General features: G+C 38.0%; 4 protein-coding genes across 8 annotated transcripts; 3 read left to right on the top strand and 1 right to left on the bottom strand.

Moving 5' to 3' along the window:
* Positions 1–24,153: 24,153 nt before the first annotated feature.
* Positions 24,154–34,898, bottom strand: LOC103032920 (circadian-associated transcriptional repressor). Its single transcript, XM_007256834.4, has 6 exons — positions 34,766–34,898; positions 30,744–31,123; positions 30,425–30,500; positions 29,737–29,815; positions 29,433–29,607; positions 24,154–28,881 (listed from the first exon to the last, which is right to left on the bottom strand). Exons 2-6 carry the CDS (start codon positions 31,119–31,121, stop codon positions 28,357–28,359), a joined length of 1,233 nt encoding a protein of 410 aa, XP_007256896.3. The 5' UTR covers positions 31,122–31,123; positions 34,766–34,898; the 3' UTR covers positions 24,154–28,356.
* Positions 34,899–45,597: 10,699 nt separating this feature from the next.
* ca14 (carbonic anhydrase XIV) lies at positions 45,598–77,891 on the top strand. Of its 3 annotated transcripts, XM_022674104.2 has the most exons (12): positions 45,598–45,919; positions 46,196–46,216; positions 51,715–51,894; positions 56,984–57,129; positions 62,654–62,749; positions 64,687–64,753; positions 67,597–67,754; positions 69,480–69,606; positions 73,383–73,406; positions 73,507–73,591; positions 75,585–75,638; positions 77,448–77,891. In XM_022674104.2, the coding sequence occupies exons 1-12, from the start codon at positions 45,850–45,852 to the stop codon at positions 77,545–77,547; spliced, it is 1,128 nt and encodes a 375-aa protein (XP_022529825.1). In that variant the 5' UTR covers positions 45,598–45,849; the 3' UTR covers positions 77,548–77,891. The 3 variants fall into 3 exon arrangements, with proteins under 3 accessions (XP_022529825.1, XP_022529826.1, XP_049336477.1); XM_022674105.2 differs by lacking the exon at positions 75,585–75,638 and having other exon boundaries at positions 45,600–45,919; XM_049480520.1 differs by lacking the exons at positions 45,598–45,919; positions 46,196–46,216; positions 51,715–51,894 and adding an exon at positions 55,158–55,350.
* Positions 77,892–79,405: 1,514 nt separating this feature from the next.
* taf2 (TAF2 RNA polymerase II, TATA box binding protein (TBP)-associated factor) lies at positions 79,406–113,636 on the top strand (the record flags this gene model as incomplete). Its single annotated transcript, XM_049480521.1, has 25 exons — positions 79,406–79,477; positions 81,064–81,224; positions 82,611–82,729; positions 83,750–83,891; positions 84,102–84,333; positions 84,753–84,937; positions 86,142–86,255; positions 88,547–88,646; positions 88,760–88,845; positions 89,550–89,685; positions 93,178–93,332; positions 93,517–93,631; positions 93,822–93,931; positions 94,253–94,318; positions 95,950–96,202; positions 98,155–98,295; positions 98,470–98,580; positions 99,029–99,222; positions 104,029–104,168; positions 105,240–105,309; positions 106,189–106,298; positions 108,415–108,623; positions 109,663–109,824; positions 109,951–110,057; positions 112,572–113,636. Coding segments are annotated over 25 exons (3,582 nt in total), but the record flags the coding sequence as incomplete, so codon positions are not given.
* A 3,023-nt stretch (positions 113,637–116,659) lies between these two features.
* On the top strand, positions 116,660–141,769 carry enpp2 (ectonucleotide pyrophosphatase/phosphodiesterase 2). Of its 3 annotated transcripts, none has more exons than XM_049480556.1 (25): positions 116,660–116,812; positions 117,982–118,072; positions 120,530–120,685; positions 120,961–121,086; positions 121,787–121,847; positions 123,489–123,586; positions 123,691–123,770; positions 123,858–123,977; positions 127,455–127,510; positions 128,324–128,389; positions 128,959–129,031; positions 129,409–129,517; positions 130,684–130,809; positions 131,420–131,451; positions 131,609–131,736; positions 133,017–133,101; positions 133,189–133,276; positions 133,890–134,059; positions 134,843–134,888; positions 136,262–136,401; positions 136,656–136,791; positions 138,291–138,368; positions 140,139–140,271; positions 140,377–140,530; positions 141,160–141,769. In XM_049480556.1, exons 1-25 carry the CDS (start codon positions 116,675–116,677, stop codon positions 141,328–141,330), a joined length of 2,661 nt encoding a protein of 886 aa, XP_049336513.1. In that variant the 5' UTR covers positions 116,660–116,674; the 3' UTR covers positions 141,331–141,769. The 3 variants fall into 3 exon arrangements, with proteins under 3 accessions (XP_049336513.1, XP_049336512.1, XP_049336514.1); XM_049480555.1 differs by having other exon boundaries at positions 134,753–134,888; XM_049480557.1 differs by having other exon boundaries at positions 116,707–116,807; positions 134,753–134,888.
* The last annotated feature ends 2,410 nt before the right edge of the window (positions 141,770–144,179 follow it).

Below are 144,179 nucleotides of genomic sequence, written 5' to 3'. Positions count from 1 at the left end.
TTCCAAATTGATGTTTAATTTCATGATGTCTCTTAATATTAAACTCCTTAATTACGGCAACTTTTAGACTCTTTGGCCCGTTTTTCTGCGCTAGGAATGCGCACCCTCTCCGCTTTTACACATATTGGCCAGTTTTTCTGCGCTAGAAATGCACACTCTCTCCGCTTTTAGACTCTTTGGCCCGTTTTTCTGCGCTCGAAATGCGCACTCTCTCCGCTTCTAGACTCTTTGGCCCGCTTTTCTGTGCTAGAAATGCGCACTCTCTCTGCTTTTAGACTCTTTGGCCCGATTTTCTGCGCTACAAATGCGCACCCTCTCCGCTTTTAGACTCTTTTGCCCCGTTTTTCTGCGCTAGAAATGCGCACCCTCTTCGCTTTTAGACTCTTTTGCCCCGTTTTTCTTCGCTAGAAATGTGCACCCTCTCCGCTTTTAGACTCTTTTGCCCATTTTTCTGCTCAAGAAATGCGCACCCTCTCTGCTTTTAGACTCTTTTGACCGTTTCTGACACCTAGCGTTCAAACTTTAAATCTCACATTATAAAAACCTGCTTAACAGCGGGCCAACTTTTATTCTATTTCTAAAATACCTCGCGGGCCGCTCCAAAAAAGGAAACGGGCCGCAAATGGCCCGCGGGCCGTAGTTTGGACACCCCTGGGCTAGGTGATTTAAGATTGCAGTAGAAAACAGATTACCCATAATCCCTGCAAAAAGCATTGAATTCAACCACAGGTTAAAATGACATGGCAGGTTTTCACACGTTTTGTGGTCCAGCTACCAGGAAGTGCTGGAGCATTGTGATGCCAACATACACCAGGCAATTTCTTCTGCTTATTTATTATCATATTACAGTACAATCAAAAGACCCAATTATAATAGTTTAATAGGACCTCATAAGCAGCATGACTCAGTTAAAATAAAGAATAATGTCAAATAAATAAAGAATGAAATAGATTAAAACATATTTAAAACATAATCAGAGAAATGTATTTTGTTATATACTCTATACTGTGACGGAGCCCCAGATCTGTACTTAACAGTCAGATCTGTGGTTGGGCCCTCTGACGACTGTTCTTAAAAACCGGTAAGCTCTGTTATTCTTACATATACAGTCTCTTTAACTTAACAGATTCTCTAACCGCACATATATTACCAGTCTCGCTAACCACAAATTCTTTTTCTATTATTTTTTTCTGTGTATATTTGTGATAGAGCCCCAGCTCTGCACTAAACAGTCAGATCTGTGGTTGCGCAGTCTGACAACTGTTCACACAGACTGGCTTTGTTACTATTGTTATCTAATCAGTCTCTCCAACTAACAGACTCTCTAACCACACACATACTCTAATTAATCTCGCTAACCAAAGATTTCTCGTTCTGTCATTTTTGTTGTTCTTTTGTGTGTATCTGTAATGGAAGACCAGCTCTGCAGTAAACAGTCAGATCTGTGGTTGGGCCGCCTGAAGACTATTTACAAAAACTGGCAATTTGCAAAAGCTCTGTTACCATTGTTACCTATATCCTAACCAGTCTCAGTAACGCAGATTTCTCTTTCTATATTTCTTTTTTGTTCTTCTTCAGTTTTTTTGCAGATTTAGCAAGTTTTCCACCTACAAAGAATGGAGAGGTTTGTATTTTCTATTGCAGGTACACTTGTACTGTGAAAATAACACACTAAATGATTTTTAAATAATTAATTTGCATTTCATTGCATAAAATAAGTTTTTGAGAACATATTAACCAGCAAGATTTCTCACTTTCACAGACCTGTTCTTTTTCTTTGCACTCATTACCTGTATTAATAGGCTAGTATTAATTCCTCAGTAGTAAGCATTGAGGAGGGGTTAAGAGGGCATTGTGAAGTACTACAGGTGAGGATGGGCTAAATAAATAGTAAAAATTATTTGTTTCCTTAGAATCATTTAGAATTCATCCTTAGGGTTAAGGTAGGGTTAACAGAGTGATAAACCTTTCTTTCTAGGGTTGAGGGAAAATTATTAGTAACAATTATTGTGATTATTAATAATGAGGATAAGTTGAATATAGCAGCAGGAATTTCTCCATAGGTTTAGGGAAGGGTGGATAGGATTGTATGAATTCCTTAGCATAAAATTTAGACACAACGCTGAATTCCAATAATCAATTCCACAAATCGTCCACTAGTGTGCAGTCGAGCTCTTGCAGGAGATTGCTTCACTGAGTATAGAAAAGTCCTTGTGAGTGAGTCCTTGGCTTTATGAATAAATTTGGCTTCTTACTTTCGTAGTAAACACGCCTAGTGACTCTCAATAGATTTTAGCAGCACATGGGAGCACGTGAGATCAACCAATTAATCTGCTGCACATTCATCATTCATTCCACCCCTCCCTCTGTCTTCCTCTGATGTGGGTCATGTGGTAGCAGTAGTAGTAGTGTGAGCCCCGGGCTATGCTCCTCATTCTGCTGAATTTTACACTCCTCCCCTCTTTATACACATACTGCGGGATTTATCTTTTACAACACCACACCAGGCCCACTCCTCACCCCCTCTAGTGTACTCTACCCAGTAACTAACTAATATACCACACTACATACTGTACCACACCACAATGTAGTGTCCATACTGTTTTAAGATTTGTCACAAAAAAGTAAACATAATGAACATGTCCAGCACATCATGCTCGACTGATGGTAACGGACTATTTCTTATAGATTCCGTTAAAGAGTAAGGAAACTTTGTAAGATTATGAGACAAAGATTCTAAAAATAAATAAACAGAATAACAATCAAATGATTCAAATTGTGGCTGAGCCAAAACACTCCTTACTTCTTATATGAATGGACAGAGTTACAATGGATTTTATGACTTCACAAAAACATAAGAGTTTAAAATGGTCTGTTGGTGCAATTTTGGCTACATCCGCACTGTTCATAATAATTTGCAAACAACAAATCCAATTTGCCTGTAATCTGAGCATAGCTTAAGTTTTTATATAGAATGAATTTAGTGCAAAATAGAGTTTAAATGGACTGAGAAAAAACAGTTTGTTTAAAAAAGTAGGTAATACAGAAGACAAGCAACAAACAGGGTTCCTAACCAAATTCTGCAGCTGCTTTCTCTCCCTTTCCCCTTTCTCCTTCTCTAAATCTCCCTCCCTCCCTCTCTGGGTGCTGGGTTAATGACTGGCAGTGTGGACAGATCGCGTGTGTGTGGAGGGTTTTGGTTGGGCACAGGCACTGCATCAGTCTACACCCTTCCCCCACTCACTCAAATTCAACCCAGCCCAATTCCTCCCCACATAATATGCTGCCAAATCCTCACCAAGCACACCATACATCGCAATGTCAGTTCCTCACCACATTAACCACACAATACGCTGCCAATTCTTCACAAAGCTTAACATACACTGCACTGCTAATTCCTCACCAAGCTCACCACATAATGCACTCCCAAACCCTCACAAAGCTCACCATATAATGTACTGGCAGTTCCTCACCACTCGCTGCCATTTTCTCACCAAGCTCACTATACAGAACAGTGCCATTTACTCACCACATAAACCACATAACACACTGCCAAGTCGTCTCCAAGCTCACCATACAAAACACTGCCAATTCCTCACCACATTAACCCCATAACACGCTGCCAACTTCTCTCCAAGCTCATCATACACAACACTGCCAATTTCTCACCACATTAACCAAACAGCACACTGCCGTTTACTCTCCAAGCTCATTATATAACACACTGCCAATTCTGCACCAAGCTCACCAAACAAAACACTGCCAATTCCTTACCACATTCACCATACAAAACACTGCCAATTCCTCACCAAGCTCACCATACAGCACACTGCCAATTCCTCACCACATTAACCACATAACACGCTGCCAACTCCTCTTCAAGCTCACAATACAACACACTGCCGATTCCTCACCAAGCTCACCATATAACACACTGCCAATTCCTCACCACATTAACAACATAACACGCTGCCGACTCCTCTCTAAGCTTACCATACAAAACACTGCCAATTCCTCACTAAGCTTACCATACAACACACTGCCAATTCCTTACCAGCTTTACCATACAACACACTGCCGATTCCTCACCAAGCTCACCATACAACACACTGCCAATTCCTCACCACAATAACCACATAACACAATGCCAACTCTTCTCAAAGCTCACTATACAACACACTGCCAATTCCTCACCAACCTTAGCATACAAAACACTGCCAACTCATCACCAAGCTCACCATACAACACATTGCCAATTCCTCACCAAGCTCACAATACAAAACACTGCCTCACCAGAATAACCACACAGCACACTGCCGTTTACTCTCAAAGCTCATTATATAACACACTGCCAATTCCTCACCAAGCTCACCAAACAAAACACTGCCAATTCCTTACCACATTCACCATACAACAAACTGCCAAGTCCTCATCAAGCTCATTTTATAACACTCCTCTCTAAGCTTACCATACAAAACACTGCCAATTCCTTACCAAGTTTACCATACAACACACTGCCAATTCCTCACCACATTAACCACATAACACGTTGCCAACTCTTTTTAAAGCTCACTATACAAAAAAACTGCCCATTCCTCACCAAGCTCACCATACAACACACTGCCAATTCCTCACCACATGAACCACATAACACGTGCCAACTCCTCTTCAAACTCACAATACAAAACACTGCCAATTCCTCACCGTATTAACCACATAACACACTGCCAACTCTTCTCAAAGCTCACCATACAAAACACTGCCAATTTTTCACCACATAACACACTGCCAGTTCCTCACCAAGCTCACCATACACAACACTGCCAGTTCCTTAACAAACACATTATATAAGATGCTGCCATTTTATCACCAAGCTCACCATACAACACACTAACAGTTCCTTTACACATAACACACTGCCAATGAAAAAATGAGCTCCAAGCTCACCCTAAATAATCTGTTTTTCATGTGTCTCCTCAAGTGTGAAGGCATGCATTAATGTATATGTGTATGCGTTTATATTTCATTGCATTAGCCTAGCTATACAAGCATATGTGTGTGTGTGTAAGTGGAGAAGGGGGTGGGTTAACCCTCTATTGCATGTTGTTGCCATATGGCAACAAATTCTTTTTATGAGTATTTTCAATAGAGAATGACATAATATCCACCACTTTTCTCATTGTGTGTGAAAATGGGACTTTATTTTTGAAATATTTATCAGTTTGATGACATCAGTTAATCAGGAAATCCTGTTTGCCAACCCTTTCCATGTGGATGCGCCACACTGTGAAGGTCACGTCAAAGTGGGAACCTATACATTGCTAGTTTTCAAACTTCAAGACATATTTTGATCATAAAAAAATTCAACATAAATCTGGGGAAAGTAAGCTTTCATTTTTTATCATTTAATCCAAATATAAAGTTATACTTTCTCTGTAAAAGGCAAAAATGAATTTGTTGCCATATGGCAACAACATGCATACAGTGACATTCATTCTATACATGTATCCTAATGGGCTCCCATTGAGTTACCTGGCACTGTATTTGCAGATAGGTATATGATTTTAACTTGAAAACATATTTAATTTCTTAACATTATGCTATTTTCACATTTTCATATGATATATTAACAAATATATTAATTTCCTGATCAGAAAAAATATTTTTTGCAAATGGTTTGTTATGGAAAGTGATAGTTCAATAGCTGTTTTTCTGCATGTATTGTATCAGTCAGCTAAAACTTCTTCATTTTCATCCTTAGAGCATGTTCACCGAACCCGCGTTGTTGCCATATGGCAACAAATTACCAAGTACCCCCCCAAAAAAATTTTTTTATGATTTTTGTTTTAATTTGAATTATTTAACCAATTTGAAGTCACAAAAACACAATTAAAAAAATATATGATGTTTAAAAAGTTGTTCATGCAATAGATATGGAGCACACATGAGCGTGTGTTTCTCCGTCTATATGTGCACTCAGCACAATGAACCCATGACCTGTTACATAACCAAGCCATGCTATCGTTGAATGATATAGTGCGTTTCTTACTCTCATTTTCACTTCTTCACTTCTCACAGGGAGCCCATCTGACCTCACTCTAACTGGCTGAGCAGGTTGGCCCTCCTTCTCCCTCCAGCAGTGGGCATCTGTTTTTTTTTTTGATGCAACAGATTTAGGAAAAGGTTGTTTGTGTTCTTTTTTTTACAACAGACATTGTCTCAAAATAGATTTACAGTAATCCAGCAATAGGACAAGAGGTCAATAATACATAAACATAGAAAACATTAGCATTTAGTGTTCTCCTCCAAGCATATTTAGTTGCCCAATGGCCAATTGCCTAAGCTGCAATTGGTACATGGGTGGTTATCTGGATGCATGTGACTTAAAGAAAGCACATGCTAGCGTTTCTCTCTTTTAGCAGTAGTGGAATAATGTTATAGGAAGTGTTCCAATAAGTGGATGTTAAACATAAATTAGTCAATTGTATAGAAAAGTGACATCTAAAAATATATTTAGAAAAATAATTTAAAATGAGAGGACATTGACCTCATTCTGTCACACATGCATTTGTGTTACTTGCATTTAGATCACACTACATCATTATTGTTATAGAATTATCAGATAGAAATAGGAATTATAGACATTGTGAAAAATGCTTGTGGTTGCCTGCAGAGCTCTGCAACATTTTTCCTTTAGTACATTCACTGCTGTTTGAAACTGTCTGCTGCGGTGATGGCAAGGCCAAGGTAAGTATACTGCAGTGTGTGCTCCATGGTGGTGCTGCCCAGGGTGAATTGGCACCTGTGTTCCTGACATCTGGGCATCTACAGTTTACTAACAGGGCCCAGTTCTGGCAGTACTCCTCCAGCAAGTCCAAGTGCTGCTGTAGTCCCTGTGTGCCTAGAGACACCATGTCATCTGCATACAGCAGAAACTTTACTTTCCCATCCAATAAAGCACATCCGGAGGTGCAGGCTGTTCCAGCTGCACCATTAACTCATTAATGTAGGATTTCTGAAGGTTGCTGGAGTTGCAGATGCAGGCCTGTTTCACTCTTCTTTCCTCCAGAAGAACTGTTTGTGTTTGTTACCAGTTCCTACTGAGCACATTCTCTCCCAAATACATTGATTTTAATGATATTATTCACTTTACCCCCTACTGCACTCTGCAGAAGGAGGTAATTAAGCCTCTTATAGCAAATAGAATCAAACTCTCTAATGAAGATTATTCCATTTTGTGTACATGCTGAGTCATCATCGTAACACTGTGTTAAATGATGTTGATTGCTTTGTGTGGAAGCCTTTTCCCACCACTTGAAGAAATCCAGCACGTATTGCTTTCAATATTAAGTGAATTGCGAATTATTTTAAGATGAAGAACATTATAATTCTGAGTCATTAGTTTAAGATACTATCTCATTATTTTGGGATACTAAGTCATTTATTTGGGATACTATGTCATTATTTTGGAATATCTCATTATTTTGGAATAATAACTTATTATTTTGAGACACTAAGTCATTATTTTAGGACACTAAGTCATTCATTTGAAATATTATCTCATTATTTTGAGATACTTAGTCATTATCTTGAGATACTATATCATTATTTTGGAATACTAAGTAATTATTTTAAGATGCAATCTCATTCATTTGAGATACTAAGACATTATTTTGGAATAATATCTCACTATTTTGAGATACTTAGTCATTATTGTAGGATATTAAGTCATTAATTTCAGATTCTATCTTATTATTTTTGGGATAATAAGTAATTATTTTAAGATGCAATCTCATTCATTTGGGATACTAAGACATAATTTTGTAATAATATCTCATTATTCTGAGATACTAAGTAATTATTTTAGGATGCTAGCGTATTCATTTGGGATGCTATCTCATTATTTTAAGTATATTTAATATTTTAAATGAATGCATTTTAAAATAACGACACATATCTCAAAAAATTTGATATTACTTTAGAAAGAGGACTTCTTAGAGCCTAAAAATAATGACCGGTAACCATGAACAGTTGTAACATTGGATGATTGTAATACTTTGAATTCCTACAATTAGAAACAAGCTAGAGTGATTACATTTTCTGGTGACAATTTTACTTTTTTCTATCTGAAGTTTTTTTATGCTGTTCTGAGATTAAATGTCAAGGAATCCAAATAAGTATTATAAGCAAAGGTGTTAAAAGTATTAACATTAACAAGTATAAATACTAGGGTTTAAAATACTTCTGTAGGAGTTGAAGTATCAACTCTTTTACTCAAGTAAAAAGTTGTTTACTCAAGTAAAAGTGTAAAAGTACTGGTTTCAAATGACTTACAGTATACAAGTAAAAGCAATGTAAAGAGAAAAAATGCCATTAAGGACTAACGCTTAGGCTGCGCCACAGGGACCTATAGTGCACTAACCCCTCCCCAAAACACATTTTTAAGACTATAATGTTTTATTAAAATGTTATATCCATTTAAAATGAATGTATTTTAGTATAATGTAAATATATTAAAGAAACTTAGTTGGGACATTTGTCTCGAGTTATCTTGAGTCTCTGCATGGATCATCTTCATACTAAGCTACATACATCTGCTATGTTCTTGCTGGAGTGTGACGTGAAGTGTGAGGGTGTGCTGGATCGTGTATAAACCAACAGGGTGTCGGAATGGTATATGTTTATACTTCTCATCCAACCACAATCAAAAATAGTAAAAAAAACAGCAGCACTTGTTGACTGGAGAATTTCAGATTTATTGACAATACAAAAACAACCAACGCGTTTCGGCGCTCAGGCCTTCATCAGGGTTAAAAGACAAAAGTTAATAGCATTCCTGCTTTTAAAACACACATGATTACAAAACAACCAATGAGAACACTCAAAATACTAAAGGTCACATGATCAGCCAATGAGAGGCTGGCAGCTCAATTCCACAGAGGAACCACTTCCACCCAAAACGTCTTAAAAGTCCTTCTGAAATTCATAAACACAGTTAATCATCCATTTTAGGGAAAAATATTTTTGCTCAAGAACACACATACAGAGGTAAAAAGGTAAAAACAACCAAACTGACGATACAGACACATTTCCCCAAATTACCTAAAGAAACTCTTTTATTGCAAAATCCTCATTCATACCTTCAGGAAATAGACTTTTAAGATAAAAAATCCAGAAGGCTTCCCTCTTTTTTCTTTTTTGCTCTGTATTACCTCCTCTTTGTGTAGTTTGTATTTGTTCAATACCCAAAAAAGAAAAAGAAGAAATAGAATGGCCTTTTTCTTTAAAGTGCCTTGCTACAGGGTTGGTTAAATCATTCCTTACAATCGAGCTTCTATGTTCTGTAATTCTATCTTTTAGTGGTCTAGACGTCTCTCCCACATACACTTTTCCACATGGACATTGGATCATATAGATGACATTTTTAGTTTTACATGTAATAAAGCCTTTTATATTAACCAAACATTTGTGTATTGGATGAGGAAAATGCTTTACGTTCTTAGTATATTGACAATTCACACAATTACCACACTTAAAATTACCAACTGGATTTTTTACTGTAAGACTGTTTGATATCTTTTCCTTTGGAAGATGAGCTCTAACTACTCTATTTTTAACATTTCTAGCCCTCTTATATGTGACCAATGGTACATTTTTAAATGTTTCTTTTAGTGAGGGATCACCTTCTAGGATATGCCAATGTTTCATTATTACATTTCTGATCTCCATTGTTTTTGGGGTATAGGTAGTGCAATAGACCAAGTTAGAATTAGATCTTACTTGTTGCACAGTGAAGTTGCACCAGATCCATCTGCTTCATCCAACCACAATCAAATTCACTCTATCCAGATGGAGCGATTCTTGTTATCTGGATTTTTTTTTTTTATGATTACAAGCCAGAATGAGCGGGAAATGATTTGATCTTTGCAACCTGTACATATTTCATAAAACCCAAGTAGATACATTTTTCAGTAATTGACACATTTAAGTTTATAACATAGATTGATGGCTATTTAAGTGTTAAAGGTTTTTAGGTCTCCCTTATCTCAAATTAACAAGCATTTTTTTAAGGAGTCGTGGAATTGGCGTCCATAAATTTCCCCAGATGACTACTTTCACAAATGCCTCAGTAATTGTTAGGGTACAGTTTGTCCCTGCTCTTATGGATTGGGGTAATAAGTCCTCGGCTCCAGATGTCAGGAAAGCTGCCTGAAGCCAGGAGAAGCTACTTTTTCACCATCTCTCTCTCTCTCTCTCTCTCTCTCACTCACTCACATACACATACACACAAACACAGACGACACACACACTCCTTCTTTTCTGTGGCTGTGAGCGCTAATTCAGCTTTTAGTCAGAGTTAAAGACTTTCCTACTTTCAGTAGGGGTCTTGGAAACAGTTTGGTCTGGCGATGCTCTGGACATCTGCTGGTCTAGATTATGTAAAGTATGGTTTTCTCATGTCTTGGAAAAGACACCACAAGTTACTGGAGCTACATTTAATGGCTCTGCATTGCACGCCTGGGGATTGTTTTGAAGTAGCCATGGAATATTACAATTTTAACAGTAATGCAGTGGCTTTCACCAAAGTAGGAAGGACAACCGTTAGAGATCAGACTGATATATGTGTGGCTGATTAATGGTAGAGCTAACTACCCATGCTAAGAAACAATTAATACTGGGAAAGTCTGATTCTCCCCACATTTACTGACTCGAACTTGTGGAACAAGTTGGCATTCATTTCTGAATGTTTGAGGAGGGAACTATGACTATAAGTGGTTTCTGTTTTATGATCTGCATCTTTCACAGAGGCTGCTATTCAACGCTAATATTTAAGGATTTTCTCTTTATACTGTATACACAGTATTTAAATGTGAAATTGTTGTCTAAACACTTTGATTTTTTGGTGATGTAACACGGAATAGGAGGCAGGATGCAAATGCAAGTGGCTTTTATTTTCCAAAATGAAAATAAACAAAGAACAAAACACTAGGGACAAACTAAAGAATAAGGTTGCTTAAACAAACACTATAAAACGAAGGATAAACTAAAAGACTTAAACAAAGAAACAAAGAAACAAACTACAGCAAATCTGAAATACTAAAGACAAAAAACACAGCAGGTCTGAGGCTTAAACAAAACAGATATACAAGATCCGGACAGCGTAACAGGACACGGTCAAACAAAAAGCGCGACAGAGAACAAAGGAGCACATGAGGTATTTATACACAGGCACACACTAGGGACACCTGTGGAGGTAATGAGGGGGGCGGAGTTACAAATGAGACAGGAGGGGTTACAGATGACAAGGCGGGGCTAATGCGGAGACAAGACCAAAACACAACATTAGCACACGGCTGGGAAACATGACAGGTAAACAAAAGAGAATAAAGGACAGGAGCAGGAAGGAACCAAAAAAAGGAAAGACATTGGACAGACACAGGCTAAGGTGTGACAGGTGATCACTCAGTTGCGGTGTTTTACATGTTTTCATTCTGACTCTCCAATGCTGGTTGCATAATTTGAGAGAAACAATAGCTTTAAATGTAAAGGTCTTACCATGTTCAGTAAGAATACATATTTTTTTATTAAATATTACTTTATTATGTGCATTTTTTCAGTGTTCACTGCACAGAAAGCAGATGTCACATTCCAGATATGTAAAAAAAAAAAAACACAAGTAGAGTGAATATGGCATTATGATTAAAATTATGACATTTACCAATGTTTCCTTTTTTGGTATTTGTTAATATTAGGTCATTTGAGAAATACGGGAGACATCATTAGGGGACTAGAGCTATTCTGTTGTTTAAATAGTACATAATTGAACTAAAATAGACTTTTTAAATATTTTTAAATATAATACATAAAGTAACACATGAATTCTTGTAAAAAATGGTAAATGAGGCATATTGTTTCTAATGAGGCACAAATAAAGAGTTTTTAAAACTAAGGCTCTTCTTACAGTTTTTATCTATTTATTTATTTTGTGGGAGTCCACAGTTCTGTTAAAGGACATTATCAGTCCTTGAGCTATATTATTACTGTAGTGGGATGTGGATGTATGGAATTCTGTGGATGTGTGTGTGTGTGTGTGTGTGTGTGTTTGTGTGTGTGTGTGTGTGTGTGTGTGTGTGTGTGTGTGTGTGTGTTTGTGTGTAAAAGAGAGAGAGAGTGTATAAATTTATGTATAAGAAGTATTTGTGCCCAACAGTGGTCCTCTGTGTGTGTTTCCCCATGCGAAGCCGAGGGCTTGTGTGTGTATATGGGTACAATGTCCCCCCAGCTTTGCATTCAAAAAGAGTCAAAATAAAGCTCATTTATATTCTTTGACTCTCTGTCTCTCTGTAGTTGGAAGGGGACCACTGAAGACCATGCACATGCTCACACACACACACACAGACTCACACACACACACACACACACTGCCCCAGATACTGAGTTGCCTGTAGTGTTACTAGTCACCATGCACCTTCACCCCATCCCCTAAAGGGAAATGAGTAATAACAACACACACACACACACACACACACACACACATAAACACACACACACACACAAAGCATAGGCAGACACCAAGTTAAGCTACCATAAATTGTCTACTGATTATTGAGTGATGTTTGTCAAATGGATTATACTTGTGGCTGACAACTTATTGATTATTTTTGTCAGTAAAATTCACTTTAATTAATAAGAAAATATGATTATTTCACAATTTTCTGCTGATATAAAAATATATATTTTTTATAATGTTTCAAACATCGTTTTTTCTGTCTTCTACAACAGCTAATGTTGTTTAGTTTTAAAAATAGACTAAATGAATTAAAATTTATTATGTCTTTCTTCCTGTTTCTTCTGCTTCTCCAGTTTTATTGCTTTCAGTGCTTTCCCAGCCTGGCCAGTTTAAGCTAGTTAAACAGATTAATGTGGTTGATCAGTTAAGCTCTGGGCCAGCACAGGGTTTTTGGGTTTAATTGGGCTATTAGCATGATCAACCTGACCAAGCTAAACAGCCTGTATGACCATGCAGGTTATAAATCAAAACGTAGTGTCTCATTACAACCTGAAGATAGATATGATCTCTAATAAAAAGAGGCATCAGCTTAGAAACTTAGCAACAGGTGAGAGATGTTGTCTCAAGTCCTAAAATACAGTATAAGTGCATTTATTTTGGTCTAAATCAGTATAAAATGAGGTTGTAACCTTGACGCATTTATCTCATGGTTTGGTTTGGTTTGTTTTTACACAAGCAAAAATCCAAGAGCACCAAAAGCCATCACAACAAACCATGGTGAACTACACCTGTAGAGATGTTAAGCTTAAACCTGTATATGTCAGTCCTGATCTTGTCAATCTGCTTGCTATGAACTCTGAAGACACACACTTAAGACTCCAACTCCCAGCATGCACCTACACAAAACCTTTCAGACTCTGCTGAACATGTGATGCTACGGTGTTCTAACTCACCGAGTTTCTGATTACCCACACCTGGTCCAGTTTGTATAAATGCCCCAACATTTCTGTTCTTTGCTGCCCGATATTGAATCTAATTTCTAGCTCTTTTACCTTGCAGTTCTTTTGTTTATTGCTCTTTTGTTTCTGACGCGTTTTTTTTATTTTTGACAACTGTTTTGCCTTGCCCTAGTACTTATTAGTTATCATTGCTGACCCTTATTTCTGTAATAGACTACTATTTTTGCCTGCTCTCTCCCTGGTATTTTTTTTTTGCCTTTTATTGCCATTTTGTTACTGACCCTGTCTGTCTCCAACTGTCCCTGTAAGTTTGAACCCTTTATTAATAAACTTTGTGTTTGGTGTGTCTGTTGTGTGTCTGGCCAGCATGACAGTATCTCCATTTTTGTTGATTTTTAGTTTGAACAAACAACTTGTCCCTCACAATGTCTCTAAATTTCTTGATGATTGGACCAATAGAAATTCTCCAAAATTACCTGAACATTTTTGAGATGTTTTTCATTAGACAGCAATGCTGCTGTGAAAATTCTAGACCACCCTAGTAAAGGAAATCCCCATTCACAAGTTCTAGTGATGTCCCTGATTACCTAAAGTAAAATTTTGCTATACCTGCAATATAATGAACTTCTGTGTATTTAACACAATACATCAGTATTACAGCACATTTTACTATTTAACAGCACAACCTCTAACTGACCCACAGACTACACCTTTCATACACATCTACATACACACATGGCCTGCAGTTGTACAGTCCTAGCATATTCACACAAGAACATACGCACACACAGACAGCTCTTTACAGCCAAAGGCAGTTAATGCATCACACACAATTCTGTTTTACAAATTGCTGTTCCCTGGTGCAAACCTGCACGATGTCAGGCTGACCCCAAGTGCTCCTACATCTATTCTGACTTTTGATGGTTCATTTACTAAAACCCAGACACAAAGCTCAGTCTCCAAACCCCCAGTTCCACACCTGCTGAATGAAGAGCAGCCAAACCGCAGAGCTAATGGAAGGTTTCCATACACAGATTAAGTCCATATGGATTTACTCGCTGTCAGAAGAAAACCTTTGTTGTCTAGAACTAGGCTTGAAGGGAAAGTCCATTCATTTTTGTCTTTTATTTTATCACTGTTTTTACGTTTTTTTGTTGTGAACATCAAAACGATCTTACAAGCAAGGAAAGAGCATGAAAGAGCAAAAATACTCACCCCTCCCCCAATTCTTAGCCCAGTTGAGTCATTTCCAATTTCCACTCAGTAGCTAGGGTTCCCCATTACAGTTCGCTTTCATTGCTAGCTATAAGGATGAAGTGCTTCCTCTACGTCACACTAAATCATCCATTAAGTCAGGCTTAGCTTCTGTTATGTAAGCTATCAGAAACTCCCTATCATTACTAGGATTACACTGAGTAAATACCTATAAATACATGAACGCTGTCCTTCTGTTCCCTTCTTTTCCGTGGAACAGAAGCCAAAGTTGGTTGCTGTGTTGTCAAATTTGTATGAAATGAGTTTGGAAACTTGAAGCATTTATTGCTTGGTTTGGTTTCACTTGTTGAAACACAGGGAAAACTCCAAGCGCATCAAAAGCCATTACAACAAACATTGTGAGAACATTCTCTCTGCTTATTGGTCAGAGCTGTCTGGGGCGGGAGCAGGAAAGCGAACACAGGAAGTAGGACTTGTGTATGCACTAGAGCATATTTCTATGTAATTTTACAAGGAACAACAACAACGTTAAAGGACCATTTAGTAGAAAATGAGAGCGAGTACTAAAATAGCAACAGCAGTCCAATTTCAAAACACCACAGAGAGTTGTCTGCTCCTCCCACTCCACCACAGACGCGAAGCTCTCTCAGGTTGCCAAGTTGAGGAGGCTGAATCAACACAATCCAGCACAAGAGTTCATGGCAAGCAACAACGAGTCGTACTCTGTAAGTTACGCTTCTATCCGCTTCTATTGCCTTCTGTTATGTAGAACTGAAGCCAAAATGATTTGCCATGTTTTCTAAATTGCATGTTACCAGAGTCTGCATGGTAGATATCAGACAGTACTAACTCGTTTAGTGTACCTGCCTCCTCAGACCGTATTCTTCTCAGCAGACCCTCTCAGATTGGATTTGGATTGTCGGATTGGATTGGGATCGTTTTTTCAGCCATTCTCAGGTCTCTACATAGATGTTTGACTGGGCGCAAGTCTGGGCTCTGGCTGGGCCACTTTAGGACATTCACAGACACGTGTGCTTAGGGTCATTGTCGAGGTCTGTCTGAAGTCTTGAGTTTTCTGGATCAAATATATCTCTGCATTTTGCTCCATATGACCAGTCCCTTTATCCAACTTGGAATAGTCCCTTTATCCCAACTGCTGAAGAACTACATCTATGATGATGGTGCTGCCACCACCAAACTTTACTGTAGGGATGGTATTAAGTAGATAATGAGCAATGCCTGGCGTCCTTTCAGTCATGACACTTAAAGCTGGTTAATACTTCTGCCTGTGCAGCCTTCATGAGTGCCCTACGCAGTGGGACGCATCTATACTTCTGTGTGTGCATCCACAACCCTGCATCACTCTGCAGTTTAAACTGCTAAGAGAGGAAGATGTAGACTTAAACAAGAGGCCAGTCACAAGGACCAATCACCGCTGCTGTTCATGGTGCATAGTTACATTTCTGGGGAGGTGCGCATCAGGCCATGGTATAGGCATAGGGTATGTGGCTTTTCGCAGAGTAGGCATAGGCTACAGTGTTTGACACAGAACTATGTTTGACACAGAACTATGACTTGGCCTTGAGAATTGAGGTCAAAAACGTCAATCAGAAGGTTTCATCACACCAGAAGATCTTCTTATGAGAACTTTAAGGGCATTTTTGCAATTATAGACAGACTTTTGTGTGTCTTGTATTGAGTAGAAGCTTCTATCTGGCCACTCTGACATAAAGTCTAGATTGGTTGAGTGCTGCTGTGATGGTCAACCTTTTTTAATTGTCTCTTATATTGTATACAGGATCTCTGGAGCTCACAGCTAGAGCTCAGCCATTGGGTTCTTGATTACCTCTCTTACCAAAGCCTTTTTTCCCCCGTTACTTAGTTTCATGGGGCAGCAGCTCTAGGAAGAGTCCTAGTTGTTCTGAACTTCTACCATATCATTATTAGGGAGGCCACTGTGCTCTTGGAAACTTTTAGTGCAGCAAAAATATTTTGCAGCCTTTTGCAGATCTGTGCCACCCCACCCCTGTCTTTGCCCCCTACAGGCAGCTCTGTTCTCCTCATGGCTTGGGTTTGCTCTGATGTGCACTGTCAGCTGTGAGACCTTATCAGGGCTGTTTCAAGGCATTTTGGGGCCCCAAGCAAAATAGAACCCACCACATACCACCAGCGTGCAACACCTCTGGACTAGAGCAAAAAAACACCTTGCCCAAAGCCTACAGGAACCAAATCACAGACATACTGTGCAAAACAACCCACACTTTATATAACTATAATATGTTGACAGTATAAATACTGCTTTCATATGTTGCACATACTGTACACATAGTAATGTTTCCATTTGAACATTTGAGCAAAGAAAAAAACACCATCATCCCATAACAATCAATATATAAAGAAAGTGCAAATTGCACAGTAACTATAAAATAAAACATACTTAACATACACAAATGTGCACAGTAACTATTAGTTACTATTAGTTATATTTTTTTCTGACATTTAAAAGAATTTATATTTACTACTTGTAGCTTAACATAGCAGATATACGCATTCTGCTGTTTGAGATTTTGAAAGATGCACCTGATGCCCATTGTTACTCATTCTCTCTCTCACACATCGATCAAGTGCAGTTAAGGAAATAAAAAATGAAAAGAGAAAAGCACTTCAACTGAACATGAATTTATTTTAATTCACTTCGCTCAAAAAAATCACTTATTTTTATTTTAGAAAAACATCAAAGCAAAATGTCACCGTGCTCTCGCCTCTTCTCCAGCTGCGCTGTCTGTCAGTTCTTCAATACAACCCTGCTAAAAACAGCAATGAAGTACACAGATCTATTAAGGCATATGTTAGCGTTTGTTTCTCATAGAATTTGTTTCTCATTCAAATTATTTTCAAGTTAGTAAAATATTATCAAATATAAAGGATAGGTTTATCCGTTCTAGTGTTAAGGACAGTGAACAGCTGAATATGGATACTGCTGAACATGTTCCAGTCTGGTTATATGCTACTGTTTGTTACGACCCATTTGCCGTTTGTAAATGCAGAGTACACAAGTTTGTACTCCCGTTCTTGGCCAGTATGCACTTGGTTGATTGGATGAGTGAGTGCATTCCTTTATTCTTTAATTGGAACAGCTTCATACTTGATGGAAATTCACACTGCTGCTCCCTTAACGCATATCTGAAGTTTAAACCACGATGTTCTCACCTAAAAATAACTTTAAAGTTTATTTTGTGACACAGCAGTACTATTTTAAAAATGTGTAACTTACAGAACTGTACGTTCACTTCTGCCGATACTTCTCAAATATGATCAGGAACATTGGGAGATTTCAAGTACCATAGCAAATTGTTTGAATACTTACATCAATGCAAAACATTCAATTTTTTATAAATTTGCTAATTTGATGGGTAAAAACAATATTATTTGTATTACTTTTATTATAAAGCTGCAACATAACAGAACACAGAATGTCAAAAAATACATAAAAAAGTCTAAATACATTATATATACATTATATATTTATAGTTTTGTCCAGTTAAACAAAAAGATCAAATGAAACTTTAAAACTGTTTGTGAATCGTGTGTCAGTGGGCAGCAATCCCAATATGGCAGTGTGTCTGAATTACAGTAGTAGTAGTCGTGGTAGTAGCTGTAGTAGATGGAGGAGGGGCACGTGCTTGTTTCTCTATGTGTGTGTGTGTGTGCGCTGTAAGAGCGCAGCATGCTTGAGTTCTAATGGTGATTCAGAATGGGCACAGCAGGGAGGCAGAGAGAGAGAGAGAGAGAGAGAGAGAAAGAGCGATGGAATACACTGAGTGACTGCGCATGCCTCTGACCTCACCCGACTTCATTTCCCTTTCCCTCATAATCCCACTTAATGTTTTCATCTGATATATAGTATAAACACACACACACACAAACACACACACCAAAACATTACATCAGGCACTTCCAAACATAAATAATAAAATAATCAGTACACTTAAAATACTGGGATTTATTAAGCACTCACTTACATTACAAACACACACTCTCAGATTTAGCTACATGCTACAATTAATGTTTATGGTTTTTAACAAAGAGTTACAAAATTGGGCAAAAATAACCTGAGATCACCTTGAATCCCCTCTAACGTCCTACACACACACACACACACACACACACTCTTCTCCCCCACCCTTCCCAGTTGTCCCTGGTTTCTATCCCTTCTAGAGGGAAGGGAGTGCTGTTGAAGGATGGAGAGAGAGAGAGGGAGAGAGAGGGGGAATAGAGAGAGAGATAGAGAGAGAGGAGGGGAGGCAGCAGGATGGGGGCCATGGGCTTCTCTCTGCCTAAAACTGCATGGAGACAAGGGGGGAGGGGCCGGCCCAGTGTGTGTGTGTGTGTGTGTGTGTGTGTGTGTGTGTGTGTGTGAATGTGACTGGGTGTGTGTGTGTGTGTGTGTGTGTGTGTGTGTGTGTGTGTGTGTAGAATATGTAGGTGTGGGTGAGGGTTCAAGGCTGCTGATTGGTAATGTGCTTAGTGGTTTGAGTGTGTGTGTGTGGTGTGTGTGTGTGTATGGGTACTTGCAGTAGCCTAGCCCATCTTACAGCACTGCACTGAAACAAAAACAAACAGGCTAGTCTCTGGGTCAAAAGGCAAAGTACAGTGTTTTTGTGTGTGTGTGTGTGTGTGTGTGTACGCTTCACTAAACACTTTACGGGGGATGGGCTGCTAAGTCAGCCACCTTCCCTCATAACTGATTTAGAGTCTCGTCTATGCAGAAAAACCCACAGTAACACACCCCCTAATTTTTTTTAATCAAAATAATAAATATAATAAATAAAAACATCATAAATTGTGATGACACTATACTGTACATCATACATAAATATAACACTGAGTTTACAATATTGTCTGTATCATTTGGCTTTGCTGTCCCAAGTGTCCACTAGGCTGCACTTGGTGTGCAGGGTTTGAGTGCATGCCTGTGTATTTGTATGTGTGTGTGTGTGTGTGTGTGTGTGTGTGTGTGTTGCATAGCACAGAGCCACTCAGAGCTGGTCCCCACTAAAAGCACCTGGAGCTGGTAGCATGATGGACGACGAACTGGTGAAGGTGGTTATTAATAAAGCAGAAAAACATGGCTTTGTTACCATGGCTACAGAAAAAAAGGCCATAGCAACAGCTGAGAATATCCCTTCTTCTGAGAAAGACAAAAGTTCAAGGAAAAATACACTTTACTCGATTTCTCCCTTTTTCAACCGTGTTTACAGATGACAGGATGTCTTATAAGGCTTGTTTATGTTCAGAGTGGCATCCTTTCGTCAGTAGTTTGTCAGTGCATGTTCTCTGAAAGATTACGGACATGGCCGGAATAGAGCTGTGTTAGTGGAAATTGAGGGTGCGATGTCACTATGAAGCCTCATTAGACTACTGTTCAAAATGTGTGACCAATAGGCTACTGAGAAGAAGTCTTCGTAAGACAGTCCTACAGAGGATTTGTCCCACCTCGACTAAGCTTTGGAACACAGATATCAGCACAACCTCTTCCACTGTCGCCATGATTGTTGTTGTCTTCTAGTGGCTGTTTTGCTGTGTTTCAACACAAAGTACACAAAGAAGTATATGGGCAGTGACATTACATCTAGAGCTTAGGTCGGACACAAAAAATCCTACCCAACCCGGCCCAAGCCTGTGCACGTTTTGCCTGAGCCCAACCCAGCCTGCCCCATAAACTGTCATTACTCAGTTGGCCACCAACGTCAATAGATGTTAATTTCAGGTTGAATGTTGGTCATGACGTCAGATGACAAAAAAAAAAATTGTCAGGATAACGTTCTAATACTCGAGCCCGATTTAAACCCGACATTTTTTTAGTACAGTGTTAAAACTGTATGATGTTTGAATGAGCGAAATCTGTTCAGAATGATGTTAATTACCATTGCAACACTGAAGAAGCATAGAACTATTAGTTAAGAAAAATGTTTATTAAGAACAGCTACAAACAGCGCTGCAACTTGTGTAACTTTTACCTAAAACACAGTTTGATTTGTTACTTTTACTATATTGTAATTGTCCCACCTTAGCTTTATATAAAATAAAAATATCATTTAAAAACAGATGCCTAGGTCACAGACCCTTTTCTTGAGCCCAACCTGAACCGGCCCAAAGAAAAGTGGTAGGAAATCTCGACTTGGCCAGAGTTGATGTCGGGCCTTGGGTCAGGTTGGGTTCAGGTAGAGAATATAAGCTCTATTTTCAGCTTTTGATTTGACATATTCATTTTTGTACAGTGTGTGAGGGTTTCAGCACACAATGGGTCGTCAACAGTCACATGTACTTATTATGCATAACATCACCAAAGCGCCATGTTACTGTGAGCTGTGCAGTGATAGTAATAGAAACAAACTTGCTTTTATATTCTTTAGAGAATTTAAAGCAATAAAACGTTTTTACCTTTTCAACTGAGGCACCAAAACACAGTCCCAATGTCCTGACATTGAAGACAGGCTGCTTTAATCAGTAAACTTTATTTGATGTGACTTGATTTGATGTGTGGATGGGCCTAAACAAATTTCGTTTTTTTTTCTTTGTGGACCAGTACTATTTGGGGAGCTTTTATTCACGCAAAGCACTGCACGTATTTGTCCACCATTTTAGTGAAATTTGATTTTAAGAATAGGTTTTATACACAAAATCTTCTTAAACCTATAGTAGAACTGTGTCACGGGCAGCAGGCAGTGTAATAACTGTCTGTGAGAGAGTTTTTAGAGAATCAGTCGTCTAGAAAACATACTGTCGGGGGTTCTCAACCCGAATGATCAAATGGTGGATCCTCAACTGATCTTGTGATTGGGGCTCTGATGGAGGTTGATGGGTGAGAGGTGGTGTCAGGGGTGGTTCTTTATTGTGACATCAGAATAAGGGAGCCATCCAAACGGCTGATGATTTATGAAACCAAAATCTTTTAAGTTATCAAATCAATCAAAAAAAAAAGTCCCTGGAAATTTTACCACAACATTGTGAACAATTTAAGCTTAACCATGAATAAATATGGAGACAATATGAGAAATAATAGATGCAATTGCTATTATTAATTGCTAAACATTTATAATGGTTTCTCAGTCCCTTAAAAATAAATCAGTATGACAGACATCCCAAGTTGCAAAAGTTGATTTCAGGGAGTACTTATTAAAGTACTTATTCTCTCTATATTTGTAATAACCCGTTAATTCAGAGTAAATCTTGAGAAATTAAACTATGCTGCAGACACCAAAGGCACATTACATCAATATTGTAGCATGTATTAACTTATAAACTACATGGAACCACATATTTATAACAGTATAACCTCTCTGGTAGTCAGGCATGAGCTGGTTTGTGTAAGGTGAGCTGTATATATTCTAAAGGCTACAAAAGAGGAGCCAAGGCAAAGATGGATCTGCAGCATGTTGATGTTTTAGGCACCGCTTCATGCCCGAACGAGATCTCCCCATAGACATTACACATAAACACAAGCACACAGCTCATTACACACACACACACCTCATTACATACATGCGCAAATACCCACGGTCATGGAGGATGTGCTAACCAGCTGGGACGTGGCTAAGTCCCACTCAATCCAAAACAGATTAAAGGAATGGGGGCCGTGTATTACAGCACTGTTTTCCATGCTCTCTCTTTCTGTCTCTCTCTCTCTCACATAGGACTTAATTCTGCACCCCCTGCCGGGACACATCTGCCTGAGCTAAACTCTCCCTCAGTACCGGGGTGACAGGATCTACAGTGAAAGTCTGGGGCAGAAATATAAAACTTTATTTTGTATGTGATTTGTGTGATTATCAATTATGTATACAGGTATACAACTCTGAAAAAAATATGAGACAACTTTAGTTTCTGAATCTCTGATTTTGCTATTTATAGGTAAATGTTTGAGTAAAATGAACATTATTGTTTTATTCTATAAACTACAGACATTTCTCCCAAATTTTGAAATAAAAATATTGTCATTTAGAGCATTTATTTGCAGTAAATGAGAAATGGCTGAAATAACAAAAAAAATGCAGAGCTTTCAAACCTCAAATAATGCAAAGAAAAGTTCATATTCATAAAGTGCAGAAATCAATATTTGGTGGAATAACCCTGGTTTTTAATGACAGTTCTCATGCATCTTGGCATGTTCTCCTCCACCAGTCTTACACACTGCTTTTGAATAACTTTATGCCACTCCTGTTGCAAAACATTTGAACAGTTCAGCTCTTGATTATATTCCAAAAGATTTTCAATTAGGTAAAATCAAAGAAACTCATCATTTTTAAGTGGTCTCTTACTTTCTCTTTCCAGAGCTGTTTACTTTATTTGTGTATCTATAGGTGTTGTATACTGCATCATACACAGTACTGTGTGGTCTTTAGACACATAAGCGAATGATATAAAAGGCCACTATTAAAGAAACCTACATTTCAGTTCCTTTTTTTAAAACAGAAGTGTGTTGTAGTATTCTGCAGTGTGGTGTGTGATATACTGTTTAACCAGTGTAAAGCAGTCAGTATGGTTCATATCTGGAAAGGAAGCTGCACAAACAACCTGTCTTGAAGTCAATGTTTTTGTGATGTTACTGAAACCAAAATATTTACATATGCTTAGAGTATTTTACCTCCACCCCCCTAATATTTACATCATATGTAGCACTTTCCCCCTGACAGCTTTTTTGAATGAGGCATAATACAAGGCCATTCAGAACAGAGCTCATTAAATAGATGGACAAACAATATAAATGGTAATATTTATGTGGGTCTCTTAAAAAAATGATCTGGGAAGTGCTTTGCCTTCAAAATACTGTAAAACATCAGACTAAATACAACAAGTAGAAAAAAAAACAAGACTAATTATGTTTTTATGTAAAAATTTGAGGAACAGTCATAATACTAAAACTGATCTGTGTTTAACCACATTTAACAAAACGAATTAAGTTAAAAGTAATAAACATGTCATACCCTACAGGTCATGGTTTGCTTATGGTAATTATTTATTTTACACATTAAAATAATTATGTTCCATTTACATGGTAATAACACTAATTAAGCACAGAAGAAATGGTTTCACTCTAAAAAGATGACTACAAATATTTTCCCTGTATTTTTACATTTTGAAATAGGCAATATAACCCGCAATATAAGAGGGGGTTAAGAAGAAATAATGGTTATTTATTCTTTTTGTTAAATATTAATTATATTATATTAATTATATTAATTAATTATATTAATTATATTGTTAAATAACTATCTGGGCAGATAAATATAAAAAAACGCTTTTTCATTTCTTGGGGGCGATATTACTGTATATCTAAATACCACTTTTTTTTCTCTAACTTTAACCTTAGTAACCTGTACTAAGTGTGTGTGTGACTGCAGTATGATATCAGAAAGACAACCAAAGTACACCCAGAATCACCAAGAAAAACATTTCACAAAAATATTATTTCCAAAATGTGTTGTTTATTAAAAGATTTTCATTTTTTTCCTCATTGAAAAAGTAGAAAGAACAATAAAGCTACAGAGTGAGGAGGAGAAAGACAGGAGAGATACGGAAAAGGGATTCGACAAAGTGAGCAGGACGGAGGAAGAAGCGAGGGGATGAAAGGGGAAGGAAAAAAGGAGAGGTGGTTAGCGAAAGAGGATGGGACTCTACTGTTGTACAAAAAAAAAGGCTCAAGAAAGCAGGTCATTCATTTCATCATTCGTGACCAGTCGTATTGATTTGTACAGCTAAAAAACATAAAAAAATAGAAACAAAGTAATAAGGGCAAATTGTTTTGTACAAAAACCGTTATCATGTTAAAAAACAACAACAAAAAAACAACAGAAGAATGAATGTGCACTTTAAATAGAAAACAAATGCAATACCACGGCAGTAATCGTGGTTGGGGTTTAGACTTGTGAAACTGTGCAGAGTAATGTGATTACCAAGAACCGTCAGTAATCTCTTTTAGAAACACTTTTTTTAGCAGCACATTAAATTGGTGCAGTTGGATTTTCGTCCCTTTTTATATCATATCAATCAATCGGATTTGATGTTTCCAGGTTGTTCGACACTGATGGACAATTAGGGGTAGGAAATGACTGCAACAGATGCCGAAATGTAACTTAGCATCCTACTTTTGGAAATCGATTGTAATGTAAGAATGGATTCTGGGGAGTACCAGTCCCTATGTGATGCTAACACAGGGTCTACTGCTATGGCTGTTTGTTAGTGTGCAAAACAGAATATATATGCTTTTTACAGACACTGGCCACTTTATTAGAAACTGTACAGTAGCTCCATGTGTGTGCTGGTGTACATTTCAAGACTACTGGCTCACAGGGCTGCTTTAAACATGACCACAGAAATTGTCTACGACAATCTGTCTACAGTCTGTAAGCTTTTACTTTTAAAAGTAAAGGTACTTCAGATGGTTATTTACATTTATTAACATTTAAAAGGCTTCATCTTTAATGTAGATTTTATTATTTATTTATTTTTAGCAATATAGAGGTTATTCACTCACATAATTTTTACAACTAAAAGCAGAGGACATATTTAGAACCCAGATGCTCACCTATCCAGACCTGAACTACTGTGAATTATGTGATTTGGACGGAATGTTTATTTTAACAGCAACTTTTCTAGCCTGGAAAATTTTAACATTTTTTATTTAGGTTTAAAAATCCTAGGAAACTTGCAGACTAATTACATGCCCATGTCCCATAAGTATTTAATCAAAGTGAACACATGATTATTCTGTAATATTTTGAGTTGTAATTGGACTTTTTGGATTGTCATTTATTTGACCACATAAAATTATATAACAACTAGGGAACTTCAATACACTGGATATGGCACTAAATTATAATACAGGTTATAAATGATGACATTGGCTGTTGTGTGACATTGAATAAAGAACCATCTGAAGTATGTTTATTTTTAAGAGTGTATATAGTGCACCTATTAGGTATGTAGCACTCATAGAGTGACCAGCACAGGGTACACGTTTCTGATAAAGCAATGTGTGTGTGTGTGTGACAGAAACAGTAAAATCTGTAGATCTGTGTGTTTAAGTACTTCCTGTTCTGTACCCTTATTTTCATAAAAATCCACAATCAAAATGTATGAATTTCTGCACACATCCTATTTGGTGAAAAGGCACAGGTTATTCCAATCGACGATTTCCTTCATTTTTCCATTACTACCGATATCAGTCTCACAAAAACACTTCAGCCTCTACAAAGCAAGCTGTAGAATAAGCGCCCATTCTGTCAGCTGCCATATGAATAAATTAACAAACATAAATAAATGCATAAATCATCATATGAATAAATAAAAACTGGAATCTCAGGATGGGGCATGTAAGGGTTGATGTTTCTACCAAGAGTGTTCGTTGGTGTAACCCTTGTAACCCTGATGACCCTTGTCCCAGACCCCATGGCTCTTTGCTTTCATTCAGACACTGTACATTCTCTCCTCTCTTTCTTTATTTCCCAACAATGGACTGCGCCCCTTTCTTTAATCAGTGTTGGAATGTCCGTTCTTTTAGCCACACTAACATCATTGGTACAGTACTGGCAGGAGAGTTTCTCACATCTGTTGGTGCTCAAAAAGAATTCTTTCTGGAATGGAAGTATTGCTTGCTTTGCAAATCTATGTACACAATAAGTCTCATTTTGGTTGAAAGGGTTTTTTTTTGACTGCATCAGATGCAGAGACAGGCTGCATAATAATGCCATGTAACAAACTCTTCTGGGCCAAGTGCAATGGGCACAGTTTAGCGTAAGATCACCATGAGAGGCCAGAATATGTCCTTAAAAGTCAAACATCCCTAATCGAATAAGAATAATGCAGCAATCATGTAAATACTAGGGGTGTAGCAGTATGTATGTATATTCATACTGAATGTCATGTGTCAGTGCACACCCTCTCACAGTTGGCAATAAGCTAGTAACACAGCAAAGGCAAAGATGAATGTTAGAAACAAGTTTCCCAGTTGGAAACCTTAAAAGCTGTACGTTGGTGGCTAAGCAAGTTTGGATTAGCATGGAATTGTTGGAATTGCAGTGGATTTAGGAGTATTGCTATGGTGCCTGTAGTCTTCTCATTAACCACGATGTGAACTGAACTGATTTCTGTTTACTGCTACACCCCTAGTAACTCTCATGACTAGAGAGGTTGTTTATTAGTTTATTAATAGCCAGTGAAAGGTAAGCAATCTCATATCTCCTAGTGTGCATGAAGACTGAGACAGTTACAACAATGTAGAAAGGACTGCGGTTTGCTTAACCGCTCAGATTGTAACTGCATAATCTAATTACGCCAAAGTGCCTTTAGCATTTTTTTTTTTGCTACATGCTTCCGTTCCAGTTCAGATAAAGTGCTCTACATTTTTCTCCCCTTCTAGCCTTCCTATTCCCAGTGACTGAGCACATGGGGAAGTCCAGAAGGGTGTAATTTAATATGTCTGGGACGGCACCTAGGCTAATCACGCAATGCATAATAAGTGGACAAACTCTTTTGGGAAGCCGCCAAGACAAGTTACAAATGCCTCATCTTCCCATTTTGGTTAACCTAATTAAGCTTTTTTTGTAGATTGCAATGAATCAAATAATTTAAGCGTGATTGTTTTACAAAGTTAAATGTTCTTAGGCTTGGGACACCGATAGCATGGCGAATTCTAAGAGCATCCTATTTATAACGTGACTAATATAGAGATGTCACATGTGATTGTTTACCTCTAGAAACACTGCAACAGACCAAATCCTTAAACAGGCATTGTTGCAGTAAGATGTTGTGATCTTTCGCTTAGTGGTCATTGCAACTGACCCTATGTTAATACTTAAAATCTTAATGTTACATCAGTCTTGAAAATGGATGTGTCAGTTCATAAATAAGCACTGCTACATTGCTCTTTAATATTAAGTGGCAGAAACAGAGCCTTTGTACCAGAATTGTGATATCCTACTAAAGTTTCCCATCTCCCTGAATAATACACATCTTTATACAGGACAACACAGTGCTGTGCAAAGGTAGCCCCTTTTTGAATTCACTTTTGTGTGTGCGTGTGTGGGGGGGAGGGGGGGCCTTAAGTGCTTCTTATCTGAATAATGGCCAGAATGAAAACCAATAAGAAATACTGACCTTGTGTTGACCTTTCATTAAATTATTGCATGCTGGTTCTGACTGACCTTATTTTGGGACTCCAGCCAAACCAATACCTCCTACCTCCCAAGTTCCTACCAATTATATACACATACGCAGGCATACACACACATACACTCTCACACACACTTGCAGGCATGTCCTCATTCATTCTAGAGCACACTCTCCCTCTCTCTCTCTCTCTCTCTCTCACACACACACACACACACACACACAGCTCTCTCATTCACAGGAATGGGTAACTGATTCTAGATCAGCACATCACTTTGTAGTTGTTGTTTATGGGCTTCTACTGGATTTCAGTGGTATTAATGTTTTTCCTTTTCTCTCTCAAAATGCCCAAATCTCAGACCTGCATCGTAAGCTGCCTGAATAACCATAGAAATACAAGAAACACAGCTTAAACAATTGCTTTGAAGGAAATACCTCAAAAGTTCTCCACACAATTGCTCAGACAGTTCTCTCTGTTGGTTGTGCTTGTTTTAAGTGCATTCAAGTTTCCAGCGGCCGGAGCTCTGCCCGACTTGAAGGCTGTGTCGTGATTGGAGGAGACTGCTCCCGCCCCCTTACCGGATCTGTCTTCTCCGTGCCGTTTTGCTGGTTTTGGCACCCGACAGGCTCAGGGTAGGGTGTCGTGGACGAGATGGAGCTGTCCTGTGTCGCGGGACTGCACCTGCTGGTGGGAGGGGGGATTGTGAGCAGGACATAACCACGCCCCCCATGTTTACTCCCCCGCCCTGCTTCGTGAGAAGGGCAGGACTTGGGGGGCGATAAGATGGGCGCAATGTGCACCCAGGTCAGGCTAGGCTCAGACCAGTGGATGGCTTTGTGTCCTGATGTTTCTCCCTCTGTCTTCTGTCTCTTCTCTGATTGGTCTCTATGTGGTTTGCTCCCAGAACTCTCACCTCGTTCCTCCTTCTCCTGCTCACTTGCCTTAAATTGACCTTTGACTTGCTTACACACAACAGGAGGAGTAGCGGAAGTGGAGTCTGTGTCTGACCAGCTCAGTCTTCGCTTCTGCAGAGAGAGAGAGAGAGAGAGAGAGAGAGAGAGAGGAAGAGTAAGATAAAAACGTAAAAGTAAATTAAAAAAGTAGCGAGACCACCTTAGCAACAATTATATTACTTGTAACACATGACCTGTAACTACAAATATTTGATAAGTGTGATTAAAGAAGCCTTCTCAAGCATATTTGAGATGTTTTACAAGCTGCAAACATTTTAATAACTGTAATAGTTTATAATGTTTTTTTCCACAAATTTCTGGGATCACCTCCTGTGTCATGGGTTCTCCATAGACTTCTGTTATTGGCTTCATAGCCACGATTGCCCTGTCTATTGGCTTGCTTAAGATGGATTTAAGGATATCAATGATCTTTTCTTTAATATATCATGCTTTTTATGTCTCTCTCTGGTGTGCCTGTAAGGCTAAAATTATTTTTCTCAGTCATTTTTTTCTGCTTTATGGTCTTTCTTTTGCCTGAGTTCATTCATGCTGTGATAGAAATTAGCCAATGCAGTAATAATGTTTGCTGTGTGCTGTGTGTGTGAGAGAGAGAGAGCGTGTACCTTAACTGGAATGTGCAGTTGGTCTTTGTGCTTGTGTGGAGGTGTGTTGACAATGGAGGTGCTCTGTTCTGAATGCTTTTTAGGGGTCGTTGGTTCTGAAGGGTGAAGAATGACTTGAGGAAACCAGACCTTTAGCATCATCTCTATTTGTAACAAAGTCGGCAAATACTTCTCCCTGTAAAGCAGAAGATATAGATAAAGGTTCTGCAATCAGTGCAAGTGCAAAGAATAAATGAATCAAATATACTTAATTTCTAGTTTCATACTACAGTTTTCTATGTTCACTTTTCTCCACCCCTCTTACCCAATGTGAGGCTTTTGCAACACTCCCACAATTCTCTGGATTCGGTCCATGGCAACGCTCTGCTGGAAACTGCTCAGACCTGCCAATCAAATAGATCAACAATGGTAAATCTCGGTGATTCAGCAGTATGCCCAGGAATTGTGAAACAGTTACATACTTATTAACACAAGACCTTCCACATACGGACTCGACTGATTTTTTTCAGTGATTTAGAGATTGTACAGATCGTACCGAAAATTTCAAACCACAAAGTACGTCAGCCGACGTACTTTTACAGCACAAAAACAAGATGTACTAAAGGAGAATTACATCATTCTTTTAACCCTTTAATCACTAAGATGTCCACTTTTGCTTAAGTCTTTAACTGATTAAAATCTATGATTTACCATCATGTATCACTTAAGTAAAGTGCAATCACTGCAGGGGTAAATAAAAGGAGTTAGATGTCTTGCTTTTGTTAATGTGTAAATGTGAGTGAAAGTGCCTTAACTCTGAAGATATCAACAGGACACAGTGAGCCTTCGGGTAAATAACTGAACTGATTCTGTTAGAACAGAGAGATCTAAACAGAGGAAATCCTGTCTGCCCACACAAACACACACACAGCTGCATAGCTAATTACAGACCTCAAGCACACTTACACAAACGCATATGAAAACAAAAGAACGCTGCACACACATGCCCTTACCTTTATCAAATCTTCCTTTTTTCAGTCCATTCAAAAGATCCAGGAGGGGCCTAATAAAGCCCTGAAGCTCCAAACACTAGCCCCAAAAAAAAGAGAAAAGCAAATATTATTGCACACAGCAAATCAGTCAGAGGTTTAACCTCAGTTAGAGTCATTACTATAAATTTAATTAATGTGCAATTAAATAATTAACTTACAAATCTGCAATTTCAACAAAACATCTCAGTTTTAATGAGCTTTAAGTAAGAAATAAGTTGTACATATGCTAGAAGAGGTATTGTATTTATGTTGGCAGGTCTAACAGCGAAGAAAGTCTCACTTTTTGAGCGAACAGCACATCTCCCTGTGTTCCCTGCGTTCCTCTGCCTTTTTCCTTCTCAGTCCCGCTGTTATTCTCTGTACCACTCCAGCCCAGGCCCGAGGAGGAAGAGGATGAAGAAGAAGAGGAGAAGGAGAACGATGAGTCAGATACAAAGACTGGCCTTCCGTGACCCCCGCTGACCTCTGAGCCCTCTCCAAAGCCGTCCCTAGCCCACTGGGAGCCGGGGCTCTCCAGGCCACCGTCCAGGCTGTATACACTCTGACTGGAGCGTCCCTCACTCTCCTCCGACAGGAAGACCTCAGAGTCATCGTCGCTGAACAGGAAGCTGTCCCGTGAGCTGGGCGTGTCCAGGGGGGGTTGGGAGGAGGTCTGCATGACTGGACAGAGAAAGAAAGAGTCAAGATTCAAGATAAGTAGATTTATTTATACGAGTGATATTGTGTTGCCATTTTTTTTTTTTATTGCAGCGGACAAAGTTATTACAGTAGACTGCATTCTATTAAAACAGACAACAATCATACACAGACAGCTCTTGTAAGGGAGAGTGGTACACAATCATATTCATAAACAAGCAACCTGCTCATTTCTTTTACAAAGAAAAATACAATTCAGTTAAAAGCTGAGTAAATGTGAATGTTATGACTCACAGGTGGGGCTACTTGCAACATAACATTAAACCAACTGCCTAATATGTGTCATTACATCAAAACAGATCTGACCCATCTAAGTATGGCCCCCCACAAAGGTACAGACAGTTTTAACCTTACCAGTAGTTTGTGCTACAGTAGCTTTTGTAAAATCAGAACAAACTGGCCTGAGCCTTGTCATCAGATTACTTGCCATCCTTTCTTTGACCCCTTTTTTAGGTGCTGACCACTGCATACCAGGGACACTCCATCTCATTTTGAAGATGTCCAAATTATTTAGACATCACTGGTTCTTTTCAAAGTCGATCAATTTCTGAACTGACTTTTCACTTTCTGTCTAATACTGTAAGTAGATCCCACCCCTTGACAGATTATCAATGCAATGAAAAAATCTGTGTTATTCACCTCACCTGACATGCCAAAAGTCAAGGGATAAGAGACATGTAAATTGATTATGAAGTGGGACCTCAGAGAATGAATTGGGAATGCCCACATCTGTGTAAGTTGTGAGGTAATATCTTGTGAGTTTGACAAAAAACTGGTCAGGATGCTCATGCCAAAGCATCATGAATTATGAGAGGCCTGAGAGTGGGTGATGGGTGGATGGGACATTTTATTTCTGAAGCTGTATCACATGTGTGCCAGGAGTACCCACAGTGAACATCGCAGTGAGTGGTAATGATAGTTACTGGAATTGTCTGGCAAACGATCAACAACCACAACTCTGGCAGAATTCACATCTACATTCAGTGCAGAAGGCTCTTGTAGCAGGTCAGTGCAGTGTTCTTTAGCCTCAATGGGATGTGGCAAAACTCATAGGATATGATACTAGTTCTTGTCCAATAATATTTGGCATGTCAGTGTAAGTACATTAAAAAATATCCATCAAAATGACTTCAAGTCTTAATGATGTTAAAAGTTTCAGATATGGCAGATTGCATAAGATATCCATGTATCATTTAGCCCACATCAGTTTGTGCCCTGCTCTCCAATAAGTGTAAAAAGCCTCTTTTAAGGGAATAACTGCACATAACAAGTGTCCCATGAATGAGGTACACACACAGGAAGGTAAGAAGGGGGAAGGTCCTTGAAAGAAACAAGAAATTCATCAAAGAAACTGTCAATGTAAAAATAAAATTAATTAATTAAATAAAAAAACACAAAAAAGGGGAAATATTTGGGGAAAGATTGAAATGTTGGACTGCGCATCCAACCAAAGCAGTGGGATACATGCAGTCAATACTGGGTCGTACACAGACCACATCTAGACCCCGCTGAGATGAGGATGAGAGAGGAGGGGAGTGTGTGTGTGTGCTTCTGTGCGTGTGGGGTTGCGTGATGTCTAGCGCAGGGAAATGAGGGGGAGGGGTCGTGCAGCATGGGATAGTATTAAAAGCAGAGCAATGCAGTGAAGTGAGGGTCTTGTTTTTTCTCTCTTCTTATTCTTCTTCTCCCTCTGGCACAGACTCTCGCACTCTCACACTTACACACACACACACACACACACACACCCACACACACGCATGCACATGTGCTCACACTGTCTCGCACAGTGTCTACTCCCATCCCCCAACCCTGATTTACACCATTCCTCTACACACACTCTTCCCAGCCTCTCCCAGTGCTCCATCTTTACTAAAATCCAGCAGGCAGCAAGCAAGCCTTCTGTCTCTCTCTCTCTCTTTCTCTCCTTCTTTCTACTACTCTGTCTTTTCTCCCCATCTCTCGCTCCTCCTCCTCTTCATCCTTTCTCATGGCTCCCACACATTATTCTGCTTTAGTAAACATGAACATGACAGAAAGGGTCACATAAGCACACAAATACTTCTCTCTCTCTCTTTTTTCCTCTCTCACTTCTGCGCACCCTCCCCTACACACAAACAGGTCAGCATGCGCTCCACAAGGATGGAGTGTGTACCTCACGAGTGTGTATGTGCACGTGTGTAGGCACGTCATAATAACTATATAATGGACATATAATACAATATTTGGAAATTGCCTCTGTGTTTGCATAACGAGGCAAGTTAAGGATATCTAAACATTTTTACATTCCAATTCCAGTGTCTGAATATTCCTGACAACTTAAAGCTCATTCCACTTCAAAAGGATGTAACAGCATTATTATAACATTACTATGCTAGAATAGCACCATTATATCAATATAAAAACCGTTTTAAAAGAAGACAATACTGTTGTTTATTACAATTATTACAATTTGTGACACACTTATGTGTGTGAATACCTGTTCATATCAGACACATATATCAGATAAAACATCCATGCGCACCTGAGCAACACCATGTGTTTTATTGTATTGTATTTCGCTCTTTTGGAGACCAGATGTGGTGGGTGGGAGTATGAGTGTGACTGCTCCACTCTAGGATTGTTTTCCTCAATTAAATCGAAGGAAAATGGTTTTAATTAAACCATTATGTATGATGTAGCTCTGTATTATGTAACATCCTGTGAGTTAACACTCACTTTTTTCTTTTATAGTAAAAAAGCAGTCATGCTGCTGGTGTTGTGTTTGTAATTCAGGTGTATGTGTGTGTGTCAGTGTGTGTGTGGCTAGTGTATGAGATCATACTGTTGACTGCTGGAATTTGCTGGAATTTCTCAGAAATATTAATTGGCTTGAGACTAACAGTTAGCTGTTATCAAAAACAGGCTAGGTTTCTAGGTTTTTCTAAACCCAACATTAACCTACATGTGATACCTTTATGATGTACATTAAACTAGGAGGATATTTAATTGTGGCTATGGCTTAATTTTCTTGTTCCAACTTTACTAAGTCGTGGTCACTACTTATTTTTTTTACTTATGCAGGATGTCACCAGCGGGTCTCCATAGGTAAAGTGCCAAGTACAAGCCCTTTTTGTCCTTTTACTGCACTATTTTCTTTTTCATGAATACACTAGCTATTTTTTGTACATAAATACAGAAAAGAGCTAATTATTACCGCGAGTAAAGCTAATTACACACACATGGTGTTTTTACATACCAACCCGGGGTCATTCCAGCACATTCTGGAATAAGATTAATTTAAACTGGTAAAATAAACCAGACTGGGACAGGCGGACACAGAGGCGAGCGGTAAACAGTCTTCAGTATTAAATTTAGAGATATCGCTCATTTATAGAGGTTTATCTTTACTTCATAATTCAGCTTAGCTAATTTACAATGTGGAAAAACCGAACTGCCAGTTTGACGGTTGGCGTTATGAGCAACGGTCGTCCGCGAGCGAGCGAGCGAGCGAGCCTGTAGGCGGAGTCATATTCAAACTGAACAGAATAAACATTTACATATAATAAATCTATAGCTATATAAAAATATAAAGTTATATATTTCCACAGTTATATAATATATTCTTACCTTGCAAGCGCTTCAAAACCAACTGCTCCGCCACCGGCCACGACTCTTACTCCGGCTACTCCGGCACACGCATGGGCTCGCGTTTCTTTCGCTGTTTTTTTTCTCTCTCTCTCTCTCTCTCTCTCTCTCTCTCTCTCTCTTTCTCTCTCTCTGTATCTCTCGCTCTCCCGACGTCAACATATGCCTGGATACACGTGCCGAATTTAGTCCCATGCACGCGCGGCCGTTCACTGGCCCCCTCCCCACGAAGACGCATCCTATTGGCCGGTCCGCTGACCACTAACCGACCTCCTCGTTTCTGATTGGGCCTCGTGCCCCGCCCTCCTGAAACCGCCTCCACGTGTTTGACGTGTGTGTTTTACAGCAGCGCTACGTTCCGATGAGCCAAAGGCACGAGCGTTGCAGCCAGCTCTCTCTCCTCCCTCTACCCCGCCTCTCTCTCTCTCTCTTTTCTGACAGGAACGCTGTCATTATGCAATACAATAATAAAGTCACAGCTCGTTCTCATCGACACGTGGTCAACAAACTTCACCATAAAATGTTCTTCTAAATTATAATATACTGCATGCTCGGAGCGTTACTAAGCGCGTAACTAAACAGGAGCGGCACGTGAACACGCCGTCCTTTTGTTGGCCTGATTGCTTAGCATTTATTGTGCTTTTCTTCATCATAATAGACGTTTTTGTTCATTAGTGCTAAAATAATAATAAAATTGCATTGTAAATTCTGTGTCAAATTACTGTAAAACATAGACATTTACAGAATGGTTCCCTGAAAGCAGAGAAAATTTAATAAACATTTTTTTGGTTGCGTTACATCTTTTAAGGCTGATGATGGAAAAATAACATTGCATAATAGATGTCAAATAATGTTGAAATTCTGACATTAAATCCTAATTTATTTGAAGATTTTTAGTGTTTGGGGCTCTGAATCTACACCCACAACGTTTTTAGGCAAAAGGTGCTTTGCACACATAATAGTAATAACATTATTTTTAATAATAAAAAAATAATAATGTCCCATTATACACTTTATGGGCACAGTACAGTCTATAAGAATAGAATACAAACATATACATATTAAGTGTAACTAAAGTGTAATACAAACCATACATATAAAACCATAACTTAAAATTAAAAAACTTTAAATTCTGATGTCAAAGGTCAACATTGTTTCAATGCATTAGTGATCAGAAAATGAACGTTGATTCAACATCCTTTTGCTATCTATATTTTTAATTTCCCCTAGTGTGTAGTCTACATGTGTGCTTGTCCTTGTATATATAACACACTTGGTGAATTCAATTATTTTGATTCTAGACAAAAAAAGTCATAGAAACTACTAAAGATTTCTGCTGGGTTGAGTGGTCTTTCTTGGTTAGTAAATAGATTTTGTGTTTTCCTAATGAAAACACAAAATCTAAATAGGGGTGGGACACATTTCTGCACAATTTTGTGATTTTTCTGATCAAGCATATCTGACTCAACTGTTAATTGCCAAGTTTAGCAATTAACAGCTGTGCTGGTCTCTGGCCCTTGTTGCCCATTCTTGATCTAAAACAATGACTGTAGAAAAGCAGTCATTGGTACAAATACATTTAATGGTGTAACAGTTGGTCTGTGACTGATTATATGTACATTAGAAGGATTTCTAGTAATATTATTGGACATTATTGGTAACCATAAGAAAAGTCTTCCTGTTGTAATCGTAACCTCTAAAATTTCCCAGAACTATTGGTGTTTTTGTAACAACCTGGCAATTTTGCATTGATTTGCACACTTATCCATTAGAATCCATAGTGTGTAATAAAAGTCAAAAAGCATAATTAATGGTTTAACTGATTTAGTTATTTTGTTATTTTTTCTCTTTGAAAGCCTGTTTATTGTCCTCCTCCTACTGTGTTAGCTTTTGCTGTTATTCTTCTTAAAGCTTGGGTGTTTCAAAAGATGACCTGTAATAAAATGCATCTTATTCCAGTTGATCAGTTGATCAGTGGAAAAAGGGTTAAAAAAACTATGAACTGATATGATCATTTAATTAACTATTTATACTGTGTAGTTCAGCACACAGATTCTGGCCTTGGTTTCCTTAAAGCTTTTTTGCCATAAATAAATCTGCACTGTCTTTGAAATAATGACACTGAAGGAGAGGTTTATGCAGGTCCTTATGTGCAGGTATTTATGGTTGATTTCTCCTGGACAGGTAGAGACAGATTACGTTTCAAAACATTCATTATGTAGAAGGCAGAAAGAGCTCTATGACCCATAGAGACACTAATACCCCTTTATCAGACACATCTCACTTTCAGTCATCAGACAGACCACGTACACACACATACATACACACCAAAGGGAACATTTACTTGATTTCAAAGTAAATATATATTTTAATATTCATTAAATATATTACATAATCAGCTACAGCTAATAATTTTAGAAATAATTGTTGACGCATGTGTTATTAATGTTGTAATTGTGTCTGTTTGTGTGCATTTTTAAATGGAACTGTCTATAATAAACACAAACAAACTAAAATTTTTGAGGAGTGTTATTGATTTTTGTATTATTAAAGCGTTATGGAGTATATATAGAGTTATGGAACACAAAGCATACACCTATCCCTAACCTTTATTAATCTCAATCTTAACCCAAACTCTGACCCTAAATCTATCCTCATACTTAACCTCAGATAATTTTCCCTGATATTTTAAACATTGTAGCAGCAAACAACAGTTATCTGTAAAAATATGATGAAGTAAACAGAATAAAGTCACACACCCTCTTTGTGTGTGTTCTCTGCTCTTATACAGTATTTCATAGCCAGTCCAGCCACGTGTGCATATTAATCCTGCCCTGTGGAAACTTTAGCCCTTCCCATTCTTTGTTTTGCCCTCCCCAAGAGACAAGACAGCGACCACCCGCACAGTATTCTGCATATAAAATGGCAAAGTGCAGTATGAAATATCACATGACATCATTTACAAAATTATTACTGCTCCTTTGTGCTCATCTGTCTTTATCAGCTGCTTTTGCTTGAGTTTCATAACACTGTGCTGAGAACGCGAATGGAAAGAAGGAGGTGTGGCAGAAAGAATCATAAACACAACCTTTAACCTACATATTCATTTAACCTTCAGGAACTAAACTAAACCTAGCCTTAAGCTTAACCTTAGGAACTTACACCTAAACCTAAACCCAGACATAACCTCAGGGACATAAACCTAAACCTAACTCAAAACTTAACCTCAGAAATTTACACCTAAACTGAACCGCAAAATTAACCACAAGAAATTACACCTTGAACTAATTCTAAACATAACCTCAGAAAGTTTTACCTGATCCAAAACTTAACCATAGAAATTACATTGAGAACATAACATAACTTACATCTAAAGCAAACTCTAAATTTACCTCATTAACTCACACCTAACATAATCCAACATTTTACCTGTGTAATTTATATCTAAACCTAACCCAGAGTTTACCAACTCAACCACAGTAACCTACACACATTTTACTACATAATTTATTCCTTATGTTTACCTCCAAATCTACCCTCAGTTACCTACACCTAACCAAACACCTAATGAACCACTGTCTAACTAAAATATCTGTAAGGTCTTACAACCCTCAAATTAACCTTAATATCTTACACTTAAACCTTATCAATATGTCTAACCCTAAACTTAGTCTTTGTATCTGAGAGCTGACATTTATGCTGTTTCAGTTTTTCTTTTAAAAGCTTTGTGTTAAATGCACAAAAAACATTTAACCAGAGAATGTCCTCACTTGAACTATGTGTTCCTGAGGACATTTGTGAGGAGATTTAGTCGCCATAGAGATAGTAGTATAAAACACACACAAAACACACACACACACACACAGACACACACAGACACACACACACACACACACATTTTTACAGATACTCACATGCCGACCAATAGAAAACCGCTTCCACGACGAGGGGCGGGGCCCACGACCTTAAAGAAGTCGCAGCCGCGCACATGTGCTCGAGCAGCTGCCTTGGAGATTTTTGTGAATGGAACGTGTGGATAAGCTCCGCCCGGCAGTGGAGTCGACCAATGGCAGGTTAAGAACGCGCCCACTTCGCCGTAGAGTGAACCAATGCGAGGCCGTCTCAGGCCAAGCCCGTTGTGTAACCGTCTGCTCTCACGGCTTCACGTTTAAACAGACCGTCACGCCTCGAGGGAGAGGACACGCCCACAAACCCGAGCGCTCGAGGCTTCGGCTCGGAGGGGAGCTGAAGAGCGTCTGATGAGTTTAATAACAATCTGGGAGAAAAGGAGAGCAGAACGAGAGGATTTCACAGCAGTCCGGAGCAATAAACGATGAAATAAGAGGGATTCCTTTAAGACATTGATTATTTTGAGATTATCAGGAGCGTTGGTTGGGGAGAGATAAATATCACTAAACTGAGGCCTAAGAAAAAGTAGCAGCGGTTTCTGGAGGCATATAGAAAAGTCTTAAATCACTATATAATATAAATCACTATATATATATATATATACTATTATTATTTACTTCTATAATAATATAAAGGTAAATACAGTAATATAATATAATATGTATATAATATACCTCTATTAGTTTAATGGCATGATACCCTCATGCAACATTTTTTTTTTTGACAAATATTTTTATTGCAAGATTTAGCCATAGCTATATATAATCAACATAAATTAATTTTCTTTTTTTTTTTTACTTAAAAAAATCACAGAAATCAAGTTTGAGGGGAAAATAAAACAAACAATTGATTATTACACCGTTGCTTAATATTTATATGTAAAGAAGTATGTTTAAAACACTGCTTTAAAGCCTATTTGACTTTTGTTTTCATTTACTCGATAATATAGGGATTTGCATGTTTGCTGCCTCAGGGCAACATTATGCAGTTAGTTCTCATGGCAATCACACTGAAACAGTGGTTCTCAAAGTTTTTGATTGATATATCAACAGGTACCCCCATACTCCCAACAACTATAATCATACATTCTTATTTTGTGTATGAAAGGTACTATACAAAAATAAAAAATCATACACAGTAAACACTATGTGCAGTTTTGTTCAGATTATTGAGGATGCCAGGTATGTCTTCTGCATAACATTTATGTAATTTACAAGATTTGTAGGGATCCTGGCATTTAAATGATAAAATGTAAGTAAATAAGAGTTTTATTATATATTCACATATTAATTTCCTCTATCTATCTATCTATCTATCTATCTATCTATCTATCTATCTATCTATCTATCTATCTATCAAGTAATATTTATTTATAAAGCATTTTTTTTTTACAAACTAGCTCCGCAGTAAACATACATCCACCCCCGACTCAAAGTCCATTATCTCTGGTCATCATAATAATTGATTAAAGTCACATACCACCTCATCGTTTTGTTTTGTTTTTTGCCTAGGTGTGATAATGTTGTATTAATTAATACAATTATAATATTGTAATTGTAACATCTGCGTCCAATGCTTTTCTGAAATCATTTTAATGCAACTGTTTATCTACTTACATAAATGTGCAGTGTAAACTGGGATGTGGTAACATATAACAATGTAATAGTTACAGCCATAAACACACACTGTGATACTGTATGTTTATTGGTACTGGTCATTTATATTTCATTTTTGACATGATGACGTCCATTAGGGCCCAGTATCTCACAGCATTGTAGTGCAAGAGATACTGTGTAGTGTGAGGCTCACTCAACTATTTTAAAATACCAATCTTTCAGAAGTCATTGTTCTCTACCTCTTTGGGCCTATAACAGCCTATGTTTCCATACCACAACTTCTATTCAAAATCATTTTAAAACAAACTGTTAAGAGATGCCTCGTGAGAGACATGATTTATGAAACACTACAGCAGTGTATATTCATTCCTTCACACTTGCTCACACCTGACTCTGAAAGTTTTAGGATGGCGCCCCCTGGTGACAAATAATAACAGTACAGTAAACTAACAGTGATGGAACTTATGATAACTGATAATGTTCAATATATCTTGATTTAATCCTTTTGGTTTCCAGAAATATTTTTGTTCTTGACTAAAGGGACTCCAAAGCTAAAACAAACAATTTGCACCTTTTTTATACTTTGCATGATTTTTTTGTCAGGAAGAAAAACAGGGAAAATGTTATTTACTATTGATCAATTTAGAATAATTGTTCACATTTTCTTTATTTTTAGTGAACAAATTTTCTCTATTTGTTTATTTCTTGCTCACAATTTCTTTAATTCGAGTGAACAATTTCTTAAATTTGAAAAAACTATTTTTATGTGCACTATGATAAGAAGCTCGGAGGGAAAGGAGCATTTTCCGCTCTTGATCTGTTACAGAGCTGCTGTGATTATCATCAGTTAGATATATTTATAACATGCTGCTTATTAATGCTCTAGTGTTACAGTTAAATAATACAGTGCGCAGATTATGCCGTGGTGGCGTCCTTACCAGTAGCTGAGCCTTCAACTCCCCCACAGTGAGGAGGCAGTCTTTCGCAGAGCTTTTTGTGACCAAAGGAATACAAATATAGTTAACTGCAGTCATAAATAAAGGAAACAAACATTTTGACTGATGCAGGATCACCGTATGTGTGTTATATAAACCATATTTAGTCAAAGTTATGATGCAATGTGGGATTGTGTTCGTTAATTTCTTATTTCTAATTTCAACATAAATACAATGTATATAAGAAGTACAATTTTATAAATATACGGCTATAAGGCTTAGGGTCCAAATGTAGATGTTAGATGTCAGTGTGTTAAGTGTCCCTGCTTAACTAATAATAATAATAAATATAGCCGCAAGCGGCAATCATCGGGTTCAAGCACCAACTTGCACAATGGTGCCTACTGGAGCATTGAATGGTGATGTGTAAGAAGGTCTAATATGATTGGAGATGCCCTGTCACATTTAGAAATTATCAAGTTTTTCACCTGTTATTAATGTTGAGCAGAGGCCTTTCAACCTGATCAGTGCTTAAATTCACATGTAAATCTAGTGAACTTTGTAGGATATTCATTAAGTGAGTTAGAACTAGTCAAAAGGTGTCTACATGTTATTGGTATTGATCAGGTGGCTTCAACCAGAATGTTCACAAAGTGGTATTCAGATTGACCTTTGAACCTTTGCAGAACAAGCTGAAATGTTTGACCAAACAAGTTTAAATTAACACAAAGGAGTGAATGTTCTGATGTGACATGTAATTAAGAAGTTATTATAAATCTAGTTCTGAATTAAATGGCGCTTCATCAAGCACCAACTAGCACAATGGTGCCTACTAGAGCATAGGATGGTGATGTGTAAGAAGGTCTAACACAATTGGAGACATTCTGTCACATTTAAAATGATCAAAAGTCTTTCACCTGTTATTAATGTTGAGAAGAGGCACAAAGGAGTGAATGTTCTGATATGACATGTAATGTCAAGTTATTCTTAATCTAGTTCTGTATTAAATGGCGCTTCATCAGAGTGATATTGTACAGAGGTCTTTAACATTGTGAGATTACAGCAAATACTGCAGAGTTACAGCAATTTAGGTTAGAAATTCCAAGAACGCACAGATTGCTTGATGCCTGGAGAGTATTGTATGTGAAATTTTCACAAATGTTTTTAATGAACATTTACCTAGAGACTCTACAGTGTGCAGCAAGACTGAAATGGAGGTGATAGGCCAAATATCCAGAGAGTGGTTTCAATATAGCTATTTTCAAACAATTAGCAATTATGAATGAACAAAGCACTTTTTAAACATAGTTGTATTGAGAAATTTGTCAGAGCCACTGTACTAAATATGGCAAAAACAATTAGATGTCAAAATAGTACAGCATGATTGACATATACTCGTTTTTTTGGAACAGCGCCCCCCAGTGGGCGGATTGTTTCAGCACTTTGCAGGTCACTACAGTGCCTCCATCTGAACATAACTGCCAAATATCATCCAGATTGGGCAACATTCAGCCTGCCAAAATGTCTGCTGAATGCTGATTGGCTGATGGTGTTCAGCCATGTTGATTGATTAAGTTGCCCTTTGAACATCCTTTAGAGGCTGTATGATAGATTCTGCATGCAAAGTTTCAACTTGCTAGGTTGCACGGTTGCTGAGAAACAGTGCTCCAAATTTACCTCTTGAAGTGAATGGGGCATATATCCGGAAGGACTAATTTGCATATGGCGGCCATATTGTTTACATATTTCAACTTTTTCTTAATGAATATTGAAGCGCATGCTCTCACGAGTGTTTTGATACCAAACATGCCAGGATTGGTCAAAATTCCTAGGACTAGTTTGCAAAAGTAGGTTTTGCATATTATGCAAATTAGCACAAAATCTATATAGACGGAAGTGCATGGTCCAAATTGGAAAGTTGTTGGTATTGACCCAAGGAATCCATCAAAAAAAGAATTTTGAATGTAGGTCTTATGGTTTTTGAGTTATTGAGAAAATTGTGAAAAATGAATTTCCTTGTTTATAGCGCCACCACTTGACCAATCGGTGCTATTTTTGTTGTCCGAGATGCACTGATCCTACATCTACCTACCAAGTTTCATTTCTCTATGACTTACGGTTTAGGCTGCACAACTGTTTTACAGGAGAAAAAGAATAATAATAATAATAAGAAGAAGAAGAAGAAGAAGAAGAAAAATCTTAGCAAAAACAATAGGGTTCTACGCACCTTCGGTGCTTGAACCCTAATAATAGCAATAAGATTTTAGCCCTGCTAAGAAAACAGAATGGCCAGCTCAAGATGCTCTAGCTGGTGGTTGTCCAGACTAGCTCTCTTGACTAACTCTTTTGTTAGAGAATGTGTTTGTTTGAGGGTTTAGCTGGTCTATAGCATGATTAGTCTGACATGGGTAGACAACTAGCGCAACCAAGCTTGACCGTATTGGTCAACCAGCATAACTGAGCTGGTTGACCCCTTAACTTTTATGACTAAGTTGGTTGAGCAGCATAAACAAAAAAGACCAAGCTAGTCATCAAACATGACCAGCATGAACATTATGGCCAAGCTGTTTCACCACGGTTTCATGCATTAATAAGCTGGTTGACCAGCATAAACAGCAGGACCAAACTGACTAGTGTTACTAAGCTTCAAACCCACCTTGAACAAGAAGATTAAGCTGATCATCCATTTCCATGCTGATCAAAAGCACCACTATGCAACCAGAGTCAAATGTAATATTTACTATGCTGTTTAAAGAAGAACTCCGGTGTAAAATTGACTTTTGGTGTAGTAAAACAAGATAAAAAGTACTTACCTTAATGATATCTTTTGATTTAAAACGAGGCATTAATAACTAAAAAAGGGCACAAGAAGCTTATTAAAAACCACTGAAGCTAGCGTTATAGGATGTAAACAGTGTTTTTAATTTAAGCTTTTTATGCACTTTTTAAGTTATTAATGCCTCATTTTAAATGATGGAGCTCTCTAGATTCTACCAAGGAGGTGTTAAGCTACGTAGTGCCTGGGTAACGGTGGAAAAAGCGATTTATCGGGGCAAATTATGTCCCGTGTCACCCAGTCTGAAGGGTGTTTAGAAAAACTGTTAACATTTCTGGATCTCAGAACGCTGTGGGAGAACGGAGGTGTGCTATTTATCAAAGGTACTTTTTATCATGTTTTACTACACCAAAAGTCAGAGTTTTCCTTTCGGAGCTGGTTAACCAACTTTTAAACCAGTTTGGTCGTGATGTTTTCTTCTGGACAATGAGCTTTTCAACCACCAAAGACCAGCTTAGAACATCCAATCCAAAAGGTAGTATAGACTTTCACCTTAAAAGGTTTAACAAAATAACTGAATTAGTAATTACAGCCATTTTACATTTTAGTACAGGCTCACATATATTTGGACAAATATATTTATAAATTATAAGTAAATCCATATAGCACTGATATTTTGCGCGATACCTTATATATTGAGTTATATATTGTTTATAGTGTTGTATTAATAATTGATTTAATTTTGTGTGTTTCTTTAATACTGTTTTTTTTTTCAGTGCTAAACATAATATTTGATAATACAAATGGCACCACATTGATCATGGCTGGCTCTGCTCAAAATCTGAAACCATTAATCACCAAATGCTCTACCAGGCCTTAACTACAGCCACCTTAAATTTCAACTTGGGTTTTTAATTTTCTTTTTTCTTCAATGAGTGAAAAGCTACTTAGTTGGGTGGATTTCTAGTAAGTGATTTTGCCATTTAAGAATTACATTTCTTTGCATATAAATATTTTCACCCATCTGTGTCTTGTATGTTTTTTAGCACTTCACAAATTAAAATGTTTTATTTCAGACCTCATTCTAAAAAGACTATGGGCAGTTGCATCAACATTAAACACCACTGTCCAGAGAATTTTGTGCCAAAACTGGACAGGCTTTTTTTGAAAAAAATGTTTTCTGTCAGTCATCTGGCCTTTTTGTTCTTGGGCGATACCAGTTGTTTTTAGTTTGGAATAAACACTCTATATTTACCCTCACGATTGTAGACTTTGACAATGATATGACAATGATATTCCAACTATGCAAAACGTTATATCACGTATTTGAAAAATAAAATGGTTAATTTTCTAATTTGAGCTACATGTGACATGTTTCTATATTGTTTATACAGAGAAAATTTTAGTTTTGAGTTCTCTCTCTCTCTCTCTTTCAGTCTCTCTCTCTCTCTCTATTCTTCTCCATTCTATTATCCTCTCAGTACCCCTTCAATGAAGCTTTTTTCTGCTGCACCCCCCTACCCGCCCTTTGCTCCGTTGTGTCATACACATTTTTCAGGGGCCAATGCTGAAAAGAGCTTGGGCTATTCTCTCACTCCACACTCCCTCCATTTCTCTCCCTCTCTCCCTTTCTCTCACTCACTCGGACTTGCTCCCCTCTCATCAGACCACCTGCTCAACCTCCAGCATCTTCAGAGTAACTCTGCAAGCTCACAGCATCTCTTTCTTCTTCATCTTCTGCACAGTTCTGCTTCTCCTCAGATACTCTCAGTCTGAGTCAGGAGGTGTGTGTGCGTGTCTATATGTGTGTGGGACTTTGGATGAGAGAGCATGGACCTGGCTTGGCTGGCAGCGGCTGTTTTTGTCTTGCTGTGGCAGTCTGTGGAATGCTCAAGAGCTGGTAAGCACATGACTGCAATTAGTAGCATTAAGAAAATAAAGTTATTGGCTAGTGATGTCCAAACTGACTGCTAGTAGTGAACAAAAAATTATAAAGGTTTTTGTAATATTACTGTGGTATGATAAAGTTATATATATATATATATATATATATATATATATATATATATATATATATATATATATATATATATATATATATATATATTTATTATTATATATGTACTTGAAAATCTAAATCTGATTAGTTCTTTGTCTCTTTTTTTTCTATTTTCAGTCAAAGAATGGACATATGCAGGTAACAAAATATTTTTACAAATATTTTCATTACAATATTTTAATCAACTGTTTACTTGGTAACACTTTATAATAACTTTCATAAACATACCATTACCTACTGATTAATAAATGTTATTTTTCACATTTTAAGGAACTAAAAAATTGCTATCACATTTGTAAATACTAATGAACGCATTGGCAACATGAACTGCAATTGATAAAAATTTGCCCGGTTTAAAATTCGAATTAACTAGCGATTTATTAATGTTCAAATTCTGCTAACATTTTTAATATGAATATCCATGCTGATAAATAAGTGTCATGTGTGAGCATTTGTTAATATTCAAATTCTGATGAACTAATGCTTTGTTCACATCTATTGATCATTGGTTTATTAACATATTAATGAAAGTTATTATAAAGTGTTACCGTTTACTTTTACTATGTGGTACTATGGGCCACTATTTACTGGTATTTACCTTATTTTTTATATTATCTTATTCCAATAATTGTTTAGTAGTTTGTTGCTCTAGGTCAGAACCCTATCTTGTAAAAGTAATAGACACATGTAAATGTTATAGAGTGGTTGGGGCTATGTCACTGGGTTAAGTATATTAGACTAATTCGAATTAAGTCTTATTAAGTCTTAGCATCTCAGTGAGTTAACAGGTGGACATTTGCATGTTTCAATAATTTTACTGAGACAGAGATACTGTGTGTGCTTATTTAATTTTATCCTCTTGGTTTCTCAATTTTTTAAGTTTCCATTTTGACATAATGTGAATATGACAGGTGCTTCTTACTTTGCATCCAAATTTCATGATTAATGAATTAATAGAAATGCCCCAAAAATGTTTTTTTTTAATGATATCTTCCACTCAGTAAAGAAACTTGATTTCTTTCTCTGTAAAGTTGCAATTTTGAAAACTTTTTTGTGCTCCAGCAACAATATGCTGACTGCATTCAACCAACTTTACATGGCTTCGTGGGTCTTCTCAGGTTGTGTTTGCATAGAACTGTGAAACGGCAGCAGTCGTTTTTGCTGACGGTGCTCTCTCACTGAGTGACATCAAAAGAACTGTCCCTCAGCCCTCTGCTTTCCTCCCCCCAACTCTCCAGCAGGCCTTGTTACTTCCACCTGATCAGTCTGCCAGCTTGGCATTCGACTGAGAGAGAGAGAGAGGGTGAGAGAGATGCAAAGAATGCAAAAAAAGAGAGAAAGAGAGAGATGCACAAAAACAAAAGAACTAGGAAGAGTGAGTGACACAGAGATAGAGGGCAAAATGTGAGTGAGAGAAATAGATAAAGAGAGTTTGAGAGTACCAAAAAGCTAAACATTGGCAAAGAAACGAAGGTCAAAAAGGTGAGAGAGTGAAATGAATGCAACGTGGCGAATGCACAAACTCTATAGACTTTGTGGTATGGAAAGAACATGATGAAGAAAAGTGGACTGTAGTGCTTGGTACTCAGTGATTACAGCACATGTACTGTACATGCCAGCACACACAAATAAGGCCCCTCAGTGTTCTAATGAATCGCTAAAACACAGTGCCTCTAGTGCTGTAGCATGTGATCAGGCTTAGACTAATCTCTACTGTACATTATACAGGTGTAGATCTGACAGACCTCTGGTGTTTTTTTATAGAACGTATGTAATTGTCACAATATCAGATCATTGATTCAGAGCTTTTATTCAATACCACCTGTACACCTGTTTACATTGTTTACCAACCATGTGCCTCAATTGCACCATAAACTATAGCAAACTAATTGCCTTAACTAACTTTATTAAGTTTTTTGTTAAAAGTTGGTCTGAATAAAAAACCTGGGTTGGAAAAAAGTACTAATATTAGCTGAACCCTAGTTGAGGCCTGGCCAATTAGTTTGCACATGCTCAGTTTGACTTTTCAGTTGAACGAGGTCTGCTAAGCAATTCTGCATGGGTTCTGCAAATTTGAATATTTGGTGTGTCCACCCACCTTTCACTCACCATCAGAGTATAATCATTCTCCACGGGGCTCCGAGTGCTGCCTCGGTGATCAGGAGATTACCGGTTCGAATCCTGTTCATGTAGCTTGTTATCAGCTTCCAGAGCCCTGAGAGAGCACAATTGGCCTGGCTCTCTCTGGGTGGGTAGATGGCGCTTTCTCCTCACATCACTCCGAAGGGTGATGTTGATCAGCATAAGGTGTCTGTGAGCTGATGTATCAAAACTGAGACTCTGTGCTTTCCTCTGATCACGCTGCGATGCTACTCGGTTAAGGGAGAAATTGTGAAAAAAGGCCTTTTAAAAGGTAAATAAGAGCGTTTTCTGGGATTAAAAGCATGAATTCAGCTGTAATTGGAAATATGATGGACTATGATGCATTCCTGGTAAACACATCACACTGTAGATGAAGAAATATTAATGCTTAGATTAATTTGGAAATGGAGTATCTTATCACTCTGGCACCCACTATCAGGCCTTATTCACAACTTAAAGAGACATGGGCATTCCCAAGCCATCCCTGCTGGTAACACTTGTTCCAGAATTTCTTGTTTAATAGCATATGGTGCTTCTTGTTAAGACATTTTATTCTCAAGCAATTAAGCATGGGTATGTGTCTAGTTAGTATAATTGATTCCTAATACCAAATAAAGTTAATTTTCTCTTATAGCCAGTTGGTGTTGAATATCAGTTTAATCAGTCCAATAGATTCATCATTTAGAGCTGAATGTTGTGTTTATTCAGGTTGGCTGTGGTCATTTTAAAGTTATTAACCAATTTATTTTGGTAAATGGTACATAATATAGAAGAAATCAGGAACAATTTTGTGAGAGTGCATCTGCAGAAGGCTTTGTCAGTGTGCCTGGTGCCTGGGCGAGTGCTGGGCATTGTGTGTTTGATGGAGCTTTGTTCTCAGTCTGTATTTGGGACAGCCTGCAGACGTTGGACTGGCAGGTCTTACAAAAATGTGTCCTGTCGTTGCCATGCCAATCGCCCTGGCAACTACAGAGCTGTTTTACAAAGTTTTCCTTCTCTTTGTGTGATTGTGTGACATTTTGTGGGCTAATTCTTATGTACAATACGAATACGAGCTTGTGTACAATATGAATTTGGCACCATAATGTAACACAAAGACAAACCTACCCAGAAGTTGGATTGTGTTGAAATGCAATGAGATTTTTGAATAGGTTATTAAAAGCTAATATACTGTACACTATAAACCCATAAGTTGTTTGAACTTAAATGAATGAAGTCTATTTTAAATTAAATTGAATATTTCTAAACATGACTCAACTATTTTGAGATAGCTGAACATTTGTGCACAAATGGTACACATACTTTCAAACTGAGATCTTTGAGCTGAACCAACTAATAAGTACTGAGTTTAGTCTGTTGCCATTGGCAGCTTTTTTTCCAATTGGTTTCTGCCACAAATTATTTGCATACTGGGTGTTTCCCCCAGTTTCTGACACTCACCATCAGTGTGTAGCCATTCCCCCTGGGCTACCTTAGGTATATATTATGATTAGCTGTTTGGCCTTTGTCTAGTAAGCTGTAAGAACAAGCATCATTTTCTGAGCTGCTACAGTAACTCTGTGTTAGCTGTGCCCTCAACACTGTTTGTGAATTAATGATTTAAAAAAAAAGAAACTACTACTGTAAGCTTGTTTTGTTTACTGCATCCTGTTAAGAGATTATGTTAATTCAACTTAACTTGGATGTCATTGTTTATTTAGATTTTTTTAGTGGTGCCCCTTTAATTAAGAATTGTTGGCCATAAAAACAGCTACAAAATGCATATGGTGAAAGAAAAGGATTTAATGTAATCATTGCAATAAACCTAAACAAGTAAGATTAACGGGTTGTGCAATAGTTCTCATATACATCACTGTTTTCTTTTAATGTTGATGAGTATGACTTACAGCCAATGAAAACCCAAAAGTGAAAATCTCAAAAAAAGGGAATTATATCCAATTAAGACCAATTGGTCCCTTTTGGCAGTGTGGGCAGGTGTCAGAACAAGTCCTGCTGAAAAATGAAATCAACATTTCCAGAAAGCTCTTCAGCAGTGGGAATTATGAAGTGCTCTGAAATATTCAGGTAGACGCTGTACTGACTTTGGACTTGGTGTAACACCTGTAGCTTCCTCAACCACCGATTGTGCCACCGAAGCATCACACTAGATCTCAAGCAGCTTGGATTGTGTGCCTCTCCACTCTTCCTCCAGACCCTGGGACCTTGATTACTAAAAGACATGCAAAATATGATGATAGTTAGTGATGGTTTGTGGAGTCATGTTATCTGCTGGTGTTGGTTCACTCTGTTATATCAAGTCTAACATCAGTGCAGCGTCTCCCAGGACATTTTAGAGCACTTCATGCTTTCCTCTTGTGGGAATGTTGAGAGGGTTTCTGCTGAAACTTTATGGAGAGGCAGATTTCATTTTCCAGCAGGACTTGGCACCCGTCCACACTGCCAAAATGCTAATTGGTCATATAAACATTTCCTAAGATACTGACTTTTGGGTTTTCATTAGCTATAAGCCATAATCATTAATAATATATGAACGAGTTTCACCTTTTAAACTGAATTACTGAAATAGGCAAATATGGAAGCAAACATCACACCTTCTATGAAAACTACAGATGAAATAAAAGACTTCTTCAACAGAATAATAATCAAGTGACTCAAAATGCACAGGCTAAGGGTTTTAGCATCAAACGTCTATGAAAAGACCTCAACAAAAGGGCTTGTAAACAGCCTAATATCATTCAGTAAGTAGCCTTTTGCAAGGAACCATGGGTGAAGTAATCTTGCTTAAATATAGGTATACATGTGTTTTCATAAATTGTATCTTTGCTTATCCATGTATGCTATCTTTGTTGTAGAAATTACAAAAACAGCCAATTTTTATTTCTCTGGGAAAATTGAAAAATGTTAAAATACGTGAAAATACTATTTCTCTGACTGGAAACTGAGGTGTTACTAAAAAAGTGACTTTTTTCTTCATTACTTTTCTGTATTGCTGCAGGCGCTTTACAGGAACAAAATTGAAATAGAACTGTCTGTGTAAAACCTCTTGTTTGAGTGTCAAAATGTAAAATAACCCATTTTTTCAGTGTATCTCTTTTTTCTTTTGTTGTCTACCTGTTTACACTTATTCTTTTTCCTCATTACCCTGTTTCTCAAACTGTAGCTCTGTGTCTGTGTGTGTGTGTGTGTGTGTGTGTGTGTGTGTGTGTGTGTGTTTTTGTGAATTTGAGTGTGAGTGTGAGTGTGAGTGTGAGTGTGAGTGAGAGTGAGAGTGAGAGTGAGAGTGAGAGTGAGAGAGAGAGAGAGAGAGAGGTCTCCGTGTGGCTTCTCATTAGGTCTGCATGATTGAACACTGAGGTAATGTTCTGGAGTGACCTATCATAACATGCAAAATGTGAAAATACGTTTTCATGCAATTTAAATGTCTGTACCCTCAAACACACTCTCTCACAAAAAACCTTTAAAATGAACACAAATCTGTGTGTTGTTTCCAACAGAAGCTGTGGGTCAGTCTGAATGGGCAGAGTTTTTCCCAGATTGTGGAGGGTTTAGTCAGTCACCCATAGATGTGGACACTTCCCGAACACTGTACGACCCGTCTCTCGCCCCAGTACAGCCACTGGGCTACGGCCAGTATGGCCATGAACCCTTCACCCTCTCCAACAGTGGTCACACAGGTAATCTGCTTTATAGCTCTCTCTCAACAACACACACACAGACACAGACACACACACACACAAACAAAAACCAATCATACAGTAATGTTAAGATATGAGACTATGCACCATTTCACAACTTGGTATTGGGTAGTGCTTTATGTGAAAGCCAGTTGAGGAAACATTACAATACATTAAAACATTGCACTGATGCATTAATATAATGGGTTGGGAGGATAACATAAAATATGTGTTCTGTAACTGATTACTAATTACTATAGTTTTACATGTAATTTAATAAAAAGCTAATTTTGGATTACGTCTCAAAAATTTTTTTTTACAACTAATATAAGTATTTGCTAAGTGCGGACCACGCCTAAAGTAGAGAAAGAAGAAGGAAAAAGGGGAGGGAACTCAGGGAAATTTGGGCTGGAGTTCTGAACTGCGTGCTTGAAGAAGTGTGCAGTTATATCCCCCCCTTTTATTTAATAAGAAGTGGAAGAGTAGAAAAAGGGGGTTGTTGGGGAGGAGGTGGGTTGCGAACTTTCGTCACGAGAGGTAGTTAGTTAGGGGAGGTATTTATAGGACGGTTGATTGATACGGGGTGGAGTTAGAACGTAGAGTTGGGGCGTGGCCCTTCTCCCAAACTTTTGTTATTACATAACATCATTTTGCTAAGTGCGGACCACGCCTAAAGTAGAGAAAGAAGAAGGAAAAAGGGGAGGGAACTCAGGGAAATTTGGGCTGGAGTTCTGAACTGCGTGCTTGAAGAAGCACGCAGTTATATCCCCAAAATTGGAGCTTATGTGGAAGCTAGTTTGGAATGAGTCCGTCTCAAATCGTCTGGTTGGGAACGGATGTATAGGTTATAAGCTTGGGGAATCCGAAGTATGCCAGGAGAAATGGTGCTTGGAGCGTGGAGGATGTAGTCGGTGAGTAGAAGCCTGATCGGAGGTTTAAATGCAACGTAGCAGGATTTCTGGAGTGATAGGAGCTCGATGAGGTGAGATTGGAGTTTCTTAATTTTTGGATTCCTTCCAGGAGCAGGGAAAGTTGTGGGTGATTGGAGGAAGGGTGAGGTATGCCAGTAATGAGTTTAGTGAAAAAATTCATGGCGGCCAGATGGACTCTGAGTGATGAGGAACGGGCGGAATGTTGAGTGTGAATAAAAGTGAGGAAAGCGGTCATTACGGATAGATGATGAGAAAGGAAAGAGATGTTATTTGTGAAGGTGACTCTTTTGTACGTTTTCCTGCTTGACCAGTAAGTGGAGAGAGTCTGTGGGGAGACGGCTGAAAGGATGGTTTGTTGAGCTTGGAAGATCGGTTCGTTCACATGGGGTTAAGTGTAGTGTAGTTGTGAAAATGGATGTACCGACATTGGGTTGCATTTGCACGGCGGAGCAGACCAAGGTCTCCGGCCAGGCAGAGGCGAGTAGAGAGGAAGGAGTGGCATCTGTGAAAAGCCGAACATCAAAAGAGCTGGAAGCTGCGTCGGCGTAGAAGAAGGAAATCCCGTCCAGTTGCAGAGGAGGTACAGCCAGAAACAGGATCGATGACTAAGAAGTTACCAAGGAGGTGGAACACGAATGGGAGCCTGTGTTGAGCAAAATCTAGCAGAGCGCCTCAGTGAAGGAGTCGAAGCTTGGGGTTACTTTTGCACCCGAAAGCAAGGTGAACTGAAAAGCGGACTCTGAAAAGGCGCCAGGAGTCTGGATGGAGAGGGAGGATTTTAAAAGCCGAAAACACGTCAGCCTTTGACAGCCAGGCCCATCGCAGGATGGGAAGCTTCGTCCCGCAAACACACGGCAAGGAAGTTCCAGATCCGGGGCGCCCCGGAATGTAGTAGGGTTCCAGTGTTGGAGATGAGCCGCAGCGCGAGCTGAGAGGGGGCGGCGCTGTAGATAAGGAGAATGAAGGTCAGGGGGCTCCAGCAAGGAGCTGAGCGGGTGCTGCAGACCGGTGAGGAATGGCGAGAAGGAGGCGGGGAGAGAACTGACAGAGTAAAGGAAGGAGAAAGGCCGGCCGGAAGGGATGGGTTGGAGAATAGTGTTGCCAACTGCACAGTAAGGAAAGTAGCTATTGGCCGCAATTTGTGATTAAAAAACACCTTAAATGTTAGAAATGTTACAAATGAACTTTAACAAATGAACTACTGCTGTTGCTTTTATAAATAGGCAGTCACGTCACGAAATAACTTCATTTTAACGTAAATTACATAATCAATTTTTTTTTTTTTTTTTTTGCTCGGTCAGTTAGCGGCAGCTTTAGGTATGGGCAGTTCGTTGCAGCGTGTTTGAGGAGCGGTGTGGGTGTGCTCTGACTGAGACTGCACCGTGAGTGTTGTGGGCGGGGCTCGCGGCAGCACCTGCTGCTCCCTGAGGACAGAAACTGAAGAGCATGCCTGTTCGTTTAGAGTTGTCAAAAGTCTCAATAGCAAACAAAAACTAAGTTTTTTAAGTTGGCAACACTGTTGGAGAACAGCAGGAGGAACGCAGAAGTGGAGAAGGAGGACGACTGAGGGAGGGTGTTTGGACGACTGAGGGAGGGGGTTGGACGACTGAAGGAAGGGGGGGTTGGACGAGAGAGGGAGGGGATTGGACGATTGAGGGAAGGGGGGGTTGGACGAGAGAGGGAGGGGATTGGACGATTGAGGGAAGGGGGGGTTGGACGAGAGAGACGAGAGAAAATGGCCCGGACTGGCAACGAAGAAGGAGAGGACGAGGCAGACGAGAAGGGGAGGGGTTCGGGGCCCGGAGGAGGACGCGCTGAGGCTGAAACGGGTGCCGCGCCTGGGGCGCGAGAGCAGCCGCGGCGGTGAGTTGAGCGGGTGACGTCATCGGGCCGTGATGCCGGTGCGGCTCCTGCACGCTGTTCACCTCTCAAAGAGGAGAGGGTGGGGTTGGATGAATGAGGGAAGGGGGAGAGGAGAGAGACGAGGGACGAGAGACGAGGCACTGAGGCTGAAGCAGGCGAAGTTGGTGCCGCGCCAGGAGCGCGAGAGCTGCGGCGGCAGCGAGTTGAGTGGGTGACGTCATCGGGTCGCGACGCCGGTGCGGCGGTACCCGGAGAGGTACGGCGAAAAAGTTCCGCCTTTGGAGCAGAACGGGGGAAAGGGACGCCGCGGTCCTTCAAAACCCGCTGCAGCTTAACAACAGTCCAATCGGACATGCGAGGAGGCTGGGACTTACTAGGAGAGAGGGGCCCAGGGCCGGCGAGGCCGGCCGAGGAAGACGGGCGTCCGGAGCGGCGAGCCCGCGCAGGAGGAGTAGGGGAAGGGGGAGAAGAGCGGCGGGAGTGCCGAGATCCGGGGGTGCACTGGTGAGGACGACCGACCCGGGAGGAAGAATAAGCAGTAGCTGGAGTAGAACCAGGAGTAGCCGGAATGGAGATTACGGACTTCAGACGATGAGCCCGGCGAGGTGGAGCAGGAGTGGAGACAGGCTGGCTAGGAGGGAAGAGGTCCTCGTCGGAGGCGGTGAGTTAAAGGTCCATGACGGAGAACAAGCTAATGCTAGCAGGCGGGTGCGGCAGATTCGACTGATGCGAACTTTCGTCACGCGAACTTTCGTCACGAGAGGTAGTTAGTTAGGGGAGGTATTTATAGGACGGTTGATTGATACGGGGTGGAGTTAGAACGTAGAGTTGGGGCGTGGTCCTTCTCCCAAACTTTTGTTATTACATAACATAATTTCTGGAAAATTTATATTGATCCTTTTTTATCAAGAAATGTTTAAACATCCAGCTAAAAACAAAAAACTCGGGCCAACTTGAATTCCATCTTCATCTAAAGTGAACTAAACTGGTTTAAGCTGTTTTTAGCAGGGTCTTGTAAAAGGCAGCTATTTTAAATTTATGTAAGAAACTGAGAAATATCAAAATGGAGTATTTAAGAAGGTTTTCTTTTGATAGTGGTGACATAAATCTCTGGAAAAAATAGGAGACCACTTAAAAATTATGAGTTTCTTTGATTTTACCAAATTAAAAACCTCTGGAATATAGTCAAGATGAAGATGGATGATCACAAGCCATCAAACCAAACTGAACTGCTTAAATGTTTGCACCAGGAGTGGAATAAAGTTATCCAAAAGCAGTGTGTAAGACTGGTGGAGGAGAACATGCCAAGATGCATGAAAACTGTGATTAAAAAACAGGGTTATTCCACCAAATATTTATTTCTGAACTCTAAAACTTTATGAATATGAACTTGGTTTCTTTGCATTATTTGAGGTCTGAAAGTTCAGCATCTTTTTTGTTAGTTCAGCCATTTATTATTATTTTTTTTTTTGCAAATAAATGCTCTAAGTGACAATATATTTATTTGGAATTTCGGGGAAATGTTGTCCGTAGTTTATAGAATAAAACAACAATGTTCATTGTACTCAAGCATATACCTATGAATAGAAAAATCAATGTGATAGTATTAGTACTATTATTAGTATTATTAATAGTATTAGTACTAATATTACTAAGAATACACAACACAACTGCACACTTGTTTAAAAACATAAAAAGAGAGGAAGTGTAGACAACTCTGCACCCAGTGGTCCAATAATTATCCAGCAGTGCTAGCTTCTCTGCATAACTTTCAACTGACTTTCAACATTCAGCTGAATTTTAAAGCTTAAAAAATATTATACCGGAATAATATACAACTCGCAGGTCTAGTTTACACTGGACAGTGATCTTTTTTTACTTTTTCAGTTTTAAAAGTCAGTAAATGTATTTCACAAACATGCCATGCTGGGAAAACAACCTTTCCCCATTGGCATTACATTAACTAGCTATGTGTGCATCTTTAAAAAAGAAGAAAGAAAAAGTCACAAAAGTCATTAACAACAGCTTCTTACAAGCACACACTGGCTCACTTGGTTAGAAAAACAAATTACATAATGCTGTTACATGTATTCCTTTACTACCCAACACTGAATATATTCCAGATACAAACGAATCACTAAATGGTAAAATATTTACTTTACAGGACGTGAAGAATTCTGTTGATAAGAATGTAAATGTCCTACTTTAAACTTTACAGTATATGAAGTTAATTACAGTATTATACTGTTTATGCAGCGCTGCTTTTTTTGTTTCTCTCTCGCTCTTTCTCTTAGTGGAAATGCCGTTGCCAAGTTGGATGGGAGTGGCTGGGTTGCCATGGCAGTATAGTGCAGTTCAGCTCCACCTACACTGGGGGAACGGAATAGGCGTGGCTACAGGGAGTGAGCACACCATTGATGGACAGAGTGCTTCTGCAGAGGTGTGTGTATGTATGTTTGTATACATAAATGTCTAGCATGAATCCAGCATTCTTTGTATATTTGCAGACACTTATTTTAATCAAGCTATTGCTGACACAGTTGTGCAAGTTCCTGTAGAGATGAAATGTCAATAAATTTGACCTTTCTGGAACAGATGAACATGAACTGATTGGCACTATGCCCAATGCCAGGTGTGAGATGTATGAATGTAAAACCCCAAGAATTGAGAAGTGGATCAGTGGAACTGTGTTCTCTGGAATAATGGTTTTCTGTCCAGTATTTTTGTGTTGGGTTGGGGATGAGTTTGGATGGTGGTCATTCAACATCCTCTCCCCACCAATGCCTTTGTCACTGAATGCATTCAAATCCTTACAGCAAAGCACCAACCGGAAATTAGTTTCTCAGGGGGGCGTCTGTGAAAAATATTTTACACTTCTACTCAGTTATAAAACTCTTGCATCTGGACTGCAATTGAAAAAACAGGAGGACCAGTGAGTTTTTTTGGCTTTCTTGATCACATCATGACATCGCATTCAGAAGCTCCTCCATTTCCACTTGCTGTTGAGTTTACGTGTATTTCCATAGAAACGGTGTGTAGCAGTGAACAAATAGCTAATTTATTAAACACAAGAAGACAAAACTCAGAGATGTGTCCGGACGCAACTAAAATTACCGGAGAACCACAGAGTTCAGCAAAAAACAGTAGGTACGTCTAAAATAAAAACATAAATGGTCATTCTGGACGGGAATATAATCACAGAAGACCCCCCATAAAAACCAAAAATTACCCCAAGACCCCCTGAGAAATAAATCCTGTCCGCATAGGGTTTAAGACAGTAAAGATGGAATAAATGATGAACACTTTTAATACCCTTGATTTTGGAAGAAACAACATAAAATTAAGTGTCCCAAAACTTCTGATCATATATGAATCTATACAGTTTTCCTTAGAAATTGTAGGCTAATCTTTCAATAACAGTACAGAAATGCAGAAGCCGGTAAATATTTATTTATTTAACATTTTTATTTTATTTTATTTCATTTGTTTATTTAAAAATAAAAAAGATGTTTTCTTTGCTGCTGCAAAACAGTTAACATGTGGTTGACATTTTTAAGTAATTATTTGCATATTATTATTATATGATTTTGTATCTTGTATCACTGCAAATCTGTTTATTTTTTAACTCCTCAAGCCCAGTCTGTATTTCCCAAATGCCCCACTTAATAAACTAGAGAATTTCAATTAAATTTTGCAGTAGTTACTGGTGGCAGTAAAAAAATGCAGAGTTTTGTTAATGTGGAGTAATTAATAAATTCTAGTTAATAATTCAAAAGATTTTAGAGAATTAGAATTACCCATTTTTCTACCCCTGTTTTTATAGAATATTTATTTTGTATTGATATTTCTCCTTTTTACTCTGACACACACATACACACACAAACACACAGGAGGCAGAGAGATACTTATACTGCAGCTCACGCTGCTTCTCCTGGATTATCCCTGTAGGGTTCCTCTGCCGGTTCTCTGCAGGAGCTGGACTGTAGGATCACACCTCTAACCATATACCCATCTGTTTTCAGAGAGGAATGATAAAAAAATGAACACGTAATGGGAAATGGAGGGATAAATCAATTTTAGCAGACTCCCTGGAGCACTGAGTGGATCTTTCCAGCACAACGTTAACCCTTTATGTCCAGGCTTGTGACCTCAAAACGTTTGCTTGTAGAACAGAGATTAGGCCTAGTTCTGGACTACAGTGGATTACAGTGGAATGTGGATTATCCAGAAAGGAAATTCTGTCTCTTGTTTGTGAAGAAGGCTGATTAAACCGGGTTTGTCTCTGGTTTGTTTTACCCTTTATGCAATTCATTTGCACTGGTGTACTTTGCAGGTTTAAAACTGATGTCCATAAGTTTTTGGATTTAGGGTTCTCTCTGGCGAGAATGGGCAATTGTACCGAGCATGCGAAAGAATAATTTTAAACTGGGTGGGTGTGATGCGGTCTCCTGTCAGAGCGGATGAATCCGATTCCAGGTTATGTTCAGTTAGAGAGAGAGGGTTCACTCAGTCAAAATCTTTACTTCAACTACACACTTTGTTTTTACGATAAGTGAATGAGCTACTGAGGTCTGAGTTTCCCCTTCTGAAGTCTCCATTGCTCCACCAGCCGTTCGCGTTCAGTAAAACTGAGCCGGATCCTCTTTCAGAGGCTGTACGTGTGTAAGTACATAAAGACGTGTGACGTGGCCAGAAGAACTCCCGCAAAAAGCGACCCAACACCCCAGTTTTTAAAATAAATACATTAGGCATATCATGGACGGTCGTTCCAGCACACTGGTACCATTAAACACAATATTTTGTCCCTTCTCCACTCAGAAATGTTTCTGCTTTTAGTGTATTTTTTTCCCCAGATAGATCTGACCACTTAAATGGTTTGTTGTGACTCATTTTAGTGCACTTGGATTTTTCCTTGTGTGATTATTAAGGATAAATGCATTAATGTTTTCTTCGCCCTAAGTAAACACAATGGGCAATACTGAGGCCAGCAAAATTGATTTTGGTTATGTCCATATTTTTCTTTTACGCATGCGCTATGTGCTTCTCTCTCGTACCCACACATCTCTTGGTGCAGCTGTGCAGCTATAGCTGGAAAAACAGCCAAAGCAAACCGCCTCACCTTTTTTCTTCTCCTCGACCTGAGCATGTACTTCAGACCAGCTGTTTGCACATCCATTTCACCTTTATAAAGCTACGAGTCGTCTCTCAAATATGATGTTTTTTTGTTGTTAGTGAAGAAGGTGACGTTTATACATATATCAACGTGCACATGTAAGGCGTTTCAGGGACAGATTCATTCACATTACACACAGATACAGCTCACTCACATTTGTGAAAGTGAACCGTCAAGTTAGCCAAATCCGATCTGAGCAATGTGGCTTGTAATGTGAACATTACCTAAATTCGGCATTCAGCTGTTTATTTTAATCAATAAAGGGCACGGCAAAAATAATTCGTTGACTACCAAAATAATCATTAGTTGCAACCCTAATAGTGATAGCATTCCCCTTTAATTCCTGACCAAACTTTCAAAGAGATGTAAGCAAACAGTTCTCAGACTATAGCAAAGTTAATTTTAAGCTAATCATTTAAAAGCTCAATTAGCTTTGAGTCTAACAATCTTACTCAGACAGTTATTGGTCAGAATTAAAGAGATTCAGCTGATATGGGTTTTGATAACTTTCACACAGAGTTTTTACATTAAGAGTCGCCTCTGAAAATTTTAAATAGGCAACATAATGTTGAACCCCCTTCTCTAGCCTCTTAGCAAAGTCAAAACCACAGATGATAAGCACATGGCTATGCTAAGACAGTGTGATTTTGTGGGGTTTAGCAGGAAGGAGGACGAAGAGACACGGGGGGTGAAAACTTCAGTTCCTGACCATCTGGCCTCATTCAGAAGTGCCAAAGGAAGAGAAAAAAGATAAAGAGAGGAGAGCAAAAGATTGTGTTTCTTTAGAGACTACATTAACACCTCTCTCACTCTCTCTCTCTCTCTCTCTCTGGATGAGATATTTGTGACTCAGGGCTTCTTTGTTTTTCTCCCACTGCCATTCCACTATCCTGGCTGTTTCTCTGTCTGTGCTCAGTGTAAATGTGGCCAACTGGATTGTTATTCAGATTTGCTGAGTCCGGTTTACAAAGGATTAGGACTGGCAAGGACAGTTTGTATGTCTGTGTCCTACAAACTCAGTCACTCACTTTCTCTCTCTGTCTTTCTCTCTCTGTCTCTCTCTCACACACATTTACTTTCAACAACAGTAAATGTGTGTGAATGTGAAAATCTGTTACCAAGTAAGTCTGCCTGTTATTATTAATGGCATGTCACAATTTCCAACCCCACATTTCTATGGACTTTTCAATGGACTTCATCTCCCAAGATGCACCAGTCAGTCATGTTACTTAGCTAGCCAATTATTATGACGCTGTGAATTCCCATACAAAAGCCTGTCTGTTTGAAGTATTGGCACTGATTTTCAGCTGCATACCAAGCATTATTTTTCTGTCTGTTTATCTTGTGCTTGACCCATTGTTTGTCTTTTCACTCAGATTTTTGGCTTGGCCTGTTTTGATTTGTTTTCCTAGCGATACGTGTTTCTCTGTTTTTTTAATCCTTTTTTTGTCTCCTGATTTTCTCTTTTTGACTGTGTTTTTGCTATGAGGCTTTGGCTAGCCTTCTTTCTGGTTTTGACCCTTGCTTGCACTTTGACCATGTTTTTCGTTTGAGCCCTGCATATTAAAGCCTTTCCTATTTTTAATTTTTTTACCACAGTGTCCTATCCCAGTCGTGCTGTCACAGGGTGTAGAGGAGTTTGACATTCGGGTGGACATATGTGCTATTAATTTAAGCGCACATCATACTCCGAACAATTTGTTAAACTTTTTAGACCACGTACCACCCATGATCAAACTAAAACTTCCAAGTACCACCTACAAGTAATTTCAAAGGGACACATTTACCACACACACTTATTTATACACAGTATGCTAGATGTGGCCTCCACACATTTTGCCAATGGTCTTTCATCAGTTGTGGTGGGTTTGTAATCTGCAGGCAAGCCGGATGTTTGATTATTGTTTCTGTTCAATGCAGAATGTTTGCTCAGAGCTTTCGAAACTAGCTTAAGGCAGAGGAAAACATGAGGAGTGTATTGTTGTGAAGTATTGTGTCTAGATGACATCTTCCTGGACCCTATAGGTTAGTTATTCAGCTATTTAATCTAATTCAGAAACTACTATAAAGTACTTAGTAACTGGTTGGTTTAGCATATCTCTTACAGTTCCACAGGATTTTACTTTTTGACCTATGTGTGGGTTTATATACATGGTCCAACAGGTTAAGCATTACAGTACAGATTACATTACGTTACATTACATTACATTACATTACATTGCATTTGGCAGACACTTTTGTCCAAAGCGACTTACAATAGTGAAAACAAATGAAAACACTTACATATACCATTTGTGAAAAAAAACAACAATTTATATTAAGGTTAAAACTAAGGAAGTTAAAGCTTAAGTTAAAAGCATGCTTAAAAAGCAAACTTTTAGACAAAGTAAATGCTGAAGCCAGTAAAGTAAAATTTTGGAATAAGCAGCTAAACTAAAGCCCTAACAACGTCTGAAAGAAGGCCTAGAATCATTGAACATTGAAGCATGAAATGCAAAGTTTACATGATTTCCTGTCAAAATACATTATTTTCCCTTCTGTGTCACACTTTTAAAATAAAAGTCACTTCATTTTCCTCTCTTGTGCTATAATGTTTGGGAAAAATGCAATGTTTTCAATGTGGCTTCTAAGCCATCATTACTTAACAAATAAAACTGAATTCGAGCTCTTCTGGGATTTTGCTGCTATTATAATTTTTTCATACATAAAAGGCATGTTTTGTAATTCTTTAACAGTGCTCTCTCTCCCTCTCTCTCTCTCTCTCTCTCTCTCTCTCTCACTCTTATTCTAGCTTCACGTGGTCCACTACAATTCAGAACTGTACGCCAACATATCTCAAGCTAAAACTGAAAGAAATGGCCTGGCTGTGCTGGGAGTGCTCCTGGAGGTGCCTATATGATCTTGCTACACAATCAGAAGTTTTTGTTCATCTTTATAGTTTATAATATTTGCTAAAATTGTGCTTAATTATATTGCATATACATGTTTTCGGGTCCATTGATATTTTAAAAACAAGTTTGTCACGCCTATATACAGTATATTTACCTCATAATGTTTGGGACAACATTTGGACATGCATGTGGCACATTATTCCTTGACATGCCCATCTGCACAGTTTAGCATTTCAAATGAGTCGAAGGGGACAAATTATGCAAAACGTTTTGCATGCTTTAGTGTTTACCAGTGGTTTAATCAGATTAATCACAACAATATTCTGTAATTAACTGTGATTAATCGCGCGTGTTCTTCTTAAGACACAAGTTTTATAGTGCATATTTACATTTAAATAATAAAATGAATGTAAAAAATTTAAAATGCAATTATATTTAAATGAATGGTGTCAATTAAAATGCTAGTATATACTTGTATGTTGAAGGGGAGATAAAGCCAATGTGGGGTGCTGGAATAAAAAATGCATGACAAATTGGATATAGGAAACTATTTTTAATTAATTGTAAAGATCTCAGCTTGGTTGTAAGGATTTCTGAGTTCGAACTTTATTTGCTGAGTATAAAAGGCCGTTTTCACACCTGTAGTTGGTTTCTGTGGTCCGGATCAGTTGATGAGTTTGTTTACTTGGCGGGGCAGAAATAGGTGTCAAACTTGGTGGTGTAATTAATTGCGTAAAAAAAATAATAACGCATTACTAATACCAAATCAATTGTGTGCGTTAATGCTGTAATGTTAACAGCCCTAGCATTTCCATCCATCCATTTTCTGTGAGTCAGTTGAAAAAGTTCAGTGTCAGGAATTATATGCTTCCATTTGGATTTTGACATCAAAATACAGAATTTGCATAGAACCACCCTGGTAACAACTTCATGTGTTTTAAAAAAAGGTATAATATGCCTCTTTTAAGCTGTCCCCAAGCTCTTGCTTGTTTCAGAGCCTTATTCTCTCCATTTTTCTTCTTTACATATAAATCACATGAATAATTCAATTTAAATCAGGGATACTTAGAACTTTGGGCAGTATTGCACCTGGATGCAGGTAATCTTGGTCTTATCTGTCCAAAAGCCCGTTTTCCAGAACTTTCGTTTTTAAGTGCTTTTTTGGAAACTTTTTGCAAAATCTACTTATTTTGTATATTCTGTTGTGGACTTTATATGCTGAAATCTGACCTGCCAGACAGACAATTAAGCATTGTTAGGAAGATTAGTGTAGATTGTTCTGCCATCCACAGATGAGGTCTTCCTTTGCCTGTCAGTCTCTGCGATTAATGAGCTCACCAGAACATTCTTTCTTCTTAAAGCCATTCAAAAGTTTAATCGCCTTTAAATGGTTTTATTCTTCTTTTTCTGATATATAATAGGCTCTTTCAAAGATGCTTTCATAGACATCCAGCGGCACAGCTCTGAACCTATCCTTATGTTGAACAATGACAAATGCAGACTACAACAGTGTTTAAAAGCTTAGAAACCAATCTAGATGCATGCACCAATTGGAGAGGAATATATCTAATTATTAAACATAGACACCTGTGAAACCCAAACATTGTAGTACCCTCAAATTAAGAAAGCTGTGTTAGAAAGTGTTGTAGTTTCAATATTAATTCCTAAAGGAGTGTGCACTTTAATCACATCTAAATTGTTTTATTTAATACTTTACGCTGTGGCACATATATCATAGAAAAATATATCTTTGTCCCAAACATTATGGAGGAGATTGTATATGGCATAGCTAAAGCTGAAATTTAAATGCTTATGACAGCATGCACAGCACTAGTGTTGTGATGGTGCAGTCCTGATTAAAGCATTCTGTTTATATTGCTCTCATTCATTATATCCTTTCTTTTTCACTCTTCTCTCTCTCTCTTTTTGCCAGGCAGGCAGTGAGACCAACCAGGCATATGCTCATATATTAAACTACTTGGGTCGTATCAGGTATGCAGGTGAGCATGCACAGTTTTTTTATCCACTTTAGTAGAAACCATACACTGGTGTTCTTCAGTTCACGCCAGTTTATTAGAAAACCCTACAGAATTCCTAAGTTCCATTCCTGGATTACTGGTGTCTATTAGAAACGCCTACAGCATTCTTCAGCTGCATTCCTGGATTGGTGGTGTCCAAGTCAGTCTATTACAAAGCACTGCAACATTTTTCAATTACCTTCCTAGTGGGCTGGTGCCAGGCCAGTTTATTAGAAACCCCTATAGCATTTTTTAGATGCATTCCTGGATATGTGGTGTCCAGGCCAGTTTATTAAAATATTCTATATCATATTTCAGTTACAGTTCTAGAGGGCTGGTGTCCAACATTGTTTATTAGTGACGCCTATAGCATTATTCAGTTGCATTCCTAAATGGCTGGTGTCCAGACCAGTTCATTAGAACTTTATTAGAACTTTATGAAGACTTTATTAGGACAGCATCCTTCAGTTCTGGTCCTGGAGAGCTAGTGTCCAGTCTCCTATATCATAGTTACAATCCTGGAAAGCTGATATGCAGCACAGTTTGATTAACTTTTCAAACACACCTACAGTGGAGTAAAAAATATATGTATTTGCCCCCTTACATATTGCTTTTGCATTTTTGTCATACTTACATTATCAAAAAAACTTTAATATCAAACAAATATAACCTGAGTAAATATGAAAAGCATTTTTTAAAGAAATATTCAAACCAATCTAGCCCTTTGTGAAACTGTGATTAATCACACTTCTTTGAAAAGCTAGGTTCAATTTCACTACTAACCACAACCAGGCCTCATTACTGCCAGACCTGTAGAATCAAGAAATCACTTAAAAAAAAACTTTCTGACAACATGAAGCAGCTAAAAGATCTCAAAAACAACACATTATGCCCTGATCTGAAGAAATTCAAATTCAGATGAGAAAACAAAGTCAGTGACATCTGTCAGTCTGGAAAACAGAACACAGAACATGTGAACCTTCCCAAGAGCCGAACAAAATAATTCTTAAAGGGCATGGACAACTCATCCAGGAGGTAACAAAAGAACCCAGAACAACATTTAAAGAACTGCAGGTCTCACTTATCTCAGTTAAACTCAGACTGGCCGAAAATGGTATCCATGGGAGTGTCATGATATGCGAAGAATTGCAGACACGTGCAGATACTGATAAAAATATATGTTTATTATAAAATAAACAGATGTAAACGTAGTCGATACAGAAACAATGGGTAATCACCAGTAAACAGAGCAATGAAGGCAAAACCATACCATAAACGAGAAACAGTCCAGAGTTCATACACGAGAGATCCAATGTCAGAGGTAATCCAAGAGGCAGTAGTGAAAACACAGTCCAGGTAATACACAAACAATCCAGTATCAGAGGCAAAGGCAAAAATCGGCGTCGAGAAAACAAAAGCAAGGTCATACACAAGATAAACTGAAGACAAGAGATATAGAACGCTTTGTAATGAGGAGAACCTACAATACGCGGCGTGGGTGTTTGTGTGGCATGCACCTTTATAGTGCCAGTAATCAGTATTCGGGACTTCCTGGAGGAAGCAGGTGAGGTGTCACGTGATCAGGTGAGTGCGTGATGTCAGCGGGTGGTGCATTCTGGGTAGTGTAGTTGTTGACCTGAGAACCTCCGTTAGAGCTTGGTGTGGAAGGGACAGAGGAGCTAACAGCACCAGACGTGACAGGGAGAGTTCTTGATGATATCCTGGACTTTTGGTAAATACTCTTTTGGACTGACAAAAGTGTAACTTTTTGGAAGGTGTGTGTACCGTTACATATGGCGTGAAACTAACACATAATTTCAGAAAAAGAACATCATGGTGCAAAACATGGTGGTGGTAGTGTGTTGGTATGGGCCTGCTTTGCTGCTTCAGGGCCTGGAAAATTTGCTGTAATAAATGAAACTCGAAATTCTGCTGTTTGTCAGACAATCCTAAAGCAGAATATATAGCCATCTGTTTGTGACCTCAAGCTCAGGCGTACTTGGGTTCTGCAGCAGGCCGATGATCCAAAGCACACAAACAAGTCCACCTCTGAATGGCTTAAAAAACAAAAAACAAAATGAAGGTTTTGGAGTGGTCTAGTCAAAGTCTGATTGAGATGCTCTTAAACAGGGTGTTTATGCTCGAAAGTCTTTCGATTAAAACAGTTCTGCAAAGACAAGAGATGTGAAAGACTTATCAGACTGCCAGTTATCAGTAAAGCTTAATTGCAGTTGTTCCCACCAAGGGTTTTACAACCAAGTTAATAGTTCAGGGGCACTCAACACCTTTTCACACAGGGCTAGATTGTTTTAGATAGTTTTTTTCTTTAATGAATAAAAGTATTGTTTAAAAATAGCTTTTTATATTTACTCAGATTATATTTGTCTGATATGTAAAGTTTGTTTGATATTCAGAAAAATATCAGTATGACAAAAAAAGCAAAAACAAAAGCAATCTGTAGGGGGGCAAACACTTTTTCACACCACTGTATGTCTAGGTGGTATAACTATCTTATCTAAAGATTGGCATGCATTGCTGCTAGTTCCAGGGAGCACAATTGCTTTAATTCTCTGTGAACGTCCCCATCTTTTTTAGATTGAATGTCTATGATAAAATCTGTGTAAATCGTACAGTAACAGAACAGTGTTTTCCAGTACGGTTCCTGTAGTTTCCATGCAGGTTTCCTACTTAAACAGGATCTTTTTTTAAGCTGAAAGGTTACTTGAGAGCCAGAACAAGGACACCTACTGCTGCTACTGTAAATTATCTAAATTATCACTGCTAAACCAGAGACCTGCAGCTGAATAAGTGATTTTTTTTGGCAGGTCAGAAAGTGGCCATCCCCGCTTTTGATGTGCAAACGTTGCTGCCCAAAGACCTGAGCCACTATTTCAGATATAACGGATCACTGACCACTCCTCCCTGCTACCAGAGCGTGCTGTGGACCATATTCTCAGAGAAAGTCAAAATTTCACACTCTCAGGTAGGCCTGCACATACAATTCTGTTTATAGCATTGGTGTGTGCAGTTGCAAGAAAAAGTATGTGAACCCTTTAGGATTACTCTTTAGGATTTCTGCATAAATTGATCATTAAATGTGTTCTGATCGTTACAACGATAGACAAACACAGTCTGCCTAAACTAAACTTAAACTGCTTAAATTATATGTTTGCATGGTTTTATTGAACACAACATGTTAACATTTACAGTGCATGTCCAAAAAAAGTATGTGAACCCCTAGGCTAATTGGAGCCAGGATGTGATGAGATTGGATGTGTTGGTTAAAGCTGCCCTGCCCTATAAAAAACACACACCAGTTTTGAGTTTGCTGTTCTTAAGAAGCATTGCTTTATGTAAATCATGTCTTGCACAAAAGAGCTCTCAGAAGATCTACATTCAGGTATTGTTAAAGCTAGAAAGGGTTAAAAAAGTATTTCTAAAAGCCTTGATCTTCATGTGTCCACGGTAAGACAGATGGTCTACAAATGGAGAAAGTTCAGCACTGTTCCTACTCTCCCTAGGCGTGTTCGTCCTGTAAAGATGACTGCAAGAGCACAGCGCAGAATAATCAATGAGATGAGGAAGAATCCTAGAGTGTCAGCTGAAGACTTACAGAAATCTCTGGCACATGCTAACATTTTTGTTAACAAAAAGAGCACCTGGATGTTCCACAGCAGTACTGGCTAAATATACTGTGGACCAAAATTGAGTTGCTTGGAAGGAACATATAACTCTATGTGTGGAGAAAAAGGCACAGAACACCAAATCATCAAAACTTCATCTCAACTGTGAAATATGGTGGAGGGGGCATCATGGTTTGGGGCTGCTTTCCTGCCTCAGGGCTTGGACGGATTGCCGTCATTAATGGAAAAATGAATTCTCAAGTTTACCAAGATATTTTGCAGGAAAACTTAAGACCATCTATCCACCAACTGAAACTTAACAGACGAAGTCCTGACCTTAACCCAATTGAGATGCTGTGGCATGACCTCAGTAGAGCGATTCACACCAGATATCGCAAGAAAATTGCTGAATTGAAACAGTTTTGTGAAGAGGAATGATCCAAAATTCCTCCTGATCGTTGTGCAGGTCTGATCTGCAACTACAGGAAACGTTTGGTTGAGGTTTTTGCTGCCAAAGGAGGGTCAACCAGTTATTAAATCCAAAAGTTCACATACTTTTTTTCACACTGCAGTGAGTGTTCAATAAAACCATGCAAACATATATATTTTTTGTGTGGTATTAGTTTAAACAGACTGTGTTTGTCTATTGTTGTCACTTAGATGAAAATCAGAACACATTTAATGACCAATTTATGCAGAAATCCTAAAGAGTAATCACAAAATGTTCACATTCTTTTTCTTGCAACCCTATTATGACACAGGGGTTGCAAATTAATATATTGCAATATGTTGTGACACAGAGAGCAAATTTTTTTATCGAAAATTGTCATAATATAAAAAACCCCACTATATGCATAGAATCTGAGAAAAAGAACACTACTATATTTAACGCTTCTATCTTTCACTATTCTTTACATGTAAACTATTCAAAAATAATGGATACTGTGTTTTAAGAATGATTAGTGTTTATAAGCATAATATCGCATTATAGTAAAAAGTAATAAACCCATATATTAAAGGTCTCAAGGGAATGGTATGTCATGGGTTTTTTCACAATATCCCTGCTCTTCTCCTCTTCTTTCCAGTTGTTAAAGTTAGAGACAGTGTTATACTCTAGTAAATCTACTGAACCGGAGCCCAGGCTGATGCAGGATAATTACCGTGTAACTCAGACACTCAACCACCGGCTTGTCCTGTCATCCTTCTTCCCTGGTGAGTGAAAAAGAGAAAGAGAGAGACAGAGAGAGAGAGAGAGAGATGGAAAGGGAGAAAAAGAGCGGGTCATGGCCAAGCTCTTTGTTTGTGTGACGGCTGATTAGTTCAAATTCAAAATCTCCCGTTCTGAACAGGGAGCTCATTGTTGTCATGTGAGAGAGGGGCTGGGGGGTCTGTGAACTGAGAGGGATGGAGAGGGGCAGTGTGGTAAATATGTTGGGGTGGGAAAAAGAGAGCACCTAAAGAATGTCAGTGGTTGCTTAAAGTGAAAAACAGATGCAGCATCCATCACTCAAGGTCACTTAATTGCTCTTTTTCTTTTTCCGTTTTCTTTATGAATGTAATTACATATTTGTTAAATATGACATTTAGATTTTTACATAATTGTTACATAAGTAAGGTTAGGTCGAGAATGAGTTGGGACATTGGGGATAATTTTAAGATATGAGGATGAGATGGGGAGTTGAAGATAGGTTAAAGAATTAATGATCAGTTAAAGAGTTCAGGATGTATTGGAGAGTTTAGGTGAGTTCAGGAATTGAAATAGGTTGAGGAGTTGGGGAGTTGCTGATGAGTTGAAGGGTTGATGATTTGTTGAGAAATTGAAGGTGAGTTGAGAAGTTAAGGATGAGTTGAGGATGAGATGAGGAGTTAAAACAAGTTGTGGAGGTGGGGAGCTGAGGATGAGTTGAGAAGTCAAGGATTAGTTGAGGAGTTAAGGATAAGTTGGAGGGTTCAGTTGAGTTAAGCAGTTGAGGATGAGTTTGGAAGATGAGAATATGTGTAGAACTGGAAGTTGAAGACATGGTATGTTTTGAGGAGTTGTGTATGAGTTGGAGAGTTCTGGATAAGTGGGGAAATAAATGACAAAATGTTATGAGTTCATGAGTACAGTGGTATGAAAAGTTTTGGCAAACCTGGTCATTTTCATGATTTTCCTTTATAAATCATTGGTTGTTTGGATCAAAAATTTCAGTTGATTATATCATATAGCAGATGAACACAGTGATATTAGAGAAATGAAAATGAAGTTTATAGGATTTACAAAAAAAATATTTAAACAAAATTAGACGGGTGCAAAATAAAAATAAAAAATCAGTATTTAGTAGATTCTCCTTTTGCTGAAATAACAGCCTCTAAACGCTTCCTATAGCTTCTAATTAGAGTCTGGCTTCTGGTTGAAGGTATTCTGGATCATTCTTCTTTGTAAAACATCTTCAGTTCAGTCAGGTTTGGTGGTTTCTGATCATGAACAGCCCTCTTTAAATCACACCACAGATTTCTAATAATATTCAGGTCTGAGGACTGAGATGATCATTCCAGAACACTGTACTTGTTCCTCTGCATATATGCTTTAGTAGATTTTGAGCAGTGTTTAGTGTCATTGTCTTGTTGAAGTATCATTGTTTTTACATTACATTACATTACATTTGGCAGACGCTTTTGTCCAAAGCGACTTACAATAATCAAGTACAAAAGTAATAGAAGTTAAAGGTAAAACATTGTTTAGATAGGGCTTAAAGGAGGTTGAAGGGAAGTAAGGGGATAGAAAAGTGAAGGAGGGGAAGAAGGAAATGGGGTTAGAAGTAGTTAGTGTGTTAGAGGTGTTAGGAGAGTAAGTGCTCTTTGAAGAGCTCTGTCTTCAGGAGTTTCTTAAAGATAGCGAGAGATTCTCCTGATCTGGTAGTGGAAGGTAGTTTGTTCCACCATTGGGGAACTCTGTATGAGAACAGTCTGGATTGCTTTGTGTGAGTGTTTGGCAAAGCGAGGCGACGTTCATTGGAGGAGCGCAGCGGCCGGGAGGTAGCGTAAGCCTTCAGGAGTGAGTGCAGGTAGGAAGGCGCCTGTTCTGTCATCACCTTGTAGGCGATTGTAAGAGTTTTGAATTTGATGCGAGCATCAACTGGTAGCCAATGGAGCTCAATGAGCAGCGGGGTGACATGTGCCCGTTTTGGCTGGTTGAAGGCCAGACGTGCTGCTGCGTTCTGGATCATTTGGAGTGGTTTTACTACACAGGCCGGGAGGCCAGTTAGCAGGGCATTGCAGTAGTCGAGTCGTGAGATGACGACTGCTTGTACCAGTAGTTGGGTGGCCTGTTGCGTCAGAAACTGTCTAATTTTTCTGATGTTATAAAGCGCGAAGCGGCAGGATCAAGCAACCGAGGCCACATGGTGCGTGAAGAAGAGCTGGTCATCAACCATAACACCCAGGTTCCTAGCAATCTTTGTCGGTGAGCGAGAGAGAGAGTCGATGCTTATAGAGAAGTTGTGTTGAAGAGATGGTTTTGCTAGTATTACCAGAAGTTTTTGACAGATTTAATTGAAGGTGATGTTCCTTCATCCATGAGGATATGTCAGAGAGACACTGCGATATCCGTGCAGAGATTGAGTGATCTTCAGGTGGGAATGACAGGTGTAGCTGGGTGTCATCAGCAAAGCAATGGTAGGAAAATCCATGTGAGCGGATAACCTGACCAAGAGAGGCGGTGTATATTGAGAAGAGAAGGGGTCCCAGTACCGAACCCTGGGGAACCCCAGTGGATAGGGAGTGGGCTGAGGACAGCTGTCCTTGCCACGACACCTTGAACGAGCGCCCAGTGAGGTATGATCTGAACCATGACAGCACATTGTCTGAGATCCCCATGTTTGAGAATATAGTTAGAAGGAAGTCATGGTTGACTGTGTCGAATGCGGCCGAGAGGTCCAGCAGAATGAGGACTGAGGACTGGCCTTGTTCTCAAGAATCTGCTGATATTGACTGGAACTGCTAATTTAGTGCCCTCACTCCAGAGCACCTATTTCCAAAATGAAGCTGGCTTGTCCATATGTGCTTTAGCATACCTCAAGCAACTCTTTTTGTCGTGTGTCCACAGAAAAGGCTTCTTCTGCATTACTCTCACACAGCCTCTACTTATGCAAAGTGTGCTAAATAGTTGAATGATGCACAATGACGCCATCTGCAACAAGATGATGATGTAGGCCTTTGGAGCTGGTCTGTGGTCTGTGGGTTGACCCTGAGGGTCTGAGGGTTCTCCTCTACTTATCTAAGATTTTTCTTGTTCTGCCACTTTGGGTCTTAACTAGAACTGTGTCTTTGATCTTCCATTTCCTCACTGTGTTCCTCACAGTGGAATTGACAGCTGAAATATTCTTCCCCTAAATCATGATGTTGAACAATCTTTGTTTTCAGGTGATTTGAGAGGGGTATTTTGAGGCTCCCATGTTTCCACTCTTCATTTAAAATGCAAAGAGGAGAAAAACTTGCAATTGGCCACTTTAACCTTTTCTCATAACTGGATTCACCTGTGTATGTAGGTCAAGGGTCAATGAGCTTACCAAACAAATTTTGTGTTCCAATAATTAGTGATAAAAGTATTTAAATCAATAATATGACAAGAGTGCCCAAATTTATGCACCTGTCTAATTTTTGTTTAAAGAATTGTTGCACACTTTCTGTAAATCCTATAAACTTTTTTCATTTCACTTCTCAAATATCCCTGTGTTCATCTGATATATGATATATTAAACTGAAATTGCTTATCTGAACAACTGATGATTTATAAAGGAAAATCATGAAAATTATCAGGGGTGCCCACATTTTTTATACCACTGTATATTCCTATATATATATAAATACTTTATGGACAACTGGTCCATTTGACACATTATATAGCAGATTTGTTCGTGTCTGTGTGTTTTAGTGTGTTTTACATTAACCTTCAATTACATTTAATACGAACATATGCTTATAATGCTTTTTTTCTTTCCATCTAGTTTCAGTAAAAATCTACACAGATGGTAAGAGCATCATATCCTCTCTATTAACACTATTGTTGTAGACATATTATATATTCTGAATGATTTTTACTATATACTGTGTACTGTGTATTTCTTTCAGGTGAAATCTCAGCCATTGTGATTGGCTCGCTCTGTGGATGCATCGGCCTGGCAGTGATCGTGTGGTTTGTGGTGAAAACAATTCGGTGAGAATTCTTGTTTTTGTTGACAAACTTGTTGAACTGTATTAGCCTGGCAGGTCTTACTTTAGCCTTCCTTAGCCTACGTGCTCGGTTCCACATCCACAGTTACTAATGTAGAGCTCTTAGTCAAATCAAGACTTAAAAATCTTTACTGGAAGCTTATTGGGATTTTCAGCTTTTCTGTATTATCCTTCCTTATACCACATTATGAGGCTGAATTAGTACAGCAAACATTGTGGCTTTGGTTACGTGAGCCATGAAGGGAGCGTTCAGTGAATCTGAGAGTTTAACCGTGTGTATTGAGGTTAACAAATGTATTTTTTATATGTTATTTATTTTTTTTTATTTTTTTTTTACATATTTAATAGCATTTTTTCTTAACCAAAAGAAACTTGAAAAGATTTTAAGTCAAGTTTTTTTCCTGTCTAGACCTGGGCAGAGTAAAAAAAAAAATAATCCAGTACAGTTATTAATTACCCCTGTCAAATTAAAACAGGATTACTTATCCTATTATTATCATAATCTCTTGACTAATTACATCTGCTTGATACCTATAAATTTGTACCAATTGAATAATACAAGAGAATAGGACATACAATATCATTTCAGTTATTTGTTCAGAGAACAACTGCCAATTACAGTAATTTTATGTAAAAAGCATGTCATGTCATGTTCCTGAGCAAAAGGGGAGTTTATTTATATGGTTGGTATTTGCATGTTGCATTGAAAAAAGTTTGCTGCACTTATTCTCAGACAATATTTTACAGTCATTTAATCTTTATAGGAAAAGGGAAAAAACATTTGGAATATTTTTATTGCAATATAACATGGCTCCAATGCATGAAAAGCAATTGAAATGCATGGTTTTTTTGTAACAGTACAGGTTTTTGCACTTAAAATAATATAAAAATACACCTTGAATACGTAAAATATAGATTTTTGTGCATTTTCTAAATCCAAGACTAGAGGAAAGGTCTAGGTTCTAGATTACACAGTGTGACAAACTGCATCGCCCATCAATCGCATCAAAGGTGAGAGATTTGTGGCTAAATGAGCTTGCCAAATCTGGTTTGCAAGCCAACTCTTTTTGTTTAAAGCCACAATGTGAATGGCGCATGGTGAGCCAGTGTTTTCTGCTGCTGTGTGTTTTGTCTATTTATGTTTAGCACTGATATGCTGCCAAGAGATCGCTGTGTTTGTGGTTTGTGTATTCAGATGCATACTAAATATTGTGTTCTTCACAAATGACTAAGACTTTATTGGGGTAACTCATCTACATTTACCATTGGAACAGCTGACATGCTGTTGCTGGAAAGCTTGCTAGACAGTGCAACCATAGCCAACAGGGACAGGGTTTTTGCTTTTTGTAATCCTAATTTTACAGTTTCACTCAACTGGGTTTTTTCAAACAGTGTTTTACTCACATGATCAACATTTATAGTAGTCATAAGGTAAACTGTCATAAGGTAGTGCCAAGTACTAGGCCAAGATAAAACGACTTAATTATTAACATACAAAACTCACACAATGACAGTGCTTCTCTTTAACTGTTATAACAGTGTATTATTACATTTTAAACCCAATATACTTTTATAGCTACAGTTTCAGTGTTTGCAATAATATTTTTTTACGAATAGTAATAAAGAAAATACTTATTTATTTTCATAAATAAAACAGATTTTCCATCTCATCAGGATGAAAAACATATTTATTATTATTACTTATTATAACTGTACAGTTAGTAGTGCCTTTACTAGTGGTGCTTAATAAGACATATTCTTGTATTCTTCATCTTAATTTCTTTTTCCTTACAATCTCTAACATATTTCAAACAATGACTTAATACTTAATGTGATGTTAAATCATTAACATGAACCACTGATTACATAATGTTTATCAGATCATATGTATAGAATCATAAATATCATCATGTGTGATTTCTCAATAATCATGATTTGTCATTGGTCCGTGATTGTGCCTCTTGGTCATGGGGCAGCTCTACATCGAGCTGGGACGTCCTGCCTAGTGTCCGACCACCACCCCAGTCCAGGTCATCTATATCTTTCTATTGTTTACTGTGTAACCCCTCTTAACCTTTCCTCATCCTTAGACCTTTCTAGCCCCCTGCACCAAATCCTCTTGGACTGAACTCTGATTCCAGTCTGTCACTCATTTTTCCTTTTCACAGAGTTAGTCTTGAAACTTGTATTGCTTGTTATAGTTTTCAGGTTCTGGGTACAGTTATTTTTAAATGTATATGTTTTAATCATGCCTACATCACAATAATGGATATTGCTTTAACCCATCCAGCTCACTTTAATAGTGCTTGGTTACTAGTATGGTAATCAGTTTATGTGTGAACCCACATCTTAACCATATTCTTTCTTCATCCCATGTAAAACTGTTAGACTTTTTTCTTTGCCTGTAGTAAACATGCAGTACTAGAGCTTTAGTTGTAGCTGTGTTTTTTTAGTCACACATATAGTGATGTGTAAAAGTATTTGCCGCCTCACAGATTTCTTTTGTTTTTGCTTTTTGGTCATACTTACGTTTTCAGATTATCTAACAAACTTTAATATCAGACAAAGATAATCTGAGTAAATATGAAAAGCACTTTTTAAATGTTGATTTCATTTTTTTAAAGAAAACATATCCAAACCAATCTAGCCCTTTGTGAAAAAGTGTTTGCTCCCCCCGTAAATTAACTGTGATTAATTACACTTTTTGAAAATCTGAATTCAATTTCACTACTAACCACAACCAGGCCTGATAACTGCCAGAATTGTAGAATCAAGAAATCACTTAAATAGAACCTGTCAAATCTCAAAAACAACATATTAGCTTGATTGCATACAAAACCAAGTTATTAGGTTTAGGGGCAAACACTTTTTCTAGATTAGTTTGGATAGTTTTTTTCTTTTAATAAATAAAATCATCATTTGAAAAGTGTGTTTTCTTTGTCTGATATTAAAGTTTGTTTGATAATCAGAAAAATATCTGTACAACAAAAAAGCAAAAACAACAGAAGTATGTATGGGGCCAAATACTTTTTTTATACGCCACTGTATACACTACATTGACCAAACAATCTACTCATCTGCATTGTGCTTGGTGATGTAAAGCTTGGATAGAGCTGCTCAACCATAGAAACCCATTCCAATAAGCTCTCTAGGCTCTAATGTTCTTGAGCTCATCTGAAGGCCACAAGTCTGTAGTGATTGACTCTACAAAAAATATGCTAACCTGCCATTTTCAGATCGCTGCCACTTCATTTTAATAGCACTGGCAGTTAACGGTGATATAATTAGTAGCGAGAAATTCCATAACTGCACTGGTGGCATCCTATCACAGTACTTTTGGCAATATAGTATAACAGTTTTATGTATTCTATTGAATTAATGAGGTATATGTGATGTATGAGAATAAATGATTGTATGATTAAAGTTATTGATATTGATATTTTTATTCTTGCAATATAATCTCAGTCAGAAAACACAAGACGGGACTGTACATGTACATGCAAGGAATGTACATGCTTAGTATCAACTTTTAATGAACTTTGTCCAGATTCTAAGGACTGGTCTGGCAGCTATTGTGACTTCAGACTAGTGGTTTAAAACTGAAGGGGTTCCTCAGGTCAGTGTCTCCCTCTACTGTTAGAACCCCAAATAACCAGCAAGACCCTCTAAATCATGCTGGTCTACCAGTTGTAGGTTTCCTTAAAGCTTCTTACCTGGTCAACCAGCTGAATGAGCTTGAGCTAACCATGTTGTTTGTTCAGCAAGGTTGTGTCCTCAAGCCATTTCTCTCACCTGGGTTTGATTGTATGTTGTATGTGTTTTTTTCATTCATACTGCAGAACTAATGACGTGGCAAAGAACCTTAAACCGGACATGGCCCTGAAGACGGCCTCTGACCCTGAAAAAAAGGAGGAAGCCGCACCTCAGCCCGAGCCTTGACCTTTTATGTGTGAATCTACTGATCTATTTCATCTTTAAATTTGAATGTGGCCCTTTTACACACTGCCCCCTCTATCTTTCAGCACAAACATCTTCCTAACTTTCCCTCCAGCCTTTTTCCTCCTTTCTGCCTTTTCACTCTCACATCCATCACAGCTCTGTGTGCCTCCCCTTGACGTGTTATAATGCTGATGTTTTCTTTTCCAATATGAGATTCCCTCGTTTGTTGAAATGTCTGTCAGAGTTAGAGACAGGACAGATCTATGTGTGTTGAAAGTGAACAAAACTGAATTGAATGTACATATGATATTTGTCTTGCAGAAATAAATGAAAGCTATGTTTAATTGACCCTGTGATTATTTTTTAAATCATATGTTGTAAATAAATTAGTTAGGAACCTGGAATGTGGCATATTACTGATATCCGAATTACTGCGTAAAGGAATGGTTGATGATGAGTTCTGATAGTGCAACACTAAAATATGTAGGTGCTTATGGTGGAATAGTACAATTATATATTCACAACAATTTAACTGGGCTGGAGTAAATAAAGTTATTGTATAATAGACTAAATACTACCAATAGAAAACAGTGTTTGTGTCAAAGGTCATGGGTCTTCCCGAGGGACAATGACCCAGGCATACTTCCAAATGCACACAGAAATTAATGGAAACAAAGCACTGGAGAGTTTTGAAGTTGCCACCAATGAATCTGGATCAAAAACCCATTAAACACCTGTCGATAGATTTTAAAATTGCTTTTGGGAAATGTCACTCTTCAAATCTAAGAGGCCTAGAGCAGTTTTTAAAGGATGGTCCAAAATGCAATTTGAGAGGTGTAAAAAGCTTGTTGATGGCTATTGGAAGTGATTGATTTTATTTATTTTTATTATTTTTCAAAAACTAAACCAAATATTAATTTGAGGGTGCCAATAATTTTGTCCAGCCCATTCCTGGAGTTTTGCATGGAATTAGAAATACTTCTTTTTAGGATTGCCAATATATATATATTTAGATGCATTCAAACAAATGTATTACACACATCACAAATACACAGTTGAACTGAAATATTGCCGTTTTTGCATGTTTATTACACAATGTTAAATAATAAACATATTAATTGACTTTTTGTAGTTTGTATGGTATTTATTTATTATATTGACAATGTAGTGTATCAAATCAAAGACTTATTCATTGTATTTGTATATATGTATGCAGATAGATACTGCATCATATTTTTAATCTCATATCTGTTTACATCATTCCAGTGTTTTATTTTATTAATATATCTGTAGCCTGTAGTTCAGTCAGTCCGCCGTTTGGTGGCGCTGCACTTTTTCCTGCTACTGAAATCCTCCGTCTTCACAACATCCGGTCCGCTCGTTTCTGGTGTGCAGCCCAGCAGCGGAGGGAAGCGGGGCGAAATGAATCATTTAAACCGGTTTAAACCGCATGTTTAACATTTAAATCACTTTATTTTACATGTTAAGTAGTAAAGTAGTTTTGTATTAGCCGAGTTTAATCCCGCCAGAAAGGCTCGGGTAGTTAAAGTAGCGGCTGTTCATTGTTTAAAAGCTGAGTTCATCAGTATGAGTTCTAATCACAGCCCGGGTCTGTGTGTATAACTCATATTAATGGATCTGTTCATATGAGGAGCTTCTTCTCTCCTTTCCTCCTTGGTCTTACCTCTTTTACCTGCCCTCCAGAAGAAACTAGCGGCAGAAATGAACCGAAAGAAAGACAAAGGCTTCGAGAGTCCTCGACCATATAAACTATAAGTATCCAGTCTGAGTAGCTTTTCTACATTAACTTTAATCTTTGTTTTGGATGTTGTTCTTTTAAACGGTGTTTTAACGATTTATTCTGTACCCCAACACAACCCACCAGGTGGTCTGCATCAACAACATCAACTTCCAGAGGAAGTCCGTTATTGTAAGTGTTATTTCCTCATAATTCACAGCCACGTTATGTTTATTATCAGCTAAATCTGGTCTGAACTCACTGTTAAAGTTATTAACCCACTCTGTTTACCAGCCGCAGTGTCTGGGTTTGGTATGGAGCTCACTCCATGTACGTAGTTAACTGGCTTAGTGACACTGACATGTAGGGGTGTGTCATATCGCATCGTACGCAATAATATCGCCAGCATTTTTGAATATCGTGAACGATATTATACCCTATATATAGTGCCATATCACCCAACCCTAATTATCACATCAGGGTACAACTTTTTTACTGTTTTTAACAAAGTATATGAACAGTATAAATGCCACCATCTTTGGTTTAGCTATATAATCATGACTAGTCAGACTATGGAAACCTATAGTGCTCTGCTGTTTCTGCTCAGTTTAACAAACTGGTGGAGATATCCAACGCTGAATTAAATCAGTGTTTTCTTAATAAAACCTGTTGCTAACACACCTCATGCAGATTCTGAATGATATTGAAAATAACTATCATTCTTCACAATCTCTGATTGGTTTAGATCACGATATGGGCCTAATGTTTGTATCTTATTGAACCTCGTGGAGACTAGCAGTTTCTTGGAGATTTGTTTTCCCCTCAAACGGTTAGTCGTACCAGCGCAACCTGACTTTTTTTTTTTAATCGCACAATTAAGAAATTGTGTTGCTCATGCGACCAATGGATAGCACTTAAGAGCCCTTATAGAACATATCCAAGTTGTTTAGCCAGCTTGCTCTGAGGAAAGTGCAGCAACTCAGTTCCGATACTTCAGCTCACAGACACCTGTGCTCACTGACCTCACCTTTGGAGTGATGTGGGGAGAGAGTGCCATCTACTCACCCAGAGAGAGCAAGGTCAGTTGGGCTCTCTCAGGCTCCAGCTGCTGATGGCAAGCAGCATGACTGAGATTTGAACCACTGATCTTCTGATCATAATAACACAGCAGCTTAGTCCACTGGACCGTTTCAGAGCCTCGGTGCTTTATTTCTGTAATAGGAAGTGATTCCCAACTTAGCTACTGACACACTGATGCCACTGTTCGCATGACAAGACAGAAATATAGATAAAGACCTGAGACTTGCTTAACATTGGCTGATTCTATTGAGCACAATTAGCACGCTAGTCAAATTCACAATGTAGTAAGAAGGGAACAGTGAAATGCAAAATCTGCAGTTTAAAGATCAATAATACAACTGGCTGCCTAAATCCAGGATAGTCTATGAACACTAATGATATATAAATGTAAAATGTATGAAACTGTTATATTTATACAAAATAAAAATTTAGCATTTATTTTGTTGCAGTAGTATGTTCCCAAAATGTCATATCACCAAGAACATAGTTATTGCATAAATCTCATTTAATATAGAGATGTTAATTTATGGTCATATCAGTTGTCCCCCTAAATAATACTGTTTCAAGCTGTTTCCTACACTGTAACATTTACAGGGGGATATTTAGTGCTCATTGTTATGCAGGCTGGTTGTCATGGTGATGTTTGTACAGTAAGGCAAGTTGCTGTCTTTAGTTAATATTTTATGTGCTTGGATTAGGGTTTTGTGGAGCTGACCATCTTCCCCACTGTGGTGAACCTCAACCGCATCAAACTCAACAGTAAGCAGTGCAGGATTTACAGAGTGCGAGTGAATGACTTGGAGGCACCATTCATCTACAACGACCCCACACTGGAGGTCTGCCACCATGAGTCCAAACAGTAAGTCATAGTGCTTTCTAATTTTCTAATCTACTAATCTGCATTTGTAATTTCATATATGTTACAAATGTGCAGCCTCACCATTTACCATGTATTAGTTCATATTATGAAAAGTCACATAATCTAATTTCATTTGTTTGTAATAAAAAAAGAAGAACCATTATAAAGACTGTCATAAGCAAATACATTGACATCTCTCGTCAAATTGCATGTATTGATTTGATAGGGCAAGACAATTTTATTGGTATAGCACATACACAGAGGTGCTTAAAGAGTGATTATTTAAGGTGCTTTACATTAAAAGGCAAATATACAGAGAAGTCAGAATAGAAATAAAAGTAAAGTGCAACAGAAACAAATTAGTTATTTTTTAACAGACTGTTGGCCATATGGGAATAAAAATGTTTTAAGCTGTATTCAAAAGCTGCTTTAGGACTTCTAGGATCTGATTCCAGTTGTGTGTATTATGGAAGCTAATTGCTGAATCGCCATATTTGGTTTTACTTTTGTGCTACTAGTTGACCTTCATCCAAGGATCTCAGTGATCTGATGGTGTCATGTTCTTTATGCAGATTTACAATATATTCTGAACCCAACCCAAACCAGTGAGTGACCAGATTTATAATAGATTTAGACCAGCAGCTTCATTTAAAAACTTGTGCTTACTGGAATCAAGTGAAGTTATTATAAATCACTGCAACAGGTGTTATTTCCAAAGCTTGTATTCTCCAGAAGAAAATTCTGCCCCCTGTGTTGGGCGTATGTGATCTAGGATACAATACAATATTTTGAAACCCCTAAAAAGGTATAATGTTAAAATAACGCCCCAAACAAAGTATGATGTATATTTTAATATTAAATATCTAACTGTGTATCTAGCTAATATAGATATTTGTAACAATTTAGAGTGGTGGCCATGTGTATACTGGGGGACCTTGCCCTCTCTAGAGATTTCAGCAGTTGAGAGAGAGAAAGAAAGAGACAGAGAGAGAGACAGAGACACACACTCCCCTGCATCTGTGCTGCCAAGGCTCTTCATGCCTCATTTGGTGCATGCGTGGTCCAAAAAACAAGGGTACTGAGTCGAGGAGCCCTGAAGCGTTTCGGCACCCTGGAGAGTTTTTGGGAACATAGGCATGGGTCCAAGTAGGTTTTGGACAAATATAACAAATTACTACAGCTCTTTTATTTATGTTTGTTATTTTTTTACGATGTTAAATCATCCAAATAAATGTTAATGAAATTAAATGAAGTGTGCACAAGTTTATTTAGAATATAGATGTTTCCGAACGTCAGTACAACTGTATATGTTAGTAATATATTAGCTGTCTCATTGAGGGTTCAGCATTCATTTAATCATGTTCTTACTGTATGTTTTTCCTGCAGGCGGAACCTGAACTATTTCTCCAGTGCCTACACTGCAGCAGTCAGTGCTGTGGATCCAGACGCTGGAAATGGAGAATTGTCCATTAAAGTTCCTTCAGAGCTCTGGAAACAGGGGGACGGTAGGCTAAGCAGTTTCTTTGCATTACAGTTGACTGATGTCTTTTTCCCCAGCAGGCATTGGATAAGTCTGAAACTAAACCTAAAGGCAACCTAATTAGATAATCTTGTAAGTAGGTGTGGCTGATTTGGTAAAAAGAAATAAAAAAATCATAATATGCAATATTTATCTATATTGTCAGACAGAAAAAAGAAAAAGATGCTTCATATTTTTAAACACATGCATCTTAAATGCTATCCCATATTTGGTGCTGTTTTTTCCCCAAAATATACTGGACTTTATCCAGTCATACAGGACTAAATACACACTTTGTGAAGAAAAGCGCAGTTGATTAGTGTTCTTTGGGCACTCAGTATCCGTGACATGCCCAAAAAAGTATATTGTGTATCATGATAACAAAATCTATCACAATATAATATCGTGTCATATTGCCCAGCTCTTCACATGAGACAGGAAAGCCATCAGTTATGTCCAAATGGAATGTTTGCATTCAAAACTACATGCTGAGGTATCTTTCAGCTAAATTTTTTGGAAACAGACTAAAGCCTTATACTTCTGCGCCAAATCTGCGCCATAGTCTTTGCATATCAAGCAATAGTGTGCTATGCAGCGTTGTACATGTATCAGCGTCTCTGCGTCGCTATGCAGTTTTAACCGCGAAGGCAGGAATATGTGGACAGGAACGCGAGGCCCAGTGGACCAATCACAGGTACACGTCAAAGTACAGCATAGGCTACGGCATAGGGTACATGTAATGCATAGGCTACAGCATAGGTTTGACACATAAGTATAAATTGGCCTTAATTGCAATCAGTAAGCTTTTAATATGTTTTGAATGTATTGAGGCCTACTTAATGCATTGTAAATGAAGTATGATTACAGCTACCTTTATCACAATAATACTAGATCAGACCCAACCACAAAATAGTTTAGATAATTATATAGATCTAAGGATTTAATAGAATAGAATTGTTTTGTTATTTCTGGATCTTCATTGTTAGATCTTTTGATTTGTGTACAGAAATGAAAGTGCTGAAGGTGTATATTGAGTTTTCACTGGACCAGCCAAAGGGAGGGCTCCATTTCGTTGTGCCTGATGTAGAGGGCAGCATGGCCGAGAGGGGTGCTCACGTCTTCTCCTTTGGTTACCAGAATTCCACCCGGTAAGATTTTTAAATGCATTGTGTAATGCAGGGATTGTCAGACCTGAATGTTGAAATATCTTGGGTATTTCTTTAAAACATTAAAATGATAATACACAAACATATACATCATGAAAAACTTTATCGTTCGGTATTGCTCTGTACCATGTGCTTCGAATGAAAGCTGTACAGATGTTACATTTCAAGCTTTTGTGTTTGTGGCTTCTTTAGGTTTTGGTTTCCATGTGTGGACTCGTACTCTGAGCTTTGCACGTGGAAGCTGGAGTTCACTGTGGATGCCTCCATGGTGGCCGTGTCCTGTGGAGACTTGGTAGAGACCGTTTACACCCATGACATGCGCAAGAAGACCTTCCATTATATGCTTCCTATTCCCACAGCAGCCCCAAACATTTCTATGGCTGTGGGACCCTTCGAGATCCTTGTGGACCCATACATGCATGAGGTGTGTGACAGAAGCTGCCTGAACGAGCCCTCAGCACACAGCTTCACTAGTTCAGGACATGAGGACAATAGAGAGAAATTAATTTGAAACCACATTTATGCACCTTTTTATGCTGGCCACTAGGTGGCAGTGTGCGCAGGCATTATAACTGTAGTACCTGTTTTGGTATTTGAAGGCCAGGTGTGCTTCACTGGTAATATGTTTTTATGTTTTTGCTGTCTTTGGCAGGTTCTGTATGCATGTTTTTGCACTAGTTTTAAGGCTATAGAATAAACCTGCTGGCATAATAAATCAGCATACACGTTCAATATACTGTCTGAAGTGTACATCTCTAGTTTGTAAAATATTGTACACATATTGGTTGCCTGTACTGTGTTATGAATTTGTTTGGCTCACCCGATTGGTGCATTTTTCCTCAGGTGACACATTTCTGCCTGCCTCAGCTTCTTCCCCTGCTGAAGCATTCCATGTCCTTTCTACATGAGATCTTTGAGTTCTATGAAGAGATTCTCACATGCCGCTACCCGTACTCCTGCTTCAAGACCGTCTTCGTTGATGAGGCCTATATGGAGGTGTCCTCCAGTGCATCCATGAGTATCTTCAGGTAAACTGGATGAATTTCTTTTATTTTTCTAGTCTGAATAATTATTAAATATTATGTAAAAATTAGGGCTATTAACGTTAAACTGTTTGGAAGTATCTCAAGTTAATTACGCCACCAAGTTTGAACCCAACTTCCTCCGTAATCTGACCCGCCACCTTACAACTTGCAGATTTTTTTCCTGTCTGAAACACTCCAACACGAACAACAAAGTGATAGAGGAGACATCCCCCGGTGGAAGGTGTCCAGTTGTAGCCTTCTGGAGCCGTTCTCGGTTTAGACTTCCAGCTCTGATCCAGACAAAGAGAATAGGGGCAGGAGAAGCACGAAGCACGTAGATAGGACACATTCGCACTTGCTCTGGCTGTATTCCACTTGCTTATTTTTTTTGTTCATACATGAGCTAATCCAGCAGCAAAGTACATTTATGACATTAGTTTATAGTGTTAAATGGCTACATAAGTCCAATTTCCAAACAATGGATAGTTTTCTGCCCCACCCTCTTATTCCCATTCCTATATGTGTTTTAACAAGTCCAAAATGTTCATCTCTACTATGCCATTGGTGGTAGCAAATTACCCAGCTATTATTGACAACTTTACCTTAAGCTCAGTGATTACAAGGTACCAAACTATATAATTCTGTGTGCTAGGGGTGGGTCATATGGCCCTAAAATAATATCATATTATTTCATGGTATATTTATGATAATAATACTTTTGGCGATATGACAAAACACTGAATAAGAAAAAAATTCAAGAATACACTTCTGCAACAAAATCAAAATTACATTTTATTATTGCATACGGTATGATATGGCACACCCCTAAATGATATATATAAAAAAAATCTACATTTTTTATCAGATTTGTCACAATACTAATAATGCACTCCAAGTATCTCCATATATCCAGGATTAAAGTAAAATAAATGATACTGGAGATACATAATCTGTCTCTAGTAGATATATAATGGGAAATGATAACTGTGAATTTTTGTTTTGCTAAAAACAGCAAAGAAGGAGTGATAATTAGGGGTGGATAATATGGCACAATATTTTAGGGTATGTTGCTGTTATTATTGCGTAAGATGTAATATGGCACACCCCTACAGTGTACTTACATACTTCTGAGCTTCTGAGGGATGGTACTGTGTGATTTTCTTGTTTAAGAATTGTGTGTGTGTGTGTGTGTGTTCTTTTATTTCAGTACAAACATGCTCCACAGTGGCATGATCATAGACCAGACTCCCATGACGCGGCGCTGCCTTGCGCAGGCTTTGGCTCAGCAGTTTTTCGGCTGCTTCATCTCGCGGATGTCTTGGTAAGCTCCCAGGGCAGTGCCCAGTGCTCACCCCATTGCCATGTGTTCAGTTTATTTATTTAGTTGGTCACTGTGTGTGTTTTTTATTTCCAACCTCAGCTTTGGCACTCTTCGCTCTGCTTGTCAAGTTTTAAAGACACAATAATATATAGCCCTTTGTCTGTAAGTCTTAGCAGATTGTTTTTCTTTTTCTTTCTTGTTTTTTTTTTTTTTTTTTTTTTTTTTTTTTTTTTGCTTTCTGCCCTGTTCTCCCCTTTCAGTCACATATATAAGATTTACTGCCACTAAGACCAGTGGTGTGTGTATGCATGTGTGTGTTGTTTGACTGTTACACGCTTTTGGAATCAACCTTTGAGATGTTGAAATTTTCTTGAAGTGTCCAAAGCTTTGATCCGTACGTACAATGCTCCCCTTTATATGTGCTAAGTGTCTAAAACCCAAATCAGATGTGGAGGCTTCAGTTCTACGTATTTATTCATCATTTTTTTATTTGGACTTGTCTGAGCCCAACTGAATGTGCTTTGATATTGAGAACAGTTGCCTGCATGTAATTAATTGTGTGGTTTATTGCTGTTCAGCCCTGTCATTGGAGACAGCCCGCCAAGAAATTCAGTTCTGGCTTCTGTCCGGGAAGAGAGGAGAGGTTTATCCTTCGCTTTTCATCATACTGCATGCAGGCTTACACTCACAGTTTAATGCACAGTATAATACACAAAGACATTGAGTTTCAGTGCATTGTTGTTTTCATGTTGTTTATGTTTGGATTAAATACACGGTTCAAAATGAAATTGAGCTTTAAATGGGAATTGGACTTGAATTTTGCTTGCTGGAATACACAGATCAGCCACAACATTTACTTCACCTCCTAGACATCAGTTTGACATAAGCCACCTATATAAATATAATATAAAAAATATATATGTTCAAGCACACCAAACAAGTTGTAAGGGATTGATTTGAGGAACAAAATGAAAAAAGTTCAAAGTTTTTCCTTGAGTTCTTAGTTTTTCAGATCTCAGTCCTATTCTGCATCTTGTGGGCATGTGCTCAAACAAGAAAGCTAGTTCAGCATGACCTCGCAACATACAGGACTTAAGTTGCAGAAATAAATTGGCACTTTCAGAGATTTTAAAGACTCTATTTTGGGTTGGGTAGGAGTTGTTTTAACAGCAGCACTTTAGGAAAGAACAGCATATTAGGTTGGCGGTCAACATGTTTTATCTCATTAATTTATGTCTTAAAATTTACAGCTCTGGAAAAATAAGAGATCGCTTAAAAAAGACAAGTTTCTTTGATTTTACCAAATTAAAACCCTCTGGAATACAATATAGTGAAAGATGGATGATCACAAGCAATCAAACCAAGCTGAACTGCTTGATTTTTTGCACCAGAAGTGGCATAAATTTATCTAAAAGCAGTGTGTAAGACTGGTGGAGGAGAACATGCCAAGATGCATGAAAACTGTGATTAAAAACCAGAGTTATTCCAACAAACATTGATTCCTGAACTCTTAAAACTTGAACTTGTCTTCTTTGCATTTCTTTGAGGTCTGGAAGCTCTGTATCTTTTTGTTATTTCAGACTTTTCTCATTTTCTGCCAATAAATGCTGTAAATGACAATATTTTTATTTGTAATTTGGAAGAAATGTTGTCTGTTGTTCATTGAATAAAACAGCAATGTTCATTTTACTCAAACATTTACCTATAAATAGCAAAATCAGAGAAACTGATTCAGAAACTGAAGTGGTCTCCTATTTTTTTTTTCCAGAGCTGTATGTTCAGCCACACTACACAAGGTGTTAGGGATTGATTTGAGGAACATAATTCAGTTCATACATAATTCAGTGTTCTTAGTTTCTTGGATCTCAAAGCTGATTCAGCATACAGGACTTTAGTTGCGGAAATAAATTGGCACTTTCAGAGAATTTGAATACTCTGTGTTGGATTGGGTTGGAGCTGTTTTAAGAGCAGCACTTTGGGGAAGAACAGCATATTAGGTAAATGGTCATAATTGTTTGGCTTATTTGTTTGTCTTTAAATGTTTATGTCTCTATAAGGTCAAATCTGCACCTTGAATCCAATTTCTGTTCTTGAACTTAATCATTGGTACATGGTCAGTCTATTGCTCAAACCCTGCTTTCACTTAGCAGAGATTTTGAAATAGTGACTCTTTAGCTGTTACTGGTTCAGCTGGTTTCATTTTCAGACAGTTCTTGTCCCTAACTTGTGTTTTCAATGTTTGGTTGGTATCCAACTCTGTCCTCGCACCAAACTCTTGTTTTTGCTTTCAGGTCTGATGAATGGGTCCTAAAGGGGATATCAGGCTACATATATGGCCTCTACCTGAAGAAGACTTTTGGTGTCAATGAGTATCGCCACTGGATTAAAGAGGTAATGAAAGGAAGAAAGTCCAGAGTTTCTTTTAGAATTGTAACAAATTAGCGGCTTTATTTTTTATGCCCTTTTTTGATTATTGTAAATTTTTTGCTTGTGCTGTCCTGCAGGAACTGGACAGAATAGTGGATTATGAGCTGAAGATGGGTGGTGTCCTGCTGCACCCCACTTTCACAGGAGGAAAAGAAAAAGAGAAGTAAAATTTGTCCTGATTAAAACTAACCACACAAGAAATAAAATAACTGAAAAAATAGGAATGTACCTAGCAAATATTTTTTTCTGTTAGTGAATAATCTGAAAATGTATAAATTCATTTTTGTGTGTGTGTGTGTACTCAATTAGTCATAATAGTAAAAATATGTAATTCTATTCATATATTATTAAAGATTAAAGAAGACGTTTGTCTTTTGCAGTACATGAGGTGGAATGAAATTGTAATCTCACGATCTAGTTCCACCCAAAAGACCAATTGTTATGTAGATAAAATAAAATAAAATAAAATAAGAATAAAATATAACATACAAAAAAGTTCATATGAGGCTTGGGACACAGTTTTTTTTTTTTATTGGGTGCGGCCATTTTTGCGGGGCATATTATTCAAATTGTTGAATGATTTATGTATTTCATGACATTGATTACAGTATTGAGTCTAAAACTTTTTCACAGTTGTTAAAAAGTGAATATGAGTTGTTCTCTTTGTTTTATTCTCATTTAGAGTTCCTCTGACAGCCCTTAACTTGTTTGCTATGTATCACATGCATGCTGTAGTGGATTTTTCAAAGCTGCTTAGAAATTGTACTCATTTACTCATTTGTACTTGGCCTGTCAGTGGCTTGGCAGATAGCCCTTCAACCAGAAAAAAGGGATTGAAGAAATATGGTCTTCTTTTTATTTATGCAGCCCGACTCCCCACTTGCATTTCTCCATCAAACACCCCCACACGCTGTCCTGGGAGTACTACAAAATGTTCCAGTGCAAGGCCCACCTGGTCATGAGATTGATTGAGAACCGGATCAGCATGGAGTTTATGCTGCAGGTAACGGAACCATACATTATCAGAGGTCTTTCTGTTTAGGTTATTTTATTTACTTTGTGTTTGTTATTACAATTCAGGCAAATAAACAGTGTTGGGCACGTTACTTTGAAAAAGTAATTAGTTATAGTTACTCGTTACTTCTCCAAAAAAGTAACTGAGTTACTAACGGAGTTACTCCACTATAAAAGTAATTAGTTACCAGTAAAAGTAACTATATCGTTACTTTTTATTATTCGCCCGTCAAAAAAAGGAAATCAATTATGCATTTACTATTATTATTAGAAAAATAACAAACGAAAATAAACCCAAAATGTTGACAAAAATATAATCTAACGAATTTCAAAAAAACAAAACGAAATTCTCCACACAACCAAAGAAAAATACTAAAACTTGTAATACTGAAAAAAACGGAAAAACGCGTCTGGGGATGAAATTAAACAAACCAAGCGACACTCAAAAGAAATATGTATATATAAAACAAAATAATGGACAAAAACAACAATCTAATGACGTTAAAATGGTATTAATATAACAGCTTCACCAAAAGAGAATAGAGCTTAGATCGTGCCCAAAAAATCCGACCCGACCCAGCCGGAGCCCGTGCACGTTCTGCCCAAGCCCGAACCAACCCGAACCATAAACTGTCATTATGAGCCCGACCCGATCCGTCCCATAAACTGTCTGTTTTCGGGCTGATTGAATGAGCGAAATATAATCAGAATTATGTTAATTAACACTATAACATAAAAGCATAGAACTATTATTTAATTTAAATGATTTTTAAGACCAGCTACACACAGCGCTGCAAGTCAAACGCTGAGGCGTTCACGTGCGCCCAGAGCTACGTGATTACATTTTTCATTTTTATTATAGTTTAATTTGATTTTGTTTTTATTTTTTCTGTTCAGTAAGTTTTTAGGGTGGGCTTGCTAGTTTTTATTAGTTTTCACAAATATCATCAGAGAGATCAATCTAAGAAACGTGAGAGAGAGAGAGAGAGAGAGAGATTTGCCTGTTCTGGTATAAACTACTCACAGGTAAATGTTCTCACACACTGTATCTCCTGTTTCTCTTTCATCTGCCTGGCGCTTATATTGTAATCCCATACATAGTTCTGCAGTTTCTCAGTGTTTTTTTTTGTCATATTTTGCGGCTAGCGCGAGCGCTTTACACAAGAACTAACGGACCACGAGGTGCCGCACGCTCGGCACAACACCGCCCGCTGTACAACTCCGCTGTACAACAGCGCTTATAAATAATTTAAACATGAAAATGAGGGTATTCTATCAGTAATTTCAGTTCGTTTTAGTTAGTTTTATAAACACAAAATACAGTTCGAGATAGTTATGTTTTTCCTTTTAATTACCGTTTTTATTAGATTCAGTTAACACAAATGTTTTTTCACTTTCAGTTTTCGCTATTTCGTTCGCTTTAGTGAACTATAATAATTGGTTACTTAGCAACATTGTGATTATCACACCAGAGCTTTATATAAAATAAAAATAGGAGCCCGATTTCGGGTCGGTCCTCGGGTCAGGTCGGGTTTGGGCAGAGAGTCTAAGCTCTAAAAGAGAAAGCAGCAGCACCACAAAAACCGGAGCAGCTAAAAAGAGCTTAACGTCCTTAATTCGGAACTTGGCCTGTCCACGGCAATCAATTGATTAGAGCAGCAAATCGTCACAATTGTGCCTCGCTTCACTGCCAAACCACTTAAACCTACAGGCACAGCGGCCAGAAGTTCAAGTTCACCGGAAAGAGGAGGGGTTAACCAGGGCAAAGCGAAGTAAAAAAAAAAAAAAAAAATTAATAGAGCAGCTAAAGTAACGTGCAGTAACGGGGTGTCGGAAATGGTAACGGCGTTATAGTTACAGTCAGAGTAATTAGTTAGATTACTCGTTACTGAAAAAAAGTAACGGCGTTACTCCCAACACTGCAAATAAAGTATGTGAAGATGAGAATAGAGGACATAGAAGTTTTTTTCACATAACCAGTAGTCCACACCAAGCAGTTTAGCAAGTGCTGTGTTGAATCTGCCTTCAGATAATCCTGACATGAATTATTTAAAGGTTCCCACTGAATTGATTGCTTTCTAACGTGTGCTGCAACTAATTAATATTTTTATAATTAAATAATCTGTCAATTATTTAATCAGTAGTTATCTCCTCTGTTTCCTTCAGGTCTGTCCCTTTGCTTTTTTCCTTTATAACCAAATATATAGGGTTAGAGTGATATCTGGTTGCCGTGACCTGCTGTCTAGTTTTTCTATTACTACAAAACTATAGAAATAAATTGAATGTGGTATGTGATATGGTGCTAGTATATATATTTTTTATGAAGTTTGTTTTTTAATCGCTTCCTTAGAGAGGACACTAAACTGCATTTTGCTGTTTTAAAATTGTTCTTTTCATAGTTGTTTCAGCGATAATAAGCTATTCTATTCTATTGTATTCTATTGTAATATCCTTTAAAGTTCTGGAAAGATCTAATATTTGGTTAGAAAATAAAACACTCTAAAATGCACTTAAAATCCTTTAATTTTCCCAAAAATTGTCAATGCGCCTTATAATCTGGTGCACTTTATGTATGAATTTTACCAGTCAGGTTGTTAGGAGCAGTAAAGCCACTTTGCTGAAGTACAGCATAATACAGGAGTTTCAGTTTAGTTCTCCAGCACCGAGACTCGAGACTGGAGCATTATTAGCATTAGCCTCTATCGCGCTAGCTCTTTTGCCGTTCAGAGGTATTATCGGCCTGTAGCCTGCTGCTAACCTCGGCTAGCACTACTTGAGCAGCATTATCATTAGCTGCTAATCATGCTAAGCACTAGCTCTTTCGCCATTCAGAGGTGAGTATTGTCGGTATGTAGCCTGTGTGTTTACTGTGTTAAACCAAGCTATGTGGGACAAACCGCTAGCTAGTATCTCAAATAATTTGATTAACAACTAGATTGCAGTTCCTGCAGAAACTGCGAGTGTGATTGCAGTGCTGGCAGGGGTACCCAAACTTTTGTTTTGTCTTTTGAACGAAGTCGATATCTCGAAAACTGCGGCACTAGTTAACCGGACAAAACACAGGTGGAATAATAATAAGAAGAAGAAGAAGAAGAAGAAGAAGAAGACTTAAGAAGAACAATACTGTGATTGCATACTGCAATCACACTAATAATAATAAGAATAAGACTTAAGAAGAACAATACTGTGATTGCATACTGCAATCACACTAATTAGTGCCTTACAGTGCAAAAAATATGGTAAGCTATTTTTTTTGGGCACTTTTGATGACAAAGACCGACCTGAGTGTGAACTAAGTGAGTGAGCAGCCCTTACACCTGCAATGTGTTTCTGTCTCCAGCACTTTGTGTAGTGTGTTGCAGTTACAAATGAACAATTAAATAAATTTCAAGTTTACCAAATAATTGAGATGGTCAGTTATTTCAACTAATCATTGCAGCTCTACTTTGAATATTGTTAAGCTGGTAACTTATTTTCTCAGGTGTTTAATAAGCTGCTAAGCCTGGCCAACACAGCCTCATCACAGAAGTACCAGTCGCACATGTGGAGCCAGATGCTGTTGTCCACCTCCGGCTTTCTCAAGTCTATCTCCAATGTGTCAGGGAAGGACATTGGTCCTTTGATCAAGCAGTGGGTGTATCCTTTCTGAGTGTGTCCTATTGCAACTTCTTGAAGGCCTTTTAAAGTTTGGTTGTCTGTTTATTTTATTTGGTCACAGCTGTGGTATTTTAAGAAGTGTAAAGCAAAATCTTTTTAAATTTCGAAAGGTTTTTCTAAAGGTTTTACATTCTTTTGTTGCTTTCCTTAATGCCTGTCTCAGAGACCAGAGTGGTGTGGTGAAGTTCTTTGGCAGCTTTGCTTTTAACAGGAAAAGAAACGTGCTGGAGCTGGAGATCCGCCAGGACTACACCTCCTCTGGCACCCAGAAATATGTGGTGAGTCAGAATCCGTCTCTGTGGGTGGGTGGACAGGAGTATTATTTTGTAAGGTAGCTGTGGGAATTTGATTTAGTAAGAAGAGAATTTAATGCGTATATGGAGGTTCTTGGGTGGTCCTGAAACTCCAACTGTGACATGAGAATGATGTTGTATGTAATTGGCCTGTGTTTTGTGTGTTTTTGTGTAGGGCCCTATTAAAGTGACTGTTCAGGAGCTGGATGGATCCTTTAACCATACTCTGCAGATTGAGGAGAACAGTCTGAAGCATGATATACCCTGCCACTCCAAAAGCAGGAGGTATAACTTTTAACATCTGTACCATTTAATGCTTTTAAGGATGAGCTGTTTTCAATTATTTTATCAAAGTCCGGCATCAGTTTTTTCAAACTGCTGCTGGTGCAGTAGCATCACAGTGCGCTCGGAGGAAAGCACAGAGACTCTGATTTGATGCATCAGCTCACAGACGCCTTGTGCTGAGTGACATCACCCTTTGAAGTGATGTGGGGAAAGAGTGTCATCTACCCACCCAGAGAGAGCAAGGCCAGTTGTGCTCTCATGGCTCTGGCTGATGGCATCCGTGAGTGCTTTTCAAATTAATTAATGTTTTTCTCTTTATAGGAATAAGAAGAAAAAAATCCCACTGATGAATGGCGAAGAAATCGACATGGACCTGTCAGCCATGGAGTAAGACATTAATGATTAAGAATATTTACACACTTGAATGAGTTTTAAAAAAATAACCTAAATATTGAACATAAATGCAATATAAACAGTTTATTCTCATTCACGTTAACAGACTCTGTGGAAAACACTCATTTTTCAAAACAGATCACTTTTTTATGAGATCAGATCATTTTCAGATCAACAAACTTTGCTTTTCATTGACACACTATAACAAGTCCTCTTTAGACAAGGCAAGACATCAAGACTACCATATGATGGGTGCCTTTAAACACATTAGTGAACACAAACATACCATGAGCACACATGGCCATAGCAGTGAACAGCCATTACCACGGTGCCCTGTGATGCCCAGACAGTGGCCCACAACCTTCTTGTAGATGGTCTGGTACTCTTACTGATGAGTCACCAATGTTTGGTACTGTTTAGTTTTATTAACTGTTGTTTATTTTAAATAGAAAAAAGTGTGTCAGGGAATCGCTTTACCCCATGTGGGTAGAAATTAACAACATTTAAGTCTATATGAGAGCCTGGGAGTTGATAGTCTTTGTTAGACAACACACTAAACAAACTACTATCCGTCAAAGATAACCTTAGTAAATATAAAAAGCACTTTTTAAATGACAATTTCATTTATTAGGGGAAAAAAGCTATCCAAACCAATCTAGCCCATGAATTACCTGTGATTAATTACACTTTTTGAAAAGCAACATGAAGCAGCTAAAAGATCTTAAAAAGCAACACATCTGAAGAATTGGCCTAAAGAAATTCAAAAACAGATGGGGAAACAAAGTTATTGACATCTATCAGTCTGGAAAAGGTTACAAAGTCATTTCTAAAGTTCACAAATGGAGAAAAAGGGAGAAAACATAAAACATTTGTTAACCTTCCTAGAAATGGCTGGCCAACTAAATTTTTTTCCAAAAAGGCATAGACCACTCATCCAAGAGGTCCCAAACAATCCCAGAACAAAACATAATCAAAAAACAAAATGGTGGTATTCTGACAAGTCCACCCCTAAATTGCTTTAAAAATAACAAAATTATTGTTTTGGAGTGGCCTAGTCAAAGTCGGATTAAGATGCTGTGGATGATCTTACACAGGTAGTTCATGCTCAAAAATGAATGTGTCTGAATTAAACAATTCTATGAAGAAAAGTGGACCGAAATTCCTCCACAGAGATGTGAAAGACTTGTTGCCAGTTATCAGTAAAGCTTGATTGCAGTCGTTGGTGCCAAGGGTGACACAACCAAGTTATAAGGTTTAGGGCGCAAACACTTTTACACAGGTCTAGATTGGTTTGGATAGATAAATAAATAATTAAATAAATAAGCATATTTTTTGCTACCTATAGTTTAATTTAGATTTATATAATGATAAAATATGTGGAAAATATTGTTTCAATTTTTACATTTAGGTTGTATATGGTAAATAAAAGTTAGTATCAGTTTACTCTATGTTTTAAATGAAAGGTCTAAAAGATAAGCTATAAGGTATTAAGAGTTTTTATTTCCCATTTTGCTAAACTCTGGACTATTGATACTGCTAAACAATATAAATGATACTGTATAAAGAAATCTTGGGGCTTTAGTAATGTCATACTGTGCTAAACTCCTTTCTGTGTGGGCCGGCAGCTCGGACTCTCCTCTGCTCTGGATTCGGATCGATCCAGACATGGCCATTCTGCGGAAGGTGGAGTTTGAGCAGGCTGACTTCATGTGGCAGTACCAGCTGCGCTACGAGCGGGATGTGGTGGCTCAGGAAGAGGCGATTTCAGCTCTGGAGAAATTCCCCACCGCCGCCTCTCGCCTGGCCCTTACCGACATCCTGGAGCAAGACCAGTGCTTCTACAAAGTGCGCATGCAGGCCTGCTTCTGCCTGGCCAAGGTAAAGGGAAGGCATTCTTTAAAGTTAATTTCCACAACTTCCACAGTAAAGGGTTGAGTTAAGAGAACAAACTTGTGATGTAATAGAAAAGGCAGTTATACTGCAGGGTGCCTCATGATTTTGTCATTAATAGGAACACACAGGCAGTGTGTTTGTTAATAGGCTTAATTAAGGATCGTCATGAACTCACATTATGACTCATATTGACTGTTATGGGATTTGATCTCTTGGCCTCTGTGATTTCGGTGTACAAAGAGGCCGAGTCATATGACTGGGCTCAGGAACACACACAAGCTAATGTGTGCAAGTCCTCAGCTTGTGATTAGTAGCACATTGTACTCAAAACAACCCAAACAAACCCACTATACTACAATTCTTGAGTCTTCTTGAGTAAAATGATTAGACTCATGTATATTTGTCTCCTCACCATATAGAAAGCTCACACTGATTGCCAGGTTGAGGCATGCAAGATGAGTTCCAGAACTTTTGCAGTAATAATGTGTTACATAGCTATATTGAGTAAATACTATATTGTGTCAAACTTTATTGTGTCAGTTTCTTCTTTGTGAACTTTTAGCAGTTAATATTTAAGTTAGAATGCTGTTACAGAATGGTGTTATCCAGCATTAGTGTGAATCACTTAAAATACATTTTAAATACTCACTGCTTAGATAACCCAGCTGCACACTCAAATGTTAAAATCCCTACTGGCAGTTGTGATAGATTGTCTAGTTAAATTTAGCTAACCTAAACTGAAGCTAAGAGCTTAGTGCTGTTCAGGATAAAATTTTCCTGCTTGGCATCCATCTTGTAGCTAGTCCTTCTTTGCTCCTAATCTGTCTTTAGCCCTATCTGAACCGGATTCGTTTCTCAGGGGGACATCTGTGAAAAACCTTGCACACTACTACACGCAATTGAAAAAACAGGAGGACCAGTGAGTTTTTTTTTTTAGCTTTCTCGATCACGTGACATCGCGTTCAGTAGCTCCTCCATTTCCACTCGCTGTTGTGTTTACGTGGATCTCTGTGGAATCGCATACCCAAAGTTAAATTATGCTGTGTGTCAGTGGAGAAATAGATATTTTATTAAATGAGAGGTGATGAAATCAGAGATGAGAGTCCGGACGAGACTAAAATTACTGGAGGACCGCGGAGTTCAGCGTAAAACAGTAGGTAATTCAGTCTGTAATTTTCTCAGAGGACGTCTGAGAAAAACACAGACGTTGTCGTTCCGGACGGTAATAAAATCACAAGAGGACCCCCATAAAAGAGAAAATTACCCCAGCACCCTCTGAGAAACTAATCTCATCCGTATAGAGCTTTTATCTGTCAAATACATTCAGAATATTAATTGGTGGGATCAGAGGCTAAATCAGATTTCTGCTCCGTAATGTTTGGCATGACTGTCAAGAGATGTTAGTGCTTAAATTTAGCATTTTTTCTTAGTCTGACTATAATCTGACTATACATCCTGAGAAAATGAAATTGAATATGATTGAAAAGTTACTTTATTTCAGTAATTTAGTTCAAAATGTAAAACTCATATATGGAGAGTCATGTCATCTGCTGGTGTTGGTCCACTGTGTTTAAGTGATCTAGTCAAAAGTCAGTGCACTGTTTTCCCTGAAAATATTACAGGACTTCATGCTTCCCTCTGCTGACTGGATTTCATTTTCCAGCAGGACTTGGCACACAGCTCACACTGCCAAAAGTATCAATTAGTCTTATATAATATTATAATTTTCTGAGAGATACCTTTTTTGGGTTTTTATTGGCCATAATCAACAATAAAAGAAATGAACTTTTAAAATAGATCACTCTGTGTGTAATACATCTATATAATAGGAGTTTCACATTTTCAACTTAATTACTGAAATAAAGTAACTTTTCAATTATATATTTTTTTTACATGCACTAGTATGAATACAATATAAAGAAGCTGTTTTGTCGTAGATTGCCAATGCCATGATGAGCACCTGGACAGGACCCCCTGCAATGAAGTCGCTCTTCACACGCATGTTCTGCTGCAAAAGCTGCCCAAACATTGTCAAGACCAACAACTTCATGAACTTCCAGAGCTATTTCCTGCAGAAGGTACGGTCAATGCACACATCAGTGTTAGCACATTTCCTGACTTGTCTGTTTAGGACAATGTCTGTTTTTTTTGTTGCCTGTTTCTTGTCAGTCTTGTAAGCTGAGATATTTTATTTGTGGGCATCATTAATCATCAAAGGCATTTCATGATTATGTTTTATGTTTTTTTTTTAGACCATGCCAGTGGCCATGGCTTTGCTCAGGGATGTGCACAACCTTTGCCCCAAAGAGGTGCTGAACTTCATTCTGGACCTGATCAAGTACAATGACAACAGGAAAAATAAGGTAAAACCTGATTAAACACATCTTAATCATATTCATTTTTCATAATCTTATTGTCTTGCATCAGAATGAAACGATAAGCATTGATTTTATTAAGTTTCACAGTTCCCTGTGAATTATGGCATTGATTTAACAGTGTTGCTGTCGTCTCATTGTGCGGTGATGTTAGCAAGTTAAAAAAAAATGTAACTGCTTAGTTTTAGCTTTGTCCCTACCTTGATGCTGATCTCAGTTGTCAATAATACCATATTCTTTAAAAAATATCATCAAAAATTACCGTTTTTGTTTCACTTGTAGTTTTGGCTGGATGTTTTAATGGGGGGCTGTAAATATTATAACAAGTCAAGACTATCAGTTCTAGAGCACCTTCACATACATTTACTTTGGCAGATGTTCAAGGATAGAATTCAGAAGCAGGATGATGTAATTCTTTTTTTATCTCATTCTTCAGTTTTCAGACAATTACTATCGTGCTGAGCTGATTGATGCCCTGACCAACTCGCTGACCCCCGCAATAAGCATCAACAATGAGGTTCGCACCATAGACAGCCTGAACCCCGACGTGCGGCTTATCCTGGAAGAGATCACTCGCTTCCTCAACATGGAGAAGCTGCTGCCCAGCTACAGGAACACCATCACAGTCAGGTAGAGATTGGCGTTTGTATATGAACAGCAGGTTCATACCTTCTACGCAGTGCTGGGTGAGAAAACTAATTCAATGGGGAAGTTAAAACCGCTACGCATTTTTAATATACCGCCATACCACTGTGTAGAACAGCACCGCTAAAGAAGGACACTGGCAGAGCTCGCTAGCTAACGCTAATGGTAGCTCAGCTCTGTGGAGTCAAACGCTCGTCTAGAGCTGTCCTGCCTGGAGAAAAATGAAAACAGCTCTTTATCTGAGGACCTCCTGCAGTTGTATCTCACTGTACAAGTGTTTGTCCAAGTAAAATACAAAAACAACAGCAAACAGCAATTATTCACTTAGTAAAGCGACGAATGGTATTGAGCAATCAATTCACAGCTTCGAGTAAAGTTTCTCTCTGTGCAAAAAAGTTTCAAAAGCAGTAACTTTAGCCCTTTTAAATATATTAATACTGTGTCATCAGAGACAATTTTAATGCACAGTAGTGCTGGGCTTTATGCCGGTTCATCAGTCAAATGCTCGTCTAGTGCTGTCCTGCCTGGAGAGAAATGAGAACAGCTCCTGCTGCTGTTTCTACTGTACGGGTGTTTTTGAGTTAAATAAAAAAGTAACTATAGCCCTTTTAAATATATTAAAGGAGAACTCTGGTGTAAAAAGGACTTTTGGTGTAGTAAAACATGATAAAAAGTACTTACCTTTGATGAATAGCACACCTATGTTCTCCCACAGCGTTCCGAGATTCAGACATTTTAACAGTTTGTCCAAATACCCTTCAGACTGGGTGACACGGGGCATAATTTGTAAAAAAAAAAAAAGTACTTTTTTTTATCATGTTTTACTACACTAAAAGTTCATTTTACACCAGAGGTCTTCTTCTGTAGCTTGAAGGATGCTTGAAGGATGATTTGAATGTATTTGTTAACTGGAGAAAGAACAGAATTGTGTCTGATTTTAATACTCTAATGGCTTCAATATTAATAATATTTTAAATTGATAGTAAACTTGTGTCTTACTTGTACAATAGAAAATTTAAGAAATATTTTTTAAATAAACATTAAGTATTTTAGGTCTGTTTAAAGTGTTTAAGGAATTATTATAACTATTTAGGAAAATATTTAATTATTAATATTTAATAATTTTAATATTTAAAATATTAAAGGAAGCCGTGTTAAAGTTATTGACATATCTTTTTTCAGGTCTATTGTTTACGTTCTTCATCTGTTTTTCTGTTAATGAAGTCTGATTTCTTTATATATTGTGTTATTTTGTGGGACAAAGTAAACCCAGTACTAATCGATGCCTTAATGTAAGACTTCTGCACATCCACATTTTAGAGCTGAGTTAATGCTGTAGCACAACATTGTTCAAGCACAAAGCCTGAAGCTGCTCTTTCTTTCACAATTTTCGTAACAAGGGGATCCGTGTGGTCCACTGTCACTATGATCTGAGGATTGCTGGTTTTAATCCTAGATCATGCTGTTTTTCATCATCAGCTGGAGCCCTGAAAAGCATAATTGGGTTGGAGTTCATATGAATATGGGTTAGAAAATGGGACATATAACCCTTTATTTCTTCATGTTATTAAAAATTGTATCAGACCCCAATGTAAACACTTACTGATCGTCAAACACTATGGATTTGTTTCTTGTTTATGTATAAAAAGTTGAAAGTTGACGGGCAGACAAGAAAGGCAATGGCAAATTTGTCCTTGAAAGGCACAAGTATGTATTTAGCCAAATAACAATCGAGGCGTAAATGCATCACCACGTGGACCGGCCGTGGTGTTTTAGTTTTTAAGTGGTACATAACCTTGCACCTGGCCTTTGCACCTGATCAGTCTATCTGCAGTTATGTCATTTTGGCTGTGCATCAACAACACTGGTGCACTGGTATAAGATGAACTTTTATTTGTTTGGTTGTTTTTTGTCCTGTTTTCCAAAGGCTTTTTTTAAAGCTCTTTGGGTTCTGTCACCAAGAATGTATGTCTGAGAATGTGTGGGTTACAGCAAAGCAAAATAAATTACCAGGTTCTAGTTCATCTAGCTGTGTTCTCTAGTGGTGTTCTCACTCACGTGTCAAGTGGAGGCAAACAAACTGTAGTTTGTAGTTTGACCATAGATGACCCTGAATGCCCAGTAGATTATATTTACTTTGCAAGGTCGAATTGCTTTTTGTGTACACACAAGTTACAAGATTTTTACATAAGCGTGTGTTCTGTACAAATTAACTCAAATAATTTCGCTGAGAATTTCTAGGCCTGAATATGAACATTCATAATGTGGTTTTTAAACTGTCAGGTGTAATAAATACAAAGATCAATATTCTGCAAGCTTGTGTTTGCTGATTGGGGTTCTGCCCAACTACCCCCGAGGATCATTCTGGCTTCCAGTAAGAAGCATGGAGGTTGTCAGCAAAGCAAATTAAATAGTTTGTTTTGTATCATCCTTCTAAACGTGTTTGGGAATATTTGGTTTCTGCACAATGATAGATGAGGGTTGTCTTCAGAGATTTAGATTGGAGTATAAATACGTTCCAGTATCCTTTAGGAGTCACAGATCAGGATAATTTGTTTTGGAACAGCAAAAAAAGAAAAAAAAAACAGCTCTCCACTGTTACACCATGTTCTGTTTATTACCTTTTTCCCTATAGAGTGAAACCAATTGCCTATTGTGTGATGTTAGTGGTTTTTGCTAGTTAATTTCTGCGTTGTTTTACAGGGTTCTGCAGGTCCTTAAAATGTCTTAAATTAAAATCCGGGTAAATAAGATCTTAAATTGTCTTAAATTTACTGTAAATTTACTGTAGATATTACATTTTCAGACGTTGCTTTTAATGTCAGTGGGAAAGCGCATGTTAACTTTAGCGACGAGTTAGCTAACATTACAGAAAAAGAGAACTAAGGTTAACAGAAAGCTGGCTAACGTTAGCGGTGAGCTAACATACTAAAGTTAGCAGCGAGTTATCTAGCTACATTACTGGGATAGGTTAGCAGAGAGCTAGCTAACATAGTAACATTACCGGCAAGCTAACTAACATGCTAAAATATTAAAATTAGCGGTGAGTTATCTATGTTACCGGCGAGAGAACTAAAGTTAGTAGAGAGCTATCTAACATAGTAACTTAAGCGTTATCTAGTGGTGTTCACTCACGTGTCAGTTATTTAGCTACATTTCTGGGGATAGGTTAGTGGAGAGCTAGGTAACATAGTAACATTACTGGCAAGCTAGCTAACATGCTAGCTTAATAACATTAGCAACAAGTTAGCTACGTTACTGGCCAGAAAACTAAGGTTAGCGGAGAGCTATCTAACATAGTAACTTAAGCGGCGAGTTATCTAGCTACATTACTGGGGATAGGTTAGCGGAGAGCTAGCTAACATAATAACATTATTGGTGAGCTAGATAACGTAGTAATGTTAGCGTTGAGTTAGCTACGTTAAGTTTTGATTTCCAATACAACAAATATTCTACCAAAGAAATTATGACTACATTTTTGGGTCTTAAAATATATTTATTATTGAGGTCTAAAAAAGGTCTTAAAAGCATTAAATTTGACTTTTATAATGGTGCAAGAACCCTGTTTTAATACTCACTATCCTAAACAGATGGCTGTCCTGTCAACATGTCTCAGGGTTGTGGTCTTAAAGGTTGCAGCAAAACAATAAACAAGTTTATAAAGGTTTGGAGAGGGAGTTTTCTTACACAGTAGAAACCTCTATCTGCTCTGATGGAGAGCAGATGAGCTGAAGAATGCGACTGGTTAAAAAAAAATCAATATCTGTTAAAAAAAAAAAAGTTGCCACCAAAAAAAGGTCACACACAATAATATTTCGTTGGACCTTATTAGCTTTGATTGCGGCACACATTCGCTGTGGCATTGTTTCAATAAGCTTCTGCAATGTCAAAGGATTTATCCAGTGTTGCATTCATTTTCACCAAGATCTTGCAGCATTGATGATGGTAGAGTCTGACCACTGCACAAAGCAGCACTTCTCCAGCACATCCCAATGATTCTCAATGAGGTTATGATCTGGACTCTGTGGTGAACTCTCTCAATCCATGTGTGTAAATGATGATCTCATGCTCCCTGAATCACTCTTTCACAATTCCAGCCCCATCAATCCTGACATTGTCATCTTGGAATCTGCCCGTGCCATCAGGAAAGAAAAAAATCCATTGATGGAATAACCTGGTCTATATTCAGTATATTCAGGTAGTCAGCTAACCTCATTTTTTCAGCACATACTGTTGCTGAACCTAGACCTGACCAACTGCAGCATCAACCTCATATCATTTGCTTACTTAAATCCACGTGACAACTTTTTTTTTGGCCAGGCAGTCTACATCTAATTACTATTAATTGATTACTATTATTATTGGATAATATTAAGCTAAAAAAAAAACAAGTTCCTGTCTCTAGAGCACCAAAATTTACTGTATTTTTTTGCAGAAAGTGCAATATTGTGTATACTCTCTTAAAATAAAGGTGTTGTAAAAATATTATTTGGGCAATGCTGTATAAGGACTACATTTGAATTCTATTAAGAACCATTTTTTCAATAGAGATTTCTAAGTGTGATTAATCTTTGCTTGATTACAGATACATTAGATAAACACCTTTATTTCAGGCCTCTTCCAGATTCTTTGTGGAACCGAAAGTAGCTCTTTTGTGGCATTGCTCAAAATCATTTGTATACTCTCTTATTTTAAAAGTGTATATTTAGGTAGTCCAGTTTGCTGCAAATGTTTTCTTTAGTTTTTTCTGCTCTAATCATTTTAATAACTTTACTGTCCTCTGTTTTGCAGCTGTCTGAGGGCTATCCGGATGCTACAGAGGAACGGCCATATTCCCAGTGACCCCAGCCTGTTTAAATCTTATGCAGAGTATGGCCATTTTGTGGATGTGAGGGTCGCAGCGCTGGATGCTGTGGTGGACTATACACGAGGTATCTTATTGTGCACCCTCAGCTGTTGTTCTCAAATTGCCATTCTCACAGCCAAGTTTAAACATCACTCTAGCTCAAAGGGTTTAATAAATTAGGTTTTAAAGTTTAACTTGAAGTTATCACAGTTAAAGCAGATCTGATGGTTACGTCACTACTGATGATAGTTTAAGTAGCTAATATAATGTTTATGAGCACATATAAAGTTCAGCTGTAAACACAGCACATTTTCATTCAGCAGCAGTGTAACATGACCACACACCACTCTCCTATTCATTGGCAAGGCAGTAAATCCTCGAAAGAGAGTGAGAGGTTGGGCCTCTAAGGCAAATTTGAGAAGACATAAAGTTTAACGCAAGTACGTAAGTGTGTTCATTTTATGGAGCCACTGACAAATTGCCAGTTAGGTTTAATGTGGAAAATGGTGCTGAAATGCCAAAAGTGTTGCTTATTTAGATCAGCGTTGGATGTAGCGGACAAGGTTGTTCCTTACTGCTGAGTTTAGCCACTTAAGGGCAGATTTTAACTTTGTTCTGATACATTTATCGGTACCACTTTAAAATAAGACTACCTTTATAAAGGGTTTATGAATGGTTTACAATTAGTTTATTAATGGTTACTAATTAGGTTGTAAATGCCTTAAAAATCATTAATAATCAGTTATAACACATACGTAAAAAGGGCAGCAATGGCCTGTTGTTTGCCAAATAAGGAACCCACAGCCATCTATACTGTTGCCCTTTTTACGTATGGGTTATAACTGATTATTAATGATTTTTAGGGCATTTACAGCCTAATTATTAATCATTAATAAACTAATTGTAAACCATTTATAAACCCTTTATAAAGGTAGTCTTATTTTAAAGTGGTACCCATTTATCTTCATCTTGTAAACATGTATCAAGAGATGAGTTAGCTTACCCTATCTGAGAAGTGCTAATGTGAAGTTTGTTAATCATACTCTGCCCCGCAGAGAAGTGGGGCTGACATGAATGAGGACATTGTGGACCTCTACAGCCTAATGGTGTGTGTGTGTGTGTTTTTTTTATTGACTTGCTTACTGTTTATTGACAGTTGAGAGGAGCGCCGATGAGTTTCAGTGGCTGCTGGATATGGTCCAGAATGACCCAATACACTACGTCAGGTCAGCGATGTTTTTTCATTGTTTAGTTTTTGTTAAATGTGTATACATGTTTTCTTATTTTTGTTTCTAGATGTACATTCAATCAAAATGTAGACTTTTAGTAATAATAGTTAATAAACAGTAATTTCCGGACTCAGAAGACTAAGACACTTACACTATGGCTTGAGTATTGAGTATCAAGTTTAAATCCTGGGTCATGCTGCTGCTTCTCCATCAGCAGCCGGAATCTGAGAGAGCACAAGTTTACTTGTAAGTAGGTTGGTTTGTCAGCTTAGTTTTTGCTGCCATGTTTCAGGCAGATATGTAAATGATTACAGGTGTGGTATGATTAGACCCTGGGTTTTGCAACAAGAGGGTGTAAAATGCTACTTTTTGGTAGTGTACCTCTTGGCAAGAGATTGTTTGATGCTGGGCATGCATCGCATTTTTTTTTTTTTTTTGCCGATAATATCTTGATATTAAACAATGCAGGGCGTGATGTCACCAACCCTGCCCCCACCCGCACACTGTATCACGACAGACCCGACCCGACGAGCAGGATATTGCACAACACCGCCCACTGTAAAACTGCTCGAGTGGAAACAGCGTTTATGAATAAATTAACAAACATGAAAACGAAGGGCATTCTATATGTAATTTCAGTTCGTTTTAGTTCGTTTTATAAACACACAGTGCAGTTCCAGTTAGTTACCGTTTTTTTTCTATTTTCTTTTAATTACCGTTTCTATTAGTTTCAGACTCAGTCATGCGGTTGCCTGGTGTTTACGCCTGCATTGCTTTTGTCCAGTAAGAATCTGCATTGAGAATCATGTGATAGTTGTGATGGCAGACCGTGTAATTTTTTTTTGTTTCTTTTTTTTTATTATTGTTTCCTTCTAGACATAAAATTCTTAGTCTGCTGGCCAAGAATCCACCTTTCACCAGAGCAGCTGAATCTTCCCTGTGCAATGAGGCTCTAGTAGACCAATTGTGGAAGCTGATGAATTCAGGTAGGTCTTTTAAAGGTGTCATTCCATTGTTTTTCATTCATTTTAAAAGGTCTAGTTGTGGTCTCTAGTATAAATGAATGCCTTTTTTTTTTTTGTAAAAAAGAAAAAAAAAAGTGCTCAGGTGATCCAGTATAATACTGCTTTAGTCCGGTGGATAGGGGGGGCGAATCTCTCAGTGTCTGGCGATTCTATTCGATTCCGATTTTTGGGGTCACGATTCGATTCAGAAACTATTTTCGATTCTGGAACGATTTTTCAGTTCAAATGGCCTATAAATTTTGTTTAAATTATGTGAGAAGATAAAAAGATGAAAGGACAATTTAAACAAATAGAACATTTATGTAAAACAATAAACTTAGGTTCCTTACTGTATTAAATATTTTTGCAACATTTTGACAGTGCCAAAATAATGAATGGCTAATTTTTAGCATGGTTAACTAAAGCTTTTTAACTGTACCGCGGAGCTTTTTAACTGTACTGCAGCGCTCACCTACTGTCGCGTGGAGCTCATACTGTCCTGCAGAGCTTTTTAACAGCTAAAGAGCTCCACAGGACAGTTACAGAGTTCTGCGGTACAGTCAAAAAGCTCTGTGCGACAGTAGCTTCACCCAAAAAAATAGATTTTTTGAAAATGCGATTCGAGCTCGAATCGATTTTTTTCCTGCACCCCTTCCGGTAGATGAGTGGGCGCAGAAGAATGATTGAATTTCGGCTCTTGCTCATGAATATTCATATATGCAATTAGATCGCCTCTGGCAGTGAACAACGAAAAGTTTGAAAATAAAGGCAATTTTTACACTTTGTAATGTTATATGTTATTTTACAACATGTGTAATGCCCTGCTAAGTGCCACTGACCTAGTCTTGGAGTCTCTGTTAAATGTAAAATCCACCAGAGATCCTATGTAAACTTATGTAAACATGGCTTCTGCTCTGCCTGCGGGCGGTCGCGAGCCAAGGTAGGCGGGGCCATGAATGCTAATTCATGGGTTGATGTAGACTGCTTTACCTGATCGACTCGTTTTTCTCAATATTTTGTTTTACTAATGGAGGTTGAGGAACAGTTTCATTATGTAGCATGCATATACAACTATTTTATTTCACAAAGAACAAGAAAAAGTGAATTTTAGCAGAAGGACACCTTTAATAATGAAATTAAATGAAGTTCTTGTAGTAGTCCTAATGATGTTCTTGTAGTACACGTGCACCTCAATTCCTGTTTCTTTTTGCAGTGCTCGCAGAAGTTTGGCAGTCATAGACTTTGTGTACTCATGTGTTCTGTCATCAGTACCATAATGTTGGCATTTGTTGAACATATTGATCCATGAAAGCCTGAGCACAGTTTGATTTTTGGAGATTTCCCAACACATTTACTCTGTGGGGAGTTTTATTTCCACACTACACAAAGCAGCTGTCACCCCAGATGTCCAATCCTTTCGAACAATCTGGGTTGTACATGTAGATACATCTGTACAAGTAGGCCTCAAGACATGGAAAATCTCATAAAAATGATCTTTCACTGTGATTTAATAAAAAACAGGCAGTGCTTCATAACCTGCTTTTGATGACTGGCTGTACTTCTTACAAATTCAGACGACTGTGTTCTTTCACAACTTTTGGCAGTGTTTTAAAGTTTTCTGCTTTCTTTATAATAAGCTTTTCTGTGTAACAACTTGCTCCTGTATTTTAAGTGTTTTCACCCACTCTTGGCAGTTGAGACAAGACTTCTGTGTTCACACCTTGGTTTGTGGCAGATGTATATTAAATATTAATGGATTGTGCTGTTCCCACCTGCAGACTTCTGTCAATTTGTACATTTATAGTACTTGGTAGATGCTTTGATAGACCAGAGGTCATGCAACAGGTACTGGGATTGTATGCAGTGACGTTTGCCATGTCAAATGGAAGCTTAAAAAAAAGATGCACTGACAATTCTAGCCAGATACCACCAGTCACAATCATTACAACCCAATGCACTGTTCGCTGTAGTTGGTAAAGGCTTTTTATTATCTATTTCTAGTACCCATGACACAGTGGATTGAGGATTGGAACTCTAGACTAACTGTGAATGTGTGTGAATGTTTGTCTTTATGCTTGTCTACCTTTACATCTCCCAGGTACGTCTCATGACTGGCGGCTGCGTTGTGGTGCTGTGAACCTGTACCACACTCTGTTTGGGCTCACCAGGCCCTCATGTCTGCCTCTTCCTGAGCTGGGGTTGGTGCTTAACCTGAAGGAGAAAAAGGCCGTCCTCAATCCCACCATCAAAACCGAGCAGGGTCCTGGAGGTCCAGAGCTGGCACCCAACATAATGTTCACTACTAAGGTAAGCTCATAGTAAATCCTGTCACTTTTAATTTAGAATTAGTGGGTTTTGTAGAATAGTGGCCTTGGACTGAAGAGTGTAAACAAATCCTTCCTTTAGTAAAAACCTAGTGTGATGTGCTTTCATTTAAACACTTGGAGTTATACTAGCTCAATTTCCCTTAATGATTTTTTGACTGGAAAGAGTAAGGTCTAGGGGTGGGCGATATGGCTCTAAAATAATATGATATTTTATGGTATTTTTGTGATAAAGATACTTTTTTTGCGTTAAAGAAATTAGTTTTTAAGAATACACTAATGTAGCAAAATGAAAATAAACTTTTATTATTGCATACGATATGATATGGCACACTATTAACTGAGATTAAAAAAATAAGAATTTTGTCGGATTTGTGAATCAATAATCCAGAATATCATGATATTAATAATTCACTCCAGATATCATGGAAAATGAGAACAGTGTGAATTTTTCCTTTGCTAAAAACAGCAAAAAAGTAGTACCCTTATGTGATAATTAGAGGTGGGTGATATAGCTTATTTACTAAGCACATTGAGTAAAGCATGCACAGTACACAAGTGAGCCACTGAATTAAATAAAATAATAATAAAATTAAAAAGCCAAAACGCCATTTAGCCGCATTCACATCCACCAAATGTAATAAACCAGTAAAACAGTTTTATGAACTGTGTTTATTAGTGAAGTTGTATTTGTCTTCTAGACAAAGGTAATGTCTGGACAATACAATGTCTCAAATATGTCACACACCCCTAGTAGATTATAGCTGCGTTCCAAAGTGTATGCAGCAGTAGCGGTAGACTGGGTCCTTGATAGGACTGTCCTATGAAGACTCTTTCTTGGTTGTATGCGAAGGATCCTTCACTTTGCAACAGCCTTAAATGACATACTGGCCCATGTACTGGCATATGAGCTAGCTTGGATGCAGCCTACACTTTGGAACCTGCTTGAACCACATATGAGGTAAAGTATTATAATATTATGACCTTAAATGACTGACTTGTCTCTGATTGGCCAATTCAAGCAGGAGGAGGACTGTATTGTCATGGAACCATTGATGGGAGGCATGGCTTTAGCTCCACAGGGTCTGAAGAGGAAAGCGGAGACTCCTCTGGGTTCACCTCCTGAACCTGGGCAGGTTCTACAGGAGGAGCCTCCTATGATTAAGGCAGCTATCAAGGGCAGGGTGAGTATAACACTTGCTTGGACACCTCTCTGTGTCTTTAAATGATAGCAGTTATATAAATATAGTAAATATATATTTTTATATTGCTTAGTTCGTTCATGCTGTAATTCTTGTTTTCCTCTACAGTTTCCAACCCAGGATGAAGAAGATATCGATATGGAAACAGTTCATGACAGTCAGGCCTTTATCTATCATCACCTTAACATGCTGGACAGGCCTTCCACACCAGGCAAGTCAGAAATTAACGTCATATCAAGGTTTTGTTTAATGTGTAGAATAGAGCATTAGATGGACTGTAGGATTGTTGCGGAAAAATAATATTAAACATGATTTACGGATATATCCCTCTGATATACAGCATTACTTCTGGCAGTGTCTTGTGCATAGTGCAGTGTGATAAATCATATTTTATTGTTATTGTGAAATAGGTTTTAACAGTAAACACATTGAAAGAGCTCTGATAACTACAGTTTAGTCCAATAATATTTGGACACTGTCATGTTCTTAATGTTTTGGGCTTCATGGCATAACATTAGATTTAAAATGAAAAAAAGAGATTTGATTACATTGTACACTTTTAGGTGTAATTCAAGGGGTTAAACTAAATATTGTACGAAGTGTTTAGGAATTACAACCATTTTTCCACAAAGCCTTCCCATTTCAGGTTCTCAAAAGTAGTTGGACAAATTATCTTAAAAGCTATTCCATAATCATCATCAGTTAAGCAGATGACAGGTCTAGACCTGATTTCAGGTGTGGCATTTACATTTGGAAGCAGTTGCTGTGAACCCACAACAAGCAGGCAAAGGTCCTCACAATAGAACAGAAAGGAAACCATCAGAGATATAATGGACATGTTCAGCATGGCTCAATCAACAGTTTGGTACATTCTGGTTAAAAAAAATGCAGTGGTGATCTCAGGAATTTAAAAAGTCCTGGACCTCCACGGAAGACAACAGTGATGGATGATCACAAAATCATTTTCATGGGGACGAAAAAACTGTTGACAACATCAAACCAAGTGAAGAACACTCTCCAGTAAAGGTGTAGGTTTAGGTGTATCAGTATTGAAGTCTATCATAAAGGAAATATTTCATAAGAACAAATACATAGAATTCACCACAAATTTCACTAATACCACTAATAGACAGGCCAGATTACACTTTACCAAAAAACACCTAAAGAAGCCAAACCAGTTTTGGAACAGTGTTCTGTGGACAAGTGAAACTAAGATCAACTTGTACCAGAATGATGGAAAGAAGAAAGTATGTAAAAGGCTTGGGACCGCTCAGCACACGGTAAAACATGGTGGTGGTATAGGTGTGCATTGCTTCTAATGGCACTGGGTCACTGGGTGTTAAATATGTTAAGGTAGACATAAGCAGAAGGATGAATTCTATAGCAACCCAGGAGATTTCTTTTTAAGGTAAAGAAGTAGAATATTCTGCAGTGGCCGAATCAATAACCAGATTTAAACCTGATCAAACAGCATTTCACTCGCTTAAGAGAAAAGTAAAGCTAGAAAGACGCACAAACCAGCAACAACTTAAGACAGCTGCAGTAAATGCCTGTCAAAGCGCCATAAAGGAGGAAACGCAGAGTTTGGTGATTTTTATGGGTTGCAGACTTCAAGCAATCTTCGGTTTTCAACAAAGTATTAAAAAAAATAACATTTTCTTTATGGTAAAGTTCATTTGTCCTGTTACTTTTGAGCCTGTTAAATGAGAAGACTTTGAGGAACAATGGTTATAATTTCTAAACGCTTCATATGTTTGTTTTTTTTATTTATTAATCCTGAATGTCTACATTTTAATTGCATTATTTTAATATCTATGGACCCAACTGTTAATAGATCACAAAGTAGCAACAGACATTTTTATTACTCACCTTCATCCTGTCTTTCGGATACCTGTAGTTCTGATAACAGTCTTCAGAGTGCACTAAAAATTGATTGATTGATTGATTGTGTCAAAATATCGCATAAAATATTGTAGATCATAAAAATGGCTTTAAATGTTGTGATATTCAGCTATGGGAAAAATTAAGAGACCATTTCAGTTTCTGAATGAGTTTCTTTGATTTTGCTCTTTATAGGTATATGTTTGGGTAAAATGAACATTGTTGATTATTCTGTAACTATGGACATTTTCCAAATTCCAAAAATGAAAAATGCCTGAAATAACAAAAAAGATGCAGAGCTTAAATAATGCAAAGAAAACAAGTTCATATTCATAAAGTTAGTTTTTAAGTTTAGTGTTTAGAAATCAATGTTTGGTGAAATAACCCAGGTTTTTAATCACAGTTTTCATGCATCTTGGCATGTTCTCCTCCACCAGTCTTACACACTGCTTTTGAAAAACTTTATGCCACTCCTGATGCAAAAATTCAAGCACTTTTGCTTAGTTTAATGGAAGTGATCATCCATCTTCCTCTTGAATATATTCCAGGTTTTTAGTTTGGTAAAATCAAAGAAACACATCATCTTTTTTTCCAGAGCTGTATATAAATATTTTTATATCACAGTCACCCTGCCCTAATCCTGTGTCAACATTAAAATTATAATTAACCCAGACTAAGCAACAAATGGCAAATACCATAGCATGCTGCCAACAATCTTTATTTATTATTCTAAATGAAGCTGTTAAATTGGGTCAGTGTTTGTTTAGAATTTGGCATGGCTTTGACTCTTCTGCCTCTCCCCATGTCTGGGCACACCTTTAACCCAATGACCTTTCTCTTGTAGGGAGAGAACCTCCCATCATGGAACAGGCCTTGATGTCCATGCCAGCCACTCCTGTCCCGTTATTCAGCAAAGAGTCCACTTCATCCTCCAAGCATGGTGGAGAGCACCACCACCATCATCACCACCACCATCACCATGAGCACAAGAAGAAGAAGAAGAAGCACAAGCATAAACACAAACACAAGCACAAGCATGACAGCAAAGACAAGGACAAAGACAAAGAGCGCGACTCCCATGCCTTCAGCAACAGCCCGGCCAGTGGGCGCTCCATGCGTTCCCCCTCTCTGTCTGACTGAGGGCCAAAGCAAGATCATTTAGGGACTTCATTTTGACATCATTCATTATATTTGTAAAAAAGAATGTTAGCATAGAACGTATACATATTTTTTTATGTAAAACCAACGTCAGTTTTCTGCTCTTTATGACCACCCAGGGTTCATCAGTGCATTGCAATGTCCTCTACCGAGTAAGCTAACAAAAGGCCCAGTTTTTTCAGCCAGTGATTCCTCCATGCACAGTCTCCCTCTCACCTTCACTTTCACTAATGAGAGAAAAACTCACAGTTTCTTCTTCAGTGTCGTCACTGACCACACAGACTCTCCACACTCACGTAACCACACACACTGACAAACACACACATACACACACCTCTTGCCACAAGGACCACAGAGACCGTCTTCCTCGATAAATGACAGCATTCTGCGGAGTTCTTTACAAGGGAACTTTTCACTCTGCAGACGCTTCAGTCCAGTTCATTAGCTGCTGGAAATTGCAGACAGCAGAAAACTGTAAACGTAACTCAGTAATGAAAAACATCATTCATTTTCTGGTTAAGCCACCCCGACCTTAACCTGAGTTCACACTAGGAACAGTTAATATGGGTCTATATGAAGTTACATGTTCATCATACTTGACTCTTGTGTTATAGACTTCACAAGCCATGTTTTAAAAATGTTTCTTTATAATAACTTCACTGTAGCGAGTTTTTACATTTTCCTGTTCAATAGTTATTTTTGGCAACTTTTTTATCTACTGTGTTCAGTTCTGGTTAATAAAAAACATGTATTTACTGGTTGGTGTTAATGTTTTTTTGCTTACTGAATATAAGGATTTTTGTCAGAGGATTTTATCATGAATCTCCAGAAATAAAGCAACTCATTGCTGATGCTAAAGGAAATTCTGAGTAATCTTCTACTTAATTGTTGTGCTTAAGCATGAGTAAACTCAAAAAAACACAATACATACACTCCTATATATACAAACATCAGCAAATGAGAGGGTTGTTCAATAAAAAACACTTTTGTGCCAATAAATTACACTTTTTCTGTTCCAAATCTTGTTTATGAGCACCAAGATGTTTAAAATTCTATTTTGAAGTCTAAATAGCTGCCTTAACTGATGACAATCGTGAGCAGTGACCTTCTAAACACTGACACACCCACTGGCGGCAGTGGTGATGTAAGAGATAGAACACTTTCTGATTGGCCTTACAGTACCATGCCCTGCCAAAATGCACATGTTGTCTACCTACTGATGTTCATTTCTTAAGAAATGGAAATTAAATATTTTATAACTTTTATTACTCAGGTATTTTTGAAACAGTAATAAAGTAAGCACTGTATTTCTTACTATGCAGTATTTTGTGCTGTAGCCCAAACAAGTCACATAACTTTTTTGCAGTGCAGTGCGTTAAATCGTGCAGATATTTTATGCCAGCCGCTTCACAGACCAGAATCTTCAAGGAATCCTTCAGCATCTGTGCCATAATGAGCTAAGGCTACTTTACAATTTTTCACAATTATTTGCACACATTTCCTGAAAACATGCCTCACACTCTCAAAACTCTACACACAAATTAAACAATACACCCACAATTGGCGTAATTGGGGAGGGGGACTACTCTCAGGGATTATGTCACACGCAGCGCAGTGCCCTAGTGCCTGTAAATTTAATGGTCCAATGGAGGTCAATTATAAACCTGTGGTACGTTTCCCAAAAGCGTAGTTGCTAACTACGTTAGCAACTTACATAGTCTGGACGATGCAGCTGCGACGCAGGTGTTTCCCAAAAGCGTGGTTGGAACTATGGAGGTAACCACGTTAGTAACTTGCATAGTGCAAACCTTAGTTAAGCTACTCAGGTGTTTCCCAGAACCGTAGTTCCAGCGAATATTCGCAACTACCGTGGTTCAGCTGCGTCGTTCCAACTACAGCTCTAGACCTGTCGTTAGGAGCTTAGTTCCTGGTGATTAGTGCAGACGATGGACGGTAGGACTCAGAAAGCTGATAAATCACATTAATATTGCTGCACGAGGATTTAAGATGTCAAGTGTACCTATTTTTAAATGTTTGTGTTAATTACATTAATTGAGCCACTTCACTTTTACCCATGTGCGCCCAGGTAAAATAATAAAATTCAGTCCTTTTTTTAATGTATGTCTTTAACATTTAGCTTTATTTGGCAAACATGAATTCAGTGTAGTGAAAAGAGTGCACTGAAGTGCTCTTTAGCTAAAATGTATTTTACAGTCTTGGAAAGATGTATGTCAATTATTCAAGCAGGCATCTCTTGAGTAAAGATAACTTGTGCTGTGCACATTTATGAAATAGTTAATAATTATTTTTTTAAACCCACTGTGCTATATGCACTCTGTGAATAAGGCTATTAAACTGTCACTGGGGTAATACTCTAAAATGGCTTTAACGTAAACACGTGTACCCTAAGGACCTTTGAGGGTATATTTGCATTGTTTGTACCCAGTGAAACAAATTTATCCATACAGTAGGCAAGAAGGTGTCTTTTAATAATATATTCATAACAAGAAAAAACTAAAGTAGAAAGTGTCTTAAAATAAATAGAGACATGTAATAAACAGGTGTTTTGAATTACCTAATTATCCTCTGGAGGTAACAGGGCCAGAGAGAGTGTGAATAAAGAAAATGTATCATTTAGCCAATACATAGCCTACAAAATACAAAATAGCCTAAATGATACATTATTATTTTTTGCATAATATTTTAAAGATTGTGAGTTTTGCACGTTTTCTGCTGGGAAAGTCTGGCCGAACACATCTGGAAACACCTTAGTTAAGACCACGGTGGTTCAAACCAACATAGTTCAGACTTCTGTGGTACCAACAAAGTACGATGGTTTCGGGAAACGGTCGTACTTCAGATGTTAGTTAGTTTAACGATGCATCGTACCACGTTAGTTCAATGCTAGGCTCCGTCGTTGTACGGGAAACGCACCCCAGGACATTTCCTCACTTTTAAAAAAAAAACCCGGGACGCCAGGGACAGGACGTGAAATATGGACATGTACCAGGAAATACGGACATTTGGTCACCCTAGTGTAGTGTTTTGAAAAAAATGTGTTTTAAAACTGCAATTTGAGTATAAAGCAGGAATTGTGCTTGTAGTTTTGCGGAATTGGTTCCATGGATTGGTGACATGTTGTGTTCATTTTGTCTCAAGTACCAGTATTTGTGTGTAAATAATCAAGAAAAACTGTAATAGGACAGGGGGGAGCATTGTGTTATATTATGTGATTTGCAGTACTTTATATACAGTACCAATCAAGAGTTTGAACACACCTTTTGATTGAAGGTTTTCTTTCTTTAAATATTTAATTTATTTTATACATTGTAGATTAATATTAAAGACATGAAAACAATTAAGGGACATATATGGAATTATATAGTACACAAAAACGAACGATTAACTAAGATGATTGGAATGAGCTGGAGCTTCACAGCGTGAAGGAAAAGCAGCAGCTATTTTTCAGCACCCCCGGTAATTCCTTCAAGACGCTGAGAAAACTATTCCAAGTGACTCTACATCATGAAGACACTGAGATTAAAATACCAAGAGTGCAGATCTGTCCTCAAAGATAAGTATAAAACATGTTCTGGTTTAACACTTTTTGTTAACAAAATATTTCTGCATGTGTTCCTTTATAGCTTTAATATAGTCTTCAATATTAAACTTACAATGTAAAACTGAATGAGAAGAGGTGTGTCCAGACTTTTGACTGGCACTGTATTTATAATAAATACATTTATATCATACAGTTAACTTTTGAGGAGAGTTTTTTATTACTGCCGGCTAAATGCTGGTTCTGCGCATGCGCCCGCGCCCTCTCCTCATTGGTCGTGTGGAGCTGCTAACGGGCGCTCGTGCAGCGCCGCTGCTGCAGTCTGTGCGCGCGGAGCAGCAGCGCGAGGAGGATGGAGCTGAAACTGGTACGGTAAGAGGAGCTGAAGACCCGGATTCATTTATTTAATATAAAAACTTTAATTTAACACAGCTTCTCTCAGCTAATGACACTTACACTGCTGTAGAGCTTCAGCTGCAGTTCTGTGAAGGTTTTAATCAGTTTAATTCAGTTTTAAAGCTGGGTTTAAAGGTGGGTTTAAACTTTAAACGGGTTTTCTCGTCACAATAAAATTTCTTAGGAAAATCTTTCGAAAACAAGGGCTTGAATTCCCTTCTCAAGAGGTCGTTTAAGTACATATATGACATATAAACTAATATGACAATGTATTACAGTGTAAAAAAGAACCCCTTTAATAATATTATATATTATGAACATTATTAAATCTATTTTTCACAATTATTCTGCTCAATTCTGCTGTAATTTGCAATACCTTGTCCGTAAATCTAGTCAGTCACTTTTTAGTGAATATTGATAAGCTGTGTAGTTTTATTACAGTTTAATTTTTTTATTTCACTTTTAAATCTACTGCACTGTTCTATTTAATTTACTTTAAACTATATTAATGTGCCAATTACTTTAATTTAAACTATAATAATATACCATTTTATTCACTTTAAGCTATAATAATATACCATTTTATTCACTTTAAACTATAATAATATACCATTTTATTTAATTTAAACTATAATAATATACTATTTAATTTACTTTAAACTATAATAATGTACCATTTAATTTATTTTTAACTATAATAATGTACCATTTAATGTATTTTAAACTATTATAATGTACCATTTAATCTGCTTAAAATTATTATAATGTGCAAGTTTATGTACTTTAAATTAAATTAATTTTAATGTATTACATTGTACCATTTAATTCACTTTTAATTTTTTAAACTGTACCAATTTATTTTATTTTAAAGTATTACATTGTACTATTTAATTTGCTTTTAGAACTACAGTACTGTACCATTTAATAAAATTTTAATACTGCTGTACTCTACCATTTAAATCACTTTTATACTATAACTCTGTACTATTTAATTCACTTTTAATTTTTTAACTCTACCATTTTATTAATTTTGTTAAAGTATTATATTGTATCATTTAATTTTAATTGTACCTTTTAATGGCTTTCTTTTCATGTCTGATGCATGGATGATATTCTGCTACCTTACTTTTTTATTTTGTTTCCAGGTGCTCTGTGCTGTCTCTCTCCTCTCGTGGTCCAGTGTTTGCCTGGCCTACGTCCTCAGCCGGTCTGGAAAAACAGGAACATCAGACAACTGTAGGCAACCTTTGATTTATTTTTTCTCCTTTATTTCTGTGTGCACAAGCCTGGTTATGATTTTCACACTCAGATGAATGTGAGGTTTTTTGTATGTCATTGAAATTGGGGAGGAAAACCTCTCTGCTCAGGTTTCGTGTTTGTTAGGCCTGTGGCCTGCAAAGCAAGAATAATATAAACTGTAAATGTTCTCGTTTCCACAGAGGAACTGTGGCGTGTACCTTGGAAAGAAGCTCTGTGTTGGGTCTGTTTGTGTACCCAGGAGCGGATCTACTGATGTCTTTCTAAACATGTCAAGCTTGCATGTTTTTGCAGAGAAGTTTGTAGTTCCAAAAGCTGTTTCCAATTCTGAGACTTTAGAAATGGGTCACTTTCCCTTTTTATGGCTTTATTCGTATGCAGTTTGTGTTTTTTCTTCTTCTTTTTTTTTTTTTTTTTTACATTTTTTTAAACATGCGTGCCAGGTTAAGACCTGGCGAGCTGGTAGCATTTGAAGAAACAACCGCTCACTGTTACTGTTGCCCGTCCACCACCTGACTGGTCCGTTGATGGAAATCTGGGCGATATTTGCTTTGCTTTACCTTGAGTCAATATTAAGATGTGCAGAGAGAGCTCCGGTGACTTTTGACCCATATTCACTGACCCCCTGCCTCCCTTTGGGGAAGAAAATACATATATTTGTAGGGTAGAGAGTAAAGAAATATTTAAATGTGTGTATAACTGAGGGCCCCCAACATTACCATTAATGTCACTCAACTGTTATGAAGCCATCATCTTTGTACCACTAGTAGACTTGTAGGACGTACAATCACTGACCACTTTATTCTCAGCTCTACAGCTCTATAGCTGTTCGGTTGACGTGTAGTTTGGGTTAGTCATCTTCTTGTCCAGAGGTATTCAGTGTTACCCACAAAAGGCCAGTGTTGCTGGATAAAACCATTGGTTCCACTGGGAATATAGGGCACTTTGTTGTTCTATAATTACAGAATGTAGCCCTTATTTTTCTTTGCATACTTTATTATCCTCATTTTTGTCTGTTCTAAAGTGGTCTGGACCTCACAGAACCCCCACAGAGCAGGTATTATTTGGGTGGTGGGTTATTCTCAGCACTGCATTGACTCTGACATGATGTGTTAGTGTGTGTTGTGCTGGTACGAGTGGACCGGGCACAGCAGTGCTGTTGGAATTTTTAAACACTTCAGTGACAACAGCATCCAATAGCCACTGACAAAAGACTAGAGAAAGAGCAACACAAACTGTGTAGCAACAGATGAGCCCCTGTCTCTGACTTTACATCTACAATGTGTAACAACTAGGTACGTGTTTCTAATAGAGTGGACAATGAGTGGACCCAGTGTTTAAAAACTCCAGCAGCACTGCTGTTCCTAATTTGTTTATACCAGTGTCAGTATCAGTATGCAGATACACAGATGGCCTGCAGTTTATAATTATAATAATGTAAAGTTCTTTCGTATGGTCAATGTGGCTGATTAAATAAATTAATTAGTGTAGAAACAAGAAGGTGGTGTAACAGTTATGGCTGATTGCATTTGTCTAAATGTGAATTGCCTTATGTCATTGTGCCAGGTAATTAATGACATTTTGCATGTTTATTAATTTATAGTGTAGTGGACCTCAATTAGTACATTAGTTAAAATCATAAAAGGCTACAGTCAGTAATTGTGCATCTACAATGGTATGCAAATATGTGCACACCTCAGATCGAAATATGTTACTGTTCATAGTTAAGAGAGTAAAGGTTGACATAATTTTCAAAAAGCATAACGTTAATTGATACACACCTGTAATATTTTTGCTTGGTCAGTACTTAGCATCACCTGGTTATAAATACTTTTGTTGCATTGTAAAATGTTTGCATGCACCTTTTGAAATTGCTGATTGTACATTTTTGAGGTGGTTTGAGATTATTACTACTGTAGAAGCTATTCTCTTTTCATCTTTAACATTTTCCAGATGGCCTGATTTTTGTTTTCTTAGTCCAAAGCACGATTGATCCAATTTTGCGCTTAACATCTGGAGAGGTTTTATGGCTTTTGATCTCCAGACATCTTTAACTTGGAAATTAGGTCATTGTTTATGTGCTTAGCTAGAAACATAAACAACTGTTTTGACCAGTGTGCCCAAACTTTTGCACAACACTCTATATATAGTGACCTGTAAGGTAGGATATAGTGGTCAGTGAGTGAAAGTGAAAGTTAGCTGTGTCTAATAATCAGGGATTTCTGTATAAACAACTACCTCAGATGGGAAACATGGCCAGGGTAGTTGGACTTTATCTCTTTTGTGTCCTTTGGTTGACTCCTCTGAACTTTTAGTTTTTTTTCATTCTTCTATAAAACAGAAGGAAAGTGAATTTGTGGCTCTGACCAAGTAGACGTGGCTTTAAACTTCCAGCAGATGTTAATGCAGATGTTAATCTCCTCTCCCCCATTTCAGTTCAGTCAGACTCCCAGTATGACAGCACATCAGGATCCTGCAAAAACAGGTGCTTTGAACTGCAGGAAGCCGAGCCCCCGAACTGCCGCTGTGACAACCTTTGCAAAACCTATAACAGCTGCTGCTCAGACTTTGACGAGCACTGTTTGAGGACAGGTAGGCCCCCTACCCCTATGCTGCTTTTGTGCTTCTGACTGCTTGGATGCTGACCTTGCAAATGTGTAGCTGATTAGTCCAGTTTCTGTGAGCTGAATTTCTCATCTGAAGTTCACATGAGGACATTTTTTTCTAAAACACTCCTTGTTTGTTTCCGTGACTTTTTTCCTTTGCACTAGGTTAGTCTAGTTTTATTTACTCTGCTAATGAGCAGGACTTTATGCCCTGGCTGTGTTCTAACTGTAAGTGCTATGTGTCTGTTCCTTCTCTGTCAGAGGGTGGCTTTCAGTGCAGTAAGGAGCGATGTGGGGAAACCCGAAACGACCAACATGCCTGCCACTGCTCAGATGACTGCCTTACCAAAGGGGACTGCTGCACAAACTACAAGACCCTGTGCAAAGGTTGGAAATTCTGTCCAAAAATGCTTTTAAAAGTGGTTACAGACATAATTACTTAAGTTTATATTACACTAAGTAGGACTGCATGACATGTCCGAAATTTATATTACACTACATTTCAAAATTTTGGTTAATACAGTGTAATTTTAGTATCACTATAAACAATACACTATAAACAAAAATACATTGGCCAAGTCAGGAAGCCAGTTTGCTCCATGGTGTATGTGTGTAAGTGATCTGATTTTAAATTTAAAGGTGAAATAATTTTTAAACACATTTATGATACTTTACATTGTAATTAATGTAAATGAAAAAAAATTGAAATGTTTTTTTTGTGAATATATTTTTTACTTTTTTAAACATGTTTTGCACACACAATGACGCATCACAACAAAGTCAGCAGTAAATAAAAAGATGTTGACAATAAAACAGTAAATGCATATACAAAAAGGTAGATATAGTAAGTATGTTACCTAGTTAGTATGACAAATCAGAAATGTGTTTAAAAATCACATCACTGTTACTAAAACATTTATCTTGTAATATATATTGCTGCCATTAAATTATTGTCCAGCCCCAAACACAAGAGACCTCTCTCCTAGAATATGTGAGAAAACAGAAACATGTTTAAAATAAAGCTGAACTAGTACAAAGAGACACCATTTGCTTTGTCATTTGCTGACACTACCCACTTTTCCCCTAGGTGATACTCCCTGGTTGCAGGAAGAGTGTGAGGAGATAAAAACCCATGAGTGTCCTGCTGGGTGAGTCTCGCAGTGTGGTGGAATGGCTCACACTATTTGTAGTATTCTTTTCTCTCATACACTTTCTCTGTGTTACAATAAAAATCATGCTGTAAGCTTTACACCTGAAGTCAAGGCCAAATCTCTGTTTCGAATTTTGCCCCCTCTGTGTGAAAAATGACTTTCTGTCAGCACACAGGCTCAGCAGCAACATAAATTGTGTTCATGACTGCTTATAAATGGTGGGCTTTACTACTTACAGAAGTGCAAGCCTTGCCAGGGCTCAAAGGTCCTATATCACAAAAAGCTCTTAGACAATAAAAAGTTTGTTGTAGCTAACATTTTTAATATTTTTTTTACTCATAGTTCACTTCAGAGTTCATGCAGTATTAGCCGTCATTTATAATCATTTTCATGTAATTCATATCAATACTGTCAGTACTGGGAAAAATAAAAAATAAAAAGATTGGGTGTTTAAATAAACTTTTTTTATTTAAAAAACATCTTCCCTTTCCAGGCCTTGTTTAACACCCTTTACATTTAGTCACTTTATAGGACTAGCATATGGATTGTTTCCTGATCATTTTTTCCTGATAACTAGTGCTTAGTGCAAATTTTACTGGTGTTTTGGTTGTACAGGGAGGAGTTTACAGTGCTATAACATGTGGCTCAAATGCATCTCAGTCCACCTCCTGAAGTGGGTTTGAGTGATCAGGTTTCAAATGCATCTTTGGTGTGTTTACACTTTCCATGTGGCTTGGCCATATTCAGATATAATCCGGATACTTAAGTTGCATGAAGTGTCTAGGTATAAACTGGGTCCTAGTCTGTCAGTATATATTGCAGTTATCCTCAAAATATTGGTTAATCACTTGTCAATAATTTTAAAGGCTGTTTTTTATTTTTGTAATTTATATATATATTTTTATATTTTGTCTTACATATGTTTCAAAGACAAAGTAGCAAATACAGCCTGTATAACAACCTGCATTTCTAAAGGGAGAATGTTTCTAACTGACATTGGGAAACAGGGACAAATTGGATATGGATCCATTTATGTTATACAGTCGATTACCACAAGCAGTCATTTTGGCACACATAGTTTTTGGTTGCTAAAAGGGTTGGTTTAAGTTGAAATTTGGGGGTATTCCTTGAGGGGTTCTTATTTACTAGCAGTTCTGGCAGGTGTTAATTTCCTTATGGTGATAATGGTGACAAACGGCACACTGGGAGCCACACTTCACTCTTCAAATGCAGAACTGAATACACAACACATTTCCTGATGCACAGCACACACTTCACACTACACTGGCCTAATTTACATATCTGTAGCATGCTAACGGCATATTGAGCTGATGCTGTGAGGTCATGAGTGAACACAAAAGACAAAAAAAGAGCTGTGTGTCGAAACACCTGCAAATGAAGTCGTATGGCTGTGTGTTTTACAGGAGGTGGCATGACTGTTTGTGTGTGTGGCTTTTAATTCCAATCCTTTTAAGAGATTCTTAGGTAAGATTCTTAGAGAAGTAGATTAGCTTTCATCAGCCATTTGGCAATGAGACCAAGCTTACTATCAAAAATTGGATCAGATATTTGTGATGATTGGTGTTAAAGTGTATGCATGGCAGTCAGAATGTTTCAGCTGAAATTTTCTTTGTTTAGGTTTGTTCGTCCACCACTCATCATGCTTTCTGTTGATGGCTTTCGTGCCTCCTACATGAAGAGGGGCAATACAGTGATCCCCAACATTGAGAAACTGAGTAAGAATAAATATAAATGTTGTAATGAGACATAAGATTACTTTATATGATTTAATATCAATATCTTAAAGCCCTGATTTTTTTCTTTTACCTTCTCATTATAGGGACATGTGGAACCCATGCACCATACATGAGACCGGTCTACCCAACCAAAACCTACCCAAATTTATATACAATTGCAACGGTATGCATGATATCTGTGCATTTTGTACTGCTGTTGTTTCATATGACTTTATATATAAATTTGTTATGCATTTGTCCTTTATTGTAGGGCCTTTACCCTGAATCCCATGGAATTGTAGGTAACTCTATGCATGATCCTGTCTTTGATGCAACCTTTACACTCAGAGGGAAAGAGAAGCTGAACCATCGTTGGTGGGGAGGACAGCCTGTGAGTCCAACTCTCTCTTCATCTCTCTTTTATAGACCTGTCAGGATAATTTTCTAATCTTTAATCTCTAATCTTTGGTACATTATATTGTTCCTGAAATGACAACAAACAATATTATTGTAATTTTAAGAAAATCTCATGCCACTGATATAAAATGATAGCATAACAATACAGTTGCGCCATTAAAAAAAAACAAATATTGGCAAATTAAACAAGATTAACATGTAAAGCTAAAACTGTCATATGTGCCAGGTCATAATCATTAACATCCACTGCCCTCTTCACTGTGGGTAATAATGCCTTTTATGATGTATTCCTCAATACACATGTGATTCCTTGAATCAAGGAATGTCCCATCTATCTGATACCCACTATATTAATCTCCGATTATTTACATAAGCTTCCCATTAACAAGTTTTCAGACTCACTGAAAAGAAAACACCATGCTGTGCCATTACTACAAATTAATGTTTCTCTGAATAGAGAACCATGTGGACATGTTCCTGTATTTTATATCAATGTCATAATATATATTAAAATATGTTTGCATCTGCGGACATAAGGATATTAGATATTGGCAACAAGCCATTCCACTATCAATGCGTTACCTAAAGTAACATTTACATTACTGTCCAGAGCAACATTATAGCCATGTAACATAGGTAGAAAAGTGCTATGTTAGGAATCTTACTTTAGGACTTTAATTAGTCTACAGTAGTGTGCTTGAACCCTAACCTGCTGTAGAGAAGCCAGTGTTGTTCCCCACTGCACTACTCCAGCTTTCTAAACATGTCTAGACATACCTTTTTTTAAAACATAGCCCTGTACAAAATTATTGAATTCTGTCCTGATCTAATGGGCTTCTTTAAGCAATCACCAAGAGATTAAATTGTAAAATGAACAGGAAATAGAAGTGTATAGGGATGTGTAAGTTTCCTCTTCTTTTGAAATGCTCAGTGTGCATCTGTACTCCCAGCTTCTCCATAGATAAGAGGAGCTCCTGGCACATCTGGCAAACATTAGTTCAACAGCTGGAGCCAATTCCCTGCTTTTACTGAGCTCTCGTCCTTTTTGGCTTTCACCAGAAACTACTGAGTGAGTTGTGAGTGAGTGAGAGGACGCCTGCTGTAAAGACAGAACATATGGAAATAGTAGAGTTGATCAGGTTGTGCATTGAGCTGACAGCGATTACCCAACTGCACAGATGCTTCTTACTGGCTGCTACAGGCTTTTGTAGAAAGTGCTCTCCTTATGTTTCAGAGTATTCATATAATGGGAGTCATCCTATTTACTCTTGAAGTGACCATTTTGTTTAAACCATAGACTGTGTATAGCTGGACAGAGCATCGTCTTTTAAAAATGAAGCCAACACAGGTCGGGCGCCCCCTGCTGTTCGGTTGCAGAAAGCTGTGTAATTCCACCCATCCCCATAGGTTTCAATGGCAAAACAGACAACTTTCAATCACGTTTTTTTCTAATATACTGTAATTCTACCTCCTTTATTTAAACGCAACAGCTAGTTTAACCTCTGCTTATATTGTCAAATTTTTATATCCCCACAGAATTCGTTCTAAAAACGTTATTCAGCTCTATTCAAAAAAGGTGTGGTTATTGTAAAATGGCTGGTTATGGCAGGACCAATATCAGACCGTCAGCTCCGCTCAGCTCTGCAGCCTGTGACCGCGAGGCAGCCCTCAGGGGCGGGGTTATTCAAATGAGTAGGCTGTCTCTCCACAGTCTTTCTCCCTCCTCTGGTCTCTACTGTGCAGACTCGGGTTCAGGATCGCTAACATGGCGGAAGATTTTGGCTTTATTTTCATTGAATGAATGGGAACGGCGACACGGCGTCCATCTTTTTTACAGTCTCTGGTTTAATCTCTCAAGGTTTTAATAACCACATTTAAAATGCGGTTGAATGCCAAGTACAAGCTGAGAGAGCCTGTGAATGATATATGGAGCAGCACCATGGTGCCCAAAACATTTTAAGCTATCTTTACTAGATACTCTTTACTAGACACGCTGATACTCACTGTAATGAGTGAGTGAAGTACTCTCTTGAGGGGTATCTGGTTGGTGGGGTTACATTTTTTTACTCTGCTTACACCACATGCGATAGTAGTTTTACCCATTCTATTAATATTCTATAAAAGTTTGGTTTAGATGCTTACTGGCTTTAGCAGGGATACGCTCTGAATAAGATCGGTATTGCCATCCGTTGGTTAAATAAGCAACTGCAGGGTCTTGTGACCCATCAATTTTTTTGTCTATCATCCTTCCATCTCTGGATACACCCTTTTGAATAATTTTCAAGAAATGACATTTTCTTGTGAGCAAAAGATTTTATTACATTTGTTACTACTATATGAAAAGTGTAAAATTAGGATCAGGTGTGTCACATCAGCTGCTGATGAGTAAAACATTGCTAGAGAGGATTTTTTAGAGAAGCCGTTTTGTCATTAGTCTCGTTTGGTCTCATCATCTTCTCTACATCTTCATATGAAGATTATTAGATGGATATGAGTAGGGGAGTTGTTTTTTATATCATAACAGTCAGAAATCCACAATTTCACTGCCCAAAAAAGTAATTTAAAAGTTAAATATCTAGCCCTACAACCCAGGAGCAAGCTACAAGATGAGTTATACAATTTCCAATAATCCTTAAATGTATCAGGAATCTTGAGGTATACCAGTTGATATCAAAAAGAGACCAAAAATGTCTGATTTACTTTAAAGGTGTGAAAACTTAATTAATTACTTGCAAAACCAAAATAGAAAAAAGCAAAACTTTTCTTTTTGTCTGGGAGTTATTTAAAAAAAATAGTCCCTGTCTGTCTCTCAAAATGAAATGTACTTTTTGAAATCAACCACATTAAAAGTACTCAGCTAGGAGAGTGTGAATTTCCGTACAGAACCCAACTGTAGCGTTTAACGTGTTAACACAATGAAAATAGCTGCTTATCCAGCTCCAAAACTAAATGTGTTCTGCATCTGCTGTTTTGTGTGGCTTTGTGTGTTTGAGTTTAGTTGATGGTGTGCTATTAGCTACTCATTGTGTCTGAAAGATTTACTCTCAAGAGGGGTGTCCAATTAGTGGTGATAATAACCTTTATTCTTTTTGCTGTGTTAGACAAACCTTTTACAGAACTGTCAAAAAGACAGAGTCCTGATTGCTGGAGTGAGAAGTACAACACTGGCTGGGCAACTGTAGCCATGCACCGGCTCCATCTCATTCCAGTTAGCAAATGGACAAGTAACTGCAGCTTCCTGTCAGCATAGAGCTCCTACAGAGAACCTCGCACAAAGTTGCTGTAATCCTTAACTTTAGAATATGTTGCGATTAGAACGCAGGGTTGGATGAATTAAATAAATATTTGTTGGTTGATAGCGATACATAGATGATTGAGCTTTCCATCACTAGCAATTAGTTCAGTGCTTTGTTGATTGTACATCTGACTCCTTCATTTTTCTATCCTCTAGATCTGGATCACTGCTGAGAAGCAGGGGATAAAAGCTGCCACTTTCTTCTGGCCTGTGTAAGTATGAATAAGTTACTTTCTTATTGAGCCTTTCGTAACTTCATCAACATTCAGCAAGGGGTACAGTTGTACACATACACAAACTATCTGAGCTTCATGCATCACCACCTTCATCTGTGTTCTTCAAATAGTAGGACAGTTTCTGGCACAATTATGCTGTAACTCCACTGCAGTCAAAGGTGGAAATGATACACATGTTCCTGCTTTGCTGTGCACTTGGGCAAGCCCCCAGGCAGCTTGAAACATGCCTGCAACACAACGGCTTCCACATTCTCACACACAGAGGTCTTTTAGACTGGAGATTTTTTTGGGCAGGCATAGACACGAGCTCAGCTCAGACTGTTTTTGTAGCAATTTGTGTGAAAAGGGCTTATTTACACAAAGCAAGGCCCATGTGGATTCTAACTTGCAAGTTCCTAAAACTGTGGGGCCAATGCACTATTTAAAGCCCACTTCCTAAACCCTAGATTTGGAAGGATATTAATTTTGTGAATCGATTTAAATATCATCATATCAAGGGAGATTATAAGCCTGATGGAGGACGACAAGACTTCTTGTGGTGATATTAAATTGTGCTTTCCTCTGCACCTCCTCAAAACAAACACTCATGCACACACAAATTCATAAAAAGATCATTTCAGTAGGGTCTAAATTAGGAATGAGGAATAAAGACAATGTGGAATTTAGGTATCCACAAATTTACATATTTCCACAAATTTATTTCTTAAAATCTTTGTGGCTGCTTGTTTTTTCTTAAGTGCAGTTATGTGTTTTCATGTTATGGTTTCTTCTCATTGTTTGTGTTCACAGAGGGATTCCACTGGAGAGGAGGGTGTTGACCATGCTTCAGTGGCTTCACCTCCCTGATGCAGAAAGGTCAGTGTCCCCTCAGTCGTGATACTTTATTGTGTTACCACTTCATTAATACAAACCCAAATCAGAAAAAATTGGGACAGTATGAATAAAGCAAATAATAAAAACATGTCCAATTTTTTTTAACAAAACAATGCAAAACCACATGCTGCACACAATACAAATACAAGGCTGTGGAAGAAAAGGATTTTAAAATTAAAACTGTGACAACAGAGACCTTGTATTGTTGCACACCATAAAACATTTTTGCAAGAAAAATAGGACAAAATGGTCGCATTAATTCCAAAAAATGTGGTGAGTAGAAATGGCAAATGTTTTAATGCTAAATGTTTTACTGTTCCAACATATATTTGGTTCATACCATCTGCAATAAAAGTGAAGTAAATGTTAAAAACACTGGGCTTTTAAAACACAGACCCTTATTTAGTCTTCTTATACAAAGCTTACAGGTGTGTTTAACATCAGTCTATGTATATAAAGACAAATATGCACACTGTTGATTTGGTTATGTTGACTGTACTTCTGCACTGTTTAGAGTGAAAGCTCAAAGGTGAATCGGTTTGTGTTTACAGGCCGTATGTTTACGCCATGCACTCTGAGCAGACGGACACCTACGGCCACAAACTAGGACCCCAGAGCACTGAGGTGGGCAGAGCTCGCAAGAAAACATACACTTACGGTTAAGAAGTCTAGCAGACCATACATGCCACATCTGCTGAAACCACACTAACAAATACACAGACACGGATGTTACATGCTTCATATGTTCCCCAAAGAAAACAAGACTTCAGTTTAAACACCCAAGCACACATATAAACTCACACACACACACTCAGACTCGATGTTGGCAGTAGGTAAGCTTGGCTTGCTACCGTGGTCGACAGGCTGAAAGGAAACCTGCCAAGTCCACATTATTTGGCTCCAATAAACTAGTAAAATTATTCATGTGCTTAAATAAATAGTTATTTTTTCCATGCACTGTTTGCATTTCTAATTTGTGAAATGATCTTGCCTTTCTACAGCTCAACAGCCCTCTGAAGGAGATTGATAAGGTGGTTGGACAACTGATGGATGGTTTGAAACAGATGAAACTTCATCGTTGTGTTAATATCATCCTGGTTGGAGACCATGGTAATGTTGTTAACTTAGTACTTGCATTACATTTACATGGTAAAGTGTATAATTTTAGTATTTAGTAGGGGTGGGCGATATGGCTCTAAAATAATATGACGATATTTCAGGGTATTTTTGCGATAACGATATACTCGCCGATATAGGAAAACAGAAAAATAATTCATTAATTTCAGGAATATAGTATAAGAGTATAACAGCATAATCATAATGTGGCAAAATAAATAATATAGCATAAAACAATATAATGCAGCAAACAATATTGCAGAATATTTAGTGCATGCATATAAACTGCAAACTAAAACAATTATACAATAAATACACTTAAAGCTTCACAGTAAATAATAGACTACTTTTAAGACAGAACAGCCCTATTATCACAATATGGATTTTTAATATTACGATATTTTTGTGTCACGATATATTGTATACAATATAATATTGCCCACCCCTAGTATTTAGCATGGGCACTCAAATTCATGCAGTTTCATAATACATTGAGCTGTACAACATTATGTGTGGTATGACAACTATTTTATTAAAATTTTTACAGAGTTTATGAAAAATATTTTCACCTTGGAAGTTTATTCTTTGTATTGCTTTTAGAAATTGTATTAAATCATTTAAAAATAATTTACTTATAATAAATTTATAATAATTTATTTATAAACACCACTTGAATGTCAAGGTGAAAACTGCTTTTCAGCATTTTAGGTTTGTAATGTACGTTACATAAAAATACAATGTAACATAAGTGATACATAAGCAAAAATTAGACTAGTAATGGAAGCCACCAGAATACCTTATTACATCTCTGAATAAATACACTTAAAGCTTCACAGTAAATAATAGACTACTTTTAAGACAGAACATCTCTATTATCACGATATGGATTTTTAATATTACGATATTTTTGTGTCACGATATATTGTATACAATATAATATTGCCCACCCCTTGTATTTAGCATGGGCACTCAAATTCATGCAGTTTCATAATACAGCTCTGGAAAAAATTAAGAGAGTTTCTCTGAATCAGTTTCTCTTAATTAATTTCTCTAATTTTGCTACAGATAGGTATATGTTTAAGTAAATATATCTCTATCTTTTTAAAATGCAGTTTGTTGGACTGCTGGGAACTAACCCGCTGAATTGTACTCTCCCTCAGGCATGGAGGAAGCTCACTGTGACCGGACGGAGTTCCTCAGTTCGTACATGTCCAACATAGATGACATCATTTTAATCCCTGGCTCTCTCGGAAGAATCCGAGCTCGCCATCCTAACAACTCAAAGTGTGAGTAAATCAGCAGCACAGTGGATAACAATAAGCAGTCTGTCCCCTTCCGATTTAAAAATTGTGTGTGATTTTGGATTTGAATGTCCGCATCTTATGAGTGAGGTTAAATGATGACCAGCGCTTTTATAGCAAGGCGACATGAATTATCAGAGCTGAGGGGGTTGTGCGGGCGTTTAATATTCCTCAATCTACTGTGTCTCATATGTAACATAGAAGGCATTATCACCCACAGTGGAAAGTGCAGTGGCCATCCACTCTAAACTCTTTGTGTAGTCAAGCTGCTCTGGTAGAAATCAGACTATATTGTGATGGCTTGGGTTGGGTTGAGTCCACTCTTTTTGCATACTCAGTGGCCATTTTTGTGCCTCCAGAATAGTGGGATGTTCCAGCAGGATAACGCACTGTGCCTTTGGGCATTTTTGTCCAGATTTGGTCCTGACAAATGGTGTGGCCAGTATGTTTGCCTGATTTTTCTTATAACCTTATGTCTTATAAAATCAAATAACACAGAGCAATGGGTGGCTGTTCAGACTGTGCATCAATCAGCATTTACTGTCAGCAATATTACCATGTTTGATGCTGAATTTCTGTGTTTTGTTTCTTCTAGATGACGCAAAAGCAGTGGTGGCAAACCTTACAGTGAGTCATTTTATTTCACAGTGAATTCTAATTCAGTCCCTTTATACTATGTGTGTCTTTTTTGACGGCATACTGTACATGATATTGTTTAAAAGAATGGATTCATAAAAAATTACACCAGGAGGTCTAATTCTGCTGTTTCACACTTCTGTCACAGTGTAAAAAGCCAGATCAGCACTTTAAACCTTACTTGAAGCAGCACCTTCCTAAACGTCTTCATTATGCAAACAACCGCCGTATTGAGGAGATCCACTTGATGGTGGAAAGAAAATGGCACGTAGCAAGGTAAAGTAATTAAACTATAATAATAGCTTTTTATTAGAAAACTAGTAATAAAAAGGTAATGCATGTGCTGTATGTATTTTATCCATGTTTTCAAATTATGGATGCACTGAATATTCAGCAAACAAAATTATTCAGTAAAATGCGCTGTCTGTGTTCAGCCAAATGAAAAGACCGGATAATTTATACCAAACTTACTTTTTTAAAATCATACTATGCTTTGTTTGCTAGGAAACCTGTTCTGTGTTCAATAAATGTTTTGAAGTTGTAGGTTTGTATAGACATTTAATTGTTCTGTTTAATCTTAAGGGCACCCCTAAATTTAAATCCATCTCAGGTCAGTCGCTATGTAGTATGTAGTAAGCAGTGTTGCTTATCATTGCTGTGACTCAGTCATGCCATTGCTTTTTGGACTTTGTACGCACCTGAACAGTGTTTTTACATACAATTACATTCCAGAATCAATCATTTTGCGTGGATTTGCACATGTAGGATAGTTATGCAGATATTAAACAGGTTATGCATTATGCTATTGATATTAAGCAAGTTTAAAATTGAATTGCTTTTCCTAAAACTCATTTATGCATCAGCTTGCCATCCAAATGCTCTAGAGAAACTTAAGTTTCCACTTCTCTTACAAATGTTCCTAACCCTCACGTAACTCTAATAAGTCGTAACATTTTGTACCAGCCCGCTGTGGAAAGCTATGACTCCTAATATAAACCCATGAGGTCATGGCCAGAGCTAACGCCATAGTCCATAAAGAAGATGTGGATGAAGACAGAGAGGTGGCTCCTTATGGCAGGGTAGGGAAGCCCTCCTCTGTTTGCCTTGGCATGCAGCAGGGCTCGAATGAAAGAGTTCTTTCAGGCGTACCAGTTGAGATACAAACCCGTCTAATTGGTGGCACCAGAGCTCTGAAGCAACTGCTTTTTCACAGGGCAGAGTTTCTTCAGTTTTGTAGGGAGCATCATGAAGCAGGCATTTAAATCTTTTGCTTGTCAAAACAGCATGTTTCTGTATGCTGAAGAGACTCCTGCTGTTATGTGATTTATGCTACGTGCTTGCAGCACCTAGATGTGCTTTAAGAATCACTGTGTGTTCTGTGCAACTTGAACAGCAAAGACTGTCTGTACTGCCACAGCCTAACATATGCAGTTTCTGTATATGTCTCATTGCATCCAAATATTAAAGGAATAGTTTAACCATACATGCCTGTAGCCTGTAAAAATGTTATTTAATTGAGGAGGCTACAATGACCTATTTGTCACTGTTTATTTCAGGAAGATTCCAGAAGTGAAGAGGCATCCAGGCAAGTGTGGCTTTTCGGGTGACCACGGATATGATAACAAGATTACCAGCATGCAGGTACTTACATGGTGCCTCAGTTGGGTTTTAGAACAGGGCTGTGGTGTCATGCGATGTAGTCAGCACTCATGTGGTTTTCTCTTTTAGACTGTTTTCCTTGGATACGGACCAATGTTTAAATTCAAGACGAAGATACCACCATTTGAAAACATTGAGCTGTACAACATTATGTGTGGTATGACAACTATTTTATTACAATTTTTACAGAGTTTATGAAAAATATTTTCACCTTGGAAGTTTATTCTTTGTATTGCTTTTAGAAATTGTATTAAATCATTTAAAAATAATTTACTTATAATAAATTTATAATAATTTATTTATAAACACCACTTGAATGTCAAGGTGAAAACTGCTTTTCAGCATTGTAGGTTTGTAATGTACGTTACATAAAAATACAATGTAACATAAGTGATACATAAGCAAAAATTAGACTAGTAATGGAAGCCACCAGAATACCTTATTACATCTCTGGAGAAGTCATAGGTTCATCATAACAGCATACAGTTGCCCTGTCAAAATTGTATGGGATCATGGCAAAGAGTTTGCCTAAAGGCTTATGTGACACTTATGAGCCTTTGGTCCCCAGCCTCACTACGAAGCATGGTGGTGGTAGCATCATACGTACAAATTCTTTTTAGCTCTATGTGTATTACTATTATCAGCAAAATACCAAAAGCAGTGAATGTAAATAAAAGGTAACAGGGGTGTAGCTACTTAAATAGGTAACATTGCATAACATTTAGAATTGAATTGAATTTATCAAACCCTCTTACATTCTTTCCTTATAGACCTCCTTGGCTTGAAGCCAGTTCCAAACAACGGTACCTACGGCAGCCTGAACCACGTGCTGAAAAACCCTGTCCACAAACCTACCATGCCTGAAGAGGTTACTAAACCGAACCCCTCCGGGGCCGTCACTGCTGTTACTGATGACCTAGGGTGCACCTGCGATGAAAAGGTTAGCAGCAAAGCACATTTATTGTATTTAGGTACACTAAATGTCACAAGGACATATTGTATGTACTAGAACTTGTACTATGTACTGTGTACTATACTAAGATACAAGTTTAAGAATGCTTTACTGTTTACTGTTAAATGAAAATGCATTTATACAAGAAGCAGGTTGCATTAACTTCAGTACACTAAAATATTTAGTTATGATGACCCACTAGCTAGTTAGACCTGCTGAATATAGGTTATTTTAGAACTGCAGTGAGCGCAATCTAAAAGAGTGGGCAGTGAGTGGACACAGTGTTAGAAAACTCCAGCAGCACTGCAGCACAACACACACTAGCACACCATCACCATGCCATTATCACTGTAGTACAGGGAACGACACTCCATCCAAATAATACTTGCTCTGTGGTGTTCCTGTGGGGTTCTAACCAATTAAATGTGAATTTCTATGTAATTATGCCTTATTTCTTTTTAATTGTGAAGTAATTAGTTTATTAGTTGCTGTTGAAATAGTACTTTCATATATAACTATAGTTATTTCCTTTTCCTGTATTTCTAGTAAACTTTACTTTGTGAAAATACAGGGTTTTGTAATTCATGATATTAAACAAACTAGCAGTAGGGTTTTTATTGCTTTTGCTTTCCGCTGATGTGTAGATCTCGTGCTAGAGATTTTCACTTTAATCTTTTGCAGTTGCGTTCAAAAAGTAGGGGGCAGAGGGCTTTGAAAGTGGCCCTGGTAAGAGGCTATAACCTGGAGTCACTCTGGCTCTGTCTCTTACAGAACAAAGTGGAGGAGCTCAATCAACGACTGAGACAAGTTATCAACGGTAATACCCTGCCCATATTAAGCTTTACCTCTGCTTTCTTTTTTAAGTATCTACCAGTCTGCTTGAAAATTTTGTGTCTTTCATCTACATTCACTAAGTGATTTATTAGTAACACTGTACTGCTAATATTGGGTACTAATGCATTTTGCTCTCAAAACAACCCCAGTTCCTTGGATTCCATGTTCCAAAAAGCATTCCTCACACCATTGCACCACCACCACCAGACTGGACTGTTGACACAAGGCATGTTGGTTCTATGGATTTATTCTGTTGGTGCCAGATCTTGATTACAGAGGAGATTAAATCACTGCTCCTATAAACAAAATTAGCAATTTTAGAGAAGATTAAAAAAACAGATACTAAGAACCCAATTTGCGATTTCAGATATTAAATCACAACTTGTATAAACTGACTCACAATTACGATTTGAAGAGGCATGCTCTCAACCAGCATCCCTGTGAGACACTCAGCTACAGCTGACAAATAGAGCTTACTGACAACTCACTCGGCTTTTCCTGCCTCCAAACATACATACACACTTTTAGATGCATTTTAAAGAGTTTTTTAGTTCTGTTTTGCATAAAAATATTGATATACATTTTTGTTAATATAGGTAATATTAGTAAAATAAGACATTTTTTAGACATTCATATACTACTGCTATATACTGGTACATACCACTTACAAACATACCCATAACATGATTCTATCCAGTCCAGTCTATGACATGGAAGGAACAGTTAATAGATTTAACTGAGCAACTCCCAACAACATGCACCAAACAAAAAGTGTTCCCCATTGTTAAAATAATAATTATATTATAATATATAATTATATATCGCTATCAAAGTAAAATGTATAATTAATTGTGATACTGATCTGAGGACATATCGCCCAGCTGTAACTGGGGCTTATTTTCCAGTCTTCACCTGTGCAGTTTTAGTGAGCTTGTGACACTAAAGCCTCAGCTTTCTGTTCTCGGCTGACACAAGCAGAACCGATTCTTTTGCTTTCATACCCCTTTTACCTAAAGACCAATATGGCTCCAACCATATTGTAGACATTCTGTCAGCTCCAACCATAGATGTAACTGTTACATTCTAATGAAAAATTGCAGTGTTTAAAAACTCACACTAGAACATCTGGCACCAACAACCATGCCATGCCCAAAATTGCATTTTGTCTCCATTATACTGCTGCCATACAATTGACTGATTATATATTTATATTAATAAGAACTGATTAATTTCTCAGTGAGTGTTGACTAAAAAAATATCAAATTAGATTTGTCTTCTTCTGACATCTGTATGTACTGTATTTCTGTTTTAGGAAAAAATACATTTTGTATGTGTTTTTCTGTTTTTTTTTTTTAGATAGCAAGAATCTTCCTCACGGTCGCCCAGCAGTCATGTTCCGCACAAAGTACAGCATCCTACACCACAGCGACTACATCAGCGGATACAGCGAATCTCTGTTTATGCCTCTGTGGACCTCCTATACAGTCCCTAAACAGGTATCAAAGAGCTACACTCCACCAGCAGTTTGAGTAAGAGTATATGTGCTTCAGAGGTCCTTAGTAATCCCACAATGTTTCAGTTACTAGTCTCTAATGGTGTGGGGCAAAGGGTTCATTATAGGTGTCAGCCTGTTTGTTTCACATATAATTCTCTTCTCTGTTTTTTTAACTGTTATAGGATCTGTCATACTTTGTCAGCTTTATTGTCTGTAAAGTTTTTGCTACAAATGTGTCCCATTTGTACATTTCAGGTGGATGTGACCCCTCTTCCAGAAGCACTAAGTAACTGTGTAAGGCCTGATGCCAGAGTTCCACCTGCTTACAGCCAGTCCTGCACAAACTACCGAGCTGACAAACAGATCTCCTACAGTTTTCTTTACCCACCTCGTGAGTCACCTTCTTTGCAGATCCAGAATTAACCCCGTTAAAACCTAAAGGCTTGTAAATTAACTATTTTGGTTTGTTCAGAAGTGCATGTAAGATATAAATTGAATTGTGAATTATTATTATTATTAATATTTTTATTTTATTTTATTAATATTTAGCAATAATTTAATAACATTAATAGTAATATACAGTGCTATTTAATAGTTGTAAATATTAATGAATTGGATATACAGTGGTTTGAAAACGTTTGGGCACCCCTGATAATTTTCATGATTTTTCTTTATAAATCACTGGTTGTTCAGATCAGCAATTTCAGTTAAATATATCATATAGCAGATGAACACATTGATATTTCAGAAGTGAAATGAAGTTTATAGGATTTACAGAAAGTGTGCAATAATTCTTCAAACAAAATTAGGCAGGTGAATACATTTGGGCACCCTTCGTTTTTTTATTGATTTAAATACCTTTAGCACTAATTACTGAACAACAAAATTTGTTTTTGTAAGCTCTGTGACCCTTGACCTGCATACAAAAGTTAATAAAATTATGTTAAGTTTTTCTCCTCTTTGCATCTTCTCATCATGCTGTGAGGCTGTGTGGTCAGTGCAGGTACTGGGAATCTTGTTGAAGTTGAGGGTCACATGGATTCCACGTTGAAGTTGTACTTGAAGTTGCGTGGGGGCTGGATTCTTCAAAAAGACAGCGACCCTAAACACTGCTCAAAATCTACTAAAATATTTATGCAGAAGAGCAAGTACAGTGTTCTGGAATGATCATCTCAGTTCCCAGACCTGAATATTACTGAAAATCTGTGGTGTGATTTAAAGAGGGCTGTTCATGATCAGAAACCATCAAACCTGACTGAACTGGAGATGTTTTGTAAAGAAGAATGGTCCAAAATACCTTCAACCAGAAACCAGACTCTCATTAAAAGCTTTATGAAGTGTTTATAGGCTGTTATTTCTGCAAAAGGATGATCTTATAAATATTTATGTATTTTTCTGTTAGGGTGCCCAAATTTATGCACCTGCCTAATTTTGTTTAATTAATGCTGTACTACTCTACTATTTAATACTAGACTATATTATAAAATATGTTAAATTATAGGTTGCTAGGTGTGTGTATAACCCTCAGGAGGGTTGCCAGTTGAACACAGAACCCACACTGGGAGGATTCTGACAATAGTTCTAATGTCTGAAGAGATTCATGTGAGATCATGCAGGCAAAAGTTGTTGGGTTTATGGTAAAACCAGCTGGAGTACTTGCATACTGATCTGTATTTTACTGCATCTGAACCTTAACCTCATAATGAAAAAAATATATATTGGTAAAATCTCGTCTCGTCTCATCTTGTGAGATGAGTGTCTCGTCACACCTTTACATCTGTCAGTGTATTAAAATAGGATATGCTGTAGGCTTGTTTATTATGTGTGCTATTATTTTGACCATCACTGCAAAAAAAAAGGATTGACTGGTGTTTGTTTCGTGATTGACAGAGTTGGCTTCCTCTCAGGAAGCAAGATACGATGCCGTGCTCATCACCAACACTGTGCCGATGTACCCAGCATTCAAACGTAAGAATTACAGCCTCTTTCATCATCTACTTGAAGAACAGTTTGTTGTGGTCTTGCTTAATTACTGTATGCACTAATAGTTATAAGCAAGATGCTGCCCAGTCAGAACTGTGCTTATGACATTAACCACACTTATTTCGTCTCTCAGTTTTTAAGCATGTGTTTCCAATCACAATTTAACAGTTCAGATGATGTTAAAATGACCAGTCCAGACCCTGGGTTTGTGCTTTGCATATCAGCATGCCCCATTACTTTTAATTGTTCAGTGGTGGAGCAGATGATTATTATTAAAGCTGACACCAGGAAGAAATTTGTATAATTAGAGTTTGCAATTAACACGACAGGTTTTAAGTGAACCTGAAGCAAATGCTTGTGGTCTGCTCAGTCTCATTGAGCCTTTGACTATACGTGGTTGTGTGTGTATGTGTGTTTGCTTAGTAAGTGAGAAGCGATGTCAGACAGAATTCCTATTTCATTACCTGAAGTCTGGCTCAAATTATCCCCGCAAAGCCTTCAGAAGGACTAGGAGGGCTGTGTTGTATCTTTCAGGAAGTTATTTGTTGTGCTTAGGTGTAATTACCATCACAAAAAACCTAGGAAAGAAGTCTTTAAAAAGGGGGTTTGTGTGTGTGTGTGTTTGTGTGTGTCTTTTAAAGCTGTGTGTGGCCTGTGGTATGAACTTGGGTTGAAAACAGCCCGTTGTGTGAGTGGTGCCTCTGTTTCAGATTAGTTGTTCACACAACCAGCATCCCCTCAGAGGAAATGAATTGGTGGATACACACACACACACACACACACACACACACACACACTGCTTATGTGGATACAAAAGATCTACCAGAAACTTTTTAAATATGCTTTTTCATACAATACGGAAAACTTTTAATTTTGCTGCACAAATGAATCCGTCACACACCAGTGCTTATGTATATGTATCCAGTCTTCAGTCTCCCACTGTTTGGAGCAGTAGACGGGTATACAGGAGGCTTGGCAGCTAGAGCAGAGCTTGAGGGCTGGTGGGTGAGTGTGGTGTGTCTGCTTTCGATTAGCTGGGCTGGAAAAGGGAGCACTAAGGTTCCCTTTGAAGAGCTGCCACCCGCAGTGGCTCAAGGCCTTCTTTCTCTCTTTCTTTTTTGAGCTCTGTCCTCAGTAACTCCCCCGAAGTTTGTGTGTAGCCAGCTTGCCCTTACACCATTTCTTCTGACCTCTTCTCCTGTCATCTGGAGTAATTAATTACCCAATTACACACCCCATTTACCTCCCATACTCTTCAAACAGCCATTAAACAAGAGAAAGAAATGAAAATGGTAAAACGTTATGCGTTAGACATGTGTGTCTATGAGTCTATGTGTGTTTATCCTAACATTGAATCGTTTACATGCACTTCAGAATTTAATAATAAACAGATTTCTGCAGTTACCCCTTTATTTATTATATAAGTAGTTATATTACGTATTATATAAGTGGTCATATAAACAGCATACTTCGATTTCTTTCATCAGAGTTTCAAGTATCCAGAAATCTGTTTAAGAAATTAGAAATTAAGAAAATTGTATTTCTCAGTCGTTGAAAACATTTAATCAGAGTATTCTTAGATTTCTCAGTCTGCACATGCTTGAAAACTGTGGTAATGAAAATAAGTGAGACAAGTTCATGTAAGCATGTTGATCATATTACTAATAAACACCAATGTAAACCAGATTATGAATTACATGTAAACACGTCCGCTCTCTCTGTATGTAAATCTCCCTCCCTCGCTCTCTGTCATAGGTGTGTGGACCTACTTCCAGAAGGCTCTAGTGAAGAAGTTTGCCAGTGAGAGGAATGGACTCAATGTGGTCATTGGCCCCGTCTTTGACTACGACTATGATGGCCTTCGGGACTCAGCAGAGAAGATGAAACAGTATGAGAGCAATATAAAAATCACAATATTACGTTTTTAATGGATCATGTTGACTATCTTTTTTAAGAAAAACACTTTAATCGCTATGTGTGTGTCTGTGTGCAGGTATGTGAGTGGCTCTGTGTATATCCCCACTCATTTCTTCATCGTGGCAACGAGCTGTCTGGATTATACACAGACTGTGGATTCATGCGAGGGCCCTCTCAGTGTCTTCTCCTTCATCTTGCCTCACCGAGCAGATAATGATGAGACCTGCAATGTAAGATAGACTCTGCCTGATATGTTTATTTTGTAGCTAATATTTGTGAGGCAAAAATGTTAATTAGCAATAAAATCAGACAGTAAACTTGTATATTATTATTGAACAGGAACTAGTTTCGTGTCCCATGACTTTTGCCATGTTCCATGGAAGCTAAAAAGTGCTGCCCTGACCTGCATAATATGGGTGTGAGGCGTCCTGCGTTAAATGTCAATATGATTTCTGACAGAGTCAGTTGTCTGTTTTGGCAAGGACAATTTTAAACAGACACGATCATTACAGCGCACTGCTCTGTCCTCTGTGGGTGGTAATGCCGATTATGTTATATTCCCAATTCACACATCACAGTGGACACTGCATAACTTCAGAAATCCTATGACTTGTCAGTGTATGTTAAGTTATTAAATATTAATTTTATGCTCAAGTATTTAAGTATTAAATATACAGCCTAACTTAATGTGCCAGCCTTTTTTGTAGCATCATGTGTGATAGAGGAAGACTTAGCAAGCTGGGAAAACTGAGATTAACTAAACTGGTGTAAAAAAAAAAAAGAACTGGTGGAGAAAAACTGACTGCTTCTAGACAAAAGTTGTTTTTAATGCCTGCTGTGTTTTTTTGTTGTCATCCAGAGTTCAGAGGAAGACTCAAAATGGGTGGAGGAGCTGATGAAGATGCACACAGCACGTGTGCGGGACGTTGAGCTCCTGACCGGACTGGACTTCTACCGCCGCTCCAGCCAGAGTTACACCGATATCCTCTCTCTAAAGACGTATCTGCACACGTACGAGAGCGAGATCTGAACCACTGCCATCCTTCCACTAGGCGCAGGCCTTATCCCATCAAACTCCCCACCACCACTATCCCGTACCCCCTCCACTGCCCCCACCCTCGTGAAATGGTGTATATTTTTATACAAGCTGTCATATTTATTGTCTATTGTGTAACGTTTTCAAAAATTTCTTACATTTTTCCTTCAATAAATTACATGCATGAATGGGCCAAATTGAAATGAATTTAATAACAGTGTGAACATGTTGCTTTTTCTTTGTATTGAGTGAGAGATGTGTGCTGTGGTGAGTGTGGGTGAGACTGATAAGTACTAGAGTGAGAATTTGTACTGTATACTGTAATGAAACTTGTAATATTGCCTTTGAACATGTACCACTTCCACTTGTGTGATTCGCTTTGTTTATTATATGTAAAACTGAATGTCATGTAATTAAACACTTTTATACTTAGTGTCCTTGTCATTTTGTGAAAAACAGCAGTACCTAGTGGTCACTTTTCAGTTTAGCATGTTAATGCAGTTTTAGCCACAGGAGCGTTTTCTAGGGCTGGGAAATATTAAAAAAAATTATAATTTCGATATTTTTTTAAATATATGAGCGTTTCTGGGCCTGACAACATTCCTGGCCGTGTGCTGAGAGACTGTGCCTGGGAACTCGCAGAGGTTTATACTGACATTTATAACACCTCTCTGAGTCAGGCGGTGGTTCCCACATGCTTCAAAGCCACCACCATCATCCCTGTCCCAAAGAAGGCATCGCCATCCTGTTTCAATGACTATCGTCCAGTTGCACTCACCCCCATCCTCATGAAGTGCTTCGAACGACTAGTCATGCATCACATCAAGTCTTTGCTCCCCCCCTCCCTGGACCCCTACCAGTTTGCTTAAAGGTCAAATCGCTCGACCGATGATGCCATCTCCACTGTTCTCCACTCAGCCCTCACACACCTAGACAAGAAGAACACCTACGTCAGAATGCTGTTTGTTGACTTCAGCTCAGCATTCAACACAATCGTCCCCCAACAGCTCATACACAAACTGGACAGTCTGGGGCTGAGCACTGTGCAACTGGCTGTTAGACTTCCTGACTGGAAGACCACAGGCAGTGCGGGTTGGCAGCAGCACATCCAGCATCACCACACTGAACACAGGGGCTCCCCAAGGATGTGTGCTGAGCCCCCTTCTGTTCACTCTGCTGACCCACGATTGCACACACCTCCAACCTCTTCGTCAAGTTTGCGGATGACACAACGGTGGTGGGTCTCATCAGCAACAACGATGAGTCACACTACAGGAGCGAGGTGAGCCGCCTGGCCTCCTGGTGCAAACACAACAATCTCTCTCTGAACACAGAGAAGACCAAGGAGATTGTTGTGGACTTCAGGAGAACTCACACACTGCACACCCCTCTGTTCATCAACGGAACTGCTGTGGAGAGGGTGAGCAGCACCAAGTTCCTGGGTGTGCACGTCACAGAGGACCTCTCCTGGAGCACCAACTCAGCGTCACTGGCCAGGAAGGCAAATCAGCGTCTCTACTTTCTCCGCAAGCTGAGAAGAGCTGGAGCCCCCACCTCCATCATGACCACCTTCTACAGAGGGGCCATCGAGAGCATACTGACCAGCTGTTTCACCGTGTGGTACGGGGCCTGCACAGCATCCTGCCGCAGGACCCTCCAACGCATCGTGAGAGCAGCTGAGAAGATTGTTGGCACCTCTCTCCCCTCCCTTCAGGACTTGTACAGCTCCCGCCTCACACGGAAAGCCCTCCGTCTGGCAGGAGATCCCTCTCACCCACTACACAGCTTCTTCATCCTGCTGCCATCAGGGAGGAGACTGCGGAGTCTCGGGGCGAGGACCAGCAGACTGCGAGACAGCCCCATCCATCAGGCTGTGAGGATGCTGAACTCTCTTCCTGCTCTACCCCCATCCCAATCCTGCCCCCAGCACACACTCACTCAGCATCCTGACCCCCCCACTAATAAAGTACTGAAACTCTGCACTACAATGCACAAAGTACTGGTCCCTTCCAAACGAACTTGCACTACACAACACCTGCACTACTGATATACTTGCACTGTCATACACACTTTAATTCCACTTAATTAAACTGTGAACTTTAAGGACTTACGCACCCATTCACTTTACCAGCCTTAAGCTATATACCATATACCGTATTTGCACTACTGTTATTTACTATTTTTACTGTCATTCCATCTCAATCACCATCAATATTGCACTATTGTCTTACGTATGTTTATTGTGTCTTGCTGTATTGAACATATAGTGTCTCCCACTCTTTTATATTATAATTATATATCTATTTTTACTTATTTACTTATATTTATATATCTATTCCTCCCCCACACCACTGCACCTTGTTTTTGTCTCATGTATGTCTATTTGTGTCCCTGCTGTATTGTACACATAGTGTCTCCCATTCTCCTTTATTATATCTATTATCTGTACCTGCTGTAAAATTGGGAAGGAGAGTAACGTCATTTCAATTCTCTGTATGTCCTGTACATATGCAGTATTGACAATAAAACGACTTGACTTGACTTGACTTGACTTCTTGATTAAGATTACGTTTGTCCTCTGTCCTACCTACTGTAGTTATCTAGAACTAAATACACTGGCATGCTACTAATGAAAGGAGCTATTTTAATTGCTTTAAAAAAATCCTTATTGTGATACAGGGGTATTATTTATCTTTAAATCATTTTATTTTGTATTTGTTTTGCTATTTTCTTTGAAGATTACTTTGTAACATTGTTTGTTGCAGATGTTTCATTATTAATAATAATAATATTATTATTTACACAATCTGTGTATAAAAGTCAGAATCTAATTTACTGTCATT

This window comes from Astyanax mexicanus, chromosome 6, assembly GCF_023375975.1.
Source record: "Astyanax mexicanus isolate ESR-SI-001 chromosome 6, AstMex3_surface, whole genome shotgun sequence".
Lineage (NCBI taxonomy): Eukaryota > Metazoa > Chordata > Actinopteri > Characiformes > Acestrorhamphidae > Astyanax > Astyanax mexicanus.
The sequence above is the reverse complement of the archived record's forward strand: the minus strand, read 5'-3'. Positions and strand labels throughout refer to the sequence as shown.

Bases quoted from the DNA above. Each gene is read 5' to 3' on its own strand.
- ca14 (XM_022674104.2), top strand. From the start codon at position 45,850: ATGGACCTGGCTTGGCTGGCAGCGGCTGTTTTTGTCTTGCTGTGGCAG. The intron at 46,217-51,714 runs GTAACAAAATAT...TGTTTCCAACAG, and splicing joins CAAAGAATGGACATATGCAG to AAGCTGTGGGTCAGTCTGAA. The intron at 62,750-64,686 runs GTGCCTATATGA...TCTTTTTGCCAG, and splicing joins TGCTGGGAGTGCTCCTGGAG to GCAGGCAGTGAGACCAACCA.
- LOC103032920 (XM_007256834.4), bottom strand. From the start codon at position 31,121: ATGCAGACCTCCTCCCAACCCCCCCTGGACACGCCCAGCTCACGGGAC. The intron at 30,501-30,743 runs GTGAGACTTTCT...TTTTGGGGCTAG, and splicing joins ATGTGCTGTTCGCTCAAAAA to TGTTTGGAGCTTCAGGGCTT. The intron at 29,608-29,736 runs GTAAGAGGGGTG...TCTGCTTTACAG, and splicing joins TTGCAAAAGCCTCACATTGG to GGAGAAGTATTTGCCGACTT.
- enpp2 (XM_049480555.1), top strand. From the start codon at position 116,675: ATGCTGGTTCTGCGCATGCGCCCGCGCCCTCTCCTCATTGGTCGTGTG. The intron at 128,390-128,958 runs GTCAGTGTCCCC...TTGTGTTTACAG, and splicing joins CACCTCCCTGATGCAGAAAG to GCCGTATGTTTACGCCATGC. The intron at 140,272-140,376 runs GTATGAGAGCAA...GTCTGTGTGCAG, and splicing joins TCAGCAGAGAAGATGAAACA to GTATGTGAGTGGCTCTGTGT.